The sequence below is a fragment of the Sturnira hondurensis genome, unplaced genomic scaffold (genome assembly GCF_014824575.4).
Source record: "Sturnira hondurensis isolate 20B ecotype Veracruz unplaced genomic scaffold, ASM1482457v3 Scaffold0000880, whole genome shotgun sequence".
Classification (NCBI taxonomy): Eukaryota; Metazoa; Chordata; class Mammalia; order Chiroptera; family Phyllostomidae; genus Sturnira; species Sturnira hondurensis.
The window spans coordinates 2,315,425-2,457,798 of record NW_028073511.1 but is presented as its reverse complement, the minus strand read 5'-3'; the positions used below and the strand labels follow the sequence as shown (position 1 = coordinate 2,457,798).

The 142,374-nt window shown below is 42.7% G+C and overlaps 6 protein-coding genes across 19 annotated transcripts; 3 read left to right on the top strand and 3 right to left on the bottom strand.

Annotated features, from left to right (window-relative positions):
- Window positions 1–15,259: 15,259 nt before the first annotated feature.
- On the top strand, window positions 15,260–20,043 carry TREM2 (triggering receptor expressed on myeloid cells 2). 2 transcript variants are annotated; one of them, XM_037052318.1, is made up of 5 exons: window positions 15,260–15,413; window positions 16,943–17,293; window positions 18,666–18,738; window positions 19,420–19,613; window positions 19,706–20,043. In XM_037052318.1, the coding sequence occupies exons 1-5, from the start codon at window positions 15,374–15,376 to the stop codon at window positions 19,720–19,722; spliced, it is 675 nt and encodes a 224-aa protein (XP_036908213.1). In that variant the 5' UTR covers window positions 15,260–15,373; the 3' UTR covers window positions 19,723–20,043. The 2 variants fall into 2 exon arrangements, with proteins under 2 accessions (XP_036908213.1, XP_036908223.1); XM_037052328.1 differs by lacking the exon at window positions 19,420–19,613.
- A 2,502-nt stretch (window positions 20,044–22,545) lies between these two features.
- TREML1 (triggering receptor expressed on myeloid cells like 1) lies at window positions 22,546–27,050 on the top strand. The gene is made up of 6 exons (XM_037055979.1): window positions 22,546–22,630; window positions 22,830–23,150; window positions 25,059–25,164; window positions 25,560–25,645; window positions 26,083–26,135; window positions 26,489–27,050. The coding sequence occupies exons 1-6, from the start codon at window positions 22,585–22,587 to the stop codon at window positions 26,798–26,800; spliced, it is 924 nt and encodes a 307-aa protein (XP_036911874.1). The 5' UTR covers window positions 22,546–22,584; the 3' UTR covers window positions 26,801–27,050.
- Window positions 27,051–38,864: 11,814 nt separating this feature from the next.
- Window positions 38,865–84,336, bottom strand: LOC118991198 (adenylate cyclase type 10-like). Of its 2 annotated transcripts, XM_037052296.1 has the most exons (32): window positions 84,170–84,336; window positions 83,185–83,289; window positions 80,245–80,283; window positions 79,105–79,248; window positions 74,905–75,110; window positions 74,526–74,616; window positions 74,345–74,433; window positions 73,292–73,483; window positions 72,352–72,473; window positions 68,456–68,532; window positions 68,167–68,356; window positions 67,638–67,693; window positions 66,724–66,877; window positions 66,372–66,561; window positions 65,142–65,228; window positions 63,531–63,802; window positions 62,918–63,054; window positions 62,126–62,254; window positions 56,721–56,990; window positions 55,594–55,923; window positions 53,125–53,188; window positions 51,078–51,297; window positions 50,590–50,715; window positions 45,493–45,665; window positions 44,745–44,901; window positions 42,062–42,266; window positions 41,880–41,976; window positions 41,299–41,417; window positions 40,918–41,035; window positions 40,344–40,542; window positions 39,602–39,807; window positions 38,865–39,095 (listed from the first exon to the last, which is right to left on the bottom strand). In XM_037052296.1, the coding sequence occupies exons 1-32, from the start codon at window positions 84,330–84,332 to the stop codon at window positions 39,089–39,091; spliced, it is 4,734 nt and encodes a 1,577-aa protein (XP_036908191.1). In that variant the 5' UTR covers window positions 84,333–84,336; the 3' UTR covers window positions 38,865–39,088. The 2 variants fall into 2 exon arrangements, with proteins under 2 accessions (XP_036908191.1, XP_036908199.1); XM_037052304.1 differs by lacking the exons at window positions 40,918–41,035; window positions 41,299–41,417.
- Window positions 84,337–87,655: 3,319 nt separating this feature from the next.
- Window positions 87,656–115,186, bottom strand: NFYA (nuclear transcription factor Y subunit alpha). 8 transcript variants are annotated; one of them, XM_037052166.1, is made up of 10 exons: window positions 115,098–115,186; window positions 108,613–108,760; window positions 106,990–107,076; window positions 104,089–104,235; window positions 97,918–98,049; window positions 97,622–97,727; window positions 96,120–96,286; window positions 94,838–95,011; window positions 93,931–94,032; window positions 87,656–88,237 (listed from the first exon to the last, which is right to left on the bottom strand). In XM_037052166.1, exons 2-10 carry the CDS (start codon window positions 108,685–108,687, stop codon window positions 88,184–88,186), a joined length of 1,044 nt encoding a protein of 347 aa, XP_036908061.1. In that variant the 5' UTR covers window positions 108,688–108,760; window positions 115,098–115,186; the 3' UTR covers window positions 87,656–88,183. The 8 variants fall into 8 exon arrangements, with proteins under 8 accessions (XP_036908061.1, XP_036908093.1, XP_036908087.1 ...); XM_037052198.1 differs by having other exon boundaries at window positions 96,120–96,268; XM_037052192.1 differs by having other exon boundaries at window positions 106,993–107,076.
- Window positions 115,187–115,539: 353 nt separating this feature from the next.
- On the top strand, window positions 115,540–121,370 carry OARD1 (O-acyl-ADP-ribose deacylase 1). 5 transcript variants are annotated; one of them, XM_037052267.1, is made up of 6 exons: window positions 115,540–115,622; window positions 116,457–116,536; window positions 116,849–116,993; window positions 117,908–117,966; window positions 118,981–119,093; window positions 120,673–121,366. In XM_037052267.1, exons 2-6 carry the CDS (start codon window positions 116,498–116,500, stop codon window positions 120,773–120,775), a joined length of 459 nt encoding a protein of 152 aa, XP_036908162.1. In that variant the 5' UTR covers window positions 115,540–115,622; window positions 116,457–116,497; the 3' UTR covers window positions 120,776–121,366. The 5 variants fall into 5 exon arrangements, with proteins under 5 accessions (XP_036908162.1, XP_036908153.1, XP_036908176.1 ...); XM_037052258.1 differs by lacking the exon at window positions 115,540–115,622 and adding an exon at window positions 115,634–115,731 and having other exon boundaries at window positions 120,673–121,370; XM_037052281.1 differs by lacking the exon at window positions 115,540–115,622 and adding an exon at window positions 115,748–115,830 and having other exon boundaries at window positions 120,673–121,370.
- Window positions 121,371–123,382: 2,012 nt separating this feature from the next.
- APOBEC2 (apolipoprotein B mRNA editing enzyme catalytic subunit 2) lies at window positions 123,383–133,701 on the bottom strand. Its single transcript, XM_037052236.1, has 3 exons — window positions 133,432–133,701; window positions 125,955–126,518; window positions 123,383–123,576 (listed from the first exon to the last, which is right to left on the bottom strand). The coding sequence occupies exons 1-2, from the start codon at window positions 133,560–133,562 to the stop codon at window positions 125,975–125,977; spliced, it is 675 nt and encodes a 224-aa protein (XP_036908131.1). The 5' UTR covers window positions 133,563–133,701; the 3' UTR covers window positions 123,383–123,576; window positions 125,955–125,974.
- Between the last annotated feature and the right edge of the window lie 8,673 nt (window positions 133,702–142,374).

Genomic DNA, 142,374 nt, shown 5'->3' with positions numbered 1-142,374 from the left:
GTACGTACAGAGCTGTTTGTCCAGTGACACCAGGATTCTGCAAGAGTTAACTGCATCTCACGGGGCGGGGGGGGGGGGGGCTGAGGGTGAGGAGCTGGGACCAAGAATAGTTAAGGGAAGGATGCAGGAGAGGTGAGCACAGACCCCCAAAACAGGGGCCCAGAAGGCCAGTTAGGGAATAGCAAACAGCGCAAAACTGGAGATGTCATCTGAGTTCCTGCTTTATAGACGAAGCAGGCCTGGAGTTGGAGTGGCATGGTGGGACTGCATGGCCTCCAGGGCAGACACCTGGACCATGGGCTGCCCCCTGGCCAGCTCAGCGGGAGTGTCCATGTGACCACAGCCATGGGGGAGGGGTGGTTTCCCCACAGGTGTTTGGCTCTGACTTTCCTCACCTGACCGGTCCCTTTTCCAAAGCCCCCCGGGCCACTGGGATATCACCTTCAGCGTGACAGTGGCCCTCCTGCTGCTGCTGCTGCTCACCCTCCTCATGATCCTGTTCCTCAGCAAAGCCCGAGGAAGAGCCTGGACAGGTAAACCTGTGGCTGCCTCTGAGCAGATTGCCGAGTGCTCAGCCCGGATGAGGTGCTCCTGAGCCACGAGACGGACTTGTCGTGCCCGGTTACCTACAAGGAAACCGAGGCCCATGGAGCCAGTGCCAGTTTGCCTAAAACTAGGTATTCTAGTCCCATTTGGGGTCATATATTTTGTCATCTTTTTATAGTGAAGGATTTTAAAACAAATGTATGTAAACACCTTTCTGGTTCATGGTATTGTTTTTTTAATTGTTGCTATCATGTTTAAATACTGTTTCTAAAAGCACTTGAAGTACTTTTTGATCGTCCAAGTTCTAAGTGTTTAGCATCGATCACATGTAAATTCTACAGCAGTTTGTGTGAGATGACCAGATTAATGTCTTTGCATGGCTCCACCTCTCTTTTGTTGGTTGGTTTGTTCAGCACCTGGTGCTGTGTGTTTATTTATCCCACACCCAGGGATGTGTCTGTTGACTCGAGATTGACACAGTGGGCCAGAGTGGCATTGACCCTCATTGCTTTTGGTTTGTCAAGCTATAAAAATACTAAAGTAGTAGTGGATTGTAAAATTTTTTAAAATGTGTGAAGTCTATTGAGTAGGTCACAGTAATGCTTTTATAAAACAAAATAGAAAAACTTTGCACATTGGAAGAATAATTTTTCATTGAACTTTAATTCTATGAGATGTGTGTGTGTGGTAAAAAAATAAATAAAATGTTTTTCTTTGTGGTTCCTGACCCAAAAAATTTAAAAGACACTATTATATAGTGTTTGTTCATCAGCAAATAGATTATGCTAAAACGTGATGTTTAAATTGGGGAATTTCGGTGACCTAACCTTGATTAGGTTAACTGCTTTGATGCAATTAAACACAGGCAGCCAGTTCCATTTGCTCCTTAGCACTAATGTCCACTTTCTGGACACTAACCTGTCCTGGCCACCTGGGCTCTTTCCAGGTGGGATGGTGTTTCCCAGCCACGTCCAGCCTCTCCCCGCTCAGGGTCCTTTCTACCAGGCCAGGACCTCCAGCCCCACCCTGAATTTCAGTGAGAGCAGAAGAGAGAGGTCCCTCCTCTAAACCTGACTGTTTTTTCCACAGCTAAGGACAAATCCCACCACAGCTGTGATACTCCCACACATGAGAATGAGACTGTTCACAGGAGAGGTGCCTCCCCAAGACGGAGGGAATCTCAGCTTTCCTGGGTAACTTTGTTTTCATTATTGTTGTTCTTCTCTCTAATTTCCTGGCTTCTCTTTACTCATCATCTATATTTTCTTGTAACCTGGACTCACTTGTGACTCATCACGCCCCTAAATGCCTCATCTATGTGTTCTTTCTCCCATTTTTCCCAATTCAAACCCTTCAGAGGGAGGGAGAAACTAACCGACCTTTGACCTTTCCCTCTGTGGGAGACAGCTTTTAAGGCCGACTCCTCTGGGGGGTCATGACAGCCTATGGCTCAGGCACCTTCGGTCCATTCAGCTGTGGGGAAGGCATCTCACAGTAGGAAACGTGGCTTCCGAGGGTGCTCTGTCTCCCTGAGCTGGGGACTGGGCGTTTCCTTAGGGAAGATCTGAGTCTCTTAAAATCACAGAATCACAGAACTGGGAGGATCTAAAGTCACGTGGTCTAACCCTCTGCAAATGACCTTCCTATCAAGTGCTCTTTTAGTGTAAAGCTATGCAAACTTGAGCACACACCAAAGTTTCCTGGAGAGCTTGTTACAACAGAGTTTCCTGAGCTCCGCCCCCAGGGGCTGTGCAATCTTAACATGCTCCTGCCTCCCCGGCCCCCACGGGGGTGATGCTCACCCTCAGATGGAACCCTATGTAGCCTTTCTTCTTGGGTATGTTCGGTGATGGTGCCCTTGTTGCCTTCTGCCATCCCCAGAAGTTCGGCAAGATCCACACCCTGTCCCGCACCTACGCCTATCCCTGCCCTTGGCCCAGCTCCAGCACCCAGAGGGCCACTGACCATGCCCAGGTGTGACCCGTACAATGGACATCTGTCTGCCTCTGATTCCCAGGGCTCTGATCAGCAGCTGGGCTCTGGGGAGGACACTGGGGACATCTACTCTGCCTCACTTACCCACCTGAACTAACGCTTTAGCCTCGAGGACTCCATCTATGTCAGCACCCACCCCAGGCCAAAGCCCACACCTGACGCATTTTTGGCTGTGGAATATTCCAGCATTGCTAAAAACAGACCCCAGCACTCCAGGTCAGCTGCCCTGAGAAGGAGCCTAGGATCTGAAGGCAGAAGTTGCTTCTCCGCAAGCACTCGTGTGAGGCACAGGCCTGCTCTCCCAGTGATGGGGTGACTTCTTGTGGCTGAGACGGTCCCATTCCAGCAAGGGTCTTTCTTTCCTGTGAAGGAGATGAGGAAGGGGGGGCAAAAGAAGGAAAGTCCTTACAACCCAGAGGGGAGAAGCTTTGAGTCTGAGGGTTGTGATGGGCAAACTATGGGGCCAAGGGGGTTTCCGTAGACATGCCCGCTCCCCTCCACAGAGTCTGGGAGGAGTGTGATGAAGACTGAGTCCATCTAGAGAGGGCCTGGGACCCAGCGCCTCTGACTAACCCAATCTTTGCCGCCCTCTCTGACTCTCACTTCCTTCCTGACCAGGGGCTGTGAAATCCTTCTGATGGATTATGCAAGTTCCTCTACTGGCGACTAGCCCGGTGAGAGTCCCCTTCCTTAACTGTCCTCTCAGAGCCTCAGAGCCAGGCTGGGAAGTTCTATCTCTGCTACCCCAGGCCCTCTTCTCCTTGGCCTGATGCTAATCCGGCCCCATGAATGACCCCGCCAGGACGTTGGCAGTGCCTGCTGCTCAGGGGTCCCCCTAATCCTTGGCCTTCCTCCAGGCAGGATGGAGTTGGGGGGGCTTGTTCCCTACTGTAGCCCACAGAGCTCCATCAGAACTGGCTTGGGCTCCTCTGCCTTCCACGGAAACCATGATCTCTCTGCTAATTGTGTCTCAGTCAAACAGCTGTTGAGAGAGGCTTCCTCGAAGTACACGTTCACAGGGCCCTTCTGGAGTCGGGGCCCCCAAAGAGTGACTCTGAACCCTGGGAACTCCAGGCCACCTGGGCAGAAGGGTTGTGTCCCCGTCACGTTATGAGGAAGATGGCTTGGAGTTGCAGATCCATCACTTCTTGAAGGTGACATTAAAGGTCGTAGAATCCAACTGCCAGTGGAATGCCAGAACCCCTCTCTGAAATTCCAGTGCGTCCTGCGCTCTCTGCTGCCATCTCTCCAAGGGCTGGGAGCTCACCGCCTTCTGCTGGGGGTGGGGGGGTGGAGGGGGGGCTTGCTTGTGACTGTTTCCGATAGGGAGTGCCTTGCTCGCCTTCAGTCCTGATGGGACCTCTGCTCACAGGATGGAACCTGAGGCTCAGGCTGTGTCATGGCCAGAAAGGAACGGAAGGATGGGAGAGAAGGGGCCTGCAGTTTGAGGCCTACAGGCTGGTGTGGGAGGAAGGTCTTCTTCTTCCTGGAGGAAGGTGGCTTAAGTGCCTGTCACTTGTGATGTCTCTGCTGACGTCACCCACCTCCCAGGTTCCCAGCATTGAGGATGTGTTTCCTCCCTAGGCTGTGGTTCCATGGATGTGTGATCATGCAGACCTGTAGGGCCAGGCACTGGGATGAGGGAGGCGGGGAGCAAGGGGAGCACAGGATACTCTGAGAATCGCCTCGGCTTCTCAGTTCTCAGCACTGCCCTTCTGCCCAAGTCCTTCTCCTGCAGCCCAGATCTGACTGTTTAGAGGCAGGCCATTGCTGTGCCCGGGCCTCCCACCTGACCCGACCTTGCTCTGGAAGGTCATTGACATTGATGTGCACCCCATTGACCTCTGGTCCTCCACAGTTCCAAGCTCTTGGCTGTGCCTCTGCTCTTGGCCTCTATTTTAGGCTACAGACCCACTGAGAAAACCCCTCTTCTGATGGTCTCCCTGAGTTGGGCTTCTTGCTGGCATTGCTGTGGCTGAAGCATCAGGACCCATCTAGGGGTCAGGATCCTCACAAACCACCAAAACTTAAACGATGTGCTCAGATAGCGCTCCTGTGTTTACATTCATTAGACAACTACTACTGGGGCTTGCTGATTGCCAGGCACTGCCCAGGGCTGGGGATACAGACACTAATTCTCATAAACCAACATTCCCCCATGCGCATTAATGACTCGAACATCCCTTAAAGCACAGGCGGCAAACAAAAGGCCCCTGGGCTGAATCCTGCCCTCCACCTTGTTTTATCTGGCTGGACACCTTGTTTCTACCCAGTGACAGCACCAAGCTCCTTAACCCTAGTTAAGGAATAATTAAATTTACACAGTCCTAAAATTACACTTGGCCCTTTAATGGCAACCGCATGAGGCTGATGTGGCCCCTGGTGAAAATGAGTTTGACACCCTGCTTTAAGGTAAGTACTTTCTCCCATTTTACAGATGGAGAAATTGAAGCACAAACCATGAAGGGAAAATGTAATGTATTTGACTATGTTAATATGAAAAACCTGAGTAAAAAAGAAGACACCAGGAATAAAGGGAAGGATGAGCCACAGACAGGGAGACAGCATTGGCGATACATATAACTGATAAAGGGTTAGCAGCCAGAATGTATAAGTCAATTAAAAGGCCAAGCCATTTTTAGTTGGCAAATTATGGGTAAGAAATGCACAAATAAGAAAATTTAAAAATCATATGCATATAAATAATGTTCAATTTAACCAGTGTTCAAAGATATTCAAATCTCAACTAAATACATTCATACCCAGCATACTGGTAAGGGAATTCAAATATGTCTGTAATGTTTTATTTAAACACACACACACACATATATATATATATATATATATATATATATATATATATATATAGGGGCAGGCAAAAGTAAGCTACAGTTGTTCATATGGAAAATAATACAATAACAAATAGATAACAATACAAGAATAAACTCTTCCGCTATTCACAACTGTAAGCCTCCTTTTGCCCATCCATTTTCAAAGTTAGATAACCTCAAATTTTCTAATTCTGAGAATCTGTGATAATAATCACAGAAAAAATCTAGTTCTGTGAATGAATTTAGGCACTTCAAATGGCATTTTCTGCTTTAAAAATGCTTGTGAAACTGCTGGGTTTCTGTCCCACTAGAGATCCACGTAATACAGAGGACACAACAGAAGCGTGCACACACACTATCTATCCGGGATACCCATGTCGCTGTTGCTTTAAAACTCCACCGACTACAGTGTAAGAGACAACACAAGCTTTTCATTCCCTGGATCTGAAGTACTTTTTCCTCTTTTGCTTTTCTTCACTTTTAAATATAGTGAAATATTTAGATGGACAAAGTGGGCTGTTAGGTGTGTGAGTTAGGTACATACTTTTCTGAATGTTTAACATATTTCTGAATTAAATAGCTTTTGCAAAAGGCCAAGTGAGAGCTGATGTGGAGTTAGCCTAGGGTGCTGGCTTAGAGAAGAGGGCTGGGGGTACCACTCAGTTTGAGGAGGAAGCTAGAGCAGGGAAGGCAGTAGAGGCCTGGGGATGGATGTGGGGGACAGAGAATGGGGAGTGCCATGGCCCCAGCCTGGTGTGGAAGGTGACGGACAGGGAGCAACTGAGGAACACACAGAGATGTAGAGCCAGTCTGGCTAGGAGATGGCCAGGGACAGGGGCAGTTAGAAGAGAGAGCCAGTTTGGGAAGGAAGTTAGAAGATAGTGAGTTTAGGCTTAAAAGTATTTAGAATGATGGGACAGCTCAATCTAGAGATGAGAGTCTGGAGTTGAAAAGAGAGATCAGGAGTTAGGGTCACTTGCTGACCCAGAGAAATGTGGCCAGAAGAACTCTGACTCTTGGCATATAGTTTTGTCCAGGCGATGAGAGAAAGACAAGGATCCAAGGAAAAACAGAAGAAGTAACCATAGAAGTAGGAGAAATACTACCAGTTCAGCATGTATCAGTCAGGGTAAGCTGATGGCTGTAACAAAAAAAACCCCAAACCTATGAAAAGCCTATTTCTCACTCCTGTCACAGTACAGCACAGGTTGGTGAGGAAGCTCTGCTCCACACAGACACTCAGGGACTCAGGTTCTTTTCAACTAGTTATGCTCTGGTATCTCGTAGCCCTGCTGCTGGATGCTCGGCATCTGGGCAGCAAATGCGAGGAGAGGGAGAGCGCACGGGCGATTGCACGGGAGGCCTTACGGGCCATGCTTGGAAGGGGCAAATGTTGTTTCTTCCAGAACTGTCACCTGGCCACCTTTAACAGCAAGAGTGACTGGACAATATTGTCTAGCTGTTTTCTCAGGAGGAAATAGTTTGGTGAACAACTACTCAGCCTCTTCCAAGAGTCAAAACATAGTGAAAGAAAAGTTCCTAACATAAATTGTAAATCTTAAGGCAGCTTCCAAGGATTCAGAAATTTGGCTGTCTCCTCTTTCCTAACTTCTACCACCTCTTCTCCTGCTTGACCTTTTTTGTCCCCCAAATCTGTACTGGATTTCTCAGAACAAGCCCCTTGGTCCACCCACTGCAGCTGTCACCTGTATAACCAAGACACAAGCTGTACTTCATGACACCCTAGTCTTCTGAAGAGTTTCATTTGAGGACAGAGGACATCCAGGCTGCAACCGACTGCAAGTCATCAGAATAGTCTGAAACTACTCTGCTCCTTAAGGAAACACACAGAGGAGCACATTTTCAAGTCCACATTTATCTTGCTGTCAACACCTGGTGGCTACCTTCTCACATCTCCCCATCAAGTCTCACTTTGAGATAGTTTCCTGGCTCTTCAATTTTTTGCCCACCTGCTGGTGGTCTTGGGTGTCTGCACTGATGTCATGTCCCCTTGGGCCCAAAACTTAGAGATCAACAAGTTTGGCCTGCAGTTGGAGAAAGTATGGATCCTCCATGTCTCTCTGGTCCCTGATATTTTAGTCTTGTCTTTTAGGAGTCGGGGTGTTTGAGTATGTAGGCATAGTGTGGAGATGTGGGGCAGGAGACTGACTACGGGTGGGTTCTGCTACATGACAATGGCCTTGGAACATAAAAGCAGGGAATCACAGCTGAAACTTACTACAGCTTTTGAAGTATTTTGATTCAATTTCCAAATTCCCCACAAACCATTAGCATTTTTAAGAGACACTAGTAAGTGTCATGTGAAAATAACCCATGCTAGTAATCTGTTTTCTCCAAATATTTGAATATAAAGAAAAATAAGTCATGGTTATCACAGTTTGCAAGAGTCAACTCTTAGAAACTCTCTTAATACCCATTTATAGGAGGCTGATTAAATAGATTATGCTATATCCACACCAAGGAATATTATGTAGACATTATAAAAAGGAAGTTAAACTATATCTGTTGATATGGAAAGATGATCCAGGTACATTAAATGACAAAATACAAGCCACAACATAATATATCTAGCATGAGCTCATTTGTGTCTCTGTGTGTGACCATTGGAAAAAGGTTAGGTGAGCAAACACCAAAATATCACCAGTGATTATCCCCGGGGAGTGGGATTAGAGAGTAGAGGAAGATTCCACTCAGTTCTAACTTCCACCTTGTACCAGCTGTGTGGCCCTGGGTAAGTTATTTCATTTCTCTGGATTTTAGTTACCTGGAGCAATAATATTACTTACCTTGTAGGTAATGATGTACCACAGTTAAAGTGTTTAAAACAAGGTCTAGCACATAGTAAGCACTCAATAAATGCTTGTGTTCTTTAAGTGGTTGAATTATGGACAACTTTCACCTTGTTAGAATAAATTATATATTTTTTCACATAAAAATAAATTCAATATAGTTTTTAAAAGATGTTTTAAATGTTGAACGTGCTATATATAGTTATTCTTATGATAGATAAAATCTCCCTTTCAAGTTGTGCCTCACCTAAGTGTGGCAGGCAGTCCTGGGGAAAATTGCCCAGGGCTTGAAGGTATGATGTTCCAGCTGCTGAGTAACTGTTGATACCATTAATGTATGTCATCTGTTTAATAAAGTGCTGTTGTAGCTTGCGTTTTATCATTTCAACACTAGATCTGCAAGAACCTATATTTTGCACCCAATAATTTGTCTCTAGGACTATTTTTGTTTTCTCCTCTAATCTAGCCACAAGCAATGGCCCCAGAGCTCCAGCTGACGTCTCGAAGTTTCAAAGGTTTTCATGGTCAGAGGATGTTAGGAAGGGCTGACCTGAATGCACATTAGTTTCGGGATTTGTTATTTGGATGATCTCTGATTGCTCCACCTGCTGAGGGTGCAGGGGAAAGAACTGTGGCCTCCCGCAAGCAAGGGCGTTACAGGGAAACAGCGCCAGCCAGTGGGGCCCTTTCAGTGCTGGAGTGGGAATCACCCTCTTTCTGCAGAAACTTTTCTTTCTCTTCAGAAAGGCTGCAATTCTCTGACAATCTTCTTTCATTTTTAAGGCATTATGTTCCCAACTATGACAAGATCAACCTTCACTGTGCAAATTCTGGGCCCAAAGCCTGGATTCCCATTTCTACCCGGATGGACATCCTGACTTCTCAACTCATATTAGATGCCCAAATGTGCCTTTTTGACTGAGGCAGCCAGATATGTCCCAAACAGTCTCTGCTGACTCATTTGATGGCCTCCCTTTACCCCCCAAACCCACAGTACTGACTTCCTAGAATTTAGGTGCTGTGGACTTACCATAACAAGGAACTGCCACTCCAACAACAAAGAGGCAGTGCTTCTGCTGATTGTATCTTCCCAGCCCCTCGCATGCTGCCTGGCACATAGTGAGTGCTTGGAAAATATGTGTGGAGTAAATGAGTGTGCCCCTGGAAGAAAGAGTGCTTCTGGCTTTCCTGTTCCCATCTAGAAGAGTAAGAAACATGCCAAAAGGAGAGGTGCACTGTAGGCCAAGTTCCCTCCCAGGAATAGATGCACACAAAAGGGCTCATTTGCCAATCATTTTTAACAGAGTTCTTTCGAGAGCAGCAGGCAAGGATAAGGGAACCAGTGAGGGGTGTGGACGCATAAAGACGGGAAGCTGCTGACACCCCAAGCTTGAACAAAGAGGGAGAAAGAACAGTGTTACTGTAGCTGTGGGAAAGGGGCCACCTGCAGGAGCTGTGGCTGCAGAGGAAAGCAGCCATTGTCTGGGCTCTTGCCAATATCCCCATGTGGTGAGTCTGAGCAGGAAGCCCATGGGCTGTGGGCCTGGGCCTTGGAGACCAGAAGAGCCATTCTCCTAGGGACAGAGCAGGACTGAGCAGGGAAAGCATGGGTTGGGGTGGGCAGCAGTGGAAGACGACCAAGCACCGTGGGGTAGGATGTCACAGGCAGCAGAAAAGCCAAGGGGAGGAGGGCTGAAAGGAGGCCACGGGTGACTTCTTAGACTCAAAGGAACAGTTGAGTGTGAATAGCAAAGCTGTCCCTGGAAAGTAAAACAAACAAACAGACAAACAATAAAATCATGATAAAGAAAGGGCAGCAGCTGAAGGGGACATGCAGGTGACTGAAGAGTTTTCAGAACAGGATAGACTGTGCCCATGTGAATATGGAGGGAAAGGTGCTGGGTGGGGGGAGGGGTTTGCAGAGGACAAGAGAGGCTGTAGGTGATAGGTTCCTAGGGATTGTTGAGAGAGAGAGCGATCGTCTTGGAAAAGGAAATAGAATTTGAGGATGAAGATAAACAGGAGGAAGAAAGATTTTTGAGAAAAATGTATTAAAGAGGGAAAAAAGAATACTAGGCACTTTTCTGAACACTTAACAATGTTCAGTAACTTTAAATACCCAGAGAATGAAGCCAGACTAGAGAGTTACAAAACTTGCCCAAAGCCACATAGCTGGTAATTAACAGAGCTAGATTTGAGCACAGATTTGTGTGCTTACTCCCTCCCTGTAGTTCCAGTTTCTGTCCCACCCGGCCTTCCAGTCCCCACAGTTTGACCCCAGGTTAGACATTTCCCCCAACCTCAGCCAGAATGCGGACCAGTCCTGATCCAATCAGGCAGCAGGTGAGAGTCCCTGTGCTCGTGTCTGAGCCCTAGGTGCCTAGGATGACTTGTACGGTGTTCAGTGCCTGGGTCCCTGCCTCTGCACTCACCTCCTGAGAGATGCCCTGCCATGAAGGGAAAAGTCATTGGCCTTGGACAGGGCTGAGACCTTCAATTAGACAACATAAGACGCTAAGAATGGGGAGATTGACTCAGCCAGAGAGTGATGGTACAAATATAAGGAGAGAGAGGGGAGACGGCCAAGTTTGTAAAGGGTCAGAGGTGAGGTTGGGGCTTTAAGGCAGGGGTTTGGATCCAGGAAGGTTATATCAAGTAAAACCAAGACAAGACTGAAGAGGGAACTGGGGAAGGGAAATCTTCAGTGGCTGCTTATCAGAAAATGACATTTGTGGGATCTGATGTTTGAGGTTGGTGGCCAAAGGTTGGTGAGCACCACCAATTACTCTCTCAAGCCCAATTCTTAGGGAGGGCTGGTAGGGGCTTTCCCAGGCTGGGCTGATGGGGTGTCCTGTTAGTTTGAGTGGTTCCCATGGCATCTATTCCAACTGCACCCCTCCTGGAGGCCAGTGCAGGCCTGGGTGCTGGCCATGGTCCTGACCAGGCTCTGGTACTTCCCTTGCTGCTCAGGTTGGCAGACTGCGAATGAGAGGATGATGGAGGATCTGGAAGAAGGTGAGGATTCTCACATATATTCTTAGGGTAGGAGAAGGAGGTGGGTAGAAGTGTGTGTTTGAGGAGGGTGACAATTTTGAACAGCTGCTGTAGGGAGTCTTCTGAAAGGCAGTTGTGAAGTTTCAGCCCACATTAGACATCTGGAGTAGTTCGTGTGTCTGGTCATGCTGCTGGTTCTGTGGCTTTCTGAGCAATGACCAACACCATATCTAGGAATACTGGATCTCCAAGAGACCCGAGTTGCTGACCGCAGTGGCTAGCACATTCATGGTGGTTAAATGCATGCATTGGTGAATGATGATGTTCAAATATAATGACAGAGGGAAAGAGATCACCAGGCCAAAATGTGAGGTGGCAGGTGTCTTGGAACTCATATTTAGCAAAGAGAAAGGAAGGACCCTGTGCTTGGGAGTGGGTAGAGCATAAGTGTTCCTGTGCTCAGATAAGAGGATCTGAGCATCTTCTAGCTTGAACTACATTAGCATAAGCTAGAAGGTGAGAACATTTGATGCCCATGTGCTGGGAGGAATTAGTAAATATTTCTTGGTGCTTGGCCTCTGACATAAGGTTTGAAGGAAGAAAAAGGACCCTTTCTTCAGGTATAAATGAAGTGAGAAGGGGTCATAGTGGAGCATAAATGGCCAAGGAAGTAAGGTAAAGATTCATGGGACTTGTAAGTTCTGTTTCTGTCTAAGATTGTAGACAGCTAGACACATTTAAAATAGCAGCAAAATCATGAAATACTTAGGTAGAACTGCAATGAAATATGTGTAAGATTTGTATGCTGAAAACTGTAGGACATTGGTGAGAGAAACCACAGAATAAATAAATAAATGAAGAGCTAACCTGTGTCCTTGGATTGGAAGACTCTATAGTGTTAAGATGTCTGGTCCACCCCCCACTAACTGAGCTGTAGATCCAATGTAATTCCAAACAAAAGCCCAATGGGCTCTCTTTTTGGTGGGAGTTGGGGTTGGAAGGGATAAAGTAACAAACTAGTTCTAAAATTTACATGGAAAAGCAAAGTAACTAGGATAGTCAAAATCATTCTGAAGAAGAATAACACAGTTGGATTCCCATACCAGTTGATTCAAAGGCTTGTCATTAAACCACAGTGAGTAGTCAAGATGGTGTGATATTTGTGAAAAGATAGACACGTAGATCAATGAAACAGAATGGATAATCAAGAAACAGATCTACCTGTCAATCGATTTGCAACAAAGATGCTAAGGCAATTCAAAGGAGAAAGGATAGTCTTCTCAATAAATGCTGTTGGTAAATTGGACGTCTGTAGGCAAAACAAAAACAAAAACAAAAACAACCCCCCCAATCATATTTTGTACTGCATGAAAATTAACTTGAAATGGATCATAGACCAAAATGTAAAACCTAAAACTATAAAACTTCTAACACCAAACATAGGAGAAAATCTTTGTGACTTTCAGGTAGGCAAACTTTTTTTAATAGAACACCAAAAGAACAAATTATTAACAAAAAATCAATAAAATGAACTTTATCAGCATTAAATCTTCTACCCTTTGGAAGACACTGTTGAGGAAGTGATCAAACTAGAGACTGGAAAAATACTTGCAAATCACATATCTTATAAAGGACTCATATCCAGAACATAACAATAATTATCATAACTAAATAATAGTGATAATAATAAACCACTAAAAGGGACAAAAGACTTGAACTTTGCCAAAGGAGATATACAAATGGCAAATAAACAATGAAAGATGTTCAACATCACTAGGCATTAGGAAAATACAAATTAAAGCCATAATGAGATATCATCATAAGCCTATTAAAATAACTGAAAAAGAAACCTGATAATATCAAGTCTTGACAAGGATGCAAAAACAGTGCATCAGCTCCTACAAAGTTAAACATACACTTACCACATGATCTAGCACCCCCCTCACTGGTTAGGTCTTATCTGAGGGAAATGAAAACATGTGTCTACACCAAATATAGTACATAAGTATGTACAGTGGTTTATTCATAATTGCCCAAACTGAAAAGAACTCAAACGTTCATCAGGTGATGAATGGATAAAGCGTCTGTGGTTCAGCCGCACAAGGAAATACTACTCAACAATAAAAGGAAATGGATCACTGAGAAGTGCAACTTTGTGCATGTTGAATGTTCCATGATACGTGAAAAAAGCCAGACTCAGAGGGTACCTGCCATGTCATTTCATGTATATGACACCCTAGAAGGGCAGGGTACTCTACGAACAAAAGTCAGATCAGTAGCTGCCAGGGCCTGGGTCTGCTAAAAGGGCTGTGATGGAATGTTTCTTGGCTGATAGGAATGTTCTATATTGACTATGGTGGTTGATATGTAGATGTAAGAGTTTGTCAGAATCCACAGAACTGGACACCCTAATGGGGTGAATTTTTTGTATTAAATTATATGCCAATAATCCTAACTTTAAAGACCATAGAAGGATCTTATACAGTGATCTTCAGTTGGCCTCAGATCTGCATTCCTTAGGCCCCAGGTCGGGGCTGGACAATTGGCTCTGTAAGTGAAGGATGGTCTTATGTTCGTCATTAACTATCATCTCCATGCACATCCCCTGCCCATATGGTATACACATGGTAAGTATGGATAAATGAATGAATGAAAGAAAAAGGCAGAGTGCTTGCTGGAAACCAGAGTGGGCCCTGGTGCAGGCCACAGTGGTCCCTTATAGCCTGTCTTGCTACTTCTGCTGGCACAGCTCAGCTTCTTGCCCCTGGGAATTGCTTTGGCTCCCCCACCCAATGTTGACTCACGTGGCCATTTCACACCTTTGTGCATTTGCACATGCAGGTCCCTGTGCCTGGGTCCCACTTCATTGGACCTGCACCTGTGGAAAAAGCACCTCTCACCCCCCAGACCTCCAGGAAATGTCATGTCTGCTCTGACCAGTGTGTCTCAGTTGATTAGGCATTATTCCACAAAGGGAAAGGTCACTGTTCATTTGCCAGTCAAGGCACAAGCCTAGGTGGGTTTAATCCCTGGCTGGGGCTTGTGCAAGAGACAACCTATTGATGTTTCTCTTCCTCTCTTTCTCCCTCCCTTCCCTTCTCTGGAAGAAAGAAAGAAAGAAAAAAGAAAAAGAGAGAGAGAGAGAGAGAGAGAAAGAGAAAGAAGGAAAGAAAGAAAGAAAGAAAGAAAAAGAAGGAAAGAAAGAAAGAAAGAAAAAGAAAGAAAGAAAGAAAGAAAGAAAGAAAGAAAGAAAGAAAAAGAAAATGTCACATTCTGTCTTGTTTCATAGGATGATGGGGAGTTGAAGGTGTGTGTATGCATGATATAATGGTCATGTGAGCATGTGCCCATGGGAGGTGCCCAGCTGGAGACTAAAGTTGGGCAGGAGATTCCAGGGGGTAGAGAAAGTTCTCCCTCTCACAGATAGCCCACTAATTCTTTCCTCTGCTCATTAGGATATGGTACTAGTTAATTTTGTTGAATGCTTACTGTGTGTCAGGTCCTGTTCTAAAGCACTTTGCCTGTAGAAATCTGTGTTATCCTGCCAATAACCCTATATACTATTCTTATTCCCATTTGACAGAGATAGAAACTGAGACACAGAGACTATGAATGTGTGGCTGCACACACAGGAGGTGAGTCAGAAGGGACTTGAAGTCACAAAGTCGGCTCCAGAGCTGGTTTTTTTGTTTTGTTTTATTTTTTTGCCACTGATACATTACAGGGATGCCAGCCCAGAGGGTTAGGGTTCCTGGCTTCTTCCAAGAAGAGAAACTGTCCTTCATCCCCTGTTAGGCTCAAACCAGAGAATGGCAGGCAGTGCTGCTGGAGGAGGGTGTGAGCACGGTGGTGAGGGCCATGATCCCTGTAGGCTCTGCAGCCTCCAACCCTGACTAGCCCCAGCCCTGTGGGGTCACCCTGGGGGGTGCATAGACGAAGGGCTGGCCTCTCTGAGGTCTGAGATCCTCAGCCTTGGGGATGCTGCAGCAGCTGGCTCCACCTCTCCTCTCCTCCCCCACCCTGCAGCCCCTCCCTGAATCATAAAGCCAGACCCGGGTCCAACTGTTGCTCAATCCCCAGAAGCTGGTTCCCGTGGGCAGCGCCTGACGTCCTGACCCTCTTCTTTCTGCAACTCAAGAGAAAGACGAGATCTTGCACAAGGCACCCTGCGTCTGCTCTCTGCAAGGGAAGGGTGACATGGAGCCTCTCCGGTTGCTCATCCTGCTCTCTGTCACAGGTAGGAGCCCCTTGCTCCACTGCTGGTAGCTTCTCTTCTTCCCCTTCCTTGAGTATATGGCAGGAGGGGAGTTAAGTGGGGGAGCACTGAACTGAAGGAGGTTGAAGTCCTCGCACATTCTGCACCCCTCTCTTTCCGCCCACCTCATATTCTTCCCGTCCTCCCCTCCCTGGGGCCAGGACCCACATCAGACTCTATGCACGCTCAGGTGGAAAGAGCTGGTGGATTCTGGTCACATGGAAAGGGAAGGAGTTCTGGTGGTGGCGTTTCAAACACTAGCGATTAGCTGAGGGAAATTTGGAGGGTACTGGTCAGAACCCCACAACTTATGAACCACTTAACCACAAGACTAGCCCCAGAGGAGTGGCAGGAAGGAGAGAGGAAGGATCCCGACTGAGAATATGTTTTGGGTGACCCCTCCCATGCTCAGAAGGTCCTCAGCTCTGGAGAGGAGGTGAGGGGGCCAAATATTTCTGTTACTGAGCTGGGAGAATTGACACCCCCACTTCTTGCATACAACTGCTGCCCCCCAATGGGGGAAGGGTGCCTTTGCTTCCCCAGAGCAAGACACAAACATGGGTGAGAGGATACCCTTCCAATGGAGCCTTGCTCCCACAGCTACTCAGAGCTGGGGTGGGCTGGAGGAAGGCGGGGTGTGGCCCACCTGGAGGCAGAGGGGGGAGGGATGGAGGGATGGCACGGGGAGGGGACTGTTCACCAGGCCTCTCTGGTTCCAAAAAACAGGTCACCAGCTCCAGAGTCCAATTGTTCAAGTTTCTGTCATGATACAGTGGACCATGGGGTGAATGGAGGAGGATCAAGAAAGAGGAAGTTGAGGCAGAGAGCTCTAGATGATTCCCTTGCAGCCCCTACCCTGGAAGTAGACTGGTGCTCTAAGCCCATCTCCCCACCCTAAGAAAGACCCCCAAAATAGCAACCTCATGTCTCCCCCAAAATAGCTCTGAGACAAGTCCATCTTGAAAGGGGAACAAAGCCACAGAAATAGGGAAGCTGGAAGCTAAAGGTCAGGAAGAGCAGAACGCCAAGCCAGTACCAGCGTGGGCAGTGGCACCAGCGTGGGCAGTGGCAGAACAAACAGGGCAGGCAAGCAGGAGCTGCCCAGCCCCCATGGACTAGCCCCAGGCATGAGAGGGGTACTAGCTCTTCTCTCTTGAGGTGGAGAGGGGTGAGGAGATGCCTCATTTCCATGTGATAGGGAGATGTGTGGAATAAACTGGAGGGAACTTCAGAACCAAGAGCTTTTGGAAACAGGACCAGAGAGGGTCAGTTACTTTTTCAGTGATGTTTAGCAAGTACAACAATGATAGCTCCAGACCCAGGACCGGGGTTCATTGGTCCCAATTTTCTGTAATCACATTATGCCTGGACTGTGCCACGTCCTTCTAACTTCTAGAAGAACCTGAGCTCCTTAAGGGCAGGATTTCTGTCTCTTTTGTTCACGGCACATAGTAGGTGTTCATAAATATTAGGCAAACGACTGAAAGAGTGGATGAATGTCTTCTCCCCAGCGTTGTCCGGAGCCCACAACACCACGGTGTTCCAGGGCGTGGCAGGCCAGTCCCTGCGGGTCTCCTGCCCCTACGACTCCTTGAAGCACTGGGGGAGACGCAAAGCCTGGTGCCGCCAGCTGGGTGAAAAGGACCAATGCCAGCGGGTGGTCAGCACCCACAGCTCGTGGCTGCTGTCCTTTGTGAAGAGGCGGAATGGGAGCACGGCCATCGCAGATGACACCCTGGGTGGCACCCTCACCATTACACTGAAGAATCTTCAAGCCCACGATGCTGGCTTCTACCAGTGTCAGAGCCTCCGTGGCAGTGGGGCTGACACCCTCAGGAAAGTCCTGGTGGAGGTCCTGGCCGGTGAGTGGGCAGCTGGTGGCACCCTGGCCTGCCCTTGGGCTGGGGCTCATGTCTTCGGTGTCTGTGTGTAGGACTACCCTCTGGCCTTTTGGCGACCCTGGGAACACTCATACTGTAGATCTTGTCCCCGCACTGAGGGCCACAGTGGGTGGCTATGCAGGCTGCTTGCTGCACGGGGGCCACAGCCCAACTCTGCCACCTCTGTCCAGGCCGTGGTTCCTGGGGCAGGACTGCATCATCACAGGGGCCGTCTGAGCCAGCTGTGGTCCTGCTTCCCCAACAGCTCTACCCCTTTGGCATCCACTGGGATGTGAACACTGTAGGCGGTCTTTGAGCCGTGGGAAGAGATTCGCTTATTCCCTCACCCTACCAGCCAGTGTTCCTACCAACGTAAATTAAGCACTAGCCAGGTACAGAAAAACAACCCAAGAAAGGCACACTGTCTGTGCCCCTGTGCCACAGTCCCTGCTTCTCCTCTCTAGGACTCTAATTCCTCATCTAAGATTGGATCAGTCCTGCTCACTCCGCAGGGCTCCTGTGAGGCACACGTGAGATGAGAGTTAAAAGTGCTTGGGGGTATGGGACAGCCCGCTCCCCAGCCCCCTGCTGCTGAACTGCTTGGCATCTTCATTCCAGGCTTGACTGGGTGAAATGGGGGGAGGGCTACCCCCTCCCATGAGCTTTGCACAGGGGGGCCCCTCCAGGAGAGCATCTGTCTGTATCTCCAGAGAGAGACCATATCCTGGAGGAGAAGAAATCTGAGGTTACCTTCCTTTTTCTGACTCTCTTTTTTCCCATCTTCTCCTCACAACATGGCCCCTTATGGAAATGTGGCTCCAAGGTAGTATTTGTCTAAGGTGGGGAGCTTAGGAGGGACTGCCTGCCCCAGACCCCAAGCCCCACTTCCACCACCTTGCTAAGTGGAAAGAGACGTAAGGGGTGAGGAGACACAAATTTTCGGCTCTGTCGAGGTGAGGCTCAGCTGACTGCCTAGAGCGTGGCAGAAAAGAATTTATATCTGGTGCAGACAGCTTGGGAGTTTGCTCAGGACTTCTGAACAAATTCGTCATCCGACCTGATCTTCCCAAAGACCCTGTGAGATGGGAGGATGGGAATCACAGTTACTGAGCTCCTAGAGAGTGTTAGGCACTTGTACAAAGACGTTCCCACTGAATTTGCAAAGGTATGATTGAGGAGATGTTCCTAACTGCCCTGCTTTACAGGTGAGGAAACTGAGACTCGAAACGGTTGACAACTTGTTCCACTCCGGGCCAGAGCCCACAGGCCTCCGCCTGCTCAGAGAGGTTCTCCCCACCTCGGCAGGCTGCCTCGGAAGGAGGGCATCGAAGCTCAGTGCCTCTGTCTCCCACAGACCCCCTTGATCACCAGGACCCCGAGGAGCTCTGGATCCCCAAGGATGCCCAGGTGGAGCACAGCATTTCCAGGTACGGTGACAGGCCTTTCCTAAATCCCTGGCAGACTGCCCTGCAGGTCCCAGAACTGCAAATTCCAAGGCAGTTAGAGTAGGAAAGGGCCTGGAATAATCTTACGTACACACCCTTCCAAACAGCCAGTGCATGTTGGCGTGACTGTGCCAGTTGCTAAAACGTTGAAATTCTTTCATAAACGGTTTGCAGCTTCAAGATTCCTGAATGGTCAGCCTTTTGCACCTCCCCTGGCAGGCCTCGGACATGCTCACGATTCGGCAGCGGTGCACGTTTAAGTGCTTCAGTGCAAAACTCGGGTCCCCGGATGTGTTCCTTTGATGGGACCAGAATCCTTTCTGATTGGTTCATGTCTGTGTCTTGTATTAAACATTGTTAAACATGACCATGGGGCTCACATGTTCTCCCCTCATGCACACACACCCCTGCCCCCACTTCTGTCATGTAAGGCAGAAACTGTTCAGCGAGGAAAGGTGGTGCGTTTAAATGCACTCGGCAGGCAGGCCCCTTCCTAGAACTTAGGTCTCCCGAATACAGGCTTCCCAAGGGCCTAGAGCTCCATACCAGGAACAGTGCTGGGTGGGTGGGGAGCACCCTAAGTCGCGGGAAGATCCTGGTGTCTCTGCATCTTTCTCTGGGGCCACCCCAAGTCCTCCCACATGCTCCCCTTGTTTCTCCAAGGAGCCTCTCAGGAAAGGAGCTCCCCTTTCCACCCACTTCCATCCTTTTCCTCCTGGCCTGCATCTTTCTCACCAAGCTTCTAGCAGCCAGTGCCCTCTGGGCTGTGGCCTGGCATGGGTGGAAACGGGGGACATCCCCGGCCAGGGAGCCCGACTGTGGCCATAACTCAGGCCACCAGCTCCAGACTCTGACAGGTGAGCTTGGAGAGCAGTGTGGCTGGGGGTGGATGGGGCAGAGAGGGGAGGGGGCGCTGAAAGGGGCAGTGTGAGTACTCAGTGTGTTGCAGGGTTGACAGACACCTGAGAGGAGAGGACCCCACGTGGGACAACAGGCCCTGGGAGGCCTGCATGCTCACCCATCAGCCACCGAGACTCCTGGTTCTGCTTTGGCAAATCACCACTTTGCCTGTGCTCTGCTTCTTCTGGCTCCAGCTGTGTGTGTGTGCACACATGAGGCACGTGTGCCTTAGAGGTGGAAAGACCATCTACCCACTTCTAGACATTGGACATCAAACATGTTCACAAATAAATCTGAGACTTCATGCTTAACTGGATTGTTTTGGGGCATCAAGAAGCTCTTCTCTTTTGCTTCAGTGCCAGGAAAATAAATTTTGATGAGCAAAAAGGTTGGGCTCATTGGAACCTAGGATCTTGGATAGTATGTCCCTCCATTCTCACAGACCCCAAAGTAGCCAGTCTTTCTGTTCTTCTCTCTCTCTTTCCTAGATCTAATCACCAAGTCCTCTTCCTCCCCTGGAATTTCTCTAGCACCCAGTCTTCCTCTCCCCTCCTGTCCTCTCCTTTCTTCTTCCTGCCTCCTGTCCATAAGTTCCCTAAGACTATGGCTGGTCTCCCTGCCGCAGGCCTCCCTCCTCCCTTCCCACCCGCATACCCCAATTCCCAGCTGACTCATCCTTCCTGGAGCTTCGCTTTCATCATGTTACTTCCCTTCCAGAGGAATGACAAAACATGAGTTATAAAGAGGGTAACACAATGGAACTGGAAACTACTGACCAAAGTCCCTCATTGTACAGAAGGGAAACTGAGTCTCATAAGGGAAAGAATTTACCCAGAGTCCCCAGTAGAGCCTGGAAATCCAAATTACACTTGGCATTCAAGGTGCCCTTCCCTCGAGCTCAGTCCTGCTCATTTGCTCATTTATTCATTTAACAGATCTTTTCTGTGTCAGAACAATTCTAGGCCCTGGAGATGCAGAGTGAACAAAACAGGCAAAAGTGCCTTCCCCTGTGGGGCCATGTTCTGATGGCAGGCGAGAGGAAACGGTGAATAAGTCAGTCACTGGTCAGGCGTATTGGGAGTCAGAAGGGATGGGGGTGATGGAATTCTAAAGGGCAGTCCGAGGTAGCACCTGAGAAGCACTTGGAGGGGTGTGGTAGCGCATCTCACCTCAGTCTTCAGTACACACACCCCACTCAGGCCAAGAGTAAAGGGGAAACTGGACCGAGGCTTGCTGGGAGGGTGGGCTGCTGGGAAGAGGAGGAAAGGAGCTCCTCTGCCCCGGAACACATGGCCGCTTGGCCTCTGTCTAACCTGGGCATGCGCCCTGGGGTTTTGAATCCCTGAGACAGCTCTGTGTTCCGGCCTCAGAGCCCTGCCCTGCCCTGCCCTGCGCAGCAGAGCCTCACTCCCCAGTGAGCCTGCCTCTTGGTCTGACCTGGCCTTCTGACTCAGGGGCACGTGAAACTTCCTCTTTACGTCTTCAGGCAAGACAGTCATTAAGACTGAGTGGAGCCTGAACTGAGCTGGGGCCCCCCTCCTGCACCCCCGCCCCTCGGCACAGTGCTGAAGACTTCACAGGGAGGCTTCCCGGCTGCGTGCCTGGTACCTGCAACCTTTCCTTGCCTTGGGATCCCCTGCCCTGGACTCTTTGGGGGGCACGCTGGAAGGAAGGAGGTTGGATAGTTCGGTTTTAAGTTTCAGCCTTGCCTCCTGCTAGGAAACCTGAAGCAAGTTCCTTAACAACTCAGAGCCTCATGGTCCTCTTCTACTGAAAAACAAAATAAATATCCACCTGGCTACAAAATAATGTGGAATGTAAACTGTAACTGAAAAATAAAGTGAAAATAAAACAAAACAAGACAAGCCTACCTTCTCCAGGGAGGGATGGCCGGTGTGAGGGGAAGGACAGGGCTAGTTTCTGGGCTGGGCCAGCCCAGTCTCTCGTGTCTCAGGCACATTGGCTGCTCAGTCACCCGGAGCAGAGCTTGGCCAGTGCCCTGTGCTCAGAAGGCCCAGACCAGGCAGAAATGTGAAAATCTTTGTAAAGAATTGTCTCCTTAACAGGGAGGGTAGTGTACTGTTAAAACAAAAATACACTATAAATAAAAAATGCTTGGAGGATAAGAAATCTTATTAAGAACACTAAAAATTAAGAGCACTACAAAATAAAAATTTAAAAGAGAAAAATAGAAGGGATGAAAGGAAAAGATGATATCTCCAAAAATTAGAACAAAATGGACAAAAATGATGAAAAATAAGAGAGAAAGAATGTGAAAATGAGATGAATACATTAGGTTCCATATCTGACTAGTTAGGAAGTTCCAAAAAAAATGGTGGGGCAGCGGGGGACAGAGAAAATGGAGGAGCGATTATCAAAGAAGTAATGCAATTCCTGGAGCTGAAAAATGTGGGTCCACAGTGAAAGGGTTTCTCGAGTGCCCAGGGGAATAAACAAGGACAGGCCAGGTCCATCTTCAAGGGGGGACCTCCCATGGGGAGGCTGCACCACAGGAGGACCATCTGAAAGCTCAGGCGGAGACACGTGCACAGACTTTAGAATCAGAAGGGCCTTGGACCGTGGGTAGGACACTGCCTCCCTCCTTCACAGCTCTGCACCCTCAGAGTCTATATTTGGAAGACCTTGAAGATCATCTTTCCTCTTTCTCTGATGCCCTCTGGTCGCCTTAGCTGAGTCCCAGCCCTGCCTTTCTGTTCCCTGCCCTCAGGTCAGTTTCTGAGCAATAAGCCAACCAGCATTTGGAAGCACTCCTTGTCCCCACCCATGGAGGGCCCCACCAGCATCTGCTTCCCACCCCACGGTCACTGAGAGCCCCATGTGACTGTCTGAGGCAGATGTTTCCTGCCCCCAGGGGAATGCTGCGTCAGTGCCCAGGCAAGCCCCTGAGCTGCATCTCTCTGCCCAGCGATGGGTCCCAACCTGCTCCTTCTGCTGCTGCTCCTGGGACTCGCAGGTAAGGTTCAGAAAGAGCAGTACTCTGGACCCTGCATACTCTGTTCCATACCTAGAAACAATCAGCATTACTGCGGTAACAGTAACAAGTGCAGGGCCCAGAAGGTGGACCTCTAGGTCCCTGTGTCCCTACGCCAGTGGGTGGGCTGGGAGTTTCCCCCAACTCCTGTCTAACACTCCCACATCCTTTCCTTCCTTAGGCCAGGGCTTGGCTGAGGAGCTGCAGGCACCTGTGGGGGGCTCCCTTCAGGTGCACTGTCTCTATGGACTCCAGGACGTCAAGGCTCGGAAGGTGTGGTGCCGGTTCTTGCCAGAGGGGTGCCAGCCCTTGGTGTCTTCAGCAGTGGATCGCAGAGTGCCTGGACACAGCCACACATTCCTCACCGACCTGGGGAGTGGCCTGCTCCAGGTGGAGATGGTTGCCCTGAGGGAGGAGGATGCTGGGGAATATGGCTGTGTGGTGGAGGGAGACACTGGGCCCCAGACGGTGCACAGAGTGACTCTGAGAATCATCCCTGAAGGTGAGTTATCCTAGGCTGGCCAGTGCTTCCCTGAACTGCCCTCCCCACTCGCACCTACTGCTCCTGGGTCCTGGGGTGGGGGCTCTGGGGTAGAGGACTTGGGAGGAGACATCCTTTTGACAGCTGTGCAATAACGGAAACCAAACTGGTTGAGAAGTCTTAGATAAAACAGCCAAATGCAGCCCCTTCCTCCCTCCTGCACTGGCTGGTCTACCCTAGGAAGGCAGAGCCTCTTCCCTCCCATGGCCTTGGCCTCCTCATCCAACATTTCCAACATACTTGATGCTAATTTTTTTCTTGGAAATGTTTTAAACAAAGTTCTAATTTGGGCACATTAACTTGAACTACTCTTTTATATCCTCTAGTTTTTTATTCCTATAATAATGGTTTTGATGACCTGAAAATGACTGAATTCATACCTTATTTAATTTTATAAGTCTTCACTGAGCATCTAGTATGTGTCTCACCTAAAGGCAGGGATGTGCAATGTCTTAATTACTTCAGTTCATTCCATTTTAAAAATGGGGAAAGTGTCATTATTATTTAAGCTAATATTCTCAAACCTAATTTCTAGTATAGAAAACACGATTTTTTAAAAAAACAGATTTTATTCACACAGGCTACCGCTACCTAATGTCTCAGCATTAATTTAGACAAAACTTGAAAGCATTAAAATTATTTTTCCCAGAAAAGTAGGATGTTATAAAAAATATGTTCTGGAGGGGAAATGGTTAGCTAGCTGCTGAAGCGGAGACCGCTAGTGACTTTCTCTTAGGGAGGCTGATATTTTTTCATTTTCAGGTCTTTTCTCGGGTAATTCCTGCCCAACCCCCAAATAACAAATTAAGAAAGGCATCCCCCCGCCCACCCCTCCCCCCGTCTGTTAATCAAGTGGATGGACTAAGTTGTTGTGAGAGTCCCTCTTATCTGGAGTCCATGATTGCTATTTTACACTAAAAAGCACGCTCCTGTTCGCCCGAGTCGTCTTTGTCCTCCTCTGAGGTCTGGGAACGCAAGGTTGTGGCTCCTGCAACTGCGACAAGGTTGCAGGGGAAGAGGGGTGGGGAGACGGGACCTGCAAGGGCAGGTGTGGGGCCCCGACAGCTGTAGACGGCGCGTGTTCGGGCGGGCAGGTGGAGCATAGTGTCCGGGGAGGATGTGGGGGGCAGGTAATGTAAGCTTTTAGCTTCGGGGAGGTTCATCGTGGTGGCTTAAAAGGTACCAGGAGAGCAGGACACACGCAGCATGACTGGGGCCACGGGCCACGGCGCCTCCGTTTCCTGGTTTGGCCTGGGGTGGGGAGTAGGGGTGGTGACTCTCTTAGGAGCAGGGTGAGGCTGCCTTCCCAGAGAGACTAGAAGGACTGGCCAGGTTCCCAAGGCAGATCTTCAGGTCCAGAGAAGCCAACCCTAAGTCCCTCAGACTGAAGTTGAGCACGTTATAGGGATGACAGAAGCTTTGTCACCAAACTGGGTCTCAGGATCTGGGCATTCCCTCAGCCAGGGCCAGTTGGCATGTATCACATTAGGGCTGACCCTGCAGTTCCTTAGATGCTGAGGGCAGAGCTCAGGGAGGGGCTCAGCCAGCCTGCAGGGGGCCAGGAGGCGGCAGGTGTGTGAAGAGGCCTGGGCTGCTGTGCTGAGCTCCTTTAGAGAAATAAAAGGGAGTGGGTGGGAGGTGGTGGTAGAGGGGAAAGTGGGCATATTCACAGTCAGGCAAAGCATAAAGAATGCCATTCCCTGGCTCTCAGTATGAGAGGACCCTAAGGAACAGCCCAACACCCTTCCCTGTGTTTCTTACTACAAACCTCTCCTTCCTCAGCTCTACGCCCCCACCGCTCAGACCTCAACAGGCCCTTAACCCTGCCCCCAGTGGGCACGTGCTCATTAAGTATTTCCTTTGACTCAGCTCCTGGCCTGAACGAGGAAGAGGAGGTTGACAGTTTGGCTGACGACCTTTCTTCAGCCTCTGGAGCCAGTGCCAGCCCTCTGGAGCCCAGGCAGGATGTGAAGAGGTACAGACAAGAACGGTGTCTGGGCGGCTGCAACAAGGGTGGTGGTGAAGATATGGCTTGTTCAGAGCCCCAGACTAAACCAGAGAGAAACCTTATGATTCCATCCTTTCCTGGGGAACTTCTGATCTGGCAGCTAGGCAGACAGACAGACATACCTCTCTATCCCAGTTCAGCAATAGTCCTCTCATCCCGCGGGGTCTTCCGTCAGAATACCCTGGTCATGCGTCTCTACTCTGCCCCGCCTGCACCTACCCTCCTCATTCCACTCCTCACATCTCCTCCTCCCGACCATGGCTCCACAGGAACTGTACCCTGTGACACTGCTCCAGGATTCCTGGCTAGCAGCTCCCAAGCAGGTTGAGGGTCAAGCTCACCTGTCCCTTTGTGTCCCTCAGCATGCCCCTGATCTGGGGCTCTGCGCTCCTGCTGGGCTTACTGGTGGTGGCAGTGGTGCTGTTTGCTGTGTTTGCCAGAAAGAAAGGTAGGCAGTGGTTCATTCTCCTACCCCAGCACGGCCCTGCTGGGCCTGTCAGCCAGTCTTGCAGACAGGCCAGGAATTCCCGTGGCTGAGGGGCAGAGGGAGGGAAGGAGATCCAGTGGGAGCAGGCCTGGGAAAGACAGGAACTGGGAAGGGGGATGGAGTGGTATTATAGACAGGGGAGTGGCGAGGTGAGAAAAGGCTTCTGGAACCAGGGTGAGTGCCTGGGCAGGTTTGGACCAGCGCTGTGGAAGCGGTAAGTGGGTGGGGAGAGTCAGGGCAGGCTGGGTGAGGCTGTAGAGTCCCAGGGGAGAGAGGTCCAGTGGTGGGAGTGGGGAAGGTGAGTTCAGACTTGAAAAGAGGAGCCGGTGACGGGGTGAGAGGATGGTCTCTGAGCCAGGACAGGAAGCAGACTGTGCTGCTATCCTCTGTCTTGCCAGGGAACAGGCTTGTTTTCTGTGGCCAGTCCCCGAGCAGCGGAGCTCCAGGCATGGTAAGAGGCCTCTGCAGGCTCCCAGCCAATTTCCCCAGACCCTCTACCTGCAATGCTCCCTGAGAGGTCCCAGGCTGATGGGGTGGAGAAAGGACTGGGACCTCGCTGGGGTCCAAACTATCTTCCTAAATGCTATAAACTTGGTACTGATGGTTCCACTTTCCCACCTTGGTACCCCATCTTCCCAGATTTAGGAAAAAACTTGGGGCTTAAAAGTCTTCAAGAAGCCCTCTTGCCCACTGAGATATTCAAGATTCGAGAGACAGATTCAGTGTGGTTCTGGGATTCGCCCCAAAGGGAACTGGGGCTGAGGGAGGTGCTCTCTCTTTCTGATTTGCCTGCTTTTGTTATAGGCACCCTTGTCAATGGTCCACATAGGTGATTCCGGACTGGCTGGAGATGTGCCGTCAAATGTACCATATGCAAGGCTGGACTCACCACCTTCCTTTGACAATACCACCTATACCAGCCTACCTCTTGAGCCCCCATCAAGGAAAACCCCATACCCAGCCCCACCCTCCTCGCCCCCTCTGACTCCTAAGGTCCTGGCCTGCTCCAAGCCTGTGACATATGCCACAGTCATCTTCCCTGGAGGGGACAAGAGTGGAGGGGCCTCCTGGGAGCCAGCCCAGGATCCTCCTAATAGCCAGACTCCACTCAGCTGAACTGCTCACCACACTGCGTGCTCCCAGAGGCCATCCTGGGCTTCTTGATGTGTGTCCACCCAGCCAGTCCATGCCCTACATCCTTAGTGTATCAGAGCAACTGGGGATGTTAGGGTCTAATCTAGTGTCTTAACTTTTCTAACCTGGAAAGTGACAACTGGGTGTGATTGAGGTGTCTTGGAGAAGCCTCCCATGCTGGTTCCTCTGCCGTCCCACCCCTGGGCTAAATAAATGCTAAATGATGATATATGAACTCTTGATGTTTAAGGAGAAAGGGAAGGGCACCAGTTTGACTATTTACATGGCCTGTGAACTGACCAGACTCCAGTCTGGATTTTGTACTGCATGACCTCCTGCCTGCCCAGCCAATGGGAAGAGGTTTCATTCCCTGTTCCAGACACTGCAATGCATTTTCATTCAAGGGGCACTGAGAAGGCTTCTTCAAAAGTATTTTCTGTTTTTCTCATAATACCTGGAAGTATAGATTCATTTCCTTGAGTCTACAAATCTTTTCTGCTTCTGCTGTATGCCTTATAAACAAGTGACATCTTCTGTTATGACAGCATGTCATGGGCAGAGGGGGATAATAATTAAAGGAGACTCAGGATAGCCCTGGCCAGTGTGGCTCACTTGGTTGGGCATGGTTCTGCCGAGTGAGAGGTCGCTGCTTCGATTCCAGATCAGGGCACAAACCTGGGTTGTGGGTTCAGTCCCTGATCAGATCATATACAAGAAGCAACTGACTGTGTCTTGCATCAATATTTCTCTCCCTCTCTCTTCCCTCCCTTCTCCTCTTTCTAAAAATAAATAAATACAATGAAAAAACAAACAAACAAGGAGACTCAGGACAGATGGGGTGTGAGAAAGGGGGCTGAAAAGAAATAGAAATAAGGACAGAAACACAAATATGCATTAATAATGTCCCTTGGCAGGACAAGGACTTTCAAACACCAGGAGATAAAAGACCTTTGCAGACACCAGTTTTGCCAGAGCTGTCTCTCTCAGCAGGGTGGCCATCTGGCTGCACTGTTCCTTTTGGCCTGAACTCTAGAGCTTTGGGTAGAGCCCAGTGGAAAATGGGGGTGGAGGGATGGGGAATGCATAATAAGGGTGGGGCATGGTTAAGTTTAAATAAAAAGTAGTTCAGGCTGGGGGTGAAAGGGCCTTTACAATTTCTGCGAGGATTTCTTTAGAAACAATTCAATTTGAAGATACTTGCCCACATTGAGATGAGTGACCAAGGTGCTCAGGAATCTAGTTGTCTCGAAATCATGGAGAGCTAGGCATAAAGAGGTTTTCCCCATGTGGAAGGGCCCTAGGCTTGATCTAAGCACCTCAGGAGAAGGGACAGGCAGGGGCTGGGCTCTGGGCTCCAGCTGTATAAGCCTAGAGATGCTATTTTTAGGGAGCTATAGCAGGATGTTCTGAGCTTCCCTGATAGAGTCTCTGTCTGTGACAGAACCTAAATTTACTTCTGTCCCTTTCGGAGGCAGCAGCTGACCTCATCAACTAAGTCCTCATTTTCCCTTACTAAGATGACCCAGGACCTGCCTGGTAGGGAGGTGAGGGGATGGAGGGAAGGGGAAGAATGAGGGGGATGGGAGAAAAGAGCCTAAAAAGAACTCCTCTGGGAAAAACTTAGCCTAGTCTAAATGTATCTTGTACTTTTCAGAACCTGACAGAAATAAAAGTATATTTAGAAGTACAAAGGAAAACCATAAGGAAGATAACCAATGGGCTAGGGGAGAAGAGGGAAAAAGGGAAGAGGAAGACCTCAATTCCATCATTGCTCATGGTAGGAAGTCAGTGAATACCAACTGAAGTCGTAGTTATACATAACTTTTAAGATGAAAATACCGACCTAAATTTCTTATAAGAAACACATGAAAACAAAGCAAAGAAAATTCAGGTGACATAGTGAGATGATTGCTTCACATTAGAACCCTTGGAATTTAGCTAAAGAAGTTCCTTAGGGAAAATTCCCACCCTTAACAACAAGAATTAAACATATTATTCAAATAACTAGTTGATTTTAAAGGAGAACAATGATATAACTAATACATAAATAAAAGAGCTAATTCTTTGAAATGAAATTAACTAAAAAAGAGATTAAGTATCAGCTACTTTACTCAAGAAGAAGGATGAAATGAAAATGACAAGGGGAGCTTTCCCATTAAGATCAGGAATGAGAAAAGGATGCCTACCTTCATCACTCCTATTCAACATAGCATTGGAAGTCTTAGCCACAGCAATCAGACAAGAAAAAGAAATAAAAGGCATTCAAACTGGAAAAGAGGAAATAAAACTGTCATTGTTTGCAGATGACATGATAGTATACATAGAAAATCCTATAGACTCCACCAAAAAACTACTTGACCTAATAAATGAATCTGGCAAAACAGTGGGATACAAATTCAATATCCAGAAATCAAAGGCATTTTTGTACACCAACAATGAAATATCAAAAACAGAAATCAGGAAAAAAATCCTACTTGATATAGCAACAAGAAAAATAAAGTACCTAGCAATAAACCTAATCAAGGAAGGGAAAGACCTGTACTCAAAAAACCACACAACACTGAAGAAAGAAATTAAGGAAGACACAAGTGGAAGCACGTACCATGCTTACTGATGGAAAGAATTAACATCATCCAAATGGCCATACTACCCAAAGTGATTTATAGGCTCAATGCAATCCCTATTAAAGTACGAATGACATATTTCATAGATAAGAGCAAACATTTCAGAAATTTATGTGGAATCATAAATGACCCTGAATAGCTGCTGTAGGGGACAGGTTTGTCTTGGCCTGGCAAATGTGACTCAGCTCTGTATGGAAAACCTACAGATGCAAAATGGTGGGCAGGAGCCAGATCTTCAAACTGAGTTTTCCCATGGGAATCAGGCCTAGAAAATACTTACAGACTGTTACGGCTTGCTCTTGCTAAAACTCCCTTACCCTGGTCTAAAGCAATAAATGTGTATTGTTCATCTTCAAGGTAACTTCCAAAGCCTGTGTGAGCTATCCCAAGGACAGAGCTAATCAGCTCATTGCCATCCCCCTTTGCCTGTTATTTTTATTTCCTTGATTGTACCTAGAATGTAGATAATAATGTTCTATGTGATAGATAATAAATCTTTCTTTGATGTAAGACCCAAGGAAAACAATAAAAACCTGTTTAGGCAGGGGTCGGGGCACTCCCCTCTTGAGAGAGTGGCTGAGGTACCCATAGGCACTCTCCCCTTTAGAGAGTAGTTGTGCCTGTTCCCTTTTTCCACACAGGATTGTTGTCACCCGTGAATTGATTCTCATCTTCAGCCACAACAGGCAGACTTTGCTGGACAGAGTCTGCAACAGCTGCAGCAATTTTGAGAAAGAAGAACAAACTGGGATGGATCACAATACCTGATATTAAACTGTATTCCAAGGCCACTGCAATCAAAACAGCCTGTTACTGGCATAAAAACAGACACATAGACCAATGAAACAGAACAAAGAGCCCAGAAATAAACTCAAGTTTCTATGGTCAATTAATATTGGACAAAGGGGGAAGATGCATAAAATGGAGTAAAAATAGCCTTTTCAACAAATGGTGTTGGGAGATCTGGACACTTAAATGCAAAAAAATGAAACTTGATCACCAACTTACACTGTACACAAAAATAAATTCAAGGTAGATAAAAGACTTAAATACAAGTCATGACACCATAAAAGTCCTAGAGGAAAACATTGGCAGGAAAATCTCATATATTCCATGCAGCAACATCTTCACTGATATGCCCCCTAAAGCAAGGGACATAAAGGAAAGAATAAACAAATGGCACCTCATAAAATTAAAAATCTTCTGCGTGGCTAAAGAAAACAGCATTAAAATGAAAAGAGAACCAACTATATGGGAAAACATATTTGCCAATGATACTCTGGGCAAGCGTTTGTCCAAAATATATAAAAAACTCACATGACTCCCCTCAAGGAAGACAAACAACCCAATTAAAAAATGGGCAAAATACTTGAACAGACACTTCTTCAAGGAGGACATACAGATGGCCCAGAGACATATGAAAAGATGCTCAGCATCACTAGCCATCAGAGAGATGCAAATGAAAACCACAATGACATACCACTTTACACTGGTCAGAATGGCTGTCATAAACAAGTCAACAAACAACAGGTGTTGAAGAGGATGTGGAGAAAAGGGATCCCTAGTGCACTGTTGGTGGGAGTGCAGACTGGTGCAGCCACTGTGGAAAACAGTATGGAATTTCCTCAGAAAACTAAAAATGGAACTGCCTTTTGAGCCAGCTATTCCACTGCTGGGATTATACCCTAAGAGCCCTGAAACACCAATCCAAGAGAACCTATGCACCCCAATGTTCATAGTAGCACAATTTACAATAGCCAAGTGCTGGAAGCAACCTAAGTGCACATCAGTGAGTTGATAAAAAAACTATGGTACATTTTCACGATGGAATTCTACACAGTAGAGAAAAAGAAGGAGCTCCTACCCTTTGTGACAACATGGATGGAATGGGAGAGCATTATGCTAAGTGAAATAAGCCAGGCAGTGAGGGACAAATACCATATGATCTCACCTTTAACTGGAACATAATCATCAAAAGAAAAAAGCAAACAAAATATAACCAGAGGCACTGAAATTAAGAACAATCTAACAATAGCCAGAGGGGATGGGGGAGGGGACAGTGGGAGGAAGGGTTTTCAGGAACTACTATAAAGCACACATGGATAAAACCAAGGGGCAGGATGGAAGCAAGGTGTTACCTGTGACAAAAAAGAAGACAGTTTATAATGATTAAGAGTCAATCCATCAAGAAGCTATAACAATCATAAATACCTGTGTACCTAACAATACAGTTTCAAAATACATGAAGCAAAAACTGACAGAACAGAGGGGAAAATAGACACTTACACAGTAATAGTTGTATATTTCAATATCCTATTTTCAAGGATAGAACAAGTAGACAGAATATCAATAAGGAACTAGTATACATTATAACATTATAACAACATTATAAATCAACTGGACCTGACAGACCTCTGTAGAACACTCTACCCAGCAAGAGCATGTATGTGCAACATTTTCCAAGATAACCAAATCTCAATAAATTCAAAAACAACTGAAATCATACAAAGTATGTTTTCTGACCATAATGGAATAAAATGATAAATACCAGAAGTAAATTTTGAAAACTCACAAATATGTGGAAACTAAACAACACACTACTAAATAACAAGTGGTTCAAAGAAGAAATTCAAGAGAAATTAGAAATACTTTGAGATGAATACAAAAACGTGATATATCAGCAGAGGATGCAGCAAAGTTAGAACCTAGAGGGAAATTCATAGCTGTAAGCACCTCTATTAGAAGAAAGATCTCAAACCATAACCTAATCTTCCACTTGAAGAAACTAGAAACAGAAGAAAAAAACTAAACCCAAAACAAGCGGAAAGAGGAAAATAATAAAGATTAGAGCAGAAATTAATGAACTAGAGAGTACAATAGGAATGAAATAGAAAGTGACAGAAAAAAAAGAAACAAAATCAAGATTTTTTTCTTTGAAAAGATCAACAAAATTGACAAACCTTAGCTAGACTGGCCAAGAAAAAAAGAAAAGACTCAAATCACTACATTGGGAATGAAAGTTGGGAAAGAACTACTGATTTTAAGAGATAAAAAGGATTATAAAGAATACTATGAATGATTAGATATCAACAAGGTAAATAGCCTAGATAAAATTGACAAATTCCTAGAAAGACACAAACTATTGAAATTGACTCAAGAAGTAGAAAATTTGAATAGACCTGTAACAAATGTGTTAAGAGGTTTATTAGTAATCACGAAAGTTCCTACAAAGAGAAGCCCAGGCCCTCATGGCCTTCCTCATGAATTTTATCAAATACTGAAAAAAAAAATTAAAACCAATCCTTTACAAACTCTTCTGAAAAATGGAAAATAAAGAAATACTTTACAACTCATTCTGAGAAGCCCGTTTTACCTTGATGCACAAACCAGAAAGAAATCATTAGAAAATGACAGACCAACCCCAAATCCTTAAAAAGTGCTAGCAAAATCCAGAAACAGAAAAGATTATAAATTATGACAAAGTAGGATTTACCCCAGGAGTGCAAGGTTGCTTCCATATATGAAAACCAATATGATACATCCCCTGTTAATTTTTAAAAATAACCAAAACTACATGATTGTTTCAATAGATGACAGCAGATGCATTGTCAGAATACAACACTCTGTCACAATAAAAACACTTAACAAACAAGAAATAGTATGGAATTTCCTCAACCTGATGAAGATGATCTACAAAAAACTCACAGCTAACACCATACCTAAAAGTGAAAAATGAAAGCTTTCCCCCTAAGGTTGAGAAGAAGACAAAAATGCCCACTCTTGCCAGTTTTATTGAACATTGTACTAGAGGTTCTAGCAAGTGCAATCAAGCAAGGAAAATAAAGAAAAGGCATCTAGATTGGAAAGGAAGACACAAAATCATCTCTATTTACAGATGACATGATCTTATATATAGAAAATCCTAAGGAATCCACAAAATACTTAGAGATAATAAATGAGTTCAGAAAAGTTTCAGGGTACAAAATCAATATGCAAAAATTGTTTTTATTTCTATACACTAGCAATGAATAATGAAAAAATGAAAATTAAGAAAAATTTATTTATAATAGTACCATGAAGATTAAAATACTCAGGCATAGATTTAACAAAAGAAGTGCAAGATTTGTACTTTGAATACTAAAAACATCATTGAAAAAATTAAAGAAAACCTAAATATATGGAAAAGATAAGCCATTTTCATGGATCATAAGACTTAATATTGTTAAGATAGCAATTTTCCCCAAATTGATTTATAGAATCAGTACAATCTCTATCAAAATTAGGACTATTCTTTTTGTAGAAATTGACAAGTTGATCCTAGAATTCATTTGGAAATGCAAGGGACCCAGAATAGGGGAAAAAAATCTTGAAAAATAATAATAAAGTTAGAGGGATCACACTTCCTGATTTTAAAACTTACTGCAAAGCTACAATAATCAAGACTTGTGTACTGGTATAAGGATCTATATATAGGCCAATGGAAGAAAATTGAGCGTTCAGGAAAAAACAAACCCATTCATCTAGTAAAACTACACCTCAACAAGAGTGTTGAGTCATTTACATGAGGGAAAAAATAGTCTGTTTAGCAAGTGTGGTGCTGAGACAAGTGGATATCTACATATCAAGGAATGAATTTGGAAACTTCCCTCACACTCATGCAAAAATTAACTCAAAATGAGTCAAAAAGCTAAATGTAAGAGATAACACTTCGATAATACTAAGTTTTATAATTTGGAAGAAAAAAGAGGAGTAAATCTTTGTGACCTCATTTTAGGCACTGGCTTCTTAGGTATATACACAAGAGAATTGAAAATATGTTCATAAAAAAACATGCTCATAAAAAAAAACAGGTACACAAATGTTTATAGCAGTGTTATTCATAATTGCCAAAAAGTAGAAACAACCCAAATGTCCATGAGGTGATGAATGGATAAATAAAATGTGGCATATCCATGTAAAGGAATATGCTACAACATGGATGATCCTTGAAAAGATTATGCTAAGTGAAAGAATCCAGACAGGAAAGGCCACATATTATGGTTCAATTTATATGAATTGTCCAGAACAGGGAAATCCATAAAGATGGAAAGTAGACTAGTGGTTACTAAGGGTTCTGGGAAGGTGAGGGGAGGAAATGCTAATGGGCAGAGTTCCTTTCTTGGGGTGATAAGAATGTTCTGGAGTTAGTGGTGATGGTTGCACAACTTTGTGATATACAAAAAGCCACTGAATTGCTGTTCACCACAGAAGAGTCAATTTTATCTCAATAAAATTCTTTAAAAATTGCCCAAAGAAGCCTGGGCTGGTGTAGCTCAGTGGATGAGCACGAGCCTGCAAACCACGTGATTGCGGTTTGATTCCCAGTCAGGGCACATGCCTGGGTTGCAGGCCAGTTCCCAGCAGGGGACTCACGAAAGGCAACCATACATTGATACTTCTCTCCTTCTCTCCTTCCTTTCCTCTCTAAAGGTAAATAAATAAAATCTTTTAAAAAATTGCCCAAAGAAAAATAAATGCAAAAAGGGAGCAACACGGTATGTCTCATTAGTACCACTGTGGGGAAAGAAAGGTACAGTGAATGCTCATATTAAAGCTTGCAGGTACACAGAATAATTTTGCAGGGACACACAAGGAAGTGGTAACATAGATTGGCTCTAGGGAGGGAAACTGGTGGCTGGAAGACAGAAATGGGAAATACTTTCATTGTTATATACTTTTGCTCTTTGAATTTTGTACCACACAAATATATTATCTATTTTTTTTAAAGATTTTATTTATTTAGCTTTAGAGGGGAAAGGAGAGGGGGAGAGAAACATCGATGTATGGTTGCCTTTGGTGTGTCCCCTGCTGGGAGTTGGCCTGCAGGGAACCGGCCTGCAACCCAAACCGCGATCCTCTGGTTCGCAGGCCTGTGCTCAATCCACTGAGCTACACCAGCCAGGGTATTATCTATTTTTAAATATAAAAATTTAATTAATAATAACAGCTAACATTTACTGAGTGCTTACTATGTGCCAGGTACAGCTCTAGCAGTTTATATTTATTTATTGTTCACAATGACAATCTTTTGTTCTGTTTGTAATCCTCATTTACAGAAAAAGAAAGTGAAGTATAAAGAAGATATATTATATGATGAAAGAAACACAGCTAATACATAGTGGAGGTAGAATTTGAGCCCAGGCTGTCTGGCCCAGAGTCCTTGCTCCTGACCACTACTCTATACGGCCTCTCAGAAATTTGAAGGAGTAGAGGAGAAAGGAGGCATTAAGAAACGGAGGAATGGAAGGGAGACAAGAGGAGAGTGGAGGGAGAGGAAAAAGGGTAACAAGAGATGGGATAAAAGGGGATTGGGGAGAGAGGGGAGGAGGGAATGTGCAAACTGAACAGGATGATTTAAATGGCTAGTACAGGCCTCCCTTTACCAAACATCTCTGTGCAGGCCCTTAAAATTCTGACGTTGGTTATTTGAACAAAATATTGAAGACGGGGTACAGGATAGCCTATTATAGGCTAGATCCCAAGAAAGCCTGTACAGCCTAGTGGTTAAGAGCATAAACTCTAGAATTAAATTGGAGTTGGAATCCCAGCTCCACTTTGTAGCTGTGTTTCTTGGAATAAAACCTTTCTAAGCTTCAGCTTCTTAATCTGTAATACAAAGATAATTAAAATACTTGCTTCACAGAATTGACATAGAATTTAAAAAATGCATTTCAAGCATGAAGGTTAAATGATATAGCTATTGTAACATTAGTTAATTGACTTTATGAACGCTAGATGGTTGAGTTATAAAGAGTAAAAATCAGTGGGAAGGTCGTACTCTGTGGAATAAAGACCACCAAACAGATAAAGACCAAAGACAGCAGCTCCAAAAGGGGGAGAATAAGAAAGAGAGCTGGAACTTCCGCCAAGATGGAGGCATAGGTGGAAACACTGTGCCTTCTCCCACAACCAATTTTGAATACAACAGAGGTTTAGTAAACAAAGACACAGCCAAAGAACAGAATATTGAACTATATGGAAGTCCGACAAAAACGAACCGTTCAACCTGACGGGTAAGAGGGGCGGAGCCAGCAGTGGAGCAGGATCAGGCAGGAAAGATCCCCCGACCCAGGCACCTAGGCAGCTGGGGTAGCAGCGGGGGTAGCAGCGTGGACTCAGTGAGGGTGCGGGGCAGACTGACCGTGGCCACACTTTCGCGCACAGTGAGATGGACCACATAGGCCCCAGCGGGCGAACCCAGTGGCAGAGGGCTCATTGCGGTTGCACATTCGCACGCAGTGAGACGAAACGCACAGGCCCCAGTCAGCTGCGGCAGCAGCAGTGGAGGCAGCAGGCGGGACTGCCATTGCTCCTCTCTGACCCCGCCCCCACGTACAGTGTCACAACCCAGCGACTGAGTTGCCCTGCTCTGGTGATCACCTAGGGCTCCGATCCTGATATGTAACAGGCACAAACAGGCCAAAAGATGGCTCAAGAAGAACTCAAAGCCCCAGAGCCGATAACTCTAAGCGACCAGGAAATAGCCAGCCTCTCAAATGCACAGTTCAAAACACTGGTCATCAGGATGCTCACAGAACTGGTTGATTATAGTCATAAATTAGAGGAACATATGAAGGCTAAACTAATTGAAATGAAGGGAGATATCCAGGAAACCAATTGTGATGGAAAGGAAACTGGGACTCAAATCAATGGAATGGACCAGAAGGAAGAACGAAACATCCAACCAGAAAAGAATGAAGAAATGAGAATTCAAAAAAATGAGGAGAGGCTTAGGAACCTCCAGGACATCTTTAAACATTCCAACATCCGAATTATAGGGGTACCAGAAGGGGGAAAGAAACAGCCACGAGTGGAAAACGTATTTGAACAAATAATAAAGGAGAACTTCCCCAGTCTGGCAAAGGAAATAGACTTCCAGGAAATCCAGGAAGCTCAGAGAGGCCCAAAGAAGTTGGACTCAAAGAGGAACACACCAAGGCACATCATAATTACATTAGCCAAGATTAAAATGAAAGAGAGAATCCTAGAAGCAGCAAGAGAAAAGGGGACAGTTGCCTACAAAGGAGTTCCCATCAGACTGTCAGCTGATTTCTCAAAAGAGACCTTACAGGCAAGAAGGGGCTGGAAAGAAATATTCCAAGTCATGAAATCCAAAGACCTACAGCCAAGATTGCTTTATCCAGCAAAGCTTTCATTTAGAATGGAAGGAGATAAAGTGCTTCTCAGATAAGGTCAAGTTCAAGGAGTTCATTATCACCAAGCCCTTATTATATGAAATGCTAAAGGGACTTATGTAAGAAAAAGAAGATGAAAAATATGAACAGTGAAAGGACAGCAAACTCACAGTTATTAACAACCACACCTAAAACAAAAGCAAACCGAGGACAGCTAGATCAGGAGCGGAACCATAGAAATGAAGAACACATGGAGGGTTAGCAACAGGGGAGTGGGAAGAGGAGAAGGGGGGAGAAGGTACAGAAAATAGCATAAACAGTAGGTAGAAAATAGATAGAGGGGAGGGCAAGAATAGTAGGGGAAATATAGAATCTAAAGAACTTTAGACATGTGGTTATAAACTAAGGGGGGTAGAATGGTGGGGGAGGGGGTGTGTGGGTGGAGGGGAATTAAGGGGGGCAATAGAACAACTGTAATGGTATAATCAATAAAATATATATATTTAAAAAAAAGAAAGAGAGCTGGAGTCATACACTCTGGCAATTTCAGTTTTACATGGAAATGTGAAAATCTCATAATGCAAAGGAGAAACCAATTCTCACTATGTACCTCTCAAATTTTTTTTTGATTTTTTAAAACAAATTAAAAAAAATTATTGTGGCCCTGACTGGTTAGCTCATTTGTTTAGAGCATTGTCCCAACATGCCAAGGCTGTGGATTCGATCACTGGTCAGGGCACATGCAAGAATCAACCAATGAATGCATAAATAAGTGGAACAACAAACTGATATTTCTCTCTGTGTGTCCCTTCCTCCTTCCCTCTCTCAAATCTATAAATAGAAAGAAAAAATTAAAAAATTATTATTTATTCTATTACAGTTGTCCAAATTTTTTTCCCTTTTGTTTCCCTCCACCTAGCCCACCCCTGTCTCCCATCATCACTACCCTCTCCACTCTCCCTGTCCATGGGTTATTCACACATGTTCTTTGACTAAGCAGTCATTTCCACATCTGTGCTAAAAGAGAGCAACGTCAAAATACTCGCACTCCCAGCCTGCTTTTACCTGATGACAACCTCTTTCTGAGGGTCTTGTTTCCTGTTTGCTAATGGATCTCACCTCATATAAAATGAAATCAGTTTACTCAAACTCTCCCATATCTCTGGTCAACCCCTGGTTTTAATTTTTCTACAGTTGTGCAAATGATAGCACAGAGTTAAGAAAGATCTAAGAGTCATGCTTCATAAACATAGGCTTTTATTTTGACAAAGATATAGACAGTTGTGACTGTAAAAGGCTAGTATATCAAATATGTAAAATACATAGTATCTCAAGAAGGAGAACTTGGGGTATTTCTTTGTGTTATATACAATAAGAGAATCATGATGCCGTCAGATGATTTTTTTTTGTTTTAACATTTACATTCTTGAATTTCTTCTTTATCCCTATTCTCCTTGACATCAGGCACTCTGTCAAATCCTGAAAACAGGAACATAAAAGATATTACAAACACAAAGAACATTCTCAGCAATTACAGCGTTAACTTGAGACCCAGAAAAGGGAGATTTGCTGGGCTCCAAGGCAAGAAACTATATCCTTTCCTCTCTTTTTCTTGTCTATATCTTAATTTACTTTTGTAGACATTACATTGTTATTTTAAGGCTCTTTCTCCCTTAACGACTATCCAGCTACTTAGAGTGAATGATCTAGTTGTTTAAACTTGGACCAAATGGGAACTTTCTACACTTAAGGATTCTACATATTGTAGTGAGGGTCTGGCCGAAGCCCTTGCAGTATTTGGCAATCTTTATTGGCTGGGCCCAGCACTAGTGAGGTGGGAGTAATTATCTCTGGAGAAAGGACTAACTCCTTATATCCATGTGTCCCTTCTTACTTTGGAGGTGAAGCCTTTGGCTGCTTGTGAGTAAGAATCTGAGACTATTCTTTATGTCTCTCGGACAAGGGTTCCAGGAAGGAACGCTTACTCTGTATTTCCATCAACGGACTTGTTTTCCTCCAGGCATTCTCCGTCTATCCAGATCCTGGTCAAACAGGTGTCAAAAGGCCTGATGATGTTAGTCAAAGACATGAATTCTCTCTGTCCATATCTCATTACAGATGCTTTAAGCTCAGAAACCCACTGGTGATAGACAGGGCAGGTCACACATCGAGAGAAAAACTCCTTAAAGTACTGAAAGGAAAGGAAGGTTCATTAGTTCATGGATTAGTGTACTTTCTTCCTTCCACTTGACTCTATCAGAACTTATAACAGTTCCCACTCAGCACACTCACTCAGGGTTAGGGGAACAAGGAGGAGTACTGTGCCACACTATTAGTGGCAAAGTAGGATGAGAAGGTGTTTTGAAATATAGAGGAACTAGAATGTCTTACACTCAGAAGGCAAGACTGTAGAGAGATGTATCAAATTATAGACTTGCCAGAGTGGGTCCGAATGTTAACATTTTAATGGTACTGGGTGGTAGCTGTGGAAAGGCTTCTGCGGCCCTTGGATACATGCAAGAATACCTGACTTACATGCAAGAATATCTGGGAGGGCATGTGAGTTCGGTGGAAAGAATTCCTAGGTGGGAAAAAAGGGGTTCAAGGGGTAAAAAGAGATAGAGGCTATAGAGAGAAGAGTAAGGGACAGATGCCGGTGGCAGAAAGAGTACCACAGGGTAAACTGCGACTTTGGTGTTAGCTGAAAGACAGTAGAGAAACAGGTACCTTTATGACTTGACCCTGAGTCTCTGGGCGAATGTGCATGAAGACACCCTCTGGCATTTTCTGCAACATTAGCACGTGGCACTCCAAGAAGCGGACAAAGCCATGCGAACCAAACAGGGAGGCATTGGTTCTTTTCATCAGCTGGTGAGCCTTGGAGAAGTGGTGTTTGAACAGGGTCCACTGTGAGTCCTGGGCAAACCTGGAAGAAAAAAGTCACAGCTCTCAGCTCTGTACCCTGCTCACCAACCATTTTCCATAGACACATTATTTCTTTAAGGCTCTAAAATCTCCTTGATAGTGAGAATTGTGATGGCGGAAAGTAGCCAAGGCTACTAATTTGCATGCAAGGAGACCAATAATATTCAGTCTTGCCACGGGTTATCTAGTACTGAAATGTAACCCTAAACTTAATCTTAAACCTGTAGGCCTAACACTGTTAATGAAAAAGAAGAAAAGAGTCCTCCTAATAAGATGGGGGTGGGAAGTGAATGGCATTTAGAAGTGGGTTAGAGATGTGAAATAATGCCTTCATGATGTCCTTAAATTCTACCCTTTCTCATAGACCCCACATTACCACATGGCCAGAGAGGAGTGGATCCCCAGCATGACATTGCTCTGAGAAGTTAGAATGCAGCTATGCTCATAGTACTGAATGAAACGCAGACACTCTTCAAAGGGCCGATACAGCAGTCCTGTGGACAGAGAAGGTAACCAGGCTACTAGAAGTTGTGCATGTAGGAACTGGTTTCGAAGGTGTGTGGTACAAGGGGGGAGACATCATCTAAAAGGCGGACCCCCCTGAATCACCATGTGGTTCCTAGATTTTATAGAGCCAGGGACTGGGAGCAGAGGCCATGCCAGAGGGGCAGGCTCATGACTGCTTGTGTTCCAACCTAGGGCCCCATCTAAGGTCTGAATCCTGCAGGAGTACAAAAGGGCCCTGCATAAGATTTACCTTTTCCATAGAGCAGCAGATCTAAGCAAGCAGAATAGAAGCAAGCCAGGCCAAGGATATCATGAGCCTGGGAAATGAGTGCCCACTGACTGTCCAGCACACGGACACATAGATCAAATCTGCCAAGAGACAGAGCCACTGGATTCAGGTAGGAAGAGGGGACCATGGTGCAGGACAGGAGGGGATCTTACAACTTCAAAGCAGCCTAACATCTGGCACCCCTTTTCTCCACAGCTCTATTTATGGAGAGAGCATCTGTGCATGGGATCAGAGCTGTCTCTAAGCAGAGGAAGTGGGAAAATACCTCTAAGAGAGTTTCCAGAGTCTAGGACTACTGCAATTCTCTACCTTCCTAAAGAAAAATGGGGGGAAAAAGAGTATGTAGCAGCCCAGAATCTACACTTTCCTTTCACTCCTGGCCCCACAATTAAGGCAACGCTTCCTGCAGTCACTAGAGAAGAGACATCCCTGGCTGTGAAAATGAACACCATCTCCCTCTCCTCTATAAACTTCTCTGGGAGATCATAACCCTCCCTTCTTAGGAACAACAACAAAAAATGACAAAAAAATGATCTCAATACTTCTTTTTAAGAAATGCAGATCTGAAGAGAACTGAGAGAACCAGATTCTCCAGAGCTGGTTTCTTGAGATGTCTGCATATTTCATGAGCTTGAAAACCTAAGGAGGTAAAAGAGTATTGTGTGAGGTCTAGTTGTGAACTTGGCCTCTAAAGCCTTAGGCCCACCAACCCAACCTCTATTACCCAGCTTGATGGAGAAGTCAAGATGGCCGAGGCAGAGCTTGGTGAAGGCCAAGGCCTGCATGAGCTGAGCTGTGGCCAACAATCCCTCCCTGGAGAACCAACATAGGCTGCTTTTCTGAATGGCCATTCGCTCACAGTGCAGCCACTTCTCCCTGTCACCCACGTTCTGGGAGAACTGGGAGAGGGCCACATAGGTGGAGACAACCTGCAGGGCAAGAAACACAGGGCAAAATATTCTGATTATACATTCACACTGCATTTCCATCTTGTCCCTCTTCTGCTCAAGTGCCCACACTGCTGCCGTGCTGCTCACTCTATCCGGGCTCCACTGTCCCTACCACTCACCTCCACTCCAGCTATGAAAACATACTTACATTTCTAATTTGATTATTCTCATTGCCTGTTCCTTAAACAAACCACTTTCTCAACCTGCCCCTCTTCTTTTTCTCTAATCCAAGGCTTTTCCTTTCACAACAGTGGCCAAACCTTACGTGTTTTCTCTAATTAAGGTCTCTAACTTTAATTCCTCANCACTCTATCCGGGCTCCACTGTCCCTACCACTCACCTCCACTCCAGCTATGAAAACATACTTACATTTCTTTTTTTTTTTTTCATACTTACATTTCTAATTTGATTATTCTCATTGCCTGTTCCTTAAACAAACCACTTTCTCAACCTGCCCCTCTTCTTTTTCTCTAATCCAAGACTTTTCCTTTCACAACAGTGGCCAAACCTTACGTGTTTTCTCTAATTAAGGTCTCTAACTTTAATTCCTCACAGCTCTTCAGAATTGCTACTAGATCTCGGTCATAAATATGTGCACTTCTGACATAATTGATGCCTCACTTCTCAGAATCATCTTTACTAGGTTCCCAGGACACCATGATCTCTTGGTTTTTCTCCTGCTTCTCGGGCAACTTCTCAGGTTCTTGTGCTGGTTTTTCCTTATGACCTTGAACCCTTAAGGCTGGAGCCATTCACTCAGTCCTTGGACCTTTTCTCATTCTCTTGGTGATCTCACTAAGTTTCATGGCTTTAAATGCCATTTACACACTAATGATTCCATATTTCTATTTCCAGGCCAGACCTCTCTCATGAACCCCACACTTGTATATTCAACAGCCTACTCAGCATCTCCACCTGGATGTCTAATGAGTACCTCAAATTAAATCTGTCCTTGTGGCCAATCTTCCCCCAAATCTGTTCCTTCTACAGACTTCCCATCCCATTTAAAAGCATTTCTAGCCCTTTAGTAGTCCACATTGCAAATCTTGGATTATCCTTTACTCTTTTCTTTCTTTCACATCCTGGAACTAATCCCTGAGTGACACCTGCTGGCTCTCCTGACAGAAAACCACTTCTCTCTTCCTCTGCCACCACAATCCAAGCCAACCAGTGCTTGCCTGCATTATTGTAATAACCTCCTAACTGGTCTCCCTGCTTCCTCTCTTGCCCCCTTCAGTTTATTCTAAATATAATCACCAGAATAATCTTTTTTAAAAAAGATTGTATTTGTTTATTTTTAGAGAGAGGGGAAGGGAAAGAGAGAGAGGGAGAGAAACATCAAAGTATGGTTGCCTCTCACACGCCTCCTACTGGGGACCTGGCCTGCAACCCAGGCATGTGCCCTGACTGGGAATCGAACCTGTGACCCTTTGGTTCACAGCTGGCAGTCAATCCACTGAACCACACCAACCAGGGAAAGAATGATTTTATTAAAATGTAAGTAGACACTGTCATTCTCTCCTAAGAAGCCACGAAAAACTTCCAATCTCTAGAGAAAAGGCTGAAACCCCTATAGTGGTCTATAAGGCCTGTATAATCTGCCATCCCCCCAACCCCAGTCCCTCTGATTTATCTCCTCCTCTCTCTCCTCTCCTTCTCCCCATCTAGTCACACTGGCTTCCTCTCTGTTCCTCAAACACAGAGGGCATGCCTTATGTATTCACTGTGCACTCTGCCTATACACTCTTCAACCAGATAGCCATGTGGCTTACTTTCTCACCTTCTTCAGATAGTCACTCAAATGTCACCTGCTCAGTGAGGCTTTCTCTGACCACCTTGGAACCCATCAGCTCCTGGAACCTCATATCCCACTGCCTCCACTTAATTTTTCTTCATGGAATTTATTGTCACCTAACATACTATACATTTCACTTATTTATTTTCTATTTCCCTGAAACTGAGATAAGTGCCTGGCATATAGTAAGTATTCATCATTTATTATTTGTTGAACAAATGGATGAGACAGAGAGAGAGAGAGAGAGAAACAGATAGACAGACTAAAATTAGGAAGACACATTTCTCTTCCTTCTTTTTTTCTAAGTCAGCAATTTGAACCTTTTTTGGATCATGAACAACTTTGAGAATCTATGAAAGCTATGACTCCTTCCTGACCTCCCACCATTCCCCAGATGCTCTTGTGAACATACACATAAAGTTCTACGTTTAATTCAGGGAGTTCACAAGTAGCCTCATGCCTGGAAAACCCATCTATACACTGTAAGTTGAGAAACCCCTGCTCAAACCTATGGTGTCTTGTCAAATCTGGGTTATTGTGGAAGCATGTGAACCAGGAAGTTGGCAGTGTCTCTCTCCCTAGCATTTTAAGTTTCTGAGTGAGGTCTGGAGGGAAAGCAAGAACTTTTTTTTTTTTTTTTTTTTTTTTTTTTTTTTTTTTACCTGGGCTTCATTTGCAAACTCCTCAGCTGAATTCTTCTGCATCAGAGTGGCCAGGCAGGCAAACCTGCGGCTGCCGGCTGTGGCCTCCAGGTTATAGAGCTGCCAGAGCAGGGAGAGGCAGTGCACCTGCTGCTGCAGGACCGCCAACCTCTTCTTACTGCTGTGAACACAGGGTGGCAGCGTACCTGATTCTCTAACAATGCCCAACTATCCCTCCCACAGGAAATCCAAGTCTGCTCAGTGGTGGGCATGTACAGACTTCCAAACTCAGAAATATTTGGGGGGATACCACTACTTTAAATCCCATTGACTTTTTTTAAACTAATCCCTCTTGACTAGGAAAAGTTCAGACAGGTTTTTCCTATAAGGTCATTATTTGAATTGTTATTTTGGTTAAATATATTTCCTATAAATTATCAGAGCTCAATAACTAGGAAGCAATTTAATGTTTTTATATCAGGGAAATAATATTAAATTGCCACCTAGTTATATATCTATGTATGTACACACATGCACACACACAGCCCTATCTTTATTTGAAAGAGACAGGGTAACACCACATTCCAAAAACAAAAGTCCTCATTCTGTTACATGTAATTGGCTGGGGAAGTGAGGCGAACTATCACATTTTCTGTGATATACTTGAAAAGAGCAGCCTCAGGTCAATGTGGCAAAACTTTAGGCTGGGGCCTACTTTAGTCCTCTGCGGCCCTAAAGGGAACCAGGGCAACTTGGTCAGTCTTCTCACTTCTCATTAGGGTTGTTTCGATGTTGGTTCAGGGAGCAGGAATGCCAATATTTTTCCAGGAATGTTTGGAGAAGAACACCAAACCAGGTCCAAGGGAAATTCCTTTTTAGCAGTCGAAGGGCTTGCCTAGCCAGTTTTTTGGCCAAGGTGATCTGTCCCATGTTGAAACAGACCTGGACATAAGAAAATAAAAAAGAGTAATGTAAATGTGGGTAGAATACTATGAATATAACACACTGACTCTTTCATTCTGGGACGTGCACTTGGGGCCACTGAGGTGCCTGAGTGAGCAGAGCTGGAGCGGAGCCTGGCCACACTGACAAGCATGGGTAGGGCCATGAGCAAGTAAAGAGTGAAAAAATAGGATTAAGGAGAAAGCACCCTCACTTCTCATCTCCCCCACACTTGTCAGTGAGCAGTAGAGAAGGACTGTGATTTAGAAACTGATGCTGCCACACTGAGGTAGGATTGTCATTTGGGCAGGGATTCAGATGCTTCTAATGCATCTGGGAATACCACCACATCCCGTATCTCTTTTCCTAAACAGGCTGCACCACCATAGTCATTGTGGGGTAGGAACTGGAGACCTCCCTAAAATTATCATATACCTTCATGTTCTAAGGCTAAACCCTTCAAAAAAGTGATCAAGTCTATGGTGATTCTAGAATAATTGTGGGAAGACTGCACAATAACTTCTTATAAAGGGAAGAAATAATTATTTCACTTTGCTCCAAAGACAACTTGGTTAAAACACAAATAATGCAATACCGTGGACAACTCTAATATTTTCTTTGGTATCAAAGGCATTATACACATTGGCTTTATTCTCCTAACCAGATTATCTTAAGGTTCACATGAAAACTTGTTTTTATATTTTCAGTTAAAAAAAATTTAAAGCTCAGCCCTCTAACAACACATCTCCATCTCCTATGGAGCCATTATTTATAAGCTGTTAAATAATTATCCCAACACATTATGTTCTGTTCAGTTTTATAGTAATAAGGCTATGAGAAGTTGCTGAGCTGTCCTAAGTTACTTGTACACAATAAATAAGTTTACTCCTATGTGTCCTCTGAAAATGAAGTATCTTACATTGTGCTTTCCCTAGAGTTTCTTTTTGTTACACAAACCTCACTCCTGGGTGAAATTTGTTATGCTATAGAATGATATGATTTTTTTAAAGCAAGCAAAAAAGGAAGGGGGAGCCTGTGTATATTTGTGTATGCTGAGCCCCTCTGATGGAAGACATAAAGACACGTAGCACTGGGGAAGGGACATGGACTGAGTGGCAAGGTTGGGGAGACTTTCAACTGTATGGTTTTTCCTTCTAGCTTTACTTAGTATTTTTGACACATAATATGGTAATGTCAGTTTAATGTGGGCAATGTGACTTTTAAACTGAGATATAATTGGCATATAACACTTTTAGTTTTAGTTGTACAACATAATGATTTGTTATATTTATATATTGCAAAATGCTCACCATGATAAGTTTAGTTAACATCTATCACCTCACATAGTTACCATTTTTTTCTTGTGATGAGAACCTTGGAGATCTACCCTCTTCACAATTTTCAAATATACACTACAGTTTTATTAACTTTACCCACGACACTATACATTATATCCCCATGACTTACTTACCTTATAACTTGAAGTTTATACCTTTTGACCACCCTTACTCATTTTTTCCCACTCAGCCCCAACACATACATACTATATATATATATTAGTTTATGTATATTGCAATAAGCAAAGGGCATTACTAGGTAATTCACCAAAAAATAAAGGACCAATAAACATGTAAAAATAATGCATCATACTAATAAAAAACAGATAGTAAAATATAATGTAACTTTCATCTATGTATTAGAAAGTTTTTAAAAGGCTAATATCTGATGTTGGTAAGGATGTAAAGAAATGGAAAACACTTGAATTGATATATTTTTGGTGGACAATTTGGCAGTATATTTACTAAATGTAAAATCATTCATATCTCCTGCCTTATTATTTCCACATCTGAAAATGTCTCTTACAGAAACACTCTCACAAAAGAAAAAAGAGATATTTACAAGGATATTCACTGTAGCAATGTTTATAATAATAAAAAAATTAGAGACAACCTAAATGCACACGAAGAAGGGAATGGCTGATATATGCATACAATGTAGTACTCCCAGCTGTAACTATAATTAGATGTATATCAATGTGCACATACCTTCAATTTGCACTATTAAGAATAAAAATCAGCTACAGAAGACAGTAAGCAATAGGATCCTATTTTAAAATAGCAAAACAGGACTTCCTGTCAAGATGGCGGCAGAGGCAGATATGGCTTGCTTTTTTGCACAACCACATCAAAATTACAACTAAAATAGAAAACAACCATTTCTCAGAACCATCAGAAATTGAGTTGAATGGAAGTCTGACAACTATGGAATTAAAGAAAGCATATCCATCCACACTGGTAGAGGTGTACAGACACGAAACAGTCTGGCCCCACACCTATGTGTGGTGGATAAAAATCTTGGAGGGCCATCTTTGGAGCAAGGAGTCCCAGCCCCACACCAGGCCCCCCAGCCCAGGGTTTCTAGTGCCAGGATGATAAGTCCCCACAACTTCTGGCTGCAAAACCCAGCAGGGACTGAGTCAGTGGAAGAAACTTCTGGAGCACCAAGCAGTTCCTCTTAAAGAACCCACACATGGACTCAACTACGTAGACTCATTCCCTCTGAGCTCCAGCACTGGGACAGCAGCTTGAAAGGCATCAGTGGTACATAGGGAGGAACTAAAGTGTCTAGCATCAGGGTAAGCAGAGACCATTGTCCCTTTTCTAAACCTTTCCCCAACACAGCTGGCAAGCTGGTGCCATGTCTGAGACTCCATTAAACCTGGCTAACACTGTTTGACCTGCCTTGGAGATCCTCAGAGACTATGCCATCCAACCTATGAGCCTATCCAAGCTGCTTTTCCATATGAATGGCTGGTCTTGGCTCATGCTTCACAACTTCCTAAATCCTATCAAATAAGCAACAGCTGGCCTCAGTGAGCCCCAGGCCAGGCACTTGCAGTAGCCAGCCTAGATTCACAGCTTGGCTTCCCCTAGAAATCTCCAAGCCCAGGACAAATAGTAGCCATCTCAAATTGCTTTATAGCTCAGGCAGGGTGCCTCAGGAAAAACACAGGTCGGAACTGACCTTGGCCTGCATCACCAGGGAAACCCCAGGGCCAGCACACCCAGTGGACAGCTACCAATCACACTGAAGCAGCACCACCCTGCCCCTGCACAGCTGATCCTTCATGGAGGGAAGAGGTTGGGGGTCAGTGGTCACAGCCAGTCCTTGCAGCTGACTGACCTGGGTAAATCCCTCCCATTGATCTGCCAAGAACAATCAAGGCTCAACTACAAGAGGGTGTACTCAACCCACAAGAAGCGCACACTTTGAGTACCCAGTTTGGGTGATAGGAAAGGTGTGCCACTGGACCCTACAGGACACCTACTACATTAGGTGACACTATCAAGACATGGAGTTACATCAGTTCTACCTAATACATAGAAACAAATACAGGGAAACCGCCAAAATAAGGAGACAGAGAAACACGGCCCATATGAAAGAACAGATCAAAATTCCAGAAAAAGAACTAAACAAAATGGAGAAAAACAATCTATCAGATTCAGAGCTCAAAACACTGGTTATAAGGATGCTCAAGGAACTCAGTGAGGACCTCAGCAGCATAAAAAAGATACAATCAGAAACAAAGGATACACTAACTGAAATAAAGAACAATTTACAGGGAAACAGCAGTAGAGTGGATGAAGCTGAGAATCCACCCAATGATTTGGACATGAGGGAGCAAAAAGCAACCAATTAGAACAACAAGAAGAAAAAAGAATCCAAAAACATGCAGATAGTATAAGCAGCCTCTGGGACAACTTCAAGAGGTCCAACATTTGCATCATAGGGGTGCCAGAAGGAGAAGAGGAAGGGTGAGAAATTGGAAATCTGTTTGAAAAAATAATGGAAGAAACCTTCCCTAATTTGGTGAAAGAAATAGGCATGCAAGTCTAGGAAGTAGAGAGAGTCCCAAACAAGATGGATGCAAAGAGGCCCATGCCAAGACACACTATAATTAAAAAGCCAAAGGTTAAAGATAAAGAGAAAATCTTAAGAGCAGCAAGAGAAAAGAAGTTACCTACAGGGGAGTTCCTATAAGTCTGTCATATGATTTCTCAAAACAAACTTTGCAAGAAGTAGAAGGGACTGGCAAGAAATATCCTAAGTCATGAAATGCAGGGACCTGCAGCCAACATTGCTCTACCCAGCAAGGCTATCATTTGGAATTGAAGGACAGGTAAAGAGCTTCCCAATCAGGAAACAGCTAAAGGAGTTTATCATCATCAAACCATTATTATATGAAATGTTAAAGGGACTTAAGAAAAAAATATCGAAACTGTACGCAATAAAATGGAAAAAAATATGTGTCTATCAACAATTGAATCTTAAAAACAAATGAAACAAATAAGAAGAGCAGAGACAGAATCATGGATATGGAGAACGCTTTAATGGTTGCCAGATGGGGAGGGTTTGGGGGAGTGGGTGAAGAGGTGAGGGGATTAAGAAGCACAAATAGGTAGTCACAGAGTAGCCATGGGGATGTAAAGTACAGTACAGAAAATGGAGCAGCCAAAGAATTTATATAAGACCCATTGACATGAACAATGGTTGAATGGTTGGGGGGGGATTGCCTGAGGGAGTGGGGAGAGCGAGAAGGAAGGGGGGAAAGGAGAAAAAATCAGAGCAACTGTAATAGCATAATCAATACAATATAATTAAAAAACAGCAAAACAATCATGATCTGACTGTGTGTACATAGCCAGTGGAATTTGCACCAGACTATTAACTATGCTGGGGGCAGCGTGAGATTAGTGAGGGCTGTTTCACTTTCAACATATATATTTTTATGTTTTGAATTTGTATACCTTTTATCACATTATCACATTTATAACTGCACACACAAAAGGGATTTTTAAAAGAAATACTAGGGCAACCCTCAGCGAGAAATAATCCAGACTTCAAGATCAGCCCCTGTTCTCACCTCTGACCGAAGACAGCAGAAAGTGGCCTCCTCAAACCGGCAGATCTTCACCTTGTGCTTTTTAAAAAATGAGAGTGCTGAGGGCTGGCCCAGAAGACTGCTTGCCTTCCTCAAATAAAAGAAGGCCTCCAAATGAGACAAGAGACAGAGGAACTGGATTAGGACTCAGATGATGCCAGCTGTACGGTAAGAGTGCAGGAAGGCTGCAGTAAGGTTATAATGAGGGTCGAGATTTGCACTTGGCTCTGGCTGGATTTCAAGTTAGAAACGATGAGCTGGGCTGCATGTGCGAGGCAGGGGCAGGACTGCCAGTTGGTGCTCTTTTACCACCTCATCCCCACTCATGTTTTCTGCTAAACCCCTCTAGCTCCTTTCTCTCTCCCACTTTCTTTCACTCTTCTCTCCAGGTAACTTGATAGTAAAAAATTCCAGTTGAACTCCCCAAGTGAAAGGGCTCAGCTCAGGGACAGACAGCAGAGCCTGCTTACCATGTAATTATCTGACAGGTCCAAAGAGGCAGCAGCAGCCTCCAGCAGGTAATAAAATGCACAGGTGTTTTCTCCGATGACCAGGCAGTGCTGGGTAAGGGGTAGGAGCACTAACTCTAGGATTTCCTCACAGTGACAGGGCTTCATGGTCATCATGTCTTTCTCCGGGCTGGTCTGAGCCAGCTTCCTGCTCACTTGATCCAGGAATTCTTCCTCTGTTCTTTGTGGGGAGAAGATGAAGAAATGAGAGTGATCAGGCAGCAGCCACTTTTCCTGGGGCATTACCAGGTCTCTGACCCACTTTTTTCAGGATGTTTTCCTTTATAATTTATTAATTCTATGCCTACCCTTTTCCTTCATCACTGCATAAATTTTTGAAAGTCAGAGACCTGATCTTACAATGGTAAAGTCCTTTTTCAGATTTTTAAAAACCTAAAGCCAATCTAACTACCTCACAAACTAAATGGATAAATGACCACACCTGAAGAGTAAACTAACAATGTGTGAATAAAAACATAAAAGTAATACAAAGCAATAACTTTATATTTATTTATTAATACATCTGAACTTTGTCACAGCATATCTGAATATTATTTTATATACCAGCACCATCTTATCCTGCAACAACCCTGTCATTCTGGCAGGCAAAAGTCACTGCCCTTTTGCAGAGGGAAAAACTGAGGCTCAGACAGCTTAAGTACCATATTTGGCCTCATAGATACTGAATAAAACCAAAACTAGAGCTCACCTCTCAGACTACTGGTCCAATGACCTTTCCATAGGTACCATGAGTTCAAAAGAGGTCAGATCTCTTTGAGATAGAATAATCGAAAAAAGTGGGCACTGAGGAAGGCTTTGAAGGATGGTGAACATTCTGGGAAGGCGAAGGATATGGAGGTCACTTAGTATTTTAAAAATAGAGAATTGTGTGAGCAATACACACAGGTGTGTGTGAAAGTGAATCATGTTAAGTATAGATAGGTTTCTGTTTGAAAAGTAGGATATCCCTGACTGGTGTGGCTCAGTGGATTGAGTGTCAGCCTGCAAACTGAAAGGTTACTGGTTTGATTCCCAGTGAGGGCACATGCCTGGATTGTGGGCCAGGTCCCCGGTTGGGGGCATGTGAGAGGCAACCAATGGATGTATCTCTCACACATTACTGTTTCTCTCTCTCTCTCTCTCTCTCCCCAACCCTCCTTTCCTTCTCTGTATAAGTAAATAAATAAAATGTTTTTTTTTAAGAAAGAAAAATAGGATATCAAGTTGGATAAGAGAGATAGGAAACCATAGTGTGTCCGGTGAACTCAAGGTAGGGATACTTAAAATTGATGGGATAGGCATTTGAAAACCAGAAGGTACATGTCTGGGAAATGTAAGCTCATTTTGATATCAGTTGGGGTCAAAAATAACTGAGAAGGCAAATTTATATCTGAAAAAAATCCTGCTATGTGTATAATACACTTGAGAGCTATTAAAGCTTTTCTTAACCACTAAGAAATAATTTCTCTAAATACCATATGATCTCACCTATAAGTAGAGCCTTATGAAGAAAACAAACAAATGAGCAAACTAGAACTGGAGACACGGAAATAAAGAACTGACGGTGACCAGAGGGGCAGGGGTGGGGGGTGGGGGGTAATGGGGAAAAGAAGGGGAGGGGTCAAGTTAAGAAACATGTACAAAGGACTCACAGACAAGGGCAGTGGGGTAGGGGCTGGATGGGGCACAGGAGAGCAACGGGGAAAATGGGAACAACTGTAACTGAACAACAATAAAAAATATATAAAACTAGGATAAGAACTAAAGCCATTTTACTGAACACAAAAGTATTTTTATCATTTGACCAAAAATAATTTCTCTGCAGAGTATCAGAACTGTCTTTAAAAATCTCTATTTAAACTTAAATTTTAGGCTGACTACAAGAGTCACTCCTTCTGGGTGGTCAGATGCCTTCCTGTTCTGCAGGTGCAGAGAGGGCCCAGTCAGACAGTTGGTGGTGTCTCACTTTCTGGGCCCCTCCATGCCTGTTCCAAGCATCTCCACCTACCTGCAGTGTTCACTCGTGAAGGCCTCCTGACTTCTGGATGGTTTTGTCTGGAACTGAAAACAATCTGTAGGGAGAAAAAGATGACTATCTTTAACTATCCACGTTTGTTCAACTGAGGACATTTTAAATTCCTAAGTACCTTTCCTTCGCAGCTTAGTTCATGACATTATTGCCTCCCCCACTATAATAATGATAAATTTAGGTTTAATATTTGCCTACACCCCAAATTCTCATGGTACCTTGCAAATTTCTTAATGGCATCTATTTGGCATTCAAACAGTAACTCCTTTTATTCTCATTCTCCCCAAACCAGTTCCTAATTTGCAGAAGGCACTCGATATTTGGTAAATAAATAAATAAGTAAATAAATAAAATGTCCATTTGGTCTGATGGCTACTTCTAATAGTAGAAACCCCTGAAAATGTATAGATCAGATTTATGAACAGATCAGAGTAAACCACAGAACCTAAGGCCTAGTGAAGAAAATCACGAGAGCACAAGATGCCACAGCCCACTAGAGCGCTGGTAGCCTGAGAGGTTTTCAGCTTTACCCAGTTGGCCTTCATTAGCCCCTATCCTCTACAGCTGCCTTCTCAAAAGTCAAAAAGCAAAACTGGGAATAAGGTTGCCATGCTACACGTTAGGGCTCAGAAGTATGGGTGGTGGATTGAAAAAGAGTCTATGAGAACTGCCATAGGGAGGACTGGCGTTCAGGACCGGCTCTCTGATAAGTTAATGTCAAATGAGGTCAGGTAAGGATGAAATAAGGACACTGGAGTTTGGCAGCACTACTGCCATGCACAATTCCTAGGGCACCATAATGTCACAGCCTGTGTGAAAAGCACCCTCTAGATTGTGCAGTACCTGCTGCGCATAGCTATGGACAGAGGCCCTGGGTCTGAGAAGCTTCCTCGGGTTTCAGCTTTGCTGGGAAGGTCTGGAGCCTGTCTCAGACAGATTGATCAGGTTGTCTGATCTAAAGCTGACACTGACCTCTTAAAAACAAAGGCCATATAGGAAATGTGAATGAGAGCACAATTTTATCACAATAACAGACTAGGACATTCATTGTTATCATCACAAGGTGCAAAAGTACAAATGCTCATAGTGTTTATCAATCAATGACCAATTCTCCAAGTTACTAGTCTACCTTCACAGAGATGTTATACTGTTACAGCTAGAAGAGGTATTAGGATCATAGGTCAGAGCTTTCATTTTAGTCCTTTACCACCAATCCTTCATCATCCCTTCTCTATCCCTTTCCCCTGCCAACACCAATACCACTTCTCTTCTATCTTGACAGCTGTCTTCAGCTATAGAAGAAGGCTCAACTCTGAAAAAAACAGGTGATGTTGTAAGAAGGTAGATTTCATACTGATAAAAAGATGAAAGTAGAAACTTTCTAATAGCTGTTTGCAATAAATGAGATGTCTGTAAGGGAAACTAACTAAAAAGGTTAAAACAAAAATGAATAAACTCATATTTGGAATGTGATAGAAGAGTTATAGGCTTTGGGGACCACCCGTAAACTAATCCAATCTTCCTCAAGTAGCTAAATCCTACTTACCCTTCAAGTCTAACGCCTGGTAGTATCTCCTTCAAGGGACAGGAGATACTACCAGGAGGAGAAACTCTCCTCCTCTCCTACTCATGCCTCAGGATGACTTAATGGCCCCTTCTCTAGGTACCCACCCTCCATGTATGCCATTTGCATCACCAGTATATCATTTTCATGTTATACTGGAATTCTCTGTCTCTGTATCACCCCCTAAAACTAATCATTTTAGGGACCAAGGCTCATTCATTTTGTATTTTTTAAAAGATTTTGTTTATTTATTTAGAGAGAGAGGAAGGTGGGGAGACAGAGAGGGAGAGAAACATTGATGTGAGTGAGAAACATCAGTTGCCTCCTGCACGTGCCCCAACCAGGGACCAGGCCTGCAGCCCAGGCAAGCGCCCTGACTGGGAACTGAACTGGTGACCTTCGCTTTGTGGGAGGATGCCCAACCAAATGAGTTGCACCAGCCAGAGCTCATTTTTGTATTCTTAACACATAGTTGCAGTATCTGATACACAAAGACTCCATATATTTGTGCTGAGTGGAATAATTATAATAAAAATTAACTAAAATGTACTGTGTATTAACCATGTGCCTAGCATTATTCAAAGCATGTTATATATTTTAACTCATTTAATTCTCACAACGACCCTATCTATCAAGGTGGTATTGTCATTTTTCTCAATGAACTGAGGTTAAGGAATTTGCCTAAGATTGCCAACCAAAACAAGTATGGCTTCTAAAGTTCCTTTTAACTTGGAGTTTATGTTTTTTTAATCTCAGGGATAAATGGCTCTTTCTACTTATTTTTTTCTCTCTAATGTGATTTCACCTTTTGGATGAAGAGCTCCAAGTTAATGGCTAAAGAGAAGTGCTATCCACATGTCGTCTTTCTGCCCCGCTGGGTTTACCTTGTAGAGAAGGCAGCTGCAATTTGTCTGTGATCACTTGTGTTAGCACAGAGCCAGTATCTTTATAACTACAGAATCGGGCTGTCCCTCTGGAGCTCTTAATAGAACAGATGGCAAAACGATGGAAGGGGACAAAGTCCCCACCATGGCAGCTCCCACAGCGGCAGGCCAAATCCTGGAGAAAGCAGGCACATTCAAGATGCAGTGCTATTTGCTGTGCCTTGGGCCACAGCTCCCAAGCAGCTTCCCGTAATAGAGGCACTCCAAATTCTAGCACTTCAGGTTGAGGTAGAAATGGTTCCTGTTTTAGCCTGAGAGGAGAGCCAGCATCTGAAATACAGAAAAATCCAAGTGTCTCCCTTAGTCTTTGTATGCTACTATATAGCAAACTCCCAAGCACATGCTGCTAGTTTTTAAGAAATTTCATTTACCATCCCAGTTTGTATGACTGCCTACCCTAGAGAAAGAATTTTACACCAATCTGAGAGTGATATTGACCATATCTAGTATAAAGAACCACAGAGAAAGAATGATCATGGGTACAGAAGTACACTTGGATAGATCTCTTAGTTCCTTCTAAAATGAGTTTTTGTACTGCAATCATAAATGTCAAGCCATCAGAAACACTCTATTCAAATATAAGACCCAAACATATTTCAAAGTCAAAAGGAAATTATTTGTGGACTATGTGTACTTCAGGTATTCTATGCCACAATTTTATTCTTTCATGTGGAGAATTTGAGATTGCAAGCTCCTTAATATTTCTTGCTTTGTCTATGTCTGTTTCAGTATCACATGTATTTATCTTGTGAATTTCTAAAATTTGAAATAGTTTATTCTTCTTTCTTATTATTTATACCTAGACACCAAAAATCAAAACACAAATACTTAACAAAGAGCTAGAATTCTTAAAACTAATATAATTCTGAAAAATACAAGTTATTCATTCACTATGACCATGGTTCCTTCATGATAAAATAACTGTTTCCCCATTTCTTAGCTGTAAGCTGAAGGGGACTGAGCCCTTGCTGTATGATACTGATGCTCTTTCTCAACACAGACTCCTCCCAACCCCCACTCAAGGCTCTCTAATTAGGCCTGAGAACGAGGGAGCAGCTCTTCCTTACCTGACTTTTTCTTTTCCTCTTTCGATCTTTCAATAATATCAATAGAGGAAGGCACTAGTACTGGCTCAGCAACCTCCTGGGTCTTGTCACACCAGCGGAGCACCTGTATATCTACAAGAGCCCTCAGCACCTGAAGTAGCATATGTTTATCCCAGCCGGGCAGCAGGTGCTGCAGCAGATCTATGCGGAAGGAGTGACCAATGACTGCGGCACACTTAACCAGCAACTGTTCTTCTGGGCTCAGCTGATCCAGTTGGTTTACTGCTATTTCTGGAGAAAAATAATCAGTAGTAAACAAGCATTCTATAAACATAGAATACACTGTGCTGATAATCTGTTCATTTGAAAAACATATGTAAAGGCTTGCTTTGTTCCCACCCCTTCTTCACTCAGCCAAACCTCTTCGAAGAGACTTATCTCCATGTCCTCATTCCTCATTCATTGTTCAACCAACAACATACAGATTTTCACATCACTGAAACTCTTCACTCATGGTCACCAAAACCTTTTGTTTGTAAATCCAAAGCTATGCTCTGAACCATTCAGCTGTACTAACCGTTCTTCCCATTTTCATGACTAGTAAGTACTCAGACTCTTTGCTTCAGACTAAACATGGAGGGCCAGACTTCCTGGTCTTGGAACTCTAATAATTATAATGGTCTTAATAACTTCTAAGCATTAGAGTAAACCTCTCCATATTATGACCCATACATTAAAGCAATCTGTATTGAACCAGTAAATCACCAAGCCCAAAATCTTGGAGTAATTCTAAACCTTGTTCTTTCCCTGACAACCAACTGGTCACCTCACTCATCCTTCTAAATTCTCTTGTACATATTTCCTCCTAATAAGCAGTCATTTTCACCAAGACCACTACACCACACTGTTTTGAACATCTTCAATTTCCTCTCATTCTTTTTAAAATATATTTTATTGATTATGCCATTACAGTTGTCCCATTTCCCCCATTTCATTCCCCTCCACCCTGCACACCCACTCTCCCCTTCCCCCTCTTTAGTTCATGTCCATGTGTCATAAGTTCTTTAGCTTCTATATTTCCCATACTATTCTTGTCCTCTCCCCTGTCTATTTTCTACCTACTGTCTATGCTACTTATTCTCTGTACTTTTCCTCCCCTTCTCCTCCTCCCACTCCCCTGTTGCTAACCCTCCATGTCATCACCATTTCTGTGACTCTGCTGCTGATCTAGCTGTCTGCTTAGTTTGCTTTTGTTTTAGGTGTGGTTGTTAATAACTGTGAGCTTGTTGTCCATTCACTGTTCATATTTTTTATTTTATTTTTCTTAGACAAGTCCCTTTAACATTTCATAGAATAAGGGCTTGGTGATGATGAACTCCTTGAACTTGATCTTATCTGAGAAGCACTTTATCTGTCCTTACATTATAAATGAAAGCTTTGCTGGATAGAGCAATCTTGGTTGTAGGTCTTTGGATTTCATGACTTGGAATATTTCTTTCCAGCCCCTTCTTGCCTGTAAGGTCTCTTTTGAGAAATCAGCTGACAGTCTGATGGGAGCTCCTTTGTAGGCAACTGTCCCCTTTTCTCCTGCTGCTTCTAGGATTCTCTCTTTCATTTTAATCTTGGCTAATGTAATTATGATGTGCCTTGGTGTGTTCCTCTTTGAGTCCAACTTCTTTGGGCCTCTCTGAGCTTCCTGGATTTCCTGGAAGTCTATCTCCTTTGCCAGACTGGGGGAGTTCTCCTTTATTATTTGTTCAAATAAGTTTTCCACTTGTGGCTGTTCCTCTTCCCCTTCCGGTACCCCTATAATTTGGATGTTGGAACGTTTAAAGATGTCCTGGAGGTTCCTAAGCCTCTCCTCATTTTTTTGAATTTTTGTTTCTTCATTGTTTTCTGTTTGGTCATTTTTTCTTCCTTCTGGTCCACTCCATTGATTTGAGTCCCAGTTTCCTTTCCATCACTATTGGTTCCCTGTGCATTTCCCTTCATTTCAAATAGTTTAGCCTTCATTTGTTCCTCTCATTTGTGACTAAAATCAACCAGTTCTCTGAGCATCCTGATTACTAGTGTTTTGAACTGTGCATCTGATAGGTTGACTATCTCTTGGTCTCTTAGAAGTATTGGCTCTGGGGCTTTGAGCTGTTCTTCTGGAGCCATAATGTTTTGGTCCGTTTGCGCCTGTTACATATGAGGGGCAGAGCCTTAGGTGTTCACCAGGGCAGAGCAACCCGGTTGCTGGGTTGTGACGCTGTATGTGGGGGTGGGATTGGAGAGGGAGCAATTGGACAGCGATGGCACTTATTCTGCTCTCTCTCAGATTTCAGTCCCCTCTGCTGCTTTCCACAAGCAAATTGGGCCCTTCTGGTGCTGGTTCCTGTGTAGGTAGGCTTGTGTACGTTCTAGGAACCTCTGGGTCTCTCCAACGAAGTGTCTTGTGAGGCTGGGAGCTTCTCCCGGCATCTCAACCCCAGAAAGTCTTTCTAATCAGTGCTTTTAGGCTTTATTTCCTAGTGCTGAGGCCCTGGGTTGCGTGGTCTGTCTCACTGCCTACTTTTTTGCCAGGTTTATCTGTGTGTGAATATGTGTCCGAGGCCTTGCGCACCTCACTGGGTTGGGTCTGCTGGTTTCCTCCCCCAGCCTGCATCTGCCAACCACTGCATCTTCCTGCTGGGACCCCTCTCTGCTGGCCACTGACTCTGCCCCTCTTACTGGTCTGGATGAATGGCTCATTGTTGTCGGACTTCAGTAAAGTTCAATTTTCTGTCTGTTCTGGTTGTGTTTTTGTTTCTAAATCTTTGTTGTCCTTAAGTTTGGTTGTGTAAGGAGGTACAGTATTTCCACCTACGCCCCCATCTTGGCCCGGAAGTCCCAATTTCCTCTCATTCTTATCCCAATAACATATTAGCTATTGGCAGAATTATATACTAAAAGTACAAGTATAATCATGTCAGTCTCCTTCTGACATAACTCCTTCTGACAAAAGGCCTCCTTTTATAACTTATGTGGCCTTTCAATTAGACCTTGGGTTTGCAGACTGAGCCATTAGTTTTAGCTTATGAGTACATAACTTTTTCCTTCTCTGTGGATAATGCTGAACTTGGGTTAACTTTATAGTGCTCTCTCAGGATCCTGATAAAATGAGAATGCCAGCTGAGTTACTGGGTAATAGTACTTACACTAAAAATGATCTCTCCCCCATAGCTAAGCCTGAGTGAACGACCTTAGGACCATAAGCTGCTGAGACAAAGCTTATCTTCCTGACAGGAGCCCCGCCTCTGCTCCTTTTACTTCACCCTGCCTGGCCCCCAATGCTTGATCAGTTAGCCAGTGACCGGTAAGACTCCTCGAGGGAGGGATGGCCTAAAACAGGCATGATCATGGGGGCTCCCAGGGAAGGACTTGGGGGCTACAGAAAAGGGGTGATGAACCCTCACCCCTTGGCTTTGACATAGCCTGAGTCCTCATTCTGTCTTCCAAGTCTCCTAATCTCTTGGCTGCCTTACTTCCCCTGCCTGACTTAAGCCTGAAACAATGCTTTAAGCCTGAAACAATGCAGGTGGTGGGTACGGCCCAGTGCTGGAAAGGGAGGGTCCCCTAGGGTGATTAGGCCTAAGGGTCCAAGCAGGAAGTGAGTTTGTTCCTCAAAGTTTTATGGCCCTTTAACTATCTGACCCCCAACTCAAAATGGGCCCTTGAAGTTCTTTGTATGTTATCTATTGTTTGATCCTTACTGCCTGATAATGATTAATGAGCTTTACCTGTATCCAATAAAAGCTTGTCAAGGCAAGGGTCAGGGCACTCTCTTCTTGAGAGAGCAGCCATGCCATCCCTTTTTCTCCACAGGGGGGAAAAATGATCTCTCCTTGGAAACTGAACTTGGATTATAAAACTGTGAATAAGCTATAAATATCTAGGGGTAAGCCACAGCTTTGGGATTCCTTGGGTATAGTAAATCTTGTAACAGGTCATGTCCCTTGCAGAGCCTGAAAGTTATGCCGTTATAAGAGATACAACTTTTTATCTGGGGCATGGGACTTCTATGTACCTATTCATCATTGTCTCATTCCATCACACCTAAGCTATTCCTTGAGGCTCTAGAGGAGAGTAGTGAAAACTGTTGTGAGGACACCCATTGAAGAAAACCAGCAGCTGCTGTTCTGTTATCATGCTGTATTTCCTGACTTGTATCCTTCTAAGTTAAGAAAGCCATTGCCAAGTGTGGCCCATCATAGTTGTAGGAGTATGCACTGTCTAGATGGACTTAAAACCCCCAGAACGAATAGCTTATAAAAGTTAATATTCACTGGACATTTATTATGTATCATGATTTATTTCATTTAATCTTTAGCTAACCCTATGAATTAGGAGTTATCATTACCTTCATTTGAATGATGAGAAGACTAAAACTTACATAAGTTAATTTATCTAAGGTTCCTCAGCCAGTAAGGAGAGGAGCCAACAGTCTCCTCCCCTGAGTCTTTCTAACTCCAGGGTCCTGGCTTTTTTCTTTCTTTTTTTTAGAGGTAGGGAAAAGGGGAGAGTGGGAGAAAAAGAGAGAGAGAGAAAGAAACATTGATGTGAGAGAGAAACGTCCATGGCTGCCTCCCATATGTGTTCCAACTGGGGATGGAACTCGCAACCTAGGCATGTGCCCTGACTGGGAGTTGAACTGGTGAGTTGGGAACTGAACCAGCGACTCTTTCGGTACAGGGCACAATGCTCCAATCAACTGAGCCATACCAGTCAAGGTCAGAGACCTGGCTCTTAACTACCATTGTGTTCTGTACTGCTATTTTATATGCATGTCACATTTTCATCAAGACCATCTGTGACTTGAAGTATGCTTATTCATCATCATATCCCTCCCGAGCACTTAATAGTACACTGCCCACGAAACACTTGAATATTTTTAAAAAAACTCATCTCTAAAAAGAAGAGCATCCCTGTCCAATTATGCCTACCTAATTCTAATGGCTTCTTTATCTCACAAGTCATTATAAACTTACTTTGCACTCCTTTTATTAAACTACTGCTATGTGCATAACACTGTCTCTTCACTAGTACCATAAATTTTCTTAAATTTCACCAACATTATCTCCCTTGTTTCCTGTTTTCTCCAGCATAGGAATATGCACAAAGGGAAGCTCAGGACACAACTGAAAAACAACTAAAAAACTTTTCCAGATCACCATTCATCCCCAAAGAACAATGTGCTCACTTAAGTAAACCATTACTCAAGTAACATCACAAGTCTTTAAAGGGCTCTCTGGGTAGCATCAGAACTTATTTCTGGAAGGCAGGTTTCTTTTTTAAAAGAAAATGAAGCTGGCATGATGATAAGAGACCTATACTCAATGACCCACCAAATGCCTAATTACATTGATATCTGTCATTGGTTCACTTGAGTTTTTCAAGGGACCTGCCTTTTAACAATGGTGGGAGAAGCACTGTATTCAAGTTCACATCATCCTTGATGATGCAGACATTAAGTTCCTGGTTTTCTTCAGAGCTGGCAGGAGAAATATTATGTATTGTGGATTTCATGGCACTGGCTGTAGAGAAAGAAAACAATGACTGAGGAAAACACCATGCTCAGTGACTATAGTTTTAAAGGAAAAAAAATACAAGAATTTAGTCAAGAAACAAACGATGAAGATGAATGGAGCATATCACATTTAAAGTGGTTTACCCCCACCCATCCTGCCTGTTCTCTAATTTTCTCTTAGAAACTAACATTTTCTGCACCATATGCTATGATATTCTCTCTTCCTGTTTACCTACCAATAGCCCTCACTCCTATTATATCACAACTCTAGGATGCCCTTTTAGATTTACACATACTTCCTTTCTTCTCTTCTACTCTCCTTCCTTCTCCCATTTCAGCCATCCTCAAGTCATCCTTCTCATAAGTAGTGTGACATTCTCTATTGAATTTTCATGTTTATAAATCCCCTCTAGTGACTGTCATGTTTCTAGATCCCATTTTCCCATCCCCACCTTCTGCGCTGCTCAAAAAGGAATTACAGTAGGTTGATAGATTCAAGTTCTCTAGGCAGGTATTCAGTATTTTCACCACAGCTGTGTATTATTTATATAGTTCCCTCAGCTAGGAAAGCCTAATCCTACCTACAATGTCAGAAGAGAATAGGCATGTACCTTATAAGGGTGGGGTGATGCACCTGGGCCAGGGTAGAGCCCTGGGAAGCTAGGCTTACCTGAGAGGGTTTCCCACTTGTTGTTCTCCTCCTCCTCCTTTTGTAGGTCACGAAAGAGCAATATGTCCTTTGAGAGAAGGTCCTGGCATAGGACCTCACAGTAAAGGGGGTTCCCCAAGCATCTGCGGAGAAGGTAGCTGTAGAGATATAAGTATGGGAGCGCTGACTAAAGATACCCACTTGAAGAGAGCCAAGCATGAGGGTATTTCATAGTAGGACTTTCTTCTTTTGTTGAAGTCAGCTTTTGATATACACTAACTGCTGCTGAGAGCAGCAGCAGCAGCACAGAAATACAAAAAAAAAAATTCTGATTGGCTTTAAAATGTATTTTGGCAGTAACTTTTCTTTCTTAACTATTTTGCTTCTATCAATGTTAAAACTAATGTCCACTTGCTAAATGGCCTGGCAGAAACTGGCTTGGCTACATATAACTGACACATTAAGTAAGCCATCCAAGTCCTAACTGCCCTGTGAAAGCCTGGTGGATAGCCCAGAGAAGTAGCCCTTGCTGGTTTAGGACACTGTCTACCTTTACATCTAGTCTTGGGTCTCACCATGGTTACTAATGCCATTCCTCCCTTAATGAAATGTCCAGCTAGCCCTAGCCACTCACTTTTGCAGCTCTTGGGGGATGCTCACCACCCCCAGTTCCCAACATGCCATTCTCAACAGTGAGTTCGCGGCTAACTTCGAAATGGACATCAGCGCAGCCTGAGGGCTCTGCAGGAGGTACTGGGCCCCACCACACAGGGAGAAGGTAGGCGTCAATGTCATCACCATGATGATAGGCACGCTGGAGAGCAATGTTCCCAAAAACTCCCAGGAAGCTGCATCCATGTGCTGTGCCTCGTCAATGAGGAAAATCAATGGTGTGTCCCTCACTGCCTGGAAATAATAGCAAAAAGACAACGACAACCTCTGATTAGAGGTGAAGTCACCCAATTTGTGAATCTACTGTGAACTTCCCATCAACAATTTAAATAAAATGTCAACACATTTATTTATTAATACAGGCTGAGGTTTTCAGAGTAAAATGTATCCTAAGTCCAGGTAATATTTTACTTTATAACTATAAAATATAGCCTGTATATTTAATTCCTAAAGAAATGTACTTAGTTCCTTGAACAAGAAAATACTCTGACAAAAAAGTAAAATAAGTATCAAAATATTCTCCAGATCAAACTTAAAGCTTTCGAATATTTCATTTGCAAAGGCTTCAAATTGTGTGGAAATTCACACTTTAAATCAATAATTTCCAAAGTAGGCTGCAAATCAGAATGCTAAAACTACCAATTACTCAGCCCCACTCATGCAGACTTCTAAAGAATGTATTTACTTTTATCCACATTCCCCATTTAATGAAGTGTCCATTTGCTCAACTGCCACAGGTAACCATTTTAATGTGTTTATCACTTAAGTGATAATATAAGGTTAACCTTATATTTGTATTTTGTTCTTCTAAGTGTGCATGGTTGTTTTGTCAAGATTATTGTTTTTATATAAATAGTACTATATTACAGATACAATTATTTGTCTCTCTTTGTTAAGGACTGTACGATCACCCTGTGTTACTATGTTATCATCTCTACCCTTACTTCTAACTTCCACATTTAGTCCATAGTGTTCATCCATGAGTTCATGTCAGTGCCTCCCTAGCCACCACAAACAAACACTGTAATAAATAGACTCCCTGGAATATATATCTAGGAGTGGAATTGCTGGCTCTAGAGAATGTGTGTTCTTAAAATTTGAGTTATTACTTCTACATTGCTTTCCAGAATGGCTATATCAGTTTCTGCTCTTATAGATTCTATAATTTTGGGTTGAGGGCCTTAGTATCTGTATTTTTAATAGCTACCAATCTGTATTTAGAAACTACTGTTTTAAATTATTAGAATCTCACTAAGAAACAGGGTCAAAAACCAAAGTGGGGTAGGATCAGGGGTGGAAAATGGGGATGGCTAGGGTGGGGGAAAATGGAGACAACTGTACTTGAACAACAATAAAAAAAAAGTTAAAAAGAAAAAAGAAATGGTCAGAAAAGAGCAAAGACCTTTATTGTAGGCTGTGCTATATGATGGATTCAAGGTTAAAGACAGAAATAATGAAGATATCAACAAATAGGTGGAGAAATACCTAAATCTAGTTTGATACAGATAGATTAAAATAAGCATAAACCATTTCTATATATTAAGAGTTAATGGTATGTAACAAAAGTACCCACCTTTTGTAGCACTTGAAAAAAACACGCTTTAATTTTCTTTTCTTTGGCTAGGTCATCCATGTGTGAAACTTTGAAGGATAAGGAAAACTGGACAGAAAAATTATTCATATATTAGCACTCAAAATGACAGTCTAATAAAAACATACAGGTTCCCCAAAGGGAATAGAAAATTATCCTATTTTGAGTGAGAATGGGTTTCTATAGTACTGGGCATAGTGCTACAAACACCCATATGTAGTTCAGAGGGTAAGACTGGAAGTCCACTGGCAGTTAAAGACAGATAGCTCCTTTCCATACCAGACTCTGGAAACCCTTTAAGGTCATGACTAATGAATGAAATAATAGGTGGGACTTAGCAATGTCACCATGGACAGCTTCAGTACCCCAATTATTCCAAGTAAACCAGGATGAATGTGTACATGAGACTTGTCAGAAACAACTGCAATGGACATCACCTAACATTGTTTCCTGTGCTAGACCAAGGCACATTAGCTACCATGGACCTGAGAGCCAATGTAGGGTACTCCTTAAACACTGGCTAGGGCCAGAGCCCTAGGTAAGGCCTATCTTAAAACAGGGTTATGCTGAGGGATTGAACAGGTTTTAGTTTTCTCTATTTGCCATTAAATATAGTGCTTTGCAGGCTGGGTAGATCAGGAGAAGTTATGGAGAATGAAAAGATGAAAATTGTGGACCAGGGAATTCTTAGCCTACTCCCCATTGGGTTCCACATGCTCCCTAGACCACTGGAAGCTTTCGAGATTCAGCTGCCAGTTTAGGTGACATACTCCATGGCTAGGGAAAGTAAAGGTAGGTTTAAAGAACAAAACATTGCAAACTGACTAGAGAATGCATGGACACAATTGCTGGGGATGCTTGATTGGTCAGGATCATCTTGATGGATTAGCACTTTCACCTTTACAATGCAATCTCTATATACGATCTTCTTTAAAATTCATGCAAAAACCATATAAATACTATACTTTTCATTTCCATTTCCATAGGTGAAAAAAATTGAGGCTCAGAGAGGCAAAGTGATTCGTGCCAGGACATACAACTAGCAAGTGTCCGAGTCAGGCTTAGAATTCACTCTCCTCAGAAAAGAGAACGCCTGGACTTTGGTGTCTAAGGGATTTCAAATCTCACTCCTGCCACTGTTAACCATGTGTTCTTAGGCCATATATACATCAACATCAGTAATCTACTTCAGAAAGCCACTGCTTTCATTACCTTGACAAAGAAGAGCTCATTAAAAAGGCAGTGAAGTGGTTCCTCCACCACCCCACGGAGCTGTTTGTATAGGCGCTCTTGCCGGTAGAAGGCTGGGCATATGTCGATCTCAAAGAAGATGGCCATGAGGGTCTGGATGGCATAGAAGTGCTGCTTGGAATCTGCTTCCTTCAGCTTCAATGACAACACCCTGGTGAATGTTACTATAGTCACAGAGAGTCCACTGACCCATAGAGAGGTTACTCACTCTACCAGCCCACGGATGCTAAACCTAATGATACAAGAGTCTCACCAAGAAGGGAAAGGAGCCCCAAGAGAAGCACGTGTTAATTGAGAAAGCAGGAGTCTTTACCTGTGCCCTTCCTTCTGGGCCAGTAAGTTTATTTCAGCCAATAGCTGGCTTTTTCCATAGCCCTTTCCACCTTCATACAGAACTGCTTGTCCCTTCTTCTGGTGCAAGCATCCCTGCTGTGCCATTCGGAAGGCTTCCAGTTCTTTCTCCCGGTCTGTACAGAGACAGGCAGCACCTAACACTCCAGTGCTTTTTTTTTAGTAGACACTCTATTTATTTAAATTAACTTGAAAAATTAAGCCTCAGAATGTGTTCCCCCCTACCCCCTCCAGAATCCTTGGCAAAGAATCCCATTCTTTGGTGAGGATTCAGATACCTTTCTAGAAAATTAGCTCTGGACTATACAGACATATGTGCTGGGCTTGGTGGTTTGCTACAGAGCTTAAGTAATGACATTCTGGACAGTTAGGTACCACACGGACATACGGCTACATTATCTTCTTAGCTTTTCATAAAAGTTTCCATATTAACAATTTTAGTCGAAGTCCATTACTGCTATATACAGATAGTTAATGATCTAATAGATAGGTCAAATAAATATAAAGGTAGAAAATTTATAGTGTAAGTGGCAACAATTTTGGTTCTATCTTCACTATCTAAGGGCAAGGAATTTCCCTCTAAAGGTGCGCCACAACAAGCTGGTTGGACCTCAATAGCTGAACTCTGACTCACAAAGATTCTCACTAAATATTAGTACTTCTCAGGCAAAGTGATTGGGCTCTAGCTAACACTGAAAGAGTTAGTATGAAAAATAAATGCTGAGTCCTCTTCAAAATGACCATGAATTCACTAAGAAGGCTGCTATCTATTTTTAATACGGTTTAGAAGCATTCAGTCTTGAATTTTGTTTTTTAATCACATTAACCATCTATAGCTGAAAAAAAATACAATTTAAGGTAGAAAAGAAAACGCACCTAACAAAGGGTGATTTTTATTTCTCTCTCTGACCAAATGTCTCTTCCCAAACATTCTAGGGAAAAAGACAAAGGGAAATGTATCTATTAAAAATAGACTGGAATAAGTAGGTAATACTCATATCTCTAAATAGACAGAGGGAAAATTGTCCTTATATACAAATACTTTCAGATCACTCAAGAGGTGCAGAACCCTGAACCCTTCTGTACAAAAGGGTTTTTTAAAAACTAAAAAGTTTTGGGAGAAGGAAAGAAGTATTATCAATTGTTCTAGGTTCAGGGGAGTATGGTACACAAAGAAAAAAGAACATCTAGAATAACGAACTATTGCTATTCTCTTCCTATTGGATAGCAAGAAGTTCACTGAGGAACTAGCTAAGTTAACATAAATGCAGATCTCAGACACAAAGCTCTCCTCCTATGTCTCATACTTCAGTAGGCTGGTACTAGAAGCATCCTTCTAATTTCATACCATCACTAATTACTCCTATGCCCTGATCTGAATGAACTATCACACAATGACACTCACATACATCTTCTATGGCCAAGATATTCATACATCTTCCCAGGGTTGGAGATGTTTTTCATCATCTTCTCTGGGAGTTTCTTGAAGTTGTAAGCAGGTAGCATGGATCTTAGGTAAGTTACTTCATCACAAGACACCAAACCTGGATAAGCAGTTATCATTCTGGCCACAAGGCTCACTTTTGGGCCAATAACTATGTCAAGGAGACAGAAAAGAAAAGGATGCAGAGTTTTGGATCACCTCCTCCACCTTTACCCCCTGAGGGCACTAACAGTCCAGCGTCCTGTTCTACCTGTATATTCATGTCTTGCTATTGCCCCAACCACGCCACAGAACACTGGTCCATTGGTGATACTGATGGAAACAAGCCTGGGGATCAGAGAAGCAACAATGGGTAAATACACAGTCAGATGCCTACAGGTCAGGCACTACATCTGCCACTATCTAGATCCAGGAGACTAGTTTTAGAGGCTGGAGTGGGAAAGGCCGGAGGCTGCTGTTAGTCTTTAGCACATCACGGGTACAAAGTACTGAATACTAGGGAAATAACCAAAAGGAACAAAATGGTCCCTCTACTCCAGGAGTTTTAGTTGGGGAGTAATTGTTAGTAAAAAAAACCTAAAAATACTTTTTATCTGTCAGATGCTTTATATGCTTTTTAAAGTACTTTCAAATTGATTACCTCACCTGATTCTTTAAGGGATACTTAACAACAAACATGTGAAATATGTAGGGCACATATTTGAACCCCATTTGACAAAAAAAAAAAAAAAAAGAACCCACAGGAACAATAAGAAGCTAATTTTCTTTCCCAGAGTTGCACAGTAAGTGTCAAGAATATAATCAGAATGAGAATCCAGGCCTCCTGACTCCTGGACCAATGTTATTTCTACTATACCACACTGCCTCAGATAAAACCCCCAAATTAAATAGATCAACAAATGTTAGAACAGGGTTAATGGATCACATAATGCTAGAATGTCAGAGTAAGGAATAACCAGGTCACACTGCTGATGGAAGGCTTCCTAAAGCAAACTAGATATTAAAATGAATTTAAAAAATTAAGTAATAATTTTTAATCCATCATACATGCATATATTCATTCATTTAACAGGCATTGAGATGTAGGTACAGCACCAAGCACTGGGCTGGATGTGTAAACAATGAGACCTGTACAAAAATACGCCTCCCTGGAGAAGTTCAGTCTGGCGAGGAGGGTGGTAGGAAATGAGGAAAGTGAAAAGGCATATTTATAGTCTAGCAAGACAAACACTACATATTAGTGATCAGTACAGCAAATTAACAGAGCAAATAGGAGGGAAGCATTACCTGCAGAGTAGAAAAATAATTTCATAAAGGAGAGGACATGTGATCAGACCTTGAAAATGCCAAAATGGGGCAACAGCATTGTCTAGTGGAAAAAGGCACAGGCTTTTAAAGGTCTAGAATGCTTCCACAAAACTAAATATTGTATTTTGCTACATATAATGAGCTTCCATGTACAGTGTGCACCCACGTTTTTGGCCCAAAATTTTGAGGAAAAAATCTTTCATTTTAATTTTTAAATTCAATTATTTATTTATTTATATTTAAAAACAAAATTGATGATCATATTCTAGGATATTATTTTACACACAGATATCATTTTTGCTTTCTAGAGTTATACTTTTAATGCTTAAGCATATATAAAAGGGCTAAAAACATTTATATAGATACAGAATTAGTACTACCTATGTATGATGTGCATCCTTATTTTTCACTCAAAAATTTGGGCAAAAAGGTATGCATTATACATGGCAAAATATCGTAGTTCAATAAGGCTAGAGCACAAAAGGTGTTTAGAGTAGCAAAACATGAATGGAGAAGTGGTTCTACGTCAGCCGTGGATGGAAAAGCACTGGAAATATAAATTATTTTTTAAAGGGCATATACAGTTTTAGGTGAGGCAAAGGCTCAAAGGTGGCAATGGACAGAGAATAGGTTTACTTGACTGATGTGAAAATTTCCTGTGACAGGTAACAAGATATATGGATGGAGAATGAGGGTGCAGTGAGCAGTATTAAGTTAAATCTACAAATAAACAATTTTCAGTTGTTCATAAGCATAAATAGTGATAACAATCCTAGCATTACTGTTTTCTGAGACATTAAAATTCTCTCGCAGAATTTACAGGAAAGATAGGATTGAAGACTCTCACCATTCATTCACTGGGCCCATTGCCCAGGATGACTACGAGATGCTCAAGACAAGAACCAGGCAGTTGGTTCTGCTACCATACCAAGGACAAGACTAAAAATCTTCTAAAGTTTCATCATGCTTCCTTTGTCTAAAACGTTGTTTCCCACTCTCCACCTACTGAACTCGTTTTCTTGTCAACCTGGCTCGAAAGTCATTTCTATAGTCCAGACATCTCTGGCACCTCTGGTGAGAATTAACTATTTCTTCCCATAGCAGTTTGTTGCAGCTCCTATAGCATTTTATCCCTGCAGTTATGTTTCTTTTTTCCTTTTAAATTAAATGTATTGGGGTAACACTGGTTGATAGCATTATATAAGTTTCACGTGCGCATCATCATTTGCATATTCCACTGTGTACTCACTACAGTTATATTTCAATGTATTAAAGACAGTTGTTTGCTTAGCTGAGGAAGTGGTGTCTCACTCCTCTGTGTCCATGAAACCCAGCACAACAAATGGCTCATAGTTGTGTCCAACCAGTGTTGGTTGATGAATGCTGCTATGCATGCAAGAAACTCAGCTATTCACAGGATACTGATAATGAAACAAATAACACTTTTCTCACTTGGTTACTTATTTCTTTTTTTTTGTATTTTATAATCCCTCTGTCAGTCCATGTTCCTTCCTTCTTTTAAAAAATGTTCTTCATTGATGAAGAATATATTCTTTCTTCATTCTACATAAATATACAAGTCAACGCAAAATTTAATAGCAGAAATAGCCCATCACCGGGCCGGGATGGCCCGGCCCACCCATAGTGGAGATAAGATTTGAAAGTAGGTGTAGCAGCATCTGCAGATCCCACATGCCTGACAGAAATGTCAACACATATCTGTCTTGGGCTAAGAGTCTGAGTATATACAAAGCAACTGTAGCATCTTTGTTATCTGTGAAATAAGGAGTTGGATCAGATCATCTAAATTTTTTCAGTTCTAACATTCTATGAGTATGTCTTTACAATTATATCATATTGGTAATATATGTTATCCTTTTGGGGGAGTATATGCATTTTATAAGAGGCAGCTGTGGGATAATGAAAATGATAGCACTGGAGGACATCTCATTACCAGCTCTGCTACATGCTAGTGATTTCTCTTCTGTAGTCTTAGTTTCCTCACGTGAAAAAGAGGAATACAAATTTTCACATTAGTAGCATACATGAAAGTATTCTGTAAATTTCAAAGCACTATATAAATGTGTGATATAATTTTATTTATCTTGAATAAGTATGGCAAGCAAATAAACCTTTAACTCAATGTTAACAGTAGAAATAACTGTTTTTCAAATCCATTCACGTTATACTTTCCCCATAGTTTTCTGGTGGGGGAAAAAGTTATTTGAGAAATTTCAACCAATCTTGTCATTGTGCAACTAGTGGGAAATGGAATTTTCTCTAGCTTTATTAGGACTAGGAGTTTATAGAAGGTGGGAGGGGGAGGTAGATACAGAGGAGGGTGATCCTATCAGTGTGAATTCCAGAAAAACTAATGGGTCTGGAAAAGACCAAGAGGGAAAGCCAGAAGGAGAGCATTAACCAGCTGTGGTTCCTTCCTACCTGGGTCATTGCCCCCACCTCCCCTCCCTAGTAGGTAGACAGGCAGTCTTTGTTCTACATTCCCTCCACATAGACATATTATTTATATTATATCAATTTATACATCTGCTTGTTCCTTTGCAGTGTTCTTGAATCTTGCTATGTGTATTCTGTTCCTTCCCTCTCCCACCCCAGTGGATGGAAACTGATCTTCATTTACTGTGGCTATCTAGTACACTGTTCCGTAACTAGTGATTTCTGAACAGATCTTGTTTTCTGACTTCCCTTAGCAGATTCTCTTCCCTTTAGGAATATTCTGGATATTCTAAAGCCCTGCTACTTGTTACTGCCTCCTACCCTGCCTGAAGAGCCCCCTGGGACCTGAGAAGCTCCCCTCTGCCCCACCTTCCTCCTCACTTGGTCTCAGCAAGATTCTCCCAGCAGAAGCTGAAGATGCTGAAGGAGCTCTCCAGGGCATGTGCACTATCATCTGGCTTCTTATCCCCAGGAAGGCCAAAAACACAGAGGAACATGCAGCCCTGGGACAGAGGACAAAGAAAGAAAAGAGCATTTACCTGGGGAAGGAATATGGCTTGCCACAAATGAATCAACTCCTCGGCATGAAGCCAGACCCTTTCTTCCCTGGCCTTCTGTTAGGAATGTAGGATTCTATAGGATTCGTGAAATGACCACTCTAGGTCATGCCAACATGGAAACTGAAGGAAATAAAATCTTAATTTAACTATTCAAAAATTTAAAATTTAAAACACAAGCGAAATTAATGCCAAGAACCTTTTCAAAATTTCAATCTCTAGTGTATACTTTAAGCTAAATCTATGTGCCCACATTGTCTTCATTCATTCTATAATGTCAAATATTGATACTGCCCCTTTTCAAGCTCTTTAATTGAGAAAGAGCTGATTATATTTACTCTACTATTAGAGCCAGAAAAACATCTTTATGCTTTCACAACGATTTTTCAACAAGAATTGAATTTAAAAAGATACAGAGAATAACCCTTGATTACCCTGACAATTAACTAGAACATCCCATTCCTTAGCTATTATTAGTTACATTTGTAATGTCAAATAGCTTGTTACAAAATGAGTAGCGGGGAATCTGACTTATGCCTTGTTATATGAGAGGCAAACTGGTCATATAAGACCAGTATAATCTAACTAAAGTTATGAGAGATGTCATCACAGTAATTGGTAGAGATGGGGAAATCTGCTCGTACACACTGGGGTGCAGGAGACAAACTGGGTCCATACAAAAAAGGTCACCACATACAAATGTACACCTGTTTACACTCTTCACTCACCATTACTGTTGATGGGTCAGGTTCCCTTATACTTACTTTCTCAAACATAAAGATCCGGCACAGCTGGCCACCCCCTTTTCCTATGACTTTAGAGATGTATAGTGTAGCCTTCTGGATAAGATGACACAAATACAACATCCGTGCTGTCTTGTGGAACTGTAGGCTGACCAAAACCATAGTCACAGTACGAAATTCAGATATATACTCCACAGGTTCGCCTTCATCAATCTATAAAGACAGTGAGTTACCTTGCCTGTATCTTCAGCTGTCAGTATTGTATTTAGGAATTTTAATTCCATGGTGAGTATGAAAAAATAAGTTAGGGGTGTCAGACCAAATCTTAAAAGAAAATTCAGGTTTGAGAGATATAGAAGATATACAAACCAGTGCAAGGAATGAAAACTGTTTGACTTTAAACCTAATTCACTGTGGAAACTTGTCAATATTTTACATTTTTTTTAAAGATTTTATTTATTTATTTATTTATTTATCTTTAGAGGGGAAGGAGAGGGAGAGAAACATCAATGTATGGTTGCCTTTCATGCATCCCCTGCTGGGAGTTGGCCTGCAGGGAACCAGCCTGCAACCCAGGCATGTGCCCTGACTGGGAATTGAACCGCAATCCTCTGGTTCGCAGGCCCATGCTCAATCCACTGAGCTACACATTTTACATTTTTTAAGAGTTAGTTTGATAACTCTTAGAAAAGAGTCTCCATTAGTCGTTACATCACTTACAAAGGGATTCACACGTTTACACATAAACAGTCAACGCATATTTACCAAGCATATATGTACTCTATACCCTACTATACTGTATACGATACTAGTATACTGTGTACTATAGAGTATACTAGTTTCTTGAGGGACAAAGTGAAAAACAAATACAGCTTTTACTTTCTAGGATTGAGAAATCTAAGTTATGAGAGATGTCATCACAGTAATTGGTAGAGATGCAGAAATCTGCTCGTACACACTGGGGTGTAGGAGACAAACTGGGTCCATACAAAAAAGGTCACCACATACAAATGTACACCTGTTTACATAAATACATGCACAGTTTACACAATGACTCAAGAACTAGGAAATAACCTTCTTCAAAAGATTTTTCATTATGTGCTTCCGCAGAGTTTGCTCAAGTGCAGAGTCTGGATCCAGTTCCAGGGCAGTTCTTAGAGTGTCTGTGGAAAGGAACACAAACAAAATGTCTCCAGTCATGTTGAAAATTAATCTTTAAATTCTGAGCTTGGGTAGAAAGGACAAAGTAACTTACCAGCATTTGTCTGGTAATGTGGCAGATAATCAAGGCACTTGTCAAAATGCTCATCAAAATCAAATGGGTCAATGATCCGCATATCTCTTAACTATGAAAAGAAAACTACTCAATTCTGTGCCTACCCACCAACAGAATTACCTTTGGTTTTTTCAACATAGGGGCTGAAGATGCCATCCCTGATTATAATTTTTCTTCCCAGCCTTACTGTTCTGCCTTGTGTATCTTTCTGGGATAATATCCCCCACCTCCTTCCAAAACAGAGTTCCAATGGTTGTTGTTTTGGTCAGGAAATATGTGACTACCACCAGAGCACTGACTGCTGTGTGTAATAGAATGGCCTTTTCAGAATGGGCAATGGATGGGACCAGAGTCCTACCTTCACAGCTTCCTCCTCCTTCATGATTTCTACTTCAAACAGGTACTGCTCACAGAGCATCCAACAGTGCCAGGACAAAACAATCTCATTTGCCTGAGCCAAATGCTGAGCTAACCGGACATCATCCACATCCCGCCCAATCACCAAGAGGTACTGTTGCTGCTCGTCTCCGACAATAACCTGGGAAATCCGACCTGCAGACAGACCTATCCAGAAAAAAGGGGAGAAGTGGTGAATAGTCAAACTCAATTAACTATGCAAAGGAAGGGGTCTGGAACCTTCATATTGCTTTCTGCATTATGCCAATCTTGTTATTGCCCACAGTTGCAGAAGTATCTCGTGAACTCACATTGAAAAATAATATCTTGCCTCAGATTTCATTCTGTCTCAAACATACCTAGAGATAGACATTCAAACAAGTATGCGTTGTGTAGAGGAAGAAACAAGAGATCCTAAGCTTCTAAGTGTCTTGTCTTTAAGCTGCTTTTTTAATGGACAGCTAGGTCCTGCTGGCAGAGGACCTAATGGTTATACTCAGGAAGTGTTATGATGGTGACCACACCATCCCTCCAACCAGGGCTGATGAATAGAAAATCAGTATTTTAATGGGCATGGTCTAAGTCACCCAATCCAAGCTAAAAACAAGAGAAACATTTTAAGAGAACAGCAGAGACATCTCTTGGCCAAGACAGAAAACAGATAATGAATTTTCCATAATGCTTGGAACAATTAGTAAACTGATAAAATACACAAAATAATTTTCAAGATATTGGCATGTCTAGTAATGGAGCACAGTGACGCCTGAGAGATGGAAAAACAAGGTGAATCCTCTGATACCCCAGCTACTGTCTGGAGAGTTTCCAGGACACATCCCAGGGAGTAGACACTCAGGCACAACTCAGAAGACTTCCTGAGTGGAAAATACAAAGATAGGAGTGAGTCTGAGGAGGCCAAAGTGGCTGGAGGTCACAGGAAACTGTGAATACTGAAGAGAAGTGTACACAGACAGAACTCCAGCAATTTGTACAAGACTCCCCTCAAGTTTTTAGCTGAATACTAATACGTGCATTGATGTGAGGAAACCACCACAAGCCAGGGGAAAAAAAAGCACGTGAAAAGATATGGAGGGACAATCCTCAGTATCACACAAAGCTGAGAATTGTTCCTGTCCCCACTGGCCAGAGTGTCAAACTTAATAATTCACGGGACTTTGAAGGGGTCTGCCTCAGGAATGGGTCAGAACTAGCCTTAGATTAAACACAACTCTTGTCTCATACGACAAAGTCTAAAAGCAAAACCTGAAAGGATCAAGATGCCCAGATCTCAGAATGAAGTTCAAGAGTATTATGACAATATTTTATAAATCTGGCACTCAACAATACAGAATTCATAATGCCTAGCACCCCCCAAAAGTTACCAGGCATGCAAATAAGAAAGAAAATGTGATCCACAGTGAGGAGAAAAACAGTCAATCAAACCAACCCAGAATAATACAAATGATAAAATTAGTAGAAAAGAATATTTAAAAAGTAGTAACTACATTCCATATATTCAAGAACCTACAGAAAACACTGAACAGATGGAGACATGGAAGATTAAAATAAAAAGACCAACCTTCCAAGGGTAAAAATCACAAGGCTTGAGGTGAAAAATACATTAAATAGGAATGAAGATAATTGCAAAAGAAAAGGTTTGTAAACATGAAAAAATACAGTAAGAAAAACTATCTAAAATGAAAAATAGGGAGAAAAAAAAAACAGTGAACATTGCACCAATCAATCATGGGACAGTTTCAAGCAGCCTAATGTGTGTAATTGAACAGAGAAAGAGGAATATAGAAAAAATTGTTTGAAGAAGTTATGGTAGAACATTTCCTAACTTTGATTAAAAAAAGGAAAAACCTAGAGATCAAAGAAGATCCCTAAGCACAAGAAAAATGAAAAAAAAACCCACCAAACAAATAAACAAACAAACTGTACCTAGGCATATGATAAACAGATGACCAAAAACCAGTGATAAAGAAAAAAATCTTAATAAAAAAACTCCTGGCACACAAAAGCCCTGGACTGGCTTCACAGGTGAATTTTACCAAACATTCAAAGAAGAACAAACTCCTATTCTCTTCTATTACAAAAATTCAAGAGGAGGGAAGATGTGCAAACTCTTTTTATGAGGCCAGTATTATCCTAATTCCAAAACTAAGTAAAGACACAAGAAAGAAAGAAAATTACAGACCAATATCTGATAAACATAGATGTTAAAATCCTCAACAAAATATTGGCAATCTGGATCCAGCAATACATTAAAAAGATAATACACCATGATCAAGTGGGATTTATCTCAGGGATGTAATCATGGGTTGCCCTACCCTGGCGAATACCCAGGGCTCCTCCTCTTACTATGTAACAGGTACACTGAGACACAAAAAGAATGGCCCAAATGAAAGAACAGATCAAAGCTCCAGAAAAAATACAACCAAGTGACAAAGAGATAGCCAACCTATCAGATGCACAGTTCAAAACACTGGTAATCAGGAGGCTCACAGAACTGGTTGAGTATGGTCACAAAATAGAGGAAAAAGTGAAGGCTATGGAAAGCAAAATAAAGGGAACCAACAGTGAAGGAAAGGAAACCAGGACTCAAACCAATGATTTGGTACAGAAGGAAGAAAGAAACATTCAACCAGAACAGAATGGAGAAAGAAGAATTAAAAAAAATGAGGAGCGGCTTAGGAACTTCCAGGACTTCTTTAAATGTTCCAACAACCAAATCATAGGAGGAGAAGAAGAGCAAGAAATTGAAAACTTATTTGAACAAATAATGAAGGAGAACTTTCCCAATCTAGTAAAGGAAATAGACTTCCACAAAATCCAGGAAGCTCAGAGAGTCCCAAAGAAGGTGGACCCAAAGAGGAACACACTAAAGCACATCATAATTACATTACCCAAGATGAAGGATAAGGAGAGAATCCTAAAATCAGCAAGAGAAAAGGAGAGAGTTACCTACAAAGGAGTTCCCATCAGACTGTCAACTGATTTCTCAAAAGAAACCTTGCAGGCAAGGGCCTGGAAAGAAGTATTCAAAGTCATAAAAGGCAAGGACCTACACCCAAGATTACTCTCTCCAGCAAAGCTATCATTTAGAATGGGAGGGCAGATAAAGTGCTTTCCAGATAAGGTCAGGTTCAAGAAGTTCATCATTACCCAGCTCTTATAATAGGAAATGTTAAAGGGTCTTATCCAAGAAAAAGAAGATCAAAAGTATGAACAGTAAAATGACAATAAACATTTATTAACAACGGAACCTAAAACAAAACAAAAACAAAAACAAAAACAAACTAAGCAAATAATAGAACAGGAACAGAATCACAGAAATGGAGATCACATGGAGGTTTATCAGTGGGGGAGTGGGAGAGGAAGAGGGGGGAAAAGTACAGAATACGTAGCATAAATGATAGGTAGAAAATAGACAGGGGTGGGGGGCTAAGAATAGTATAGAAAATGTAGAAGCCAAAGAACTTATATGCATTACCCATGGACATGAACTAAAGTGGGGGAATGTGCGTAGGAGGGGATGTGCATGCAGAGGAGAATAAAAGGGGGACAATGGGACAACTGTAATAATGTAATGGGAAAACTGAAAACTTAATAAAATATATTAAAAAATAATCTTGTATATATGACATTTCATATATCCTCAGGTATAGTGATAGGATAAATGTTCAGAAGTGGGATTGCTGGGACAAAGAATAATTGCTTTTGTAATCTTCACAGAAATTACTGAATTACCCTCCATAGAAGTTGTATCATTATTGATTCTCACCAGTACCACATGAGGAGGCTTCCTTTTCACAGCCTCAACATCTTCAGTATGTTTAGCACCTGAATTTGGGGGTTATCTATAGGTAAGAAATTATCTCAGTTGTCACTTTTCTTATTATGAAGTTGACCATCTGATATATTTCTTTGTGTACTATTTATTCATGTCCTTTGCCCATTTTTCACTTAGAATGTTACTTTTCTTGATTTGTGTTTTGTAAAAATGTCTGTATATTCTTTCTATATTAGAAAAATTCACCCTCTGTCTACGTGATATGAGTTGCAAACTTTTTACCCAATTTGTCATTTATCTTTTGAAAATTGTTGTAGTGGTTTTTTGTTTTTGTTATTCTGAAATTGGACCTCTTTTAGTAGTTACTACCTATCTTTAGCTGCAGGTCTTGGCCTTCTCTGGTATGGTAGATCCCAAATTTCTCCTGCATCTCCAGACTGCATTTTGCCACCAGGGTAATGATGTCCCTCAGTTGATTCTGTTCTACCGTCCAGAGTGCCAGGAGCACATTCCCTGCAGACACACAAGACAGGTTGACAGAGGTCAAATATCTGGAATCACTTGGCCAGCGCAAGGTTCCCAATAATGCAGAAGATATCATGCAAGGTATCAGGCAAGGTTTCTTGGCCTTACACATTACCATAGGTTAAAATATTGCTTTAGATTCTCAAAACTATTGATCATATAAACACATGACTAGGTAGCCCTGTTGGTGTGGCTCAGTGGATTGAGCACTGGCCTTTGGACCAAAAGGTCGCTGGTTCCATTCCCAGTCAGGGCATATGCCTGGGCTGCAGGCCAGTTCCCCAGTTTGGGGCGTGTGAAAGGCAACTGATCTCATTCTTTTTGTACTAGATACATTCTCTTGCACTTTGTTTTTCTCCCTCACTTTTCCCTCCCCACCCTAAAAAATAAATAAATAGAATATTTTTGAAAGTCAAAAAAACATGACTAGGTAGAAGCTGACATATTACTAAGGTTTAGGGATTGTTTGGGCAACCTTCCAGTACAGTCCGCCAGTACACTAAAAGAAGGGCAGGAGTACTAGCAAAGAGGTTCATAAAATGTAGGTTTGTGTTCAAATCTAAGTTTATGGCTGGTTTAAGTTTAAATAAAAATATGAGCCAACTCTGTGGCATAAGCTGTTAATGATCCTCAGAGTTTTCCAGACATGAGACTTTTGATTCCCCCCTATCTTATATTTAGCTCCTGCTACTAATGACCAAGTTTCTCATTAGTTTTCTCATGAACGCTTTATAGGCAATCGTATTTCTGTCATTCAATCTAAACAAAATGTAAATCAATGTGAGCTTAATATAGGCAATGCTTTTCCATTAGACCAGGAGACCTTTTGAGGCAGAGATTGGTTTTCCTCAGCTTTGTTTCCTCAGGCCCAGAACATTTTAATAACCAAACAATGCTGAATGAATACACAATTATGTCAAACTCCACCTAATGTAGTTTTTCTCACTTACAGTCCTTTAAATATTCAGAAAAACTGAAAAATACCTGTAATATTTAGGATATCCCCTCCAAAACAGAGTACGTCTGAAATTGAGTAAGGGAGAGAGAGGAAAATAAGTCAAAATCAGAAGTATACCAGATCACAGAAGAGTCATAGATGGTAAAAAAAGTGACTACTGAGTTTTCCTCATATCTTTTCTGGTCTGTTTGTGCACTCTAAGGCTTAGGTTCCTTCTTTCTTCCTTCTAGCTTCTCCCCAGATCTGTTTGTCCTTAGATCATCTCTAAAATGGCAGAATCTGTTCTCTTCAAAGGCACCCCCTTACTTGTGCTCTGGATCCTAGGTCTGCTCACCCTCTCAAAAACTTTACTCCCTCCCTTATCTTCTATTGGATCATTCCTATATTTTAAAAAACAAAACCAAAACACAATAAAATTAACCTACCTATTCTTGACTTTACCTTCTTCTCTAGCTACTAGGGCCATTTTTATTTATTTATTTTTTGCTACATTCCAAGCAGAAAAATTCTCGAGAGTTGACTATACACAATTTTCTCCTCAAAACCTATCTACTCAAATGCTTTTTTTATAAATATTTTATTTATCTTTTTAGAGGGGAAGGGAAGGAGAGAAGGAGAGAAATATCAATGTATGGTTGCTTCTTGTGAGTCCCCTGCTGGGAACTGGCCTGCAACCCAGGCATGTGCCCTGACTGGGAATCGAACCACAATCGTATGGTTCGCAGGCCTGTGCTCAATCCACTGAGCTACACCAGCCAGGGCCTATTTACTCAAATGTTTTCTCTACCATTATCTTCTTAGGTTACTGACTTCCATCTCTGCCACCTCATTAAAATTATCAAGATAATCAACAGCATTCATCTTGCTAACTTCAGTATTTTCTGACTTTGCTGTATGACACCTTTCATTTTCGACCTAGCAAGCCATCACCCTCTTCTAGACAGACTATTTTCCCTTTGGTATCATGAATACCACAATGTCCTGTCTGACAGTCTCTTTTGTAGGTTATTTCTCCCTAATCATAATCCTTCCCTGGTATTCCTCAAGCCTCAGTCTTAGGCTCTCTTTATACTCTTTCCATCAACTCACACTTTGATTTCTCCATTTGAATGCTTACTGATATGTCAAGCTCAAAATATTCAAAACAGATCTGATTTGCATTTTCAAAGCTCAGACTTTCCCATTTTGGTAAGTGATGCCACCACTAATTCATTTATGAAAGTGGAAAACTTGAGCATTTTCCTTACCACTTCCCACTGAAATTCCACACATCGGCAAATCCTGTCTGTTAAACCTGCAAAATATATTTCAAATCAATCCATCTCCATACAGATCCACTGCCATATCTTGAGACCAATGATTCCAATCTTGACTGCATGCTGGAATTGCCTGTAAAATGTTTAAAAATCCGATTCCTGAGCCTCCCTCAAAATATTCTTATTTAATTGGTCTGAACACTGGGATTTTTAAAAGCTCTCCAAGTGGTTATCTAATGTGCTGCCAAGGTGAGAACCACTACCCTAGACCAAATCTCTATCATCTTTCCACAAATGTTCCAATGATATCTTCCAGCTTCCATTCTTACTACCTACACTTCATCAGCACCCTATATCCCAATCTCCATGAGGCAGCTAAAATGAGCTTTTAAAAAATGTAAGTCGATCACACCACTCCCTTGCCAGAACCTTTCCATAGCGTCCTTCTGTACACACATGTATAATCCAAACTCCTTATTATGGCCTATATAGCTGATATTCTCTAACCTCACCTCAAACCCCTCTTCCTCCACTAGCTATGCTCTAGGCACCCTGGCCTCTCAGTTCCTAAAACATGTCATGCTTTCTCTCGCCTCAGAATCTTTGCACTCGGCATACTTCTATCTGAAATGCCTTACCCTCGGCTCTTCACAAGATGTTCCCCTTATCATTTATATCTCAGCTTAAATACTGCCTATGACAACCCTAATATAGAAACTATCACCCTACAATTTTCCTTTCTTTAGCAACACACCCTATGTATTTCCTTTGCAGAATGTATCATTGAAAATCATGTTATTTATTGTCTTAGCCACTAAAATGGAAACTCCACAAAGGCAGGAACTGTCTTATTTCCCCCTGTATTTCTAATAGAGAGCAGTTCCTGGTGTTACAATTCCTACCTAGTACATAATTTCTATCTCCCCCTTTCATCTACACTTGGTGAGAAAAATTGAAAGACCATTCATACTTGTTCCTCAGGGGTAAGGGGTGAGCCAGACAATTGTCTCTAAAGGAGAATGCTACAAAGTAAGTATTCTGGTGAATCTAAGAATGATGGACAAAAGTGCATGGGGTACTGTCAGTAAAGAATGAGAATGTTTTGTACAAACCACAGAGTATAAGGCCAGAGTAATTTCTGCTGGGTAGGCCTAGCTAGACTGAAAGGTCCCAAAGGGTAGGTTTTTGCATTCTCTGCACTGTATTACAGTGCATGTCACAAAGTAGGTACTCAAAACATGTTCACTGTACAAACGAGGAGTTTCTTCTGCAGATTACACAAATGTGCACAAGCTTGATACATGGTAGAAAATAAAGGAAATACTTATTCCTACTCAGAGGATCAAAATGCAGTACCAGCGTGGGGAGATATTTTGTAAATTACATCTAACATACACACACATGAGGCACATTGCATTTTTGTTAGAAGAGACACGCTGAGGAATACCTTATTTTGAAATACAAACATACAAAGTTAACATTAGCTTTTTTCCTGTTTCTGAACATTGCGTCAACAGGATGTGAGGCTGGGTACAATGGCAGCTACAGGCAAAGACTGAGCTTGTCATTGGCAACCTGAAGAACTAAGATGAGTAACACTGAAAGGATGACCCTTTCATATCCCTTTTAAAGTACCCCAGGCCCTGTTCTGCTGCAAACCCTCAGGAGCCCAGACCACACCTTCCTTGCCCCCCTACAATGGTCACTCACGCTCCACGATGTCACTAATGTAATAACTGAAGATGTGGGCCAGTTTGTCCATGTCATGTTCCGACTTGCAGGTCAGGCTGAACCTGTCCATTAGTGCTGTAAACCCTAACCAACAAAGCAGAAATGACTAAATTAGCTGTGAACCCCTCTCTTAGGCCCCATTCCCTCCGTGTATCAATCTGACCAGTGTACAAGAAGCACACCTCCTGGAGGTGAGCAATTCCATTATCCACGAACATGGTTGGGGGCCAGGCTGGTTGCTGCTGCCTCTGGCGGAATCCAGAGGGCCACTCTGTCCATGTTTCCAGGGGCTGCAGGCGGAGGAGCTCCCCACAAAGCCCCTTTTCACCCGAAGCCAACTACCTCTTTCCCACCACCCTCCGAGGCTCCCCGGCTCCCCGGCCAAGGGAGCTGTAGGATTTCTCCCGATGTGATAGAGACACCACTGACGAGGGGAACAGATGAATGCTTTTGAGAACACATAGTTCGAGCTCCTTGAGAAAGGCACCTTGTATCACTTGTCTTCATCTCCATGACACAGACTCCATAACTACTTGTTAAACGACTCTCAAATAACTGCTACTTCTCTAACTCCTGGAACAATAGCGAGCTCATAAATTGTAGCCCCAGAGAACGAATTAACTGAGCGAATACAATAAGCAGATGAGGAAAAATACTTATTGGAAAATGCTCGGTTTGGGGAGAAACTTGGATTCAAAGTCTGCCGTGTGGCCGGGAGTTCTTTCCCCTTAGTTGTCTCAATTTCGTCATCTCTGAGGGAACTCAAGGGCTAAGCCAGATTACTTCTAAAGGCATCCTCCTGCTCTGAAAACGGCCCTCAAAGTGCCCTCTGGCCGGAGGTCTGCAGTCAAACAGCGCCGTAGCCTTGCCCCGGGCCGGTAAACGCCGTGGCCTCCGGGAGCCGAGGCTCAACAGCCGCCCCTTTGGCAGGTGCGGAGAGCGACGCACCTCCCCTCGCCCTCACCCGTCACGTGGACGCTAAGGAGGACGCCTGGGGTCGTGGCCAGCTCGGGTTCCGATGCCCGGAGCCTCCTGCTCCTGAACACCAACAGGTCGGGAAGCAGCGCCGCCAAGCGGGCTCCCACAGGCCACAAAAGCGGCGCCCTGACCGCATCGCCGGACGCCATGCCGGTGGCGGGGCTGCCCGCCCGTGCTCTCCAGCGTAGCAGCCAATCCGCACCAACGGCCCTGGTGACGGCCCTCCCACGAACCAATGAGTGTGGGTTCCCTTGTGGTACCGCTAATCGAAAGCGGCCTCTTGGACCCTGCCCTACCTGCTTCTGGCCAAGTTCACCCTGGCACTGGATTCCGGGGCGGGGGCAGACGACTTGGAAGGGAAGCGCTGGGCCTTCAAAGTGAGCTTCACATTTTTTCTTTTCTTCTTGAAATGTGATAGTGAAGATGCTTTCACGACAAAACGGATCATCTGGGATAAATATCAATAGGGCCATTTTTGTGCCCTATCATGGGTAGCAACGGGTCATCTCTGAATTTCTAAGGACAAATTCTACTTGCATCTGGTTAAACTCAGGATGGTCTTTAAATTAAACACCGTTAAACTAAGGGTATTTTACCGTTAGTCCGTTTCAGTTGTTAGGGGACAGTTTCTTATTTCTGTTGTCTGCCAGGACAGGCCTATTGGGTCGCTTATGGGAGGGCTCCATGTGGCTGGTTTTCTCTCAATTGCTGGTTCTGATTTTTGTATAATGGCACACTGTAGGTTGCCAGTTTGTTCCTCAGATTCAGGAAGAAATAAAAGATCTCAAAAACTTTATCTTCACTGTCTATGCTTATACACTACCTAGTAAGTCAATCCGTTTTGGTAGGCTAATTTTACTAAAGGAATTACTTCTTTGCATTTAAATCTGAGAGGCTGTCCCTAGCCCATCCTATCCAGAATAGGTCTTCCCTACTCTATTATTTCCCCACATCTTCTTTAGAGTGTAATAATAATTGAAGTGTTTTATTTGTATAATTGTGTAGTGGTTGTCTCCTTCCCATAGTAAGACGAAATGTATGATTAGCCCACAAAGAGAAAATACCTGGTTAGCCCGGTGGGAGGGCCAAACAGAAAGGAAGAGATTAAGAGGCGAGATAACTAGGGTCTGGGCACTGCAAGTTTGATACTACAGAATTCACATGTCTGTCTATAGAGATCACAATTTCAGCATTATACACAGCTAAAACCCAGGGGATGTAGATTTGTCAAAATTCAAATTAACTTTTTAGTATTTTTATAAATTTATTTTAAAAAATGACAATTGCAATGACATCAATGATCAAATCACCTGTACTCCCCCTACTGCTGAGGGTAAAAGCTATATAATTGGAGTCCCAAAGGAAAAGCAAGACATTATTATCAGGCACTCAATAGCCATAAGATATTGGTCCAGTGGTACAGACACTGACATGTTCAATGTACCAGTACAATTAAAATATATTCATTTACAATTATCCTGGGGAAAGAAAAGCACTCAAGAAGTGGAATAACTATTCTTTAAACCAACTATTCACACATCCATTCACTCTTTCTGCATCCAGAAGTCATCACTACAGTCACAAGGACAAATGAATAAAAGAACTTGTAGCAACAAATAAAAAACCCAAAGCTCAAACCCCCACTACGTGGGATATTACGGTGCACTAAATTGACCACAATAAAAGGACCATGAATTAGCTGAAATGCAATGACAAGATAACAACTGAAGCACTTGATTTCAAACAAAACTCAAATGCATGAAAAAATAATTCTGTAACATTGAGGTTGGTATTACTATGTACAAACTTACAAACACAAATAAATAGCATTTTAGAATTGCTATTGGCCAAAGTACTAGAAATCAAATCTGAGGACTTTCTTTCTGAACTCTGCATCTTAAATCTTAAAGACTCCTAAACAAACCAAAGCATTCAAACCCCCCATTGTTTTTTTTTTAAGTATTAATTTTTTTAGAAAGAGGGGAAGGAAAGGAGAACAGGAGAGAAACAATGTGTGGTTGCCTCTTGCGCTCCCCCTACTGGGGACCTGTCCTGCAACCCAGGCATATGCCCTCACTGGGAATCGAACTGGCAGCCCTTTGGTTTGCAGCTCGCGCTCAATCCACTGAGCTACACCAGCGAGGAAATTTCCCATTGTTAGTAATCTATCATCTGAAAAGTTTGGGGCTTACTGAATAAAGTTAACGTCTGAAACTCATATAAAGAGCCAGAAGTTTCTTGTTGGTCTACTAAAAAATCATATCCCCGCACCCCCCACTGGAAGCCAAGAGATAATTTGATTTCAGAAACTAGAAATACTTCACTTTCTGCTCCCTTTGCATAGCTCTGTACCTCTTTTCTACCATTACAATGATTTCCCTTTGTGATGTTTTCTTTAGAGAGTGAAATTTATCTTTTCTCTCTTAATATAGAGTAAAATAGAAAAGCCAATCTTTACTCTTGGCATTTAAATCAAACTCAAATATTCCTCAAAAAATTAAGTTTTCCTTCTTTGTTTCCAGAGTAGGCAGAAACTCTTCTGAAACATCTTATTTCTATTAGGGTAAAACATCTAGAAAAGAAGTGAGGCACAACTCATTCCAGAAACTGTGGCCCAGTTTCTTACATTGCAGGCATCTCTATTTCCAGTATGTAACTTGTTCTCAGGATGTGGATGCAATGTGAAAACCTTCCTGCACGAGGCCTGTGAAGGGGGCTGGAGAGGCGGTGGTACACGGACAAATGAAAACTAGAATCAGAGTCAGCTGCCATGGGAAGAATGAGAATGTCTGCTTTCTGGGGCCAGCACAAAGTGCTGTAGGAGTGAAGTCAACATCCACCTCAAGCTCTAACAGGTAACCCGAGAACACCCAGGACAACTTGACTAAATAGTGCTTTCCAGAAATTGTCAAGGACCAAATCTCATACTTTTCCCTTTCTGTTCTTAGTAAAATGCTATAGTGTCAATGTAAATTATTCTCTTCATCTTAATGAATCCATCCCAGGCATCCATCCACTCAAGAATCATGCCAAATGACAACACATGGATATATATACTACTCTCTTCTAGACTGAAACACACACAAACCCTTGTTTTCCAAATGCTGTCACCAAGCCTATGATTGAAAAATCTCTAGTTTGGCTTTCTGCTTAGGAGTTAATGACCATTGTCTTCAGCGCTTCAGCGCACAAGATGTATTGTTTTGTTCTCTACTTAGGAAAGGAAGTTTTGAGTTCCAACACCTTCTAAATTGTCTTAAAAGTAGCTATAGTAGGAACTATGGTCCAGATGACCTGTCAACAGATGGACAAGACAATTGGTCAAAGCTAAAAAAGATTCAGCAATCACTATTTTTAGTGCTTGATTCTTTTATCATTCTATCCCCAGAATTAGCTTTTTCTTGGCTGGAGTCCAAAAACACCAACCTATCATCTGGGTAGACAGAGATTGTTGTTATTACCACAGATTAGATGAATGTATCTCAGAGAATTTATTATTTCTATATTATGAGATGGAACTTCCTCACCTGGAAGTCATCTCTGAATACAAAGTGTCCATTTACTTAGCCTGAGATCCCTCACCAGAGGGATGGATGGTGTTTAGATTCCATGGGAAGGAGTGGGCTCCAGCTTCCCTGAATTCAGTTTAGCTTGAGAAGGTTATTCTCCTCTGCTGAGATAGTTGGCTGGCTTCACCAACTTAAGTGCTGTGTGTGGTACTGCTGGGCTGGCACGAGTCCCTTGCATCATCCTAATCCGTGAAATGCCAATGTCATCAACAGTCTCAAACAGGTCCTGACTGAAGGGGTGAGAAAGGCTTGCCACTTCAATTTGCCAGACATTGCTGCAATTATAATACTGAGCCACTTATTAAAAACTAAGTGGGTTTCTGTCCCATAAAAAGGGCAGAATGTGATCATCAGTGTCCCATTGGAAGAACTGATCAATTTCCTGGCGCAACGGCGAAGAACATGACCTCGATCAGGCCCACCACATGGGGTTAGGACACTCGGATGATCTGTGTCATGGCTTCTTCATCTGCTTGGTTTGGATCCTAGAGACAAAGCATAACAATGAGGAAAGTTCTTTACAAAAGCAACAGAAACTTGAGGCCCCCACCACTTTAACACCAAGCACATAGATACAGTTTTGCCAAGTAAACCAAAGGCCTATGCACAAGCCTGAATACATGGATTAAAATGCAGCTCCTTTAGGAACCAAAGGGACAATAAACCTTATTCTTAAAAAAATTTTTTTAAAATTTACTTTTAGAGAGAGAGATGAAGGGAAGGAGAAAGAGAGTGACATAAACATCAATGTGTAGTAGCTTCTCACATGCCCCTTGTTGGGGACCTGGTCTGCAACCCAGGAATATATATGTCCCAAGTGGGAATCAAACCAGCGACCCTTTGGTTCACAGGCCAGCACTTAATCCACTGGGCCATTCCAGCCATAGCAACCTTATTCTTAAAAGGATTAAAAATGTGGCCTGGCACTCCATTACTAAACACTCCAGAGTGGATAGCACACTTGTGTTGTGTTGTACCATAATGTTTAAGGTTCCTTAGACGTGGCTAAGCAAAAGACCAAGAGAAGCTATTATCATGCTGCATTTTTGTGTCATTTCTGATCATTATATTTAAATGCTGAGCACTTAGCAGAGGTTAAGTGACATTGGAATTTATTTACTTTAATACATTCACTTTGTTAAAAGGTTATAGTGTAGCCTAAAGGTCATAGACAAACCTGATGCCCAGATGGGAAAACTGATTTACTAGGACTAGAGTCAAAATGTCAGGAACCCAGCAAGAACCAACTCCTAAATCTCTTGGTACCCACTTAATATTCTTGCCACTAAACTCTGCCTGCTCTCTCTTACTTAAAACTTGCAGTGTTAAGACAAGATTTGTCTGTGGAATCTTTTTGCAACTCTCCACAATAACTCATCTTCAGTTCTTCCACACCAAAGCTCTAAAGCCTGAATTGGCATGATCCAAGGAGTAGATAAAAAAAAAACAGCATTTACTGAGCTCTCACCATGCACTAGGCTAAGTAGGTGCCTAATGTGACTTACTGCATGAAATTCCCACAATATTCCTGTGAAATAACAACAGTATCTACTTTAAGGTGAATTAAGGCTAAAAGAGGCTAAGTAACTTGACTGAGGTCATATTGTTAGTTCATGGAATTAGGAGAAATCCTGGCACAATGCCCATAGCTGGCATCTCTACATCTATATCCTGCAGGAAAAAGTAATGAGAAAGGAGAGTAGGAATTATTACAGGTAGTGATTAACAGCACAGAAGGAATTAGTGTTCATGTGTGGGTACACTGAGAAATCCCACTGTGACTATTGAGAGGCATGATGAAGAGCAATAGCTTAGATGTCACACAGAAATAGTTTGAGATCTGATGCAGTAAGAAATGAGAAACTGGCACGCATCCTTGAGCAGGGGCCTGACATCAATTAAAAGCATTCTCTTATAAAGACCAGTATGACAGTAGTACAGGTAGGATGTGACAGTCATACAGAATGAAGTGTCAGTAAATGCGAGGAATCCATTAGTTCAACCAACATTTACTGAGTGTTCGTTTTGGATGGGGCATTAAACTAAAAGTAAACAAGAATCCTCTACTCTTTACACAGCTGATAGCCTAGTGAAGGAGACAACCACTACACAATTATACAAATAAAACACTTCAATTATTATTACACTGACTGGGTAGATGAACATGTCACTTGTTGAGATGAGTGGTTGGGGCATTAAAAAAAAAAAACAAGAGTTTTGGACTTCCACCAAGATGGAGGTGTAGGTAGAAACACTGCCTTCTCCCACAACCAAGTTTGAATACAACAAAGGTTTGGAGAACAAAGACGCAGCCAAAGAACAGAAAATTGAACTATATGGAAGTCCAACAACAACGAACCGTTCTACTGGATGGGTAAGAGGGGCGGAGCCAGCAGTGGAGCAGGGTCAGGCAGAAAGGATCCTCCGACCTCAGGCGCCCAGGCATCGGGGTAGCACTGGTGGACCCAGTGAGGACTTGGGACGGCGGGAGTGAGAAGTGAGATGGACCGCACAGCCCCCAGCAACGAACCCAGCAGCCGCTGAACACGGTCGCACATTCGCGAGCAGTGGGACAAATCGCATGGCCCTTGGTGGCGGCGGGAGGAAGCAAAGGGTGCTGCCATTGCCTTCCTTTGGCCCCACCCCCACATACAGCATCACAACCCAGCGACTGGGTCGCCCGGCCCTGGTGAACACCTAGGGCTCCGATCCTGCTACTTAACAGGCACGAACAGCCCAAAATATGGCTCAAGAACTCTAAGCCCCAGAGCCCATAACTCTAAGCGACCAGGAAATAGCGAAACTCTCAGATGCACAATTCAAGACACTGGTGATCAGGATGCTCACAGAACTGGTTGATTATAGTCACAAATTAGAAGAACATATGAAGGCTAAACTAATTGAAATGAAGGGAAATGCACAGGAAACCAATAGTGATGGAAAGGAAACTGGGACTCAAATCAAGGGGGGTGGACCAGAAGAAAGAAAGAAATGACTAAACAAGAAAAAGTAAAGTTACAAGAATTCAAAAAAATGAGGAGAGGATTAGGAACCTCCAGGACATGTTTAAACGTTCCAACATCTGAATTACAGGGGTACCAGAAGGGAAAAAGAAACAGCCATGAGTGGAAAATTTATTTGAACAAATAATAAAGGAGAACTTCCCCTGTCTGGCAAAGGAGATAGACTTCCAGGAAATCCAGGAAGCTCAGAGAGTGCCAAAAAAGTTGGACCCAAGAAGGAACACACCAAGGCACATCATAATTACATTAGCCAAGATTAAAATGAAGGAGAGAATCCTAGAAGCAGCAAGAGAAAAGGGGACAGTCACCTACAAAGGAGTTCCCATCAGACTGTCAGCGGATTTCTCAAAAGAGACCTTACAGGCAAGGAGGAGCTGGAAAGAAGTATTTCAAGTCATGAAATCCAAAGACCTCCATCCAAGATTGCTCTATCCAGCAAAGCTTTCATTTAGAATGGAAGGGCAGATAAAGTGCTTCTCAGATAAAATCAAATCAAGGAGTTCATCATCACTAAGCCCTTATTATATGAAATGCTAAAGGGACTTATCTAAGAAAAAGAAGATAAAAATATGAACAGTGAAAGGACAGCAAACTCACAGTTATTAACAACCACACCTAAAACAAAAGCAAACCAAGAGGACAGCTAGATCAGGAGCGGAACCATAGAAATGGAGATCACATGGAGGGTTAGCAACAGGGGAGTGGGAGAAGGAGAAGGGGGGAGAAGATACAGAAAATAAGTAGCATAGATGGTAGGTAAAAAATAGGGAGGAGGGCAAGAATAGTAGGGGAAATATAGAATCTAAAGAACTTGAGACACGTGGTTATAAACTAAAGGGGGGAAGGGTTGGGGAGGGGATGTATAGGGTAGAGGGGAATAAAGGGAGGAATAGAACAACTGTAATGGTATAATCAATAAAATATGTTTAATAAATAAATAAATAAATAAAAATTAAAAAATCAAGAGGTTTATTTTGGATATATTGACTCAGAAATGCCAATAAAATAAAATCAGTGGAATTAGATTAAGGACCAATATAATACAGCAGTTACAGAATAAGTTCTGGAATTATGAGGTCTGTCCAGAAAGCATCTAGCCATGTAATACGAAAAACAAATGCTTATTGAAGAAGATATAAGATACAAGAAACACTGTACACAGGACAATGATGTCTCAGTCCCCTTCAAAGCAGGCACTTTCGGACCTCACATAGTTCTCTCCGTGTCTCTTCCACTATTCAAAACACTCTGCAAAATCCTCTGTTGGAATGGCCATCAGCTGCTGTGTTGTAGTTTCCTGAATCTCATCAATGGTCTGAAATCTTTTCCCTTTCAAAGGTGATTTTAATTTTGGGAAAAGGCAGAAGTTGCAAAGTGCCAAATCTGTTTTGTAGGAAGGCTGAGCCGGTCGGGGTGCAGGGCAGACTGACCAGGGTCGCACATTCGCGCACAGTGAGACGGACCACGTGGGCCCCAGGGGGGGAACCCAGTGGTGGAGGGCTGACAGCGGTGGCGCACTCGCGTGCAGTGGAACGAGAGGCGTGGGCCTAGTGACGGTGGTGGCTGCGGTGACGGTGGGGGTCGCAGCAGCAGGCGGCAGAGGGAAGCCATTGTCCCTCTTTGACCCCACCCCCACATACAGCGTCACAACCCAGAGACTGAGTTGCCCTGCTCTGGTGAAAACCTAGGGCTCCGATCCTGCTACTTAACAGGTACGAACAGCCCAAAAGATGGCGCAAGAAGAACTCAAAGTCCCAGAGCCAATAACTCTAAGCGACCAACAGATTGCCAGCCTCTCAGAAGCCCAATTTAAGACACTATTTATCAGGATGCTCACAGAATTGGTAGAGTACAGTCACAAATTAGAGGAACATATGAAGGCTAAACTAATTGAAATGAAGGGAGATGTCCAGGAAACCAACAGCGATGGAAAGGAAACTGGGACTCAAATCAATGGAATGGACCAGAAGGAAGAACGAAACATCTGACCAGAAAGAAATGAAGAAATGAGGATTCAAAACAATGAGGAGAGGCTCAGGAACCTCCAGGACATCTCTAAACGTTCCAACATCCGAATTATAGGGGTACCAGAAGGGGGAAAGAAACAGCCATGAGTGGAAAACATATTTGAACAAATAATAAAGGAGAACTTCCCCAGTCTGGCAAAGGAAATAGACTTCCAGGAAATCCAGGAAGCTCAGAGAGTGCCAAAGAAGTTGGACCCAAGAAGGAACACACCAAGGCACATCATAATTACATTAGCCAAGACCAAAATGAAGGAGAGAATCCTAGAAGCATCAAGGGATAAGGGGACAGTCACCTACAAAGGAGTACCCATCAGACTGTCAGCGGATTTCTCAAAAGAGACCTTACAGGCAAGAAGGGGCTGGAAAGAAGTATTCCAAGTCATGAAATCCAAAGACCTACAGCCAAGATTGCTTTATCCAGCAAAACTTTCATTTAGAATGGAAGGACAGATAAAGAGCTTCTCAGATAAGGTCAAGTTCAAGGAGTTCATCATCACCAAGCCCTTATTATATGAAATGCTAAAGGGACTTATATAAGAAAAAGATGATGAAAAATAGGAACAGTGAAAGGACAGCAAACTCACAGTTATTAACAACCACACCTAAAACAAAAACAAACTAAGCAAAAACTAGAACAGGAACAGAACCACAGAAATGGAGATCACATGGAGGGTTAGAAACAGGGGAGTGGGAGGAGGAGAAGAGGGGAGAAGGCACAGAAAATAGCATAGAGGGTAGGTAGAAAATAGATAGGGGGGAGGGCGAGAATAGTGGGGGGAATATAGAATCTAAAGAAATTGAGACATGTAGTTATAAACTAAGGGGGGGGAGAATAGTGGGGGAGGGAGTGTGCGGGTGGAGGGGAATGAAGGGGGGGAATAGAACAACTGTAATGGTATAATCAATAAAATATATTTAAAAAAAAGAAAATTAATGTTAATAACTGGCAAAGATGGGGAGAAAGGCCACTGGGTAAAGACTTTTAGTACTTTAAGTTGAAGGTACACAATGTTGCATTCAATTTAAAGAATATGATTAGTCCTTAGTGTCAAAATAGCAGAGGACAAGGCCAAGGCTTGCACCCGAGAAAATACAAAGTAATAAGAATGAAAGGTGTAAGTCCCTTACCTGCATATGAGGACTATCTTTTTCCTTTGGAGAGAAAAATCGCCCACCTTCACCACGCTTCCGTGCCATTGCATGACGGTGCCGGGACTCATGCAGGTATTTCTAAACCAAGAGAAATAAAACCATTTAACTACTAGCAGCATAGTTATCTAATACAGATTCCAAATTTAATAGTTTAGAAAAGCAGTGATCAAAGCCACCAGGGGTAATTATGACTTTGAAGTATGAAGAAAGCTTTGGGGAAAAAAATGAGATAGCTGCTAACTATATATAACTACCATAAAACTGTGAATGTTACATGAATAGTAATAATAATAATAATAATAATAGACTCCTCAATGTTTTCATGGAAATCACTACCTTCCTCCCAATACACATATCTTCTTCTTCACTTTAACAGACCAAATTTTAGTTGGGCAAATGGTTACTCAGTAAAAACACTGTAGTTCCTACCACTATTGACAGGTAAGTGTGCCCATGTAATTAAATATTTGCTAATGAGATACATAAAACTTCCTGAAAGTTTTCTTGAAAGAGAGCTGCCGTTTCTATTCCACTTGCTCCTAGGCTAGAGCATAAGCAGCTATCCGGGACTACAACGAACTCACTAAGAATATTAGATAGAAAAGAACAGAATAGGAAAATGGGTATTGAGGACTGTGGAAATGTGCTACTAGCCCAAGAAAATTTATTTCTGGACTTCTTTTATGTAAGAAAAAAAATTTGTTTAAGCCAGTGTTATTTTGTTTTTATATTTGCTGCATATAGTAATAGCAAATACTAACTAGCTTTCCACCTTTAATTGTTTTAGAAGGTACTCAAGGAAACAAACCATATAAAAGGTAATTAATTCCCAAAGCAGAACCCTGGTATTCTTTTCCTACAGGCTTCCCAATGGTACCCGTACCCTTCTTTCCTTTGGAATTTTCCCTTCTGCCTCCAGTTTGGCCCGAGCTTGCCTCCTCTTAAGTATGCGATGGTACTGTTTGGCATTCACATAGAGAGGCTCTTCTTCAAGCATCTCCGCTCCAGGTAGAGGGATCCTTTGGATAGCAGGCACAGAGCCAGCGCCAGGCACCATCTGTGTGAAGAGAACACCAGTTTATTAAGTAGTTACATGAAGTATGGACATAGGAAACAGTTTCTTAATCCCTATTAATCTATTTTCTTCTGAATGCTACCAAGAGTAGCTTTTACATGGCATTCAGTTCAACACATTTCCTGCAGAAGAATTATACTAAATGCATTTAAACAAACATTACACATAATTGTTGCAGGGGGCCCAGGAGCTAAGAAATGATATAACCTGGTCCAAATTCTTGTCCATACATGACTCCCATTTTCTAGGAATATCTGCTGCCGCCTAATGTCCAGAACAATAATAAGACAATAAAACAGTATGAAGAAAAATAGGTACAAGTTTATTACATGCTACCCAAAGTTTATAATTATACAGCTAATTGAATTAAGTTACTAATGATTCTAATTTTTCAAAGCAAACAAAACAAAATACTGTACTGTATGTATGAAGAAACAAGTCTCTTTTGTCTCACTCCCTCCCCAACTATAATGACTTTGAGTGTCTGCATTGTTTCTTCCAGTAGTTTCCTCTACCTCTGGGTAAGCTTCTACTACTCAATTCTTAACTTACTCATTTTTGGTACCATGTACTGACATCCTATTTTGATAGATGAGGATTTATCTTTCACACACACCACCCAACCCTCCTCCCCTATCTTCCCAATATATTTATGTCACACATTTTTTGCTTTTTCTGATACAATCTTTCTAATTTTTAGTTTATTTCTTGTTTCATCCTAGGAACAATGTATTTTCCAATTGCCAAAGATCAGTAGTCTAATTGTCCCTTCATTATTTGAATTCTGAATAAGATCACATAAAAGCAGACATTTACATCTGTTTAACCACTACTGTATCTCTAACACTGAGAATAATGCTTGGAATGCAGAAGGTCCTCAGAATAAATTATGGTTGGCTGTAATGTTTATTGTAAAAGTGGATGTCCGAAAGTACCTTAAGGATCAATTTCAGTTCCAAGAGGTTGACATTATAAACAAATTTTATAGCAGACATCAAAATGCCAGTTCAAGAGTTTCTCAAAGACAAAGAGATATACAGAAACGTAAATTAGAGATGAGAACAGTGAGCTGAAGAATCAATATTCTTACCATGACCATCCCTCCTGAATTGACCACATTGCCTGCCACTGGTAGTGTCACAGTGACAGTCCCTTGTCCACTGCTGGTTGTATTGGTGTTGGCTCCTGTCTGAACAATCTGTGCTCCTGCCAAACTGGCTGCTGGGATGGTGATCATGCCTGAAACAGGGACTGTAACTTTAAGAAAATAAAGCAAAAAAACAGGCACACAGAAAGAAGGGAACATAGTTAGTCCCTCTTCTATCTGGCACACACTCATTCACCCCGGAAAAACATAATAAACAGCACAAGGTGAGGGGGAAAAAGCACGCACTCACTCTGCCTGGTCTACTATATAAAATCCATATAATCACAATCTCTGAAATTCTATTAACTATTTGGGTTCTAGCTCTAAATAAATCTATCCTTAAAATGGATACTTTCTGGGCATTTCAATAAGTTTTCAGTGGGTGGTGAGGCAGTTTGGAGGCCTCCCCCTTTCATGGGTTGGTCTTACTATAGCTATGCTCACTATTTTTGTACATAGGTACAATCTGCTTCAGGATGGAGATTTTACAAACTTATAGACTGTTCCTCCTAACTGACAATGAACCAGTCAGTTGCAGGTCTAAAACTTAAATTAAATCAAGCATTCCAAGTCCCCAAACTATCAACAGCAGCACCTGAAGAGGTATCCACCATCGTTCTCTTGAGCTCCTGCCAGTGCTCAGTCTAGTTCAGGCCCTCTCCGGAGCCATGAGAGTGCACTTTCACTGCACTCACTCGATCCTGGGTACTGCTAAGTTTTGATCACAAGTCAAACCTGTAGTCATGGAATCTGAGACGTCCTTTTTAGATTTAACTATGACAAATGCTTCCAAAAACTCTTCTGTTCAGTTTGAGCTGTCTCCTCCTCTGTCTGAAGTACATTCTCCTCTCAAGCCGTATTTCATCTCTCCCTTCTTTATGCATCATCTAGTCCTAGAACACACACTGTATTTGTTTATATGTTGCCTCCTTTATTAGACTACAGACTGTTGAGATGAAAGCTCTTCTTTCTTAGCAAGGTTCTACATACATAGTAGGCACATGTCAAGTATTTTTTGGAATAAATTATGAATGAAGTGGCCCTGAAAAAATACACCTAAGCAGCAACAGTATGTCAAATGCCAAGGTGACTTCTGATCCATGTTTCCCTCTATCAACAAAGAAACTCCTATTTCCAATCTTCCTATTTAAAAATATTTCTTCCTAGAAAAGATCAAAAGCTTACATAATCCTTAGGACTAGTCTTTTAACAACCACTGTAGGAACTCCTATAAATGGAATCGATGTTGGTCATGTAGTGGTTACAAGGAACCAACAATCAGTGGAGACAAGGAACCAACAATCAATGTAAACTTGAAGTTTTACCTTCTTGTTCAAGAATGTGTCACATAGAGGTCACCATGAAATTTCTGAAGCATCACTGCTCAAGGGATGAAAAAGATGCCCCTCCCTCTAAAGCAGACTGAAATGAATGGGCACACTCACCTTGCTGGAGAATGGTGCCGTCCGCATTAACTGGCTGATAGACGATGGTCTGCCCTTCAGCAGTCTGTGCTACCTGCTGCCCCTGGACAGCAATCTGTTGTTGTGTCTGTAGCAAATAAATCATGACACAATTTACCAGATTCTAAGACATCACATGCAAAAAAGACCATGTCTTTTTCTTGAAACATATTTTTGATAGTTTCCCCCCATTTCTACTGCATGTGAAATAGTAGGCTGAGCTGTCTGAGCCTTACAAATCAGCTATGCTCCCGTGATCACAGAACTAGTGGAATTACCTGAGTCTGGCCTGCCGTGACAGCGGTCTGGGGCTGCTGGATGATGATCTGCTGAGTTTGGCCCTGCTGGCCCTGTACCTGCACAGCCTGCCCACCCTGGATCTGGATCTGTCCAGGAGGAACCAACTGTATCTGTGGAAGCCAACCCAAAGAAAGATTAGTACTCTGCTGACACTGGCCTCTTTTGGCCCCGGAGTGTTAGTTACCCAAATTCCTCCAGAGTGGAAAGTGCTCTGACGAGGGGGAAAAGGCAGAAGTCTTGTTCTGCTCTTATTTGTGAGAGATTAGCATGTTTTCCACTCATAAAACAATAGGGGGAATTTTGACTACTGTCTGGATGATATTAAAGAATTGATGTTAGTTTTTAAAAGACAACGCTGGCACGATCACGTTTTTTTTAACCAGGTTTATTTAAAAATACGTTTTGAAGTATTTCTTACAGATGAAATATTTCATATAGTCAAAATAATTCTTGAGAAAGTAGGTAAATGCGAAACCAGAAAGACTGATTATGTATTGATAACTGTTGAAGATAGGTATGGTGATTAATCATACCATTCTCATTTTTGTCTAAGTTTTTTATTATAAAATGTTGAAAAACAATAAATCACTAATAAAACTGGTGACATTCCTTATAGAGCATATTTTATAAATTTTATATAAATGGCACCATATTGTTTCTTATTTTATTTTTTAAATATAATTTATTATTTTTTAGTCAACATTGTTTTCAAGATATAGCTGGTTTAAATAGAACTAGTTCATTCATTTCACTTGATGAAAAGTATCATGTTAGATAATCGTACTATAATACATTCATCCATTCCTGGTAACATTTGGGTTTAGTAATATCTGTGGTGTGGCATCCTCTAGGGATCCTGGAACATGTCCCCCATGAATAAGGGGGACTACTATAGTTGTCAGTTTTTCAGAAAAAGGTCTTTAAGAAATCCTTTCTCTACCCCATAGCATAAAGAAAAATTCTTCTGTAATGAGAATCTAGAAGTTTCCCAGTAGGCTTTTCTTACATTTAGGTATTTAATTTACTAACAAGTTATTATTATTATTTTTAATTCTCACCTAAAGATATGTTTATTGATTGTAGAGGTGGGGGAGGGAAGGAAGGAGGGACAGAGAGAAACAGAGAAAGAAACATTGATTGGCTGCCTCACACATATGCCCTGACCAGGGATCGAACCTGCAACCTTCTGGTGTATGGGACGATGCTCCAACACAGCCACCCAAGCAGGGCAATCTAACAAGTAGTTTTGTGTCTACTCTGAGGTAGAGATTTTCTTTTTCTGTACCATTCTTTTTTTAAAGAAAAAAAGACAGTTCATATACATTATATTAGTTTCAGGTGTACAACACAATGATTTGACAGGAGTATATACTGTATGAAGTAATCACCACAAGTCAACCTAGTAATTGTCTGTCACCATAATGTTATTGTGATATTGACTGTATTTCCTAGGCCATACATTACATACTCATGACTTATTTTATAACTTAGTTTGTAATTCTCAACCCTCTTCATGTTTTTTGTCCTTCCCCTGCTGCCTTCTTTTAATAACCATCAGTTTGTTCTCTGTGCTTATCTTTTTGTTTTTTTAGATTCCACATATAACTGAAATCCTACTTGTCTTTCTGACTTATTTCACTTGCATAATACCCTCTAAGTCCATCGTGTTACATGTATATCATTCTAAACCCACTACTTCATTATTATTTTATATTATTTTTCAATATTCTTCAATCTATTTCTTGACTCTCTATTCCAGTTCCATTGTTTATATCAAGCCTGGGATCTTCACCTAAAATTGTATGCAAAATTTTCCATGTATCTGGACATCTACACCTTTTTCTAAGTGGGCATGGGGTCTCAATGGAATTCTAAAATAGAGAAAGTAGTATAAAAAAGCTTAAAAAGTATTCTCCTAAAATAAATGGTTATTCAAAAACAATAATGAGACACAATCTCTTATAAAGAAAATTGGTATCTTAACTATTCTAAGAAAGGCTATGGAATCTTACCTAGAGCCTTATATATATCACAAAAAACAATTTTACCAAGATGGTTTGATTAGTTACAGTCCTGCTCAGAGGAAGGAGAATATAATAAATCACCCTGTCACAGACTCTTGGAGTCAAATAAATAAATACAAACATATTAATTAATCAAATCCCATAAAATCATAGAATTTAGAGCTGAAATAAACCCTTGAAATCACTTGATATAAACTGCATTTTCAGATGAGAAAACTGACAATCAAATGACTTGGCCAAGATCCAAAAGCTTGTCTAATGGCAGACCTGGGAATGAAAGGTCAGGTCACTGTACCCCAAGCACACTGTCGCAAGCACTGTATCACACTGTCTCCATTCAAGAGTGAAAAGGCAGGAATGACAAGGGAGGGCCAAAGAGAAGACAATGAGAGGAATAACAGAAATTAAATAGCAGTATAAAAGAGAGTAAAGCACACATACTGAAAATATATTTAAAGCCTCGTACACGCATTCATGGAAAAATGTGGAAACTATTTCTAATCCTAATCACAACTCTATTGTGGCAAAAATACGCCAACAGCTTTAATTCTCCTACCCCTTACCCAAGCAATGCCTCCACTCCAAAGAAACTCCCCTAAGAATTAATTCAACTGCAAAATAAAACTATCATGCTCAAATAAATTTGTAGTAACCTTGCCTATAAAAGCAAAAATAAATACATAAATGAAAAAAATCTTAAATATACTTTTTAAGTTGCAAATTCTGATTCTTCAAATTGACCGTTATGAAGGAATTTAAAATAAGAAAATTAGCCCTAGCTGGTGAGGCTCAGTGGACTTAGTGCTGGCCTGTGAACCAAAGGGTTGCCAGTTTGATTCCCAGTCAGGGCACATGCCTGGGTTGAGGGCTGGGTCCCCAGTTGGGGGTGTGCCAATAGGCAACGGATCCATGTATCTATACCACACTAATGCTTCTCTCCCTCTCCCCCCCTCTAAAAATATATATAAATAAAATCTAAAAAATAAATAAACTTAAAAATATTAGGTGGAAATACAGTAAATTAAAAACAACAACAACAAAAAAACACAACCACATGAATGGTACAACCAGGCTCAAAAAGTGTGCATAAAAACAAACTCCAAGAAAAAAGAGTGGGGCAGGAATTTATAAATTAAAAATTTTCAAAGGACATTTTATCCAATTTCCATGTGTGAACATTACTGGAGTCTTGGTTAGTACTTTGCAAGTTAATTGTATTACCCGTCTATTTGCATATCTGTTTGAAGTTGTCACAGAAAATGAAGGTTGAAAAAAAGTATGCATAAAAACTACGAGAATATGGAAAACTTAAATGTTTGATTTGTTAACCTACTTTTTGTTCATTTTCTTTTCCTAATTTTCTGAGAGATACCATTCATTTTTTTAAAAATTAAGTATTTAAGGTTATAAATTTTGCTCCAAATATAGTATTAGGTGTGTGTGATGGATATGAACTGAAATATTATTTTCACTACTTGCTGGATAACTCAATTATTAATTACATGGAAAGAAAATAGTAACATTTCTGAGCAAAAACAAAAACTCCAAAACAGACTGTAAATTCCCTTCCTCCCTGACTAGAAATGCCAACATAGGTCACCCAATGAATTTTTTTCATTAAACTAGATTCCCATGTTTTTACTCTTTACATTGATTCAAAATTATGCCTAATGTAGTCCTTACCAAAGATGTACAGTTTCAGTCTATTCCTTCTTTATCAGGGGTACTTATACATGTGAAATATTGACTAAATGCACATAGAAGGCAGGAAGCAATTAAATGCAACAGTACCAACTGTCAAACAGTTAGTAATAAATTATTCTTTTAAAATATATTTTATTGATTATGCCATTACAGTCATCCCATTTCCCCTCCCTCATTCCCCTCCACCCTGCACACCCCGTACCACCCACCTTCTCCCACTTTAGATCATGTCCATGTGTCATAAGTTCTATAGCTTCTACATTTCCTACACTACTCTTGCCCTCCCCTTTTCTCCCCACCGTCTATGCTACTTATTCTCTGAATCTGTATTTATTTAATTTTTTTTCTTTTGCTTAGTTATAATTTTTATGAAATGCATTGGGGTAACATTAGTTAGTAATATTATTATAGCTCTGGCTGGTGTAGCTCATTGGATTGAGAGTGGACTGCGAACCAAAGGGTCACTGGTTCAATTCCCAGTCAGGGCACATGCCTGGGTTGCAGGCTGGGTCCCCAGTAGGGGATGTGCGAGAGGCAACCACACATTGATATTTCTCTCCCTCTCTTTCTCCCTCCCTTCCCCCTCTTTAAAAATAAATAAATAAAAATCTTTTTTTTTTTAAAAAAAAGCTTACCTTGTCAAACAAAATGAGGACAAAAAATAAAAATATTTTAAACTTTTAAAATATATTTTAATGATTATGCCATTACAGTTGTCCCATTTACCCCCCTTCATCCCCCTCCCCCCTTTAGTTCATGTCCATGTGTCACAAGTTCTTTAGCTTCTACATTTCCTGTACTATTCTTGCCCCACCCCATTTATGTTCTACCTACCGTCTATGCTACTTATTCTCTGTACCTTCTCCTCCTCCCACTCCCATTGCTAACCATTCATGTATTCTCCATTTCTGTGGCTCCGCTCCTGATCTAGCTGTCCTCTTAGTTTGCTTTTGTTTTAGGTGTTAATAAAATTTGCTGTCCTTTCACTGTTCAAATTTTTCATCTTCTTTTATTCTTAGATAAGTCCCTTTAACATTTCATATAAGGGCTTGGTGATGATGAACTCCTTGAATTTGACCTTATCTGAGAAGCACTTTATCTGCCCTTCCACTCTAAATAAAAGCTTCGCTGGATAGAGCAATTGGATGTAAGTTTTTGGATTTCATGACTTGGAATATTTCCAGCTCCTTCTTGCCTGTAAGGTCTCTTTTGAGAAATCAGCTGACAGTCTGATAAGAACTCCTTTGTAGGTGATTGTTCCCTTATTTTATGCTGCTTCTAGAATTCTCTCCTTCATTTTAATCTTGGCTAATGTAATTATGGTGTTCCTTGGTGTGTTCCTCCTCTGGTCTACCTTCTTCGGGACTCTGAGCTTTCTGGACTTCCTAGAAGTCTATTTCCTTTGCCAGATTGAGGAAGTTCTCCCTAATTATTTGTTCAAGTAAGTTTTCCACTTGTTGTTCCTCTTCCCGTTCTGGTACCCCTATAAAAATTTGGATGTTGGAACATTTAAAGATGTCCTGGAAGTTCCTAAGCCTCTCGTCATTTTTAAAAAATTCTTATTTCTTCATTCTTTTCTGTTTGGTTGTTTCTTTCTTCCTTCTGGTCCACTCCATTGATTTGAGTCCCAGTTTTGTTTCCATCACTATTGGTCCCCTGAAATGAAGAGTTTTGCTTCATTTCACTTAGTGTAGCCTTCATTTTTTCATCTAATTTGTGACTAAAATCAACCAGTTCTGTGAGCATCCTGATCAGCAGTGTTTTGAACTGTGCACCTGACAGGTTGGCTATCTCTTTGTTGCTTAGAAGTATTGGCTCTGGGGCTTTGAGCTGTTCTTCTGCTTGAGCCATAATGTTTTGGTCTGTTTGTGCCTGTTACATGAGGGGCAGAGCCTTAGGTGTTCACCAGGGCAGGACAACCTGGTTGCTGCGTTGTGACGCTGTATGTGAGGGTGGGGTCAATGGCACTCCTTCTGCGCTCTCTTGGATTTCAGTCCCCTCTGCTGCTTCCCATAAGCTGGCACCTTTTCAATCAGTGCTTTTAGGCTTTATTTCCTGTCGCTGGGGCCCTGGGTTGCACAGTCTGTCTCACTGCCAGTTTTTTTGCCAGGTTTATCTGTGCGCAAATGTGTGTCCAAGGTCAGCCAACCTTGGACACACATTTGTGCACAGATAAACCTGGCACTCCACCTCTCTTACCAGTCTGGATGAATTGTTCGTTATTGTTGAACTTTGGTACAGTTCAATTTTCTGTCTGTTCTGGTTGTGTTTTTGCTTCTAATTCTTTGTTGTCCTTAAATTCTGGTTGAAAGGAGGCACAGTGTGTCCACCTACGCCTCCATCTTGGCTGGAAGTCAATAAATTATTATTTAAAAACCTCTACTGTAACGTTCTGCCTGAACACTTTTTCATACCACTCACCTGCTGCAAACCCTGTGTCCCAGATACAGGTACTTGCATGATGGTTTGACCTTGTCCACTAGGGACAGCCTGGACCATGATGGGTTGGCCAGTTGATGTGATTAACTGGCCTCCACTGACCTGCACCATTAATGGCTGCCCCTGGACCTAGAATAAAATAAAATAAGAACAATGAAATAACTTAAGACACAAAATGGGTTTCACTAAAAGACAATCACTGGAACTATTTTGCTGCCTTGCTAGACAAGTAGGGGAAAAAGGTAGGAGAGGTCCTAAAATAATGTCTCAAGTCCTTGTCCTCAAATTCATTGTTCTTAAAGCATTTACGGTATCTTTGACTAAAGGCCAAGTTGAATGCTTTAAAGTCAGGTATAATGGAGTACATCTAGTCTTTGTAAGTCTCAACACATATAAGGTATTTGTCAACAAATACAGGCTAAATCCACAAGAAGCATTTAATCAAAATGTCAAGACTATTTGTCTTTTTAGACTAATATCCAGCAATGGTCTTTAGTAAGTGCTGAAGAGGAGGCAGTGAGACAGGTAGGTGATGGGGGTGATGATGGTTAAGTACAAATTCTAAATAACCTGCAGGGAATAAATCAAACTGTACCCTGCAATGACTCCAGGAGGCAGGGTAGCAAGCTGCTCTAGAATCTTATGTAGAAGACCCTTTCTTCCCAGTTTCTCAAGAATAAGTGAAATGTACATCCTTTGCCCTCTTCACCTTACTCTGGGAATTCTAGTCTGGTGGTTGTTTAAGGAGCCCACTAGTAAAAACTGTTGAGAAATATTTTCTGGTGGAATTCTTTACACTGGACCCTGCAATGCCTGCAGTTATTTTAACTTTAACAGAAGCAATGACAAATATGCAAATTACACAGAGCATTCCAATATACCCAAAAAAAATCCCCAACTTTCAAGTTCCCATAAACAGAATACTCTAGAAGCCAGGACATTGTAAGTGCTCTGTAACACCTTGAGTCCGAATATAAAAATACCCAATAACTAACAGAATGCTTTCTAGAAGCCAACCTCCGCCCATTTTAAAAGTGAAATGGAATGTTCAACAGAATAGCTAGAAGTCAAAAACTTTCATTTTCATATTCTATCTTTGTTTTGAGAAATTACTTGCAATATTACAAAAATATTTATAAGACTTAAATACTCATTCTTAATGCTAGTGAAAGAATGTTCAAATAAAGTTAATCACAAGATCAATCAGTTATAGGGCAATATAGATATTAAGGAGCTCCTCCCAAGTGTACCAGAATCTCTGGAAATATTCAAACTCCTAGGTTTTGTTAAGCCATTCTTCGAGGAATTCCATTTCAGTATTAAGGATTTTACAATCTGATTCTCATGCTTTCTTTTCCCCTTACCTCTCCACCCCAAATCAAATCCCTTTTGCTACACCAATGTCTGCATGTGCTCTATTAGGAAAGATTTTTTTCCAGAATATTTATAGCATGAATAACTGAAGGAATTACTTAAAATTCTCCAAAATAATAAGACCCTTAAGGAATGGATTCCATTATTTCCATAAAGTATTTCCATTTCTTTCAAATAAAATCTACACAGGTAGGGAATGCAAGTTTTGGGGCACAACTATTAATAATTTTCTGGCTATTCTTTACAACTTCTCCCCTTGTTGACATCTGTAAGTGCACATAATAAACCATTTGGGACTCCAAGGAGCCCACTGTATTTACAACATATAAATGATTACAAAGACACATGCATCAAACAAAAGCCATACAGTTAAGAGCATGTTACATTCCCATTCCACAAGTGGTTAATGACAATATTTTACATATCAATAAGGTGAAGCAAGCGTGAAAAACATGAATTACAAGCTGCTGAACTCTGAGATACAAATATAGGTAGGGAAAACTTACAAGTTCAGGTTCTTTCAGCTAATTTTATGTTCAGAATTGGCTGTATGTCATCAGTACACAGCATGGGTGGCAGATGGGGGGTTGGGCCCAAAAGGTAAAGTAAAACAATGATAATAAGGGGTAGTTAACTATAGAATGTTTAATAGTACTAGTAATCAAGTGAGATGCTGGTTTTACATTCTACATCCAACTTGGAAAGATTTCCACTAAATGGAGAAAAAAATATAAAGCATTCAAGTCTTGATAGTTTCTCAAAAATATGGTAATTTCAGTAAAAGTAACCTGGAGACACAAAAGAGACTAATGCTTCTACCTTAATTTTATGTAGGAGCTGGTCAAACACCAGTGCAATTTAAGATATTTAACTTGGACAACATGTTAGGGGACTGCCTTGTTTAAGTAAGAATTCTTAATAGTGGCTCTAACACCTAAGACCTACTATGGAAAGCAGACCCCACTTGTGTCCAACCTGGAGGGACAGTATAATCTTTGCAGATCTAATAAAGACAGGTCATCTTCTCCCCAGGAGACACTGAAAGGCAGAGGTTAGTAGATTAACAGGATTTAGTCATTAGATAAAACTTGCCAAGTACAATGATTATTTTGTAGCTGACTTGTCCTTTTGTGCAATGAAGCACAATATAGCTTAGCTAATATGCATATTTTCTTCCGTACTATTATAATTCATGAAATTTCACCAGGCAATTTGATACAGTTTGAGCTCTAAATAAATTCTAACGTCACTTGTAACAATTCTTTCCAAGGCATTCCCAAAGAAACACACTAGCCAAATGCTGCTTCCAGAAAATTCATACTAGAATCACTACATGACTTGGCATGAAACGTTAGAAAACTGGCATGTTATAAGCCTCAAAGACAAGTTAGCATCAAAGACATGCAGCTGACTTTGCCACTCCTCCCTAAGATCCTACCACAAACAGCACCAGACATGAGGAAAGGAAAAGTTCATGCAGTGCTTACAGAGAATCAGAGAGGGCACCACTACCTGGAGGGTCTGGACTTGCTGGCCTGAGGCGGATGCCACCTGGGCCTCAGTCTGCAACTGGACAGCAGTGACACCACCCTGCTGCTGAGAACAGGAACAGGAAGAGCTTGAAATGTGTCAGGAAGGAAATCGATAGTTCAAGACAGGAGATCGCCTTACCTCGTACAGTAGAGGGAGTTTCTTTCAACAGCTCCACTCTACACAGGACTTTCAAATTGTACAGACTCCCTACCTGAAGCTGTTTTGTAGAAGGTAGCAGGATTAAAGATATTAGATAAAGATATCTGTCCCTAGAGTGGAATTCGAAACATACTTCCACAACTCAAAAACAGTTGTCATCATTAACACAAAATTTTTAATGCAGACTCTCCCTCTGGAAACAGGGATTTGGTTCTTTTGCCTACAAAGTTATTTTAATGCTCTTTTTATTTCCTCAAATGAGTTCACAAGAACAAAGATTTTAACAGCTTTGAAGCTACAATAAAGAATTTCTGGGGCTCAAATGCAATCATCAGAAAGAAAGAACAAAGCAATCACTGTGAACCAAAATCATTTTCATGAGGTCACTGCTTCCATATCCCCAAACTAAAATTACTTATACTTAGCTGGACTACCTCAGAAGCAATTTTCAAGCTAATTTTTACGTCCTGTAATGGTAAGTTCTAACAGGAAAAAAACTCACCCACCAGGGCATGGGTGTGAACGGAGAGCCCTCTGTGGAATCCCCATTGCAAAGAGAGTAGTCGAGGGAAGCTGCCAGAGCCACAGCAGGTGTACAAAAGGAAGTGGAGCAAAGGAGTTTAATTAATCTCTTTATCAAGAGTAGCTCCTCCTTCCCTGGATCATTAGACAAGACAACCCACCATCAAAACTTCCTGTGACCTACCTGCTAACTACTTTTCTGTATTATCTAAACTCCATTTTAGAAACAAAATATTCCCAATCTTAGCCTAAGATTAAATTGATGCCTAATAGTTTCTTTTATTCTACGGAGAAAAACAAGTTTCCCTAAAATCAGATAAAAACATCAGAAAATGTCAGCTCTGTATAAATTAAGAAAGCAGCCCATTTAATTAGTAGTAAACCAGCACCAGGGAATTCCTTTCTACTATGCGCTTACCCAGAAGAGTGGCTATCTAAATACCATCCTCATGGTAAACTAGGACTTTTCAGAGTTAAGTACTGTGGGGCACCAAATCAAAGAGCAGCGAATTTCTTAGACGCTGACTATCTTGGTTTGTACACTGTGGCCAAAGCCTCACACACTAGCTTGATCAAGAAGAAAAACCACCAAATTGAATCCAGAAAAACCCCCAAACTCCAAATTTCCATCTGAAAACAGACTAGGTGTTTTGACTTTTAAAAGGATCAAAGGGGCAATTTACTATTGAACCAGGCTCCCATGAAGATCAAATTCTCAGTAGTCATGAACTGGACACAAGTTTTTTTCTTTCCAGAAAACAGGAGAGAAATCACAAATTCAATCTTCAAAAAGCACTTCAGTACAAGTCATCATACCCATTATTTGTAAGATCTGGTACCTCTCAAATAATATCCCAACTGAGTAGTGCTGTTACCAGCTCCACTGCTGTGATGTTTACAGCAATCTTACTTTCATACCTGCTGCTGAATCTGTCCAGCCTGTACAACAATCTGCTCTGTTGAACTATTGCTGTTCGTTGTATACTGCTCCATGGTCCCTCCAAGTAGAAATTCGGTACACAGTGAGTTTCACTCTGGAGAGTATAGAAGACTGTGAGATGCACTCCTATTCGAAATGTTGAGAAAATAACAAGAGTGGGATTTGTCAATACAGGCCTTGCCAGATGATTAACCTTGATAATTTATCATTGTACTTTGCTATTTCCCATGTTTTAAAAATGTTTTTAGTCACTTCATCGGCAACCTAACCTTTCAATACTAAAAGAGCAACACTTGTACCTTAGGAATATTATGCTGTAATGTCACTTTGTTGCAAGGCTCACGTAACACATTTTTAAGCCTGCACATGTCTGTAGAGAAAAGTTTAATTTATAACACATATTTGTTGCCTGCGACATGTTACTCTAGCTCCCTACTATAGTAAGCAATTTAAAACTCTAGAGTTTATTATTTAGTAAGTAAATTGCTCAATCTGAAGCCAAATGTTTATTTTGTTTACCAAAATCTCCACTAAGTGGAGCTAAGAAAACCCTAGCATAAATTTAGGGTCTTCATTTTAATCCAGAGCTAGAAATAAAAAGGAATTGCCATATATTAATGGCAATAATGATTATTTACAGATTAGATAGGGAACATTTTAAATGGCTACAATTTTCTCTAGAAAGAACTAGTTTTCCCCAGTCTTGAATTTGAATGCTTAATAATAATGCCACTCTTTACTATATGATTTTAACTTTTTATTATAGCAATTTTCAAATATATACAAAAGTAATGATCATTATAATGAACCCCCAGAGCCATCATCCATCTTCAACCATTCTCAACCCATAAGCAACTGTGTGTCTCACGGATCTCAACCACTTTCCACCCACCCCTGGATTTCTTTGAAGCAAATCCCAGGCACCATATTATCCCTGCCAAGTTCACAAATAGTTTAGCATCTATTTCTAAAGAGTAAAGACTCTTTTGTCTTTATCATTCCACCATAATGATATTGTGTCTCTATAATATCACTGATAATATTAATGACTTATTAAATTGATATCAAATAGCTAGTCAATGTCCAAATTTACAATGTCCAAATTCTTATATACTTTAACAACTGAATACTCCTTTTTGAAATAAATACACAATTAGGTAAATTGAAGTGACATTTGAGAACCTTGAATAATGACTTGATTAAAAACTGTAAGGGTAATCCCCTTGGAAATATGGGGGAGGCACAGGTATATAACCAAAATATTGGTTGATAAATATTTTTATATTTAAATATTGTAGATATTTAAATATAAAATATCTACAATGTACATATTTATAAATATGTAGATAAATATTTTTCCTCAATTTTTCTCTAAAACTTTATAAACTCTAAAATTTGAATGATAAAAGTATGTGAGCTAACTAAGTTGCACATTACAGCAGCAAAGCATGGCACCCCTCTCCACAAATACACACATGGTGAATGAGGTTAATCACTCATCAGGTGTCTCAATATTGTGTGAAAGAAGGCAAAATATATTCAAGTGCACATCCAAATATTTAGGAGGAAGTGTACTGACGTCAAAAATGTACTTGAAAATACATTTAAAAATAAGATAGATTGATGAATGAATGGGTGTAAGAATGAACAAATCTCTGAAAAGGAAAGTATGTTATTGTACCATGTTAATGGTAGACTTTGGGTGGTGGGGTACACTGATGTTTATTGTAAAATTATTTTAACTTTACTGTAAGGTTTGAAAATTTTAAAACTAAAATGTTGGAAGAAAAAATTGAACAAAAATTAATTAAGCTTATCATTTACAAGTAAAACAGTATAGATGTATAAGTCATAAATGAGTGACAGGATGACTACGTCATCACAGCATTGTGCATCTGGTCATATGGTCCTCTATTCACTACCATTTGCTCTAATGGAAATACCAAACAAATGTCTAGTTTTCATTTGGATTTACATATATAGGCCAGCCAATAAGCAGCATACAAGATCAAGAACACAAGTAAATTAGATAATTACTTTCTCATTACACACTGACAAAGTGACACTGATCTTTATGTCAGCCTCTTCTGAATTGGTTGACTGAATCAGCTCTAGGAGACAGCAGGAACAGTATAATCAGGTTTTCAACCAGACTAAGTGACTGCCAGGGAAGTAAAAAGTCTCCCCTAAATTCTATCTTGTCTCTAATTGCGGTACACATGATTCATATATACATACCTTTCAAGAACTAAGGGTCACAATACAAAAGAGTACATGTGATTTCATTTATATAAAACTCTGAAAGGCAACAGTAATCTGGAGACAGAAAGCAGATCACTGTTCCCGGGGACTGGAGGGGGGTTGGGGGAGGGGGGGTGGTGAGGGGAGGGAAATTGGGAGGTTGACTGGGACAGAGACCCTGCATCTTTCTGGAGTGATGGAAATGTTTTGGATCTTCACTGTGGTGGTGATTCCATAGGTGTATATATTTGTCATAGTTCATCAAAATGTAAACTTAAAATTACCCTTTGTATCTAAATTATATTTCAATAATCCTCAATGATTTGGAAACAGGATCATGAAGGAATGTCTTCTATATTTCAATACCTCCTCCACCCCAAACCCCCTTACTGTATGAGATTCTTTCCTTGACCATTAATTTCCAGAAATTTGTATCTTAAATAACATAGGAATTACTAATATATAGGTCATTCAGATTTTAACAAATTTATACCATACCGTAACACAAATGCTCCAAATGAAAAACATTTAAACCCACTATACTTTGCAGGGTAAAAAAAAAGAAGGCAGCTTCAAATCTAGTAGCAGTTCTCTCTCACGTTAATATGAAAGTGATTTCGTCTGGAATGCGATATTGCTAATGGTGAGTGCTGTAACACAACTGGCCTCAGTGAAGCCCTACGTTCCGACTACAGTGAGCTTTAGTTAGCACAACTGGAATCCAACCTGACACTGTCTTTCCTTAAGTGCTTCTCTGCCCAAGATTCTGACAAATTAAGTCATCCAGATTTAGTCTGTCTAGTTCTTGCTTCTAACTCAAAAGTTTTGAACTTTTCCCCCCTCACAGTGTGTGTTTATTCTGGCTAACAGAAAAATTCACTTCTTTCCACTTCAAGGCATAGGTCCTGAAATGTAGCTAAGGACTAGGATTGTACATGGATTCACATACATTTTAGAGCTAAAACTTCCAAAAAGTCAACTATAAGTATGTGACAAGCCCTTACAATCACTACATTTGATAATCACTACCAGGTAAAGCCTAGAATAGGCCTTTGAACTTTTCTGACCACAATTCATATTAAGAAAGAACACATTTTATTATAAGTCACTATACACGTTACATTAAAAAAGTAACTGAAATAAAAGTTTCATGAAACTTATCTTTTATAAGATATATACTTTAACATTTTCCAATTCATTACAAAAAAATCACCATCATTAGCCCACTAAGTTGACTCTACAACTGAACAAATGGGTCCTGGTCTTTGATAAAAGACTGTAGAGCTCTCCAGCTTCCTCAGTGTTCAAGGGGTTTCTGGATTTGATTTCCTAATTTGCTTCTTTTTTCCACTAATGATGTACCATGTCCCAGACATTGACCTAAAGGTTTTAGAAATAAAAACTCTGCCAAAGATCCTAACTTCAGAGTCTTTGAGGTTAGTAAAGGAGTAAAAATCTGTTATGGAACTTATGAAAAACAAAGTAATAAGGAAATCTGGAGAACAGATTCTTTTTCCAGCTAGGGATAGATAATTCAAGGAGACTGTAGGAAAAAGTGGCAAGAAAGATTTATATGTGATGAGTGAAGGGGTGGAGTACTCCCAATGAAGAATCAGCATAGAAACAAGGACACAGGCCCCAGCTGGGTAGCTCAGTTGGTCAGCATGTCATTCCCATACATCAGTGTGGTGGGTTTGACCCCCAGTCAGGGTACATACGAGAATCAACCAATGAACACATAAATAAGTGGGACAACAAATTGATGGTTTCTTTCTTTAAAAATCAATAAAGATCAAAAAATAAGGCACAAACATTTCAGCATATGAGCAGCAGACTAAAAGACCCCATATGTCAAGTAAAAGGTAAGAGGCTTGACTCCTGTCTCAAAATTCAAAGCAAAGTTCTTCTGCAGACAGGCAGGAGCTCTAGGTATTTGGCAAAAAAGTAGCCAGACTATAACTGTCTTTTAGAGCAAAATGTTTGCCCCGTCTATAAATGTGGATAATACAAATTAAAGAACACTGGATTAAGAGTTTACTGAAACCTACCAGTTGTATGACCTTAGTAAATATGATTAGAAACACAGGCACCATATACACTAGAGACCTACTCTATATGCTAGGGACTGCACTTGGTGCTTCACACATAAGTAAAAACTTTATTTTTTGTTATTATTTTTTATTTTGAGAGTATGTTTGTTCAATCTTGGGGCAGTGAAGGCAAACGGCAGGCTTGGGGTAGAAGAAGCAACAGGAGAGAGCCTGGGTTATGCTCTGCTTTGGTTACCTAGAAATATTATAGGAAAAAAGCAAGCCACGCTGGGCTGCTGTTAGCTCACTGCAAAGTCAGATAAAAGGGGGCTTTGGAGACAGATTCAGGGGGTAAGTGTGGGATGAGAGGCTGCGTGTTTCAAGTCTCCCGGGAACCCTTAGAATTTAGGAGAGAAAAAAAGTAAAGATGCACATCTGAGAGGGAAGAAAGGCAAGGGCATACTCCAAGGAGCTTGCTAAGTAAAAAATTTTCAAGTCCTAGGGATATCTCCCTTTCTCCCACCACGAAAAGCCACTATTATGGGACAAAACCCCACCAGTCAGAAACTTGTTTTTCCAATCTTATGAAATATTCTTTAAGATGTACAAATGCTTTTATCAACTGGGCTGTCCTGTCCAGCCTAAACTCTTACCCCTACTGCCCACTGCCTTTCTTTTATCTTCCCCGTCAGGGACACAGCACAATCTGGTGCCTCTGTCCAAGTTCTCTCTAAGCAATGCTCTTTCCTGTTAAAAGGAAATCCTATCATCCTGAGGTCAATCTCAAGCATGGCTCTATTAAGCCCCACCCGGGCTGTTGGTAACTCACACATCAGTACCATACTTCACAAAACTGAATTTGGCCCTATTATAGCACTAACCATTAGGTATTGATTAGTTGTTCACCTGTCAATCTCCCCCAGGCAGGGAAGGTTCTTATTTACATCTATCCACTTCCTCCCCATCATATAGACTGATGGTTGTCAACAGATTTCTTATCACCTTAAGAAAAACCCCACAATAAAAAAGTTAATATGGAATTAGAAAGTGTCCTAGAAAAATATAAACCAAGAAATAGTTGAGAAATAAATGAGCCAATGAATCAAACTTGACACGTTCAAAGTTAACACAGAAAGGTGAGAGAAAAACGAATTGTACATTCTCAAGGGAGGGAGAATTCACAAGATGAGCAATGCATAGAACTAACAACATGAAAAAGCAAGTCGTGCAGCCTCCAGGTAAAGGATCGCCAAAAACTTGTAGATTCCAGGTACCAGTGGACTGGTCTTAGCGCCCGGGCAAGAAAGGGGAGACCGCTTGCTTAGACTCCAAGACCGAGGTGTGCGGTTCTGCCTGGCAAGCTGGGCGGGGAGGAGAGGAAATGACGAGCCAAAAGTGGGTGGTAACGGCGCCGGCCCGGGAACCCGGGCTGAGTCTGATGTAAGGAGGGGCCCGGCGGAGCAAGGGGGAATGGGCACACTGGCTCACTCCCAGTTCTCTCTCCGGGGAGACGGCGTGGACGTCCCAGCAGAGCGCCGAGGCGGGGACGGGCCATCCCCAACTCCTCACTGCACCTGGGGCCCTGTGGCCGAGGAACACATCTTTTCCAGGCCTCCCTGCAGACCCAGGAGGACTGCGGACAGACCGACACGGCTCACGGAGGGCTGGGGGACGCTGCGCCCCCCGTCCCCGCCGGTGGGGAGGTTTCCCGTCCCGAGGGTCGGACCACGGAGAGTGCAAAGGCAGACTGTTGGGCATAAATACGAGGCTGGAACGACCAGGAGGAAACTACCGAGGGAGGCGCGTGTGTGTCCGAGTGTAGAGGTATTCGTGGTAGGCAGGCACACCAATCATTCCCGAGCATGAAGCCTGAGAACCTTGGCCGAAGGGTCGGGGGAACCGGGGCACATCCCCAACTGGCACTGGCACCCTGTAGGAATCTGGACCCCAAGGTGCCTGCCCCTGGGGGCGCCATTCCCGCGCGGGGCAGCCCCCTACAGGCCTTGGCCGGGAGTGCCCCGCGGAGCTCGCAGGTTCTCGGCCGGGGTTGCCTGCTACCCCACTCGGCTAGGCTCAGCTCGACTCCCCGGGCTCGACGGGCATCTGGGCCTCTCCTGAGTGGTCAGCGAGACCCGCCAATCGGGGCGCTGGGGCCGGCTCTGGGCCGCTGGATATTGGCTCCTCACACTCACCGTGCCTCGCTCCCCCGGTTCGCTGCCCGCGCTGATTGGCTCCAGTACCGGACTTCGAAACCCAATCAGAGGCTCCAGCCGCCGCTGCCGCCGCCACTGCCGCTGCCTCGCAAAATGGCGAACTTGAACAAAGGGGAATCGGGCCTCCCTCCAACTGCCTCCGCGCAGGCGTCTCTGTGGCCACGCCCCTAACCCCCAACCCCGCCCCCGCTCTGGGTTCGCCCCACTCCAGTTGGAAGAGCATTGCGCAGGCGTCCCGTGAAGCCACGCCCACTGCTTTGATTAGCTAGCACTCCCGACGGAAGGAATACGCCGGCGTCTTCTTGACGCGTCGGACGCTTGGGCTCGAACACCTCCCTGATTATATTACTACGCAGGCGCCAACTAGCTTTTTTGCCAACTTCCCACCCACTTCTATGCGGCTACTGGAGGCACACCCCTGGGCTAATGCGCAGGCGTCGTCCCTCCTCGCTCGTGGTTGGCTATCTCGTTATGCAAGCTCGGGTGGCGGCGGGAGACTCCACGGTATTTACCGCCGGAAGTTCGGTGGCTGTCACCAAAGAGTGCAGGTTCCGCTAGCTAGCTAGAGAGGCTGGTTTTCTTGTCGCCTGGGGGTGGTGGGCGGCCATGTTAGGTGCGTGTTTTTAAGGGCTATGGCCGGATTGGCTCCGCCTCTGGTCTCGTCGGCTGCTCCCCACCTAGCAGGGTGGGATTTGGAGCCCTTTCCCGCGGGGTGGGTTCTCTTAACGGCCGGTTTCAGGTGAAGAGTAACCCTGGTACAGTGGGGCTTTGAGCGGTCTTCCCCGCACCTTACCACGGGACGGCGGGACAGGCTCTACACCCTCGCTGACCCGCCCCAGGGTAGGAGACAGAGTGGGAGGCTTCTCTAGATTCTTCCCTTACCCACTCCCCTCCCTGCAAAAAGAGGGCAGTAGGCTTTTCTTGAGGGTCCACCTTCTTCCGCCGGGCACAACACTGCCTAGTTGCGGTTCAAGTCCCTCCTTTTTTCTTCTAGGCCAAACCCACCGAGTTTAAGAACTGTCCTAAACCCGCGGGCTCAAAGAAAGGAGGAGGCGTGTTTTAGGGCCGTCTTTACTTGCCGGTGGAGCTAGCGCTCCGGGAGAGCGCGAAATATGAGCGGGGCACGGTCCTTTTTGAACCTAAGGCTTCTCTCTCTCTCTCTCTTATTTATTTATTTATTTTTGCCTCAGAAGAGTTTTGTATTACTGCTTACAGGCTGGACGAACTCACATTTATTGATAAACACTGGGAGGAAAAGTAAAGTGGGTGGTCAGGTCGATCTGAATGTAATGTATTCAGACTGCCTAAGCATTTTTCCTTCTTTTTCCCTTCTCCTAGCTGAGGAAACATTTACATTTTGGAGGTAGCAACTCGATATCATGGCCGGCAGCCCTGGTGAAGATGCAGAAGGAAGCAGAGTGCGTAGTAACTATTATCTTATGGTGAAGTGAAATAAAAGTAATTGAGGTTAAACGTATAAGCACTTTTTAATTAAACCAGTAATTGAATTGTCTTTCTTTTCTCTAGCTATTTTATAATACAACCTAGGCAGAGACCAGCCATCACTTTCCTTTTACACATGCTGTAATTTGTAGTGGTTAACTCCTTAAATTCTGACGGTTTGGCTTTAAATCAAGAAGGTGGGGAGGGGCGGCAGATCGTAAAGATAAAGAAATAGTTTAGTGTTTTTTTGTACTTAATAAAACATTTCTTTCCTTTGCACATTTTAGATCGCTTATGTAAAAGGAGACCTTTTTGCATGCCCCAAAACAGACTCTCTGGCCCACTGTATCAGTGAGGATTGTCGAATGGGCGCTGGGATAGCTGTACTCTTTAAGAAGAAATTTGGAGGGGTGCAGGAACTGGTAAATCAACGTGAGTTCTGAAAACAGCTTAACTTTTATGCCTTAGCTAGAGCATCTTTTGGTTTCCTGTTGTACTTTAATTATTAAACAAGAGATACATGTAAAGAAGGTGTTCTTAACCACTGAGTACTTTTAATTCATCAGATTTTTTTCTCCACAAAAATAGTCTCTAGTTTGAGTCCTTATCACACTAAGCTTGACTTCTCCTAAATGCTTCTCATTTCTTTCTATACTCATAAAACCCTATTGATAATTCTCCACTTCTCTGAAAACCTTAATAACTCTGAAGTAAGTGCTTTGCAAATTCACAGGTATTAGCGTGGCATTTAAGATCCTTTGTTCACCCGTATTGTATTTGGGAGTTCAGAATCCTTTGTTACCCTCTTCCATCACTTTCTACCAGTGATTTTAAACCAGAGGTGTGTATCAGAAACCCATGGAGCTTCTGAAACAGTTGCTGAGGACACAGTCTAGGCTGAATCAGGATCTCCACTGGTGATTTTGATTCCAGCTTGTAAAAAACAATTTCTCTCTATTTGGTATTGTAGTTATATGTGAACATAACACCTTCTCATGATTGGAAACTCTTATGATTAGGAACCTTTCTCTACACCTATGTCCCCTATAATTATGCTTAAACATTAGCTCTTTGTATGTACAAAGGTTACTGTTGAATGAACACAACTGGTAAAGGAAAAATGTGAGGAAAACATGGTTGAAAACATGATTAAGAAAGTGGGAAGCTAAGGAATACAGTATTTAGGAAAGCTGATGAAGAGCAAAGTGTTCAAGGAGACAATAGATTTCTTTAGAGTTGAAAATGTTCTGGAGTAAACATCTGTAAAGATTTTTTTTTAATCTAAGAATGGAGATCAGTGTTTTGATTTTCTTTTTTCTTTCTACTATTAAATAACTTTTTCTTAGAAAAGAAATCTGGAGAAGTGGCTGTTCTGGAAAGAGATGGGCGATATATATATTACTTGGTAAGATGGGGCCAATTCTCAATAAGTTTTAAGGATTGGTGAACAGATAGGCTGTGCTGAATTTGTGTTGATTGTATTCCATTCTAGACAACCAGAGATGTTGAAAAGCTTCTGATCTCATACCAACTCAGGTCCAATGTTGATGGCTCTTTGGACCTCTGGGTTAGAAAGGAAATTGCATCCTAGCTCCACTGGATGACGTCTACTAAAGGCCTTTGTTCTAAGATTTGCAAAAGTTAGCAGTGTCTTTCATACTTTAATTCCTTCCTTGACATAGTGAGATAGAAAAACAATAATGTGCCGAGAGACAGATTGCCCAAAGGAGTTTTTCTTATTCTTCCCTATCAAATGCACTCCATTGCTTTTCCTGCCTTCTGTCTTAATGTGGGATTCTTCCATTGTCCACTCTTCAGCCCCGGAAAGAATGTGGCTTATTGGTGATGGTGCTGGTGACTTACAACCCACTACAAGGATTTGGACCTCAGACTAAATGGGGTCATTTGGATGCTGTCTTTAAGGCTGATGTGACTTCCAGTATTATTTGGAATGCAACCAGTGTATCTCTGTGCTTTTTTAGAGAAACAATAAGCAAGCAAGCATAATTTTTGAATACATAGGCTTAACAGGAAATTTTCAGGTGGTTTGGATTCTTCCTTATTACAGATGTGTAATAAGGGATAATAAGAGATAAGCAGCAGCTTATCTCTTGGAAGAGGCATAAAGACTTTCACCTACTTTGCTTACAAACAATACACAATAGGCACAGTTTGTAAGCCTGGTCTTGAGAAAAGGAAGGATTATATACATGGCAGTATCTGGGTTTCTCAGACCCTATTTAGTTGATTTTCCTAAGGGTCTCCCATAACTGGAAGGAACATTATGACATTTGTCATCACTGCTGTAGACTATTCTGTAAAAAATACACTCCTTGTTTTACTTAGGATGGGACAATGTGATGACTTCTTTGGCTGTCATTTTGGACTAATACAGTTTGAATTTTTTCTTTGTCCTCAGATTACAAAGAAAAGGGCTTCACACAAGCCAACTTATGAAAACTTACAGAAGAGTTTAGAGGCCATGAAGTCCCATTGTCTGAAGAATGGAGTCACAGATCTCTCCATGCCCAGGCAAGGAAAAACAGGGCCCTAAATGAAGATTTAATTGATTGGTGGGGCTTATTGTCTTACCCAAAGACAAATTACTTAAAAGCTTAATCTAAAATACAGACTGAAAGGTAAACAAATTTCAGAACTTTGAAAAATCACCAGAGAGTCTTGGTTGGGTAGCTCATTTGGTTAGAGCAGTGTCTCTATATGCCAAGGTTGCAGGTTCGATTCCTGGTCAGGGCCCATGAAAGGATCACTAATGAATGCATAAATAAGTGGAACGAGAAAATGATGCTGCTTTTCCTCCCTCCCTCCCCCTTCTCTCTCTCTCCCTGCCCTTCCTCTCCAAAAGTCAATAAGTTAAATCACCAGTGAGCCAATTGTCAGACCTTAGGCCAAGGCATACCCTGGGTCTTAACTTGGGTTGAATGAATAAGGATAAGTAACTTAAAATACACACCTGCCTCAACCTATGTAGTAGAGGGGAACTGTTGTTCAATCACATTTGTTAAATTTCTAGTATCCTCTCCTTGAAGCTTAGCCTTTTTTTCTGAAGCAATGTAAAGTTAAGAACCAAGACCAAGCAAGTGTGATTTCCCTCTGGGCCACTTCAGCTGTCCCAAACCTGTTAATTTTGTGCAAAGAAAGTTGTGAATGATCACTACCTTTTAAACTTCATGTTTGTTGGTGGTCACCTTGGGCGGTAGCTAGAGGATATGTCCCTGATATAATGTCTTAGGTTCTATCTGTTGGGAACTTAAAGAATGATGGGGTTTCAACATCCCTTTTGCTGTGTCTTAGGAAATAGGCTTGGGCTTACCTTTTCCTGTCTGCCTAGTTTTGAGTCAGTGCTGACTATACATACAGGTTTATTCCAAGCTCCAAGTTACTTATGTGGCTACAAGGTCCCTCATCTTACATTGGTCTTTCTGTACTTATGGATTATGAATCAGAAAATTTTTTTGATTATAGTTTTTTATCGGGACTTACCACAGTATATGTAGTTAGCAATTTTAAGCCTCTCTTTCCCCCCTAGGGATATTGAGGGTCAATAAAGTAATATCTTAGAAGAAAGGTTCTAGGTAGTAGAGTTTTGTGGATCGAGAAAGTTTTTTACCGGGGTATTGCAAAGACCTGAATTGCAGTCATCTTGGCATTTCACAACATTCCATCTTGACTTCCCATTTTAGCAGAGTTTCTGCTCCTTGACTGTCTTCTTATCTTCCACAACTTTCCATTATAAGTGTGTTTTTTAAATGCCATCCTTTTCCTGCCTTTCATAGCTAGTTTTCATAGACATAGAAGGATAGTGAGTCTCCCATGTCATGGCAGTTATACATGTATAAGTGTTGCTTGAAATAATTGGGAAGTGGTAACCAGTAGGCAGAAAAGAAGTGACAGCTTTGGAATGTTAGGGCTGTTTAGGAACAGCCTTGGGTGACTCAACAGGAATTAACTTGCAAATTCCCACCATGGTTGCCGGAAATCATGAAATCAGATAATGCGTTCTTATGCTTTGGGTGAATGCAGTCTAAAGAGGGAAAGAGTGATTTCCTAGATACCTTTATCACAACCAATGGAGATGTTTTGTCTTTTTCAGGATTGGGTGTGGCCTTGATCGTCTGAAATGGGAAAATGTATCTGCAATAATTGAAGAGGTGTTTGACACAACAGACATCAGAATCACTGTGTATACACTCTGAACAGATGAGTGTTTTGGATGTGTCCGCGTTTTCCTGTATCATCCCCACTGGGCTATACGACTGGGCAAACTGACCTTAAAAATTGTCAGAGGAAAGGTTCATGTGAAGTTGTCTGTGTCACCGGCCATGGTTAAGATTCCGTATTCCCATGGTTGGACTGGTACTCTGGAGGAGAGATTGCTTGGGAAATGTTGCTGTGATTTTTCCCTTTTTTTTCTTTTTAGGAAGGTAGGTAATAAATAGCCTGATAATAGTTGGGGAACCACATGTTGGGCCAGAGGGACCCCTGTTTGTTTCAGGATGCTACCTGATTTGTTTGGCTTGTCACTAGGTGGCAGCATTGATTCTGCTCTGCTGTTTTCAGAGAAATTTCAGGAAGGATAAACATTTCAGTTAATTTTTCATCTTTTGGCATTTGTGCATTTACTTAGTATTATCTTTATGTCATCAAATTTATCCTAGGAGAGAATTTTGAGGGTTTTTTTTGTTTGTTTTTGTTTAAATTACAAAAGCGGACTGTTTCAACATTGTTAACAAGGAATTTGTAGAGACCAAAAAAATTGGAAAATAAATATTTTTTCTTGGGCTACAGTGAGGTTCTGTGCACATGTCTGTTTTGTTCTGGACTTGGATAATGGAGAATTCACTTATAACTTGATTTGGAAAAGTCAGAGAGGGGGGTCCAGTGGGAAGACTGGCCAGTGGAGAAGAATGGACAGCATCGATGGGTCAACATACTGAAAAGGTAGGTTTTTAGAATACTCTCATGGTAAACTCTTCTGTCCACTACATAGTATCTGTGATTGAACCTGTCTGAATTTAATCATGAAACATAATACACTTTAATGCCTTGCAAAGTGCTTAGTGCAGAGATAACTCATTCCTCAACAAAGTCCATATGAATCTTTTTAAAAAAAGATTCATTCCCCCCCAATTTTATTTTGGTAATAGGGGGGTTAGGGAAGATGAGTAGGTTTCTTTGTGTTTTTAAGCTCTGGGGGTATGCTGAGAGCAACACTTCGCTCTTGTTTTTGCAGTGAGAGAAACAGGTTCATGGATTTATTCAGTGGTTCAGTAGCAGAGGTATTGGGAAAAGTAGTGGTATTTTTCTCCCCCACCCCTAACCCCCTTACTGTGGTGTTATGAGTTAAAACAGCCAGACCCAATACTGATTTTTCTCCCTTGAGTGAATTCTGGGCCTTTGTAGGACTTGCTTTCCCAAGTGTGAAAGAACTAGATTTTAGAATGGCCTTGTTGAAACACTAGGAGAGCAGTGGTTAAATATAACCTTTGTACTTTAGACTTATGTTCTTATCACATTGCAGCCTGATCTGAGGCAGCAGTTTGAAAAAGTGTGTCATGTATTTTGTGCCTCTGTGTGGAACAGATAGGTTCTTCATGTTACTGGGCTGGGGTAGTGCAGGAGCAAATTCATTTTCAAACTTTAAAGCTTTTCTTGAAGCTTTGCTTCTGTGCATTATTAATTAAATTGAAGGGGAAAAGAATGTCTGAATACACAAAACTGAAAATGAGAGTGAATGATGAGAGGAAACTTAGAATTACAGTATTTTACTAATTATTAATTGTAAAACAGGTATGGAAGGCTCCTACACTGAAAGGGATTAGGGTGAATTTTTATACGGAGTATGAACCTTGATGATTCTTTTAACAAAGCTTAGTGTTGTGGAGGACTGGCTCTAGTGGAATTCTGGGATTCAACAGGGATGTGAGAACATGCTTTGTCATTTGCAGGTAGTCTTGGGGTCAAATTCCGATGACTTACCACACTCAAAGCCTGGGGAAAGGCGTTGCCTTGATAATTACCTGCCTTGATAATCAGAATGAACACGTGATTCCTGGAAACCTAGTTAGAGTTTGGCAAACACCCAGAAATCACATGTAAAATTTTACTTCTTTAGGACTGAAACCTTTTAAGAAATAAGACTTTACATCAGCTTGCCATCACCATCAACTACCATGTGTAATCTACCCTTAAATTGTGAATCTGAACATTGAAATGCTCTTACTTCTCACCTCTGGTTAATCAAGAGACTAATTGCTTATTAATTGGTGTTTTATACACATGGGACATGGATATTTTATACACAGATTTTCCACGCCTTTTGTTTTACCCTCTATCATATACTTTGTCTTTAGAGAAGGCAAAAGGCACTCAAGGAATCTCAGAAGAAAATGTTTTACAGAGGTCAAGACCAGGGTGAGAAGTCTGCATGAGAGAGTATCCTGTGTTGCCTAGACAAGTCCTGGTTTAAATCTCCCTCCATTTTATATATGGCTTGGTTCATAGCTTGGGAAATGCTATTCTTGGGACTTGGTCACTGTCCATAGTTAACTGCTAAATGTCCAAGTTCCTTAAAAAACCTGGTCACAGAAAAGCCACACCATTTCTTTTATTGTTGCTGCTTATTTTTCTTTAGAAAAAACACAAATGCATTTCTGGACATAATTCAAAAATCTGCACAGATCTTGGGTCTGAGGTTCTGCCTTAAGCAGCCCATTTTGGGGAATGGTTAGAACCCTCAGTCCCATGATACCTGGTGCCCAAATTTGGTTGCTGTTTCTCCTCGCAACTCACTTTTTTTTTTCCTGAGAGCAGCCTTAGAGAAAGATGCACAGCTAAGATGATTTACAGCATGAGAAGTATGTTTTGCATCCTCATAGGGTCTTGGGCAGCAGGATTGGTTGGTGTCGAATGGTGTCCAGCTCCAAGTGGTATTAGGAAGTCAGGCATGTCCCAGATGGCCATACCTGTCACTGCTGTCTTCTGGCAGCAGGCAAACCTTGATGAGAAAACGGAAAACGTTACTGAGAGCCCTGCTGGCCCCGAACAATGAAGAGTTCTCTTGTTGAATTAGGGTTTTTGTGTGCCCCCTCCAAGAAGTTCCTAAATTTCTCCATAGTCTGTGACTATTGGTTTACCCAGAGTTGGATTTGTTCCATTTATGTTTTGGTGTGGTTCACCCAGAGAAATCCCCAGAACGGATCTGCTTGACTGTTGGAGTTGAACACACGGTTAAATCCTCATCTATTGTGTTTTTAAAGAGATGGAATAAGAAATAGGAAATCTTTCTTTAACAAATGCCCATTTCTTGGGAGTATTTTAATTAAACAGAGTTGTTCTTTTGGGCTTTTAGATACCATCTCTTTTTCATGCCAGTTTTTTTTTTTTTAACTTGGTACATTTTAACCCTTTCCTTTGGTAACATGAGCAACTCAAATAGAGTGTGGGAAGTATGTTAATAATGGGTCCAAAACATACAGTTATGCACATGAATAGGAAGAGGTTTATAATGTGGAACATGTCCAATGATACTTCATTAAGAATAATTTGACTTAGAAATGGACTTTTCTATCAAACCAATTTATCTGTTTTATTTCTTTTTAGATTAGCATAAGGTACAACCCTCAATTATCCAAAATTAAAAGCTCTTTTAATTCTCCTTGAAATGTTTATTTTTATAGCAGATTTAGCTATCTAATTTGATTTAATGGGGGGAAAAAAAGGAAAACAGCCCAAATCCCTGAGGACTTGCTAGTTAGGCAGCTAGAAGAAGTGGCCCATGACTCTGAAAGATGTTTAAGAAGCAAGTACACTAGGGTAACAATTAAGCTGCCAGTCATCACTTTGTAGAATCTGTGTAGAGTTTATAATTACAGTGATAGTACCGACACTAATAAAATCTTCAAGGAATTTAAAAGCTAATTTTGAATCTTCAGAGGTCACCTTGAGAAATCTATTTTTATTACCACTCACCACCACTCAGTGGCGTTTCATTTTACAGGAGCAGAGTTCCACGAGACATTTCCTGACCGTGGTCTCACTGAAGTCAATGAGTGGGTCCTGCTATTTGTAAGAAATGGCTGAGAATCCTGCCTTCATGGACTAGCAAATGCTCAGCTAGAGAATTATCAGGCTCCCTGAGTGCATGTCTAATAGCAAACACCTGCCAACATCAAGCTCCAGAACACTGATATTTTCAAAACATGTTTATGAAGTGACATCTCTTAAGAATAATAGTGAAAGAACCAAACGTAAGTTGAAGCTTCACAGAAGCATGCTACTTTTGTGTTTGAGTAAAACGTGAGTTATTCCAGAATTAAGGTGGTTGAAGAAGGTGGTGAAGACCATGTCTCTGTTACTGGGGGACTTTGAACAGTAACTCAGGCCTTGTAAAGAGACTTCGTCATAGCATTGTTGGGGGAGCAAAGTAGATTAGACCAAACTCAAAAAAAGGTAATAAAGGATTCTTTACCCTCTTTCCTGAGGGTGATTGGCCTGTTTCTGTAAGAATCTAATTTACCCTCAGCAAGAGGCCAAATTGGCCTTAATTGTGCCCTAATTATTTGCTTAAATAGCTAATTTTTTACTTCCAGATCTGCTATCCCATCTTGATATCTGCAGGAGGCTACTTCTGAGCTGCTGCCTAGTTTACAAACATCTTTTTAACTCTAAACATTCCTGCATAAAAGAACTTGTTGCTGTATTATCCCCATCCCCGCACTCAGCATTGTTCTGTGAGTTCTGCTGAGGTCTTCTCAACATAAGAAAAATGTTCTTACACTATACATTCACACAGCAATTATTGGTCTCCCTCAAAGAGGAATCATTTGTTTGAAAACACGAAAGCTTCCCTGGCTAAAAAAAAAAAAACAGTTGAGGAGTTTCAAAGGTATCAAAAGTGGAGGGAAAAAGCCCACCCCCAGGAATGAAACACCTGATTTAAAGGAAAAATGGAATGGTAGGGCTGCAAATAGGGGTGGGAGCAAGGCATCACCAAAGGAATTAGTGATTCTGGAAACACGTGCATGGGGACATGTGTAGGGGATTGGAATATATTCCAGGCTGTTGTTCAATAGCAGGCTTTTGGTCATCTAAATCTTTCACTACAGAAAGTTCCATCGAATCAAGGCTTTTAGATTCCTGTTAACCTTAAGTATTGCATGTTACAGGGAAAGTTATTCCGATATGGAAGTGTAGGTGGGAGAGGATTTAGGGAGAGGAATTTCGAGGAAATAAAAGGAGACAGGATCTTCTAAAATGTTTTTACAGTCAATCCAAAGCAGAAAAATGAAATCATTCCCCAGGAAAAATCCGACACCACTGGTTCCACCTGACCTCAAACTACCCAATTAATGGAGTAAGGGTGCCATGACTCACGTGAGGCTGTGCCCAATCGCCTACTTCAGGATGTCAGCCAACTTTTCCTCGTAGTACAGGAAGTTCTCTTGAATGTCCTCCCAGGGCTCAAAGGCCTTGGATTCGCCCTCTTCCTGCTCTACAAAATTCTGCCAGATGTACTCGAAGTCCTGGGGCTTCATGATGCGCAGTTTGCAGCCAGCTTCCTTCAGCTTCTTCAGAGCAGCCTGGATTTCGGGCTCCTCCCACATGAAGAGGCGCCCCACCAGAATGAGCAGGCGCAGGTTCTTGGTCTTGTTAAGGGTTTTGATGATGCGGTCAGCACAAGCTGCGCAGGGGCTGGAGGACACGTACCAGGTGATGTTGTATCGCAGGGCCGGGTCGAAGGTTGGCACGACGGTGTTGAAGAAGGCCTCCTCTGCATGGGCAGTTGCATGCTCATCCTCTAGGTATCCCCGGGATGCCTGCACTTGACCTCCCTTGTCCTGCACTTCAATCACATAGCAGAGAAAGGTCTTGTTCCGGCCAGAACTGTACTCCACATTCCGAAACTGGAACTTGAAGTAGTTGACAGGCAGCCGCTCCCTGTGTGTCAAGGAGACAAAGGGACAATGATGAGTTGTTTGTAGGGCCAGCCTGGAGTAGGTAGCTATTCAAAATCTCAACATCAGTGACAAAAGGGCATAAAAGATCCCAAAGGGTTTATTTGTAGGAAAGGGTATTTGGAGTGAGGCGTGCATTCTGGTCATCCCACTAGGAGGGGTCTCCAAGCACACTCCACCATTGCTCCCAATGCACAACACATACCTACATTTCTAAATCAATGACTCTTTAACCTGCCTCTACATTAGAATCATCTAGAAGACCCTACAAACATTGCCTGGGCCCCACACGAAACCAATTAAATTAGAACATCTAGTGGGGGCCCAGGCATGAGCATTGCTCGCCAGATGATTCTAATCTGTGGTCAGGTTTGAAAAGCAGTGTTTAAACAGTAATTTTACAAAGTAGCCAACATGTAAAATTTCTCACGACAAAGATTCCATAGAACATTTCATGTTTCATTCCTTCTCCTTGTCACTCATTTATGTTGCATCTTTGGCATGGAATAGCCTACAGTTTGCAGTGCCATGCTCTCCTAGTGGCTGTTTCTCAAGCCTATTGTTTCCCTTATGTGAAAGCAGAGTGGTCACATAAGTGTCCAAGAATTTTTTTATCTTTGAGGCCACACTTCCTAAAGGTATCTCTATGTAATGGAGCTTGCATGTAGTATTGAATCATTTCAGAGTCATGAACAATTTGGCCTCTGCTCGCTGGATTCTACCTGGACAGAGATGATATAAATAAGATGGCTGAAAACAATAGAAAACTTCTAAAAATGAATAGGTAGAGTGAAGGATATATGAAGGCTCTTGAAAGTTTAGTTTTGATTCAGGAGGCAATGGAGAATCACTACAGGTTACTGAGTAAAAAAAACCATGTAATAAAAGTCATGTCCATGGGAGAGGACTGTAGTGCTTTGGGCAGGTGGTGAAGCTGGGGAAAGCCTGAAATGAAGATAGCCCACTTGGTGTCTGAGGAGACCAGACTTGGTGATGAATATGTCCAGTGCCTTCTAGGAGAAGGTGCATGATGAGAAAATGAAAGCAGAAGAAAAAGGCCGGGGTTTTTTTTTTTTTAAAGTTCAGTGGTAAGAAGAAGGGGAGGGAAAAGCAGAGGGACTAGAGAGGGCATCAGAGTTAAAGATTGTTTTTATCTTTAGGTATACGCATGTGTTTTTCTCAAGTAGGAGGATATGTGCAGGTTTGAGGGCCAGGGAGAATAGGGAGGCTTTGACAGGAGAGATCGAAAATGCTGGAAGGAGCCCTGGCCAGGTGGCTCAGTTGATTGGAGCATTGTCCTGTACACCAAGAGGTTGCAGGTTGATTCCCGGTCAGGACACAAGCCTAAGTTGTGGATTCAGTCCCCACTGGGAGCACATAAAGGAGGTAACTGATTGATGTTTCTCTCACATGTTGATGTTTTTCTTTCTCTCTTTCCCTTTCTAAAATGAATTAACAAACAACTCCACCACATCCTCTGATAAGGATTTAAAAAGAAAGAGAAAATGCTGGAAGGAGAGCAAGGGATGAGTACCAGCTGGACAGGCTGAATGTTCTCTTTTTTAAAAATGTAATCTCTGGGGAGCATTTGAGATCTTGCTCCTCAGCATATGTCATCCTTTTAGCTCAGATAAGCTCTTGTAAAAATAAAAATAAAAATGTAATCTTTGTGGCTGTCCAGAAGATACCCCATGGCAGCCATTAACTTCCCTGTTTCTTCTCTGCCAACTTTCTGTTTCCCCCAAAAGGTCAAAGAGGTCACCTAACTCCCTGGGTTGCAGGGGAGTCCCTGGTATCCCAGGGCCTTGGCTTCTTAGTAGTAAGCAGCAGGTGCCAAAGAGCTGAGTAAACTTGAGCTATTTCCCTGCAGTGATCCCTTCCCCCATCACCAATTCTTCTCTACCCAAGTTCCCATGTCCCTTGCTGACAAGTTAAGTTTCCACTGCAGAGATGGATGTGTTTGAGGATCCAGCCCCAGGGATTCCATCAGGTACTATACTTAGCTCTCTAAGCCCCCTCTCTCTATGGTTGGATGTGTTTATTATTTACTTAACATTTTGGGAGAATGCGTGCTTGATGATTTCCCTCTCCTTTTCAATCCCTGCTGAGATTAGCTCTCTCTGACTGATTTCCCCTTCCCCCAATCTCCCCACCCCAGACCGCTCCTGGACTTTCCTGGTTGCGAAATGATCCCTTATTTCCCTGGGGGTTTTTTTTTTCCCTTCCCAAGAAGCACAGAGCTTATCTTTCTTGCCCAAACCCTTTTTTGCTTTCAAGACTGGCCAGACCTCCCCACCTCACCCCAAGTCTAACCCAGAGTCACTTGTATGATGGATTCTCAAAAGTCTTCACTAATGTTTTTGGTAAGTTCTGTGGCTTTAAACAATACAATGTATAAGGAAACCAATTTTACCACAGGCTAATTGGTATAAACAAAACTTAAATTCCTATGGCATCTCATCAGAATTATAATGAAATGTCATCGAAAGAAACGTGGTTATTTGAGGACCTGCTATATTCACGATTGTGTGTGACTGGCCTGGGGGCTTCAGCAACCGCTGTCTGTGGTCCTTCAGGTTTCCTTCTGGAACCACCAAAACTATTGCTCCCACTTGGCCAAGGACAGCCCCATGGAGTGTGGATTTGGCCCAGTGTGCAATTGCAGGTTGGCTGGGTGGTCTGAGACTGCGGCTTTTCTCTGCCCCTCTTAAGCTCTGATGGCTTCCCTCCTCCTCTCCTCTGGGAGGACCCAGGGAAATGTGAAACCCAAGGGAGAGGAAGAAATTTCACCTCTATGAATGCTGTTTTCCAGCCCCTCTTGCCAGCAGCCACATGGTCTACCCTGTCCCCCAGCAGAGACAGCAGAGTAAGACACAAGAGACGCCTCAGGAAGGGCAGGGCTTTCAAAGGGACAAAGGGAAGCCAGGGAAGGTCTTGGCTCTCCTCTCTCTTTTGGGCTTCCTCAGAAACTGAGTTTGCCTGGCTTCTCCTTTTTGGTCTTCTGGAAGGAGCATAAAGATTGAATGAGGTTCTTTGGGAATTCCTACAGACTGAAACAGCTAGGCCCTTCAGGGAAAGCAGGAGAACAGCATTGATAGAGGCCCAAAAATTCCCAGAGAGCTGAGCCAACATGGTCTTCTCTGGTGATATTACAGAACCACAAAAGAAGTCAATGCTTTATGCCCACTAGTAGAAGGAAGGAAATAGTGACACTTCTTAAATAATCACATTATTTTTCTAGTAGCATGACATGATATGCACGAGGACCACATTCATTTATACTCTCAACCTCAGCAGATATTTTACCGCCAACGTGGAAGGTGTGTGTGTGGACACTGGAGTGGTGCACAGGACGGAGATGAGGATGACAGGTTTTTCTGCTTGGGCTCAGTCACTTCTTCAGGCACCAAAACCAACAGCATTATTCCTACTCCCAGCCTCAGACAACACCACTTTAAGCACCACTTCCTCATACTTTATGCAGCAAGAACACTCACACTTCATCTGCTTAGACCCGGGTTACTGGGCATTGCAATTCTGTAGGCAGGAAACTGAGACTCTGAATATCTAGAAAAAACTGGGATGATGGTCTGCTTGGTGGAGGGGAAGGGATGTGAGTAAATCTGTGTGTGTATATACACACACATGCACACTCACACAGAATATATATATATATATACACACACACACACACACACACATATATACATAAAGCCACAGAACACATATATATGTGCATACATATGTATATATATGTGTGTGTGTGTATATATATAGAGACACACACACACACAGATTTCATACATCCTGAATTTCTCTCCTTGTGAAGTTCTCCCTGCAGTGAATTCCCTATCCCAATACCTGGCAGAGAGCCCAACACACAGTAGGTGGTCATCATTAGTTCATTCTTTTATTCACATATATTTATTGAGTACCTCTTAGGAGCTAGGTATTATTCTTGGTAATAGGGACAGAGGAGTTAAAAGGCAAAAATCCCTATCCTTGTGGAAATTAAATACTAGGAGGAATACTAGAGGAAATGGGCAGTAAAGAAATGATTCCTATTCAGTAAATACTGGTTGACTATAAAGTACTCCTCCTGATGTTGTTTTAGACACAGTGTGATGACATGGAGTCAGACAGTCCTGGGGGTTCATGCTCTGCTCCATCCACTAGCTTTGGACAAAGTGTTCACCCTTCCAAGATTTGGTTTCCTCATCTCAAATACAGGTTGAATCATCCAGCCCCTTGGAGTTTGAACAACTGTTGACACTCAAGAAACTAAACCTAGTATTGATGGATGGTGTCCTTTGGGATCCCAAATCTTACCCCTCAGAGTACCCTCTTAGGTACTCCCGAGACTCATCCCTTCCCTACTGTCCCTCATTTTCAGAGGGTCCTCTCAGGAGTGTGCTAGTTTAGCACCAGCAAGTTGAAAGAAAGAGAAAAAAACCACACTGATTTCTAACTTTGCTGACTTCTGTAAACACTCTCATTATGGAGACTTCAAGAATGAGAGCTGGGAAGAGAGATGTACAACGGACCCTTCGCCAACGTGAGCTGGCTCGGGCACACCAACTGCAGCTTGAGACCCTTCTTTAACGCCGTCCGCCATGTTGTTTGTTAATGTTCTTAGGTCTGCCTCTGTCCCGAGTGCCTATTAAACGTGAATCATGACAAGCAGGATATGTGTCTCCCTTTATCCTACCTGGTACTCTTCCTTCCCTTCAGACTGCTGAAAAGCCACCTGCTTTTCTGCTAGTTTGTGGCCCAAGTCTAAGGAGCAGTATGGACAGACCCTTCCCTATGAGTCCAGGCCAGGAGACCTGCTTAGACTCCTTTGAGTCCAGGGCATCTGGAAAGTGAAGGAGAGGAAAGCCGTCTCCTCGTCCTGTCCCTGCACAGACACAGCCGCACCTCTGAGCTATTTTAAGCCAACTGTTTACCCCAAAGGGCCCAGGAGGCAGATCTACCGGCTGTTACTTGTGGCCAGGAAACACTCAGGGCCCCACCTCCCTCCTGATCTGCTCTTAGAGCCCCGGGAAAGCTGCCGCCACCTCCCCCCAACCTGCCTCTTTTCTGAGCCTTGGGTCAGGGAAAGCCTCTGAACCACACTACCCTGCAGACAGAGACAGATGGAGCTCTGTCTGGTAACCCTGGGAACCAGAATGAAGAAGAGGACAGTGGAAAGTGTACTTGGCTGGAGTCAGAAGACCTGCCATTTACTGCTTCTGAGGTCTTGGACAAGTCACACAATCTCCCTGACTCTCAGTTTTCGCATCCGAGAGTGGCAGTACTGTGTCTCCCTCCCCCAGCAGTGTGCTGAGGGCTGAGTGAGCTCAGGCCTGTGAAAGTATGCCATGATTACAAAGACCTGGACAGATGTAACCCTTTAGTATCCACCACACTGGGACTCCAAGGCCTATTCAACTCAACAATCTAATTCTGTTACGGACCTACCCTGTCCCTGTGCTGAGGAAATCACACCACTGCACAGAGTGGGCATGTGTGTGCATGTCTGTGAACAGGGCAGCATGGACCAGCGTGCTCAGATGTTAGAAACAGAATTTCCTTCCACAGAGGTCTCCTGGAATCAAGGACTCTCGGGTCTGGTAGCTCCAGGCTCTCCCTGTGTCTTTATTAATTTGTGCCTATAGCTTTTTCATCCTAAATTGAGGGGGACGTTAGTTGGTTGGACATGGGAGAACACAAGTTCAGAGGCTTTATCCTGAACTCTTGTCTCCAGAATTCGGAAGCATTTTCCCTCAGGTTCTCTTAGATATCAGAAAATATCTGAGCTGGAAGGGATCTTAGGAATTGGCTAATGTAAACTGCTCATACTACAAATGAGAATAAGGAGGCCTGGACTGGAAAGCCACTTGCCAAGCTTAAGACAGCAGGTCCAAATTGCCCCCCCAGGGCTCCTCCTGCCTCTGGAAGGCAGCACACCTCTATTCTTTCTGAAATTTTCAGCGTGGCCCTTACTCTGCCTGTGGGCACTGCTGGGCTCCCAGGAAGAAAATCTCGGGGCTCAGGAGGAAATGTGGCCCCACATATCCCTTGATTGTTCTTTTTGCTGAGGATCTTAGCCGGGTCTTCTCTGGAAGGGACACAGAGGGAAGAGGAAAAAGACCACTTGGTATTATTCCTGGAGATGGCATGATGTGGACCAGACAGAGGGACCCTGTATGCAGACCCCTCCTTGTGGCCTTGAGGCCCTTTGCTCTGGGTTCTGGTTCCCCTGGGCTGTGGCTGCAGGGGTTAGAACATCTCCTCTCTCCAGAAGCTCCTAGCCCTGGACTGTTACCTGTGCTGTGACCTCCCTGTTTCCCTGGGGATGGATGCGGACAGTCCCCGGGGACACTCAGAAAAGATTGAACAAGGACAAAACTGCTCCTCACTCAGGCTTAGAAAAGAATGAGTCTGTCTTTCCTGCTTTAGGATCTTCTCCTGAGAGGCTCTAAAAGAAAGGGTGAGAGATATGCAGGTAGAAGAGAGGCCCACTCAGCAGCAGAGAGAGAAGTGGAGAGAGGAGGTCCTCTGGGGCCATATTTAAATGTGCCAGTGTCATCCTATGTACTTACCAGGTTCCTTGGGACTAGAGAATCTCTACCAAAGAGGCAGGTGATGTCCCAAGACTAAGAGGTTTCAGAGGTGGTTTCATTGCCTCCAAGGAGCTACTCCTACCTCCCCTAATTAGAGGGTTTGTGGTGTCACCCCAAGAAGCCAAGTGAGATTGCTGTGTCCCTGGCAGCCCCTACCCTGCACCCTGTGCTTTCTAACAGTTTGACCCAGACTCCTGCTATTACCATCCTAAATTCCCCCAGCCTGTCCCCAGCCTGTCCCCAGCCTGTGCTCTTCTAGGGAGGATGACCCCAGGCCACACTGGCTCTCACCCTGTGACGATCTCAAAGGGTGGCAGTTCAATCAGCTCTTTCAGCTTCTCTGGGTCATCCAGGTTCTCCAGATCCTCGCCATTCTGGGAGGCAGGCGCCGAAGCCTCAGCGTCCTCTTCTTTCTGAGCCATGGAGGGGCTGTGGCTGGGGAGTCACTGAAAGAAAGAAGAGGCAGCAGTCTGGGCCAGGGCTTGGCAGCAAAGTCCCAGGCAGCTGTCAGCAGCTTAATCTGCTGGGGGATGGCAGGCAAAGGACTGGACAGGCCAGGCTGAGTGTGCTTACCCTTCACCACAGGCTTTATAAGCAAAGGCCTCTCGCCCCTCCCCCAGGCCCTCTCCCTCCCTCCCTCTTTTTATAATTGAGTGACAGCGGGTGCCAGGATGGGGGAATGGAAAATCTGGCCATGAGTATCCCCTATTTATCAGCAGGCAAAGACAGGAAGCTGGCAGGTGGGGGTGGCTTGACCTGCTCTCCCTCCCCACACATATTTATATTCTCTTACTCCTCTTCCCTCACCTTATATCCTTCCCTTTGTTTCCCACCCAATTTCCCCAGCTCTTTCTTGGAGGGGGCAGTGTTGTGGGAGGTGCCTCAGGGCAGGCACCCTGAGATTTAGGAGGGAAGCACTCTCAGAGGTTTAAGCAGGATGAGGCTTGCTGCAGACACCCAGGCCAGTGTGCTTGAGGAAAGTTGGGCTCGGGGTGGGATAAGGACTATCAATGTGGAAAGAAACTGTGAACCCATACGCGAAAGGATTAGATGAAAATTGCCTGTTATGGATGCACAATGAGATGACAAATTTGGGAGCCTCCAGTAGTAACAATGCTGCCTGCCATTTACTAAACTTAGAGTTTTTGAAATAGGCCAGACCATGGTTTTAGTGTTTTATAGGTGAAATTGGACTTAACGCTCTCAGTGGCCCTGGGAGGCAATGTATATTATCCCCATGTTATACATGAGGAAACTAAGACATATAAAAGGGTAAGGGCCTTGCTTAAAGTCATAAGCCCATGAGTGGTGTCAGGATGGGCAGGGTAGGATAAAACGGTGGCTGGACTACAATCAAAATGGCGCCCGGACTACAACCTGGAAAAGACGGCTGACATCAAACCAGAGAGCTGAAGGGGCGGGGTCTGCCAAAAATGGGTACTGCATAGCAACCAATGATATATTGCCGCTTTGTTCAATGGGGACCAATCCCCAGCTCCCACGAAGAGACCAGAATAAAACGCCGCCACCTTCCCTGCTTGGGTGCAACTCCCGCGGCCCCACTCTACGGACTGGAGAATCTTGCCTGGGTGCACAAACCCCAAGAAAGCTCTGTGCTGCCTCACTTTGTGGTTGATTGGCATTTCTTCCTCGACGGAGCCTAAGAAAACCTTTCAAGGGGCAGATTCAGGGTTAAAACACAGGCTTTATTTGTTTCTATTATTAAATGTATTGGGGTGACATTGGTTAATATGATTATTTAAATTTCAAGTGTATAATTCTATAATATATTATCTGTACAGGGTGGGGCAAAGTAGGTCTACACTTGTTCATATGAAAATAATGTAATAATGAAAATAATACAAGAATAAAATCTGTTTCGCATGTTCACAACCGGAAACCTACTTTAGCCCCACCCTGTATATTGCACTGCGCTCACTGCCCGAAGCCTCATCTGCTGCCCTGTATTTGTTTACCCTCTTCAACCTTCCCCTCCCCTGCCTTCTGGTAACCACCATACTGTTGTCTGTGCCTATGAGGGTGTTTGTTGTTCTTGTTGTTTTTGCTTGTTTGTTTTCTTTTGTTTCTTTCTATTTGATATCCCACATATGAGTGAAATCATATGATTCTGGTCCTTTTCCATCTGACTTATTTCACTTAACACGATGGCCTTAAGATCCATCCGTGTTGTCGAAAATGAGAGTACTTCATCCTTTCTCGTGACTGAGTAGTATTCCACGGCATACATGTTCCACAACTTCTTCATCTGATCATCCACTGGAGGACAGTTAGGTTGTTTCCATGTCTTGGCCACTGTGAATAATTCTGCAGTGAACATGGGGGTACATATATCCTTACAAGCAAATGTTTTCAAATATTTCAGGTAGATCCCCAGAAAAGGAATTGCTACTCATATGGTAGCTCTATTTTAATTTTTGAGGAATCTCCATACTATTTTCACTGGTAGCTGTGTCAATTTACATTCCCACTAGGAGTATATGAGAGTTCCCTTTTCTCTACATGTTTTGCAACACTTGTTTCTTTTCTTATTGATAACAGCCATTCTAAAGGTGTCAGGTGTTATTTCATTGTGGTTTTGATTTGCATTTCCCTGATAGCTAGTGCAGTTGAGCATCTTTGCATATATTTGTATGTCTTCTTGGGAAAAGTGTCTGATCAGGTCCTCGGCCCATTTTTTTTAATTGGATTGGTTTGGTTCGTTTTTGATGTTGAGTTATATAAGTTCTTTCTTTTTTAAAAAAATATATATTTTATTGATTATACCATTACAGTTGTTCTATTCCCCACTTCATTCCCCTCTACCCTGCACACCCCCTCCCCCACCATTCCCCCCTTTAGTTTATGCCCACATGTCTCAAGTCCTTTAGATTCTACATTTCCCACACTATTCTTGCCCTCCCCCCTGTCTATTTTCTACCTACCGTCTATGCTACTTATTCTCTGTACCTTCTCCCCCCTTCTCCTCCTCCCACTCCCCTGTTGCTAACCCTCCATGTGTTCTTCATTTCTATGGCTCTGCTCCTGACCTAGCTGTCCTCTTAGTTTGATTTTTTTTTAGGTGTGGTTGTTAATAACTGTGAGTTTGCTGTCCTTTCACTGTTCATATTTTTTATCTTCTTTTTCTTAGATAAGTCCCTTTAACATTTTATATAATAAGGGCTTGGTGATGATGAACTCCTTGAACTTGACCTTATCTGAGAAGCACTTTATCTGTCCTTCCATTCTAAATGAAAGCTTTGCTGGATAGAGCAGTCTTGGCTGTAGGTCTTTGGATTTCATGACTTGGAATACTTCTTTCCAGCCCCTTCTTGCCTGTAAGGTCTCTTTTGAGAAATCTGCTGACAGTCTGATGGGCACTCCTTTGTAGGTGACTGTCCCCTTATCCCTTGCTGCTTCTAGGATTCTCTCCTTCATTTTAATCTTGGCTAATGTGATTATGATGTGCCTTGGTGTGTTCCTTCTTGGGTCCAACTTCTTTGGCACTCTCTGAGCTTCCTGGATTTCCTGGAAGTCTATCTCCTTTGCCAGACTGGGGAAGTTCTCCTTTATTATTTGTTCAAATAAGTTTTCCACTCATGGCTGTTTCTCTTCCCCTTCTGGTACCCCTATAACTCGGATATTGGAGCATTTAAAGATGTCCTGGAGGTTCCTAAGCCTCTCCTCATTTTTTTGAATTCTTGTTACTTCATATTTATCTGTTTGGTCATTTTTTTCTTCCTTCTGGTCCACTTTCTTGATTTGAGTCCCAGTTTCCTTTCCATCACTATTGGTTTCCTGTGCATTTCCCTTCATTTCAATTAGTTTAGCCTTCATTTGTTTCTGTAATTTGTGACTAAAATCGACCAGTTCTGTGAGCGTCCTGATCACCAGTATTTTGAACTGTGCATCTGATAGGTTCGCTATTTCTTGCTTGCTTAGAGTTATCGGCTCTGGGGCTTTGAGTTCTTCTTGAACCATGTTTTGGACTGTTCATGCCTGTTGGGTATGAGGAGCAGAGCCCTAGGTGTTCACCAGGGCGGGGCAACTCAGTCACTGGGTTGTGATGCTGTATGTGGGGTCGGGGTCAAAGAGGAGCAATGACGGTCCCCTCTGCTGCTTTCTGCTGCTTCCTGCTGCTGGGGCCTGCGTGGTCTGTCTCACTGCTCACTCCTTTGCTGGTTTATCTGCATGCAAATGTGTGATGCGGTCAACCTGCCACCTTGCATCCTCACTGGGTCTGCCCAATGCTACCCCATGCTTGGGATCCGTCCACAGCTGCCTGGGTGCCTGGGGTCGGGGGATCCTTCCTGCCCCACCCTGCTCCGCTGCTGGCTCTGCCCCTCTTACTGGTCTAGTTGAATGGTTCATCGTTGTCTGACTTCCGTATAGTTCAATTTTCTGTTCTTTGGCTGTGTCTTTGTTTACTAAACCTTTGTTGTATTCAAACTTGGTTGTGGGAGAAGGCACAGTGTTTCCACCTACACCTTCATCTTGGCGGAAGTCTTGAGTTATTTCTATAGTTTGGATGTTAGCTCGTTATCACTGGCATTATTTACAAATACCTTTCCCTGTTTAGTTGGTTGCCTTTTTGTTTGTTGACAGTTTCTTTTGCTGCTCAGAAGCTTTTTAGTTCGATGCAGTCTTATTCATTTATTTTTGCTTTTATCGCCCTTGCCTTTGGAGTCAAATTCATAAAATCCTCTCTGAGACCAACGTAGATAAGTTTAGTACCTATAGTTTCTCCTATGTATTTTATTAAAACCCAGGATTTTTACTCTAGAGGCCAAACTTTCAACCACTGAGCTATGTTTCTTCTTAGTCAGTTTTTAATATTATTTGACAAATATTTATTGAGCATCTACTGTGTGCCAGGTGCTGCTTCAGATACCAGGGACATGGCAAAGAACAAAACAAATGAAAATCTGCTCTTACAGAGAATGAAGGGGTTGGACAATAAACAGGACAAGATCATATCACCCAATATGATCTATTTGGTGGAGCTAAGTGCTAAGGGAAAAGGTAGGGAAGGGGCACAGAGTGATGAGGGAGGGGTGTTCAATTGTAGGAGAGTCAGGAAAGGACTTTGAATAGGAGACAATTGAGAAAAGATCTGAAGGAACCCTGGCTGGTGTGGCTCAGTGGATTGAGTGCAGGCTGTGAACCAAAGGGTTGCTGGTTCGATTCCCAGTCAGGGCATGTGCCTGGGTTGTGGGCCAGGTCCCCAGTGGGGACCATGTGAGAGGCAACCACACATTGATGTTTCTCTCCCTCTCTTTCTCCATCCCTTCCCCTCTCTCTAAAAAGTAAATTAATTAATTAAAAAAAAAGATCTGAAGGAGGTGAAGGAAAAAATGTGGATATCTAAGGGAAAAGTAGATAGGAGATGAGCAGATGCAAAGGCACTGAGGTGGGAGCCAGCAAGGACCTATGTGTCTGCAGAGTCCTAAGAGATGAGGCCAGAGAGATAAATAAGGGCTAAACAGGCTGGAGCCTTATGGGCTCTTTTTCTCTGGGTGAGATGGAAAGCCACTGTCTTTAAACAGATGAGACACACAATCTGACTTAAGTTTTTACAGAATCACTCAGGCTTCTTGGTTGAGAACAGACCAAAGGTGAGCAAGACCAGAAGCAGAGGCACTAGTTATAAGCCTATTGAAACTAGTGACAGGTGGGGTCTCTAGAGAAATCCATGAGTTGGCACACAGTTGGAAGATGGATGGGTGGTTTTTGCAGTTCACATGAGAGGTCCTTAGAAGGGGCACAGGTTTTCATGTTCAGGGCAGTGCAAACACTCTAGAACACTTTCAGGGGTACAGAAGGGTGAGTCAGGGTCACCCAGAGGTTGAAAACAGGAATGGAAGAACAGTGGGAGACTGGGCTGAACATAGCTCCTGATGGGATTGGCTGGGGGTGATAAGAAGGTAGGGGACTTTTCAGTGGCCTGGCTAGAGAGTGGGAGTCAGGGTGCTTTGGAGGATTTGGGCTCTCTTCTCCAGAGAATTCCGAGCAGCCTGATGCCCAAAGATGCCCAGGTATTTTTGTTTGCCTGAAATGGTCATAGTTTATACCTGTTGTCCAGGCATCATTACTACTAGTGCCCCTCACACCCCGAATTTGGCCCAGTATAGACAAAAACTACATGGTCAGCCTACCTATGGGGTTTATTACTAAAAACATTCTTACCCAGAGATTTTTTTCCAGGCATATTTCCAGGGGTGTAAAGCACACAACAGTGGTAGGAGAGCCTGTGTCCACAAAGAAAAGGTAGAGTTAACTGATAAACAGCAAGCGCACATTATTATTAGCAGCACACAAACACCCAGCATTCAAATGCAAAAGTTGGCTTCATTCTTTTACTTGATCCATATTTACTATAGTGCTAGGCACTATAGTAAATACCAAGAGTACAGAGATGAAGAAGACACTGCCTCACCAGGACATCCAGTCTTTATGACATTTGCAGCACCATCAAGCAGTCCACGTGCATTATGTCATTTAGTCCTCATACCTGTCTCACACCAGTGTGTATTATGGGCCTCGTTTTGCAAGTTAGGGACGGGACTTGCACAAGATTACACAGGAGGTAAGTCCAGGTCTTCTGAGCCTAAGTTCTTATTTCCAGAGCTGCACCCAGCTAGCTCTGATGAATTATCTGTATACCATTATCAATGTCGCAGCTACAGTGATGTGCTCAGTTCAAGAGAGAAAGGATAAAATGTCTGGGTGGTGGAGAGGGGTCCTTTCAGTTTGCTGTTCCCCTGTGGGAAAGACTTCTTCCCTTGGCTGTCAGTGTAACTCTGGACTGGGAGAAAAGAAGAAAATTCCATGTTTATATCTCCATCTCAGCCCCCGATTCACTGTGTGATTTTGGTCACATCAGCTAGCATCTCTGGGCCTCAGTATTTGCACCTATGACCCAGGCTGAGCTATTGCTTTCTATCTCAGGATAGTCAAAGGAGTGGAAATGAGGAAGCAGGGCTGGCTCCAGGGAACCTGCAGGGAGGAGATGAATAGTATGGTGAAAATGTTCTGACTGAGTGGTGTTCGGAGGTGGTGCAGAGGTGGTCTCCGGCTGGTCCTCTCTGAAGAGGTGGCCTCTCACTCCCACCATACCTCTATATAGTTTTTCCTTCCACACTTGAGTGAGTGCCCTAGACCTTTCCTAGGACTGATGACTGACAGCTTCCTTTTTCTACTGCTCCTTTCCAGTCCCCCTCCCCCATCTCTGGAGGCCCTCTGACAACTCTGGCTATTTATGGCACCTCCTGAGGGCCTGAATTCTTGGCTGGTCCTTGTCTCTTCTTTCCAAGTAAGACCAGTTTCCCTGCTGGCTCCAGAATGCAGCAGCTAATCTGGGGGATCAGATGCCAGGAGCCGACCGGACTCCTCCTCCTGCAGCTGCCACCAGACTCTTTTTAGGGCAGGCATTCCCGACCCCCCTCCCCCTCACCCCCACCAGGGTAGCACTACTGAGTAAGTTGCTATCAATATCACCTTCCTGCAAAGGAGGAATCTGGGAAATAGGGTATCTAGTTTAAGCGCTTACAAAGAGTGGGATGCTGGGGTTTGAACCCAGGTCAACCTCCAAGTTCCACGCTTTTGCCACCGTGTTATCCTGCCTGGAATTCAAACACAATGAGAGCTGTCACTAGCACAGCCATGACTGAGAACCTGACAGTATTCTAAGCTGGTCACACAGATTAATTTCATCCTCATAAGGATGTTGGGGTAGGTAGTAGTACTATCCTCATTTGTGTGTGTCTGTGAGGATATTGAGACCAGAGAGGTTAAGAGACTTGCCCAAGGTCACGTAGCTAGTAAGAGCTTTGTGTTTCCATAGTCTGGCTAACTCCCTCACCATTTAGTGCCTACTGTTACCAGGACTTAGGGAGGCCAAGCTCTGAGGGAAGAGGGGCAAGAAGGCGACCTGGAGAGAAGGAGTTCTCTCCGCAAGCAGATTGGGCTCTGGAAGCAATTGGTATTTGAGGGAGTGTGTGTAGAGGGTACGGGCACAGAGGCAGCAGACAGCTGGTGAGTGGGGATGGCGACCAAAAAGGGAATTCTCCCAATCTGTCCCTGTGGGTCCTAACCCCTTCTGTCCAGGTGGCAGTGGCTGGAAGGAGCTTGGTTAGGCCAAGAAGAAGCCACAACCTGCCTCTCCCTGTCCCATTTCCCATGGTCACTTCAGGAAACATTTGGAGGTGGAGGAGGAGGGAACAGGGCCAGGCACAGCTATTTCTTGGGTCTTGGCTGGACGCCGAGCTGCCCTCATGGGGAAGGCAGCAGAGAGGCCAGGAGGGTGCTGGTGGAAAATAATATCCTCACCAAGGGAAGGTTTAAATTCTCACCCTGTGAAATGAGACACCTTGGGAGCATGCTGATGGAGTGGGCGCTTTATGTGCAGGAACAGCTGGGACCCCAACAGCACGTTGCCCCAGAAACCCAGCTTGAGAATGCCAATTCCTTGGTCACTACTGAGACGAGGTACACAAACAACACGCTGGACACCCCCTGGCGGACAGGAGCCTGCTGCTTCCAGCAACCGCTCTGTTGACATAAACAGGGGAGTATCCAGAGCTTTGGCTGGAAAGGAGAAGGGGCCAAGGGTCTCTCAGAGTCCGAGGTTGGGATCAGAGAAAGCACTAGAATTACATGGGAGGTCAGGATTTTCATTATCCTCTTATGCAGGACACAGCACTTGGCTTGCCATGCAGAATATATTACTCTGAACCAAATGGTGACTTCTGGGACTTTAGTCCTGGTTACCTTGATTCTCCTTTCTGGTGGCAACTCCCAGAACTTCCCAGCTCCCTTTGCGGTGTCTTTGAAGAAAGTAACCTGATAAGAATCATATACATTATGGTGACTTATAGTGTTCCTCTTTGAAGGGGTGTTTGCAGAGTCCAAGAACCTGCTGGGAGAGAGCAAAAAACTTAACAATCAACTTTTGACTCAGAGAATTTCCACCCTTAGAAATGTGTTGGAGTAGGTGCAGGTGGCGGGGAGAAGGGTTTTTCTGGTACTCCCCTGAACAGATAATTTCCAGGGTGTGCTGGGGACCTTGGAGATATAGACATCAGAGGTACAAATGAGGCTGAATAAACAGGACAGAGCCCCTGGTATGACAGAGAGGTTGCTCCTTGCTTGTATGTTAGGAGAGAGTCCTGAGTGTGTGAAGGGTCCTTGTGAGTAGGAAGGGGGCAGGGGTCTCTGTGGACTCTACCTGAAGATGAA

Coding starts and splice junctions, on each gene's coding strand:
- TREM2 (XM_037052328.1), top strand. CDS start 15,374: ATGGAGCCTCTCCGGTTGCTCATCCTGCTCTCTGTCACAG. Junction 15,414..16,942: donor CATCCTGCTCTCTGTCACAG/GTAGGAGCCCCT, acceptor TCTTCTCCCCAG/CGTTGTCCGGAGCCCACAAC. Junction 17,294..18,665: donor CCTGGTGGAGGTCCTGGCCG/GTGAGTGGGCAG, acceptor TGTCTCCCACAG/ACCCCCTTGATCACCAGGAC.
- TREML1 (XM_037055979.1), top strand. CDS start 22,585: ATGGGTCCCAACCTGCTCCTTCTGCTGCTGCTCCTGGGACTCGCAG. Junction 23,151..25,058: donor TCTGAGAATCATCCCTGAAG/GTGAGTTATCCT, acceptor CCTTTGACTCAG/CTCCTGGCCTGAACGAGGAA. Junction 25,165..25,559: donor CCCAGGCAGGATGTGAAGAG/GTACAGACAAGA, acceptor TGTGTCCCTCAG/CATGCCCCTGATCTGGGGCT.
- LOC118991198 (XM_037052296.1), bottom strand. CDS start 84,332: ATGGCGTCCGGCGATGCGGTCAGGGCGCCGCTTTTGTGGCCTGTGGGA. Junction 83,290..84,169: donor CCTTAGCGTCCACGTGACGG/GTGAGGGCGAGG, acceptor TTTGTTGGTTAG/GGTTTACAGCACTAATGGAC. Junction 39,808..40,343: donor CTCAGGGTCAAGTCATAAAG/GTACCTGTTTCT, acceptor CTTTCCTTTCAG/TACTTTAAGGAGTTTTTCTC.
- NFYA (XM_037052166.1), bottom strand. CDS start 108,687: ATGGAGCAGTATACAACGAACAGCAATAGTTCAACAGAGCAGATTGTT. Junction 97,728..97,917: donor TCACGGCAGGCCAGACTCAG/GTAATTCCACTA, acceptor TATTTGCTACAG/ACACAACAACAGATTGCTGT. Junction 96,287..97,621: donor CGGCACCATTCTCCAGCAAG/GTGAGTGTGCCC, acceptor ATTTTCTTAAAG/TTACAGTCCCTGTTTCAGGC.
- OARD1 (XM_037052258.1), top strand. CDS start 116,498: ATGGCCGGCAGCCCTGGTGAAGATGCAGAAGGAAGCAGA. Junction 116,994..117,907: donor GCAGGAACTGGTAAATCAAC/GTGAGTTCTGAA, acceptor ACTTTTTCTTAG/AAAAGAAATCTGGAGAAGTG. Junction 117,967..118,980: donor GGCGATATATATATTACTTG/GTAAGATGGGGC, acceptor CTTTGTCCTCAG/ATTACAAAGAAAAGGGCTTC.
- APOBEC2 (XM_037052236.1), bottom strand. CDS start 133,562: ATGGCTCAGAAAGAAGAGGACGCTGAGGCTTCGGCGCCTGCCTCCCAG. Junction 126,519..133,431: donor CCCTTTGAGATCGTCACAGG/GTGAGAGCCAGT, acceptor CTTGACACACAG/GGAGCGGCTGCCTGTCAACT.